The sequence below is a fragment of the Leopardus geoffroyi genome, chromosome B2 (assembly GCF_018350155.1).
Source record: "Leopardus geoffroyi isolate Oge1 chromosome B2, O.geoffroyi_Oge1_pat1.0, whole genome shotgun sequence".
NCBI classification, from domain to species: domain Eukaryota; kingdom Metazoa; phylum Chordata; class Mammalia; order Carnivora; family Felidae; genus Leopardus; species Leopardus geoffroyi.
Window position 1 is genome coordinate 127,723,244 of NC_059332.1, and position 144,179 is coordinate 127,867,422.

Genomic DNA, 144,179 nt, shown 5'->3' on the forward strand with positions numbered 1-144,179 from the left:
ATTTATCCAAAGGATACAGAAATGCTGATTTGAAGGGGCACATGAACCCCAAAGTTTATAGCAGCACTATCAACAATAGCCAAATTATAGAAAGAGCCCAAATGTCCATCAACTGATGAATGGATAAAGAAGATGTTGTATACATACATACATACATACATACATACATACATACATACATAAACACACTCATACACACATATACACACACACACGCATACACACACACAATGGAATATTACTGGGCAATCAAAAAGAATAAAACATTGCTATTTGCAACAATGTAGATGGAACCAGAGTCTATTATGCTCAGCAAATCAGTCAGAGAAAGACAAATATCACGTGATTTCACTCATATCTGGAATTTAAGAAGCAAAACAGATGAACATAGGGGACAGGAAGAAAAACTAAAATAAAAACAGAGAGGAAGGAAAACCATAAGAGACTCTTAAATACAGAGAACAAACTGATGGTTGCTGGAGGGGATTGCTGGGGGGGAGATAAGTTAAATGGGTGAAAGGTGTTAAGAAGGGCACTTGTTGGGATGAGCACTGAGTGTTATATGTAAGTGATGAATCAGTGGCTTCTACTCCTGAAACTAATACTACACTGTATGTTAACTAACTTGAATTTAAATAAATAAATAACAAATAATCTTAAATGAATATTTCTACATGAAAGAAGTCAGTCTGAAAAAGTAATATACTATATGATTTCAATTACAGTTTTTCGTTATTATTCAAAGATTCCCTATTTATGAATTCACCAACTTGCTAAAATTTACTTGTAACTCCAAAATCAACAGTTGTGGTAATTCTGCAGTTATTCAAACATATGTGCATATTCAGTAAAAAACTTAGTCACTCAACATGCATGTTCCCAGCTGATGTTGGATGGGGCCACATTCTGCTTTCCTGTTTAGCTCTAATAAGTATCCTGACCACATCCATTTGGTGCCACTTTATTTTTAAAATATATTTTTGTGCTTTTTGTTCACAATTTTACTATTTAAAATGGCCCTCCAATATAGCACTGATGTGCTGTTTGGTATTAAATAAAGACTCTTTATAAACTGAAATGCACAGAACACAAGGTTATGTATAGACTGGGAGACCAAAGTGTTGTGACAAGGGGCTTGCAAGAATCTAACTCTCCTTGTCCCCTAGGCACAGTGGTCCAGTGCTCATAAGTCTAGTGTCTCCAGTGATTTATAAAGACATTAACTACCATTAATGTTAAGACTTGACTATATATGGAAAAGCAAAACTACAGAGAAAGTAAACAGGGGAGTTCTGGCCGTGTCTGTAGGAGGAAAGGAGGGGGTTAAATAGGTGATGCACAGAGGAAGTTTTAGGGCAGTGAAACTTTCTGTATGATATTGCAATGGTAGATGTATGACACTACGAATTGCCCAAATCCACATAACTTTGTAGCATGAAGAGTTAATCTTAATATGTGCAAATTTAAGGAAAATAATTTCAAGATCAGGAAATTTTAGGAGAGAATGTGGCAAGAAAATATTAAGTGTATTATAAATATATAAAAGTACCTTGTTGAAAACAAAAAGTACCTTGTTGAACAGTGTAGGTGTAAAAGGTGCTGACCTAAGTGACTTTGGAAATGAGTGAACTCTACAAGATTAAAGGCAGAGGAACTGGACATAAGTACTGTATTCAAACTGATGAAGTCCGCCCAAGGGCTACATGTTTACAATTCTTAGATCATTATATATGTGTATGGGAACTGGCCAAATAAAGAAATGGACCACTGATAATGGGGTCAAGTATCTCAGTCTTGGAGCAGGAAGTAACACACAATAAGTGGAAAATACTAGAAAAATCCAGTAGTAATGGATTAGAGTTGGAGACATCATTGTGAACTCATGTTTAGCTATATTATATTAACATAGATACAGATGGTTACATACAGAAATATTTATGTGCACATGCATGAGTTAATCCACACCTATTGATTCCCTTACCTGTCAGTTTAGAGGACTTAGAAGGACACTTCAGTAGCAGCAAAGGGCATACCTCACATCCACAGGTTGGTTTCTAAAACTTTTCTTCAATAAAAGGTAATAGAGTCCCTTGGAGAAATGGTTGATTTTAGACTTAGGGCAGGAAAAAGAGAGGAGCTTGGAGCTTCCTGTAGTGCCAATAAAGTATGTACTCAAAAAACAAACTTAAGAAATATTAAGAAAATAAACTTAAGAAAACCCCTAATGAATAGAATATGTCCACAAGACACATGAGCTCCTAGTGGGCAAGGTTGGAATACACTAAGCAATTGAATCAAAGTGATGTTCATTTAAAACCTAAGCCCTTACTGATATAAACAACTGAGTTAACAAATGCAGAAAAAAAAATCTCATGTGAAAATAAATTCCAAATAATTTATGTAAATTCTCTGCCCTTAAGGACATGGAACATAATTCTCCTTTTAACTGTGTGCTATGCAACAGTGAGTTCCTTCCAAAGAATATAGTATGGAAAGGAAGACAGAAAGAGTCATTTGGAGGGGAGGAAGTTAATAGACTCCTCATGATTAATATGACATGATGCTATGAAATGACACTTTGCCTTTGTGGTCTTTCTCCCCAGAACCCATCTGCCTCATCCAATAACGGACAAATACTAAGTGAAGGACATCCTCTAAAAGACATGACCACTATTACTCAAACCTGTCTAAGTCATCAAAAACAAAGTTGAGTGAAATATTTAAAGTATTGGGGAAAAAGTCCACTAACCTAGAATTATGCACCCTGATAAAATATTCTTCGAAAGTAAAGAAGAAATAGACTTTCTCAGAAAAACAAAAATTGAGGGAATTTGTTGCCAGTGACTTGCCTTATAAGAAATGCTAAAAGAAGTTCTTTAGAGAGAAGAAAAGTAAAAAAGTTAGAAACATGGGTCTACATAAAGACAGGAAAAGCAAACATTATTTTCAATATATTATCTCTTTACTAAAATCTTCAATGGCTGAATTGACCTCAGGATAAAATAAAAACCTATTACCCTTCAAAGCAAAGTTCTCCAAAATCTGGCTTCCCCCAATTTATTCAATAAAAAGTATCCCTAATAATAGATTGATTCTGGCTTTGTTGTTCTCACTACTTTTTAAATAAAACAAAACAAACAAAAAGGAAGAATATCTAATAGGATATAAAAAAATAAAATAAACATTTCTATTTTCTTATTTTTAATTGACCTAACAGATAATAGTTTATTCAAAATAATAGTAACAACAATGTATTAAATTAGGTATACCTATGTGGCTGTGTGTTTATATATCTATTTATACTTATGTATAAGAAAAATGAATGACAGAAATGATACAAGGAGTAAAGAGATAAGAGGGAAAATTAAGGTTATTTTGTAATTATAAGATACTCATACTACCTGTGAAGCAATATAGTATTATTTGATAGTGGACATAGATTATTTGTAAAAGCATATATACTATGAACTCTAGGACAACCAACAAAAAAAATTAAAAAGAAAAATGTACACTGTATATGTTCAAAAAGGAGAAAAAAAATGGACTCACAAAATATTCACTTAAAATCACCAAAGGGAGAAAAGGAGTGGAAGATAAAAACAGACACAAGAACAAAGGCAGAGAAAACAGTAATGAATATTGTAGGCATTAATTCAGTGTATCAATAATCACTTTGAATTTCAATGGTCTAAATGCACTGATTAAAAGACAGAAATTGTCAGCATGGATTAAGAAATAAGGCCCAACTACATACTGTCTACGAAAAGTCCACTTTAAATATAAAGACACAGGTTAAAAGTAAATGAATGAAAATATACCATGCTAACACAAAAAAAGTAGGAATGGCTATAATAGTTTCAAACAAAGCCAACTTCAAAGCAAGAAGGGCATTACATTATTATTAAGGGGGTCAATTCTCCAGGAACAATAGAGTGTCAAATAACATGAAGCAAAAACTAATAGAAATGCAAGGAGAAAAAGATGAATCCACTATCATAGTTGAAGACTTCTAAACCCTCTGTCAGATATAGACAGATCCAGCTGGCAGAAAATCAATCAGTAAGGACATGGTTGAACTCAACACCACCATCAATCAACTGGATATAATTGACTTAGACTATAATATATAGACTACTTCATCCAACAACAGCAGAATACACATTCTTCTCAAGATCACATGGAGCATTCACTAAGAGAGACCACACTCTAGGCCCTAAAACACCTTAACAAATTAAAAATAATAGCAATCATTTAGGTTTTCCACTTGAGTGGCTGCAGCTCCAATTGTAAGATCTGGCCTACAGAACAAATGATCATGGAGATCTTCATGGATGCTGAGGCTTCCTCACATATTTATTTTTCAAGTATTAGTGAAAGGTGTATCTTCTGGATCCTCCCAGTGTGGGAGTATGAATAGTTCTTAAATGACAAATCCACTTTAATATTCCGTCTCTCTAAGCCTCTGAATCTCTTCCTCCGTGTTAAACCAAGGGAGATCTGCCATTTCCAATTCTCTCACCTTTCAGTTCACATTGCAACCAACCAGACTGTTAGAGGCCTTTCTATCTCCATAAGCTGCAACACTAAAGAAGAATTTCTGTTTACTGGGCCCATATCAATAAATTCAGTCTAATCCAACTTTATGTTCCTTTCATCAATATCCCACACCCTTAGTATCCCTTTCCATACACATTCCTCAGATTTATGTTTGTATAAATTAGAAAATTCAAGTAGTTCTTTTGGAGTGTGGCAAACCTCAGCTTGTGTCATGCTTTGTTCTTCACCATTAGGGGTCTGCAAGGACCTATGTCTAGTTACAGATCTAGAAGCATAGAGAGGCAGGGGTGGGTCCTGAGAAATATCAGGATTGTGTCACATGGAACTGCCTCTGGAGAGGTCATTATCACTACCTCATGCAATGCAAGGTAAATTCCCTCAGCTGATGTAGAAAGGTCCATACCACTGGGGATGAAGAGGCCAGGTCTACTGGGGTGGGAAGACCTCTTCCATTGGCCAAAAAAAAAAAAAAAAAAAACAACAACAACAACAAAAACAACCAAAAAAAAACCTAATCGGAATTAAGAATCTCAAAGTCCCCTGTTTCATATGAATCTTCCAAAAGTCCCCATCCCAACTCATAGGATTTCATACCTCCCCAAGAAATATCCTCACTTTAACGGCAGACACCTTCTGAGGCTGGGAGCTCAACTTCTGTTGTAATTTAGTCCATTGCAAAATGAAGTACTGAGTTTGATTTTCAGACATTTCAGCCCTGTAGCAAGAAGAGACAAGGCTCTTGTTTAGGGCACATCTAGAAGCTTTTTGTTCATTTATGCAGTGCTTATGCTGGGAAGTGGAATCCTGGAGCACATTTTTTTTCTTTTTCCACTTTGTCCAGTGACATTAGAAGCAACCAAGCAACACAATTATGTTTCTTAGTCTTCAAAAAATGTTTGAAACTATCATATACATAGTCACTTAGCTCTTTTTTTCTTACAAATGATTGATTAGGAGGATAAAATGTAGATATTTTGCATATATTTAACAGTTCACATCATGGACTATCAGTGTTCTCTTTATTACTGGAACTAGAATCATTCACATCTTTATATCTAACCAGATTACAGAGCCAATCCCAGGACCTCAGAACAATTCAGAAAACTCTTCCTTAAAATTCTGTTTTCTCTAGTACTAAAGAAAACTTGGTACTAAACTTGGTACTAAAACTGCTTAGCCAGGGTTCTCCAAAGAAAAAGAACCAATAAGATATAGATAGATAAACAGAAGATAGGGAGGAAGGAAGGTGGGAAGAAGGGAGGTTCAGGAGGGATGGATGGAGGAAGGAAGAGGGAATTTATTACAGGAATTGGCTTCTCTGGTTATTGAAGCTGAGAAGTCCCATGATTTGTCCCTGTGAGCAGAACTGCTGGTGAAGATTTGAAAATCAAAGCAATGGTATAATTCCCAGGCAGAGCCATAAAGCCCAAGAACCAGGAACACTAATGTCTGAGTGGAGGAGGAATGGCCACCTCAGCTTAAACAGAGAGAGAAGACTCATCTTCCTTCTGTTTGTTCTATTCAGGAGAACAAGAGAACAAGTTCTTCCTCAAGAGAATGGATGATGCCCACCCACACTGGTGAGGGCCTTCTTTATTCAATCTACCGATTCATATACTAATCTCTTCTAAATACACGTTCACAGACACATCCAAAAAGAGTATTTTACCTGTGACCTAGGTATTCCTTAGCCCAGTCAAGTTGACACATAAAATTAAACACTGCACCATACCATCCGCCAATGGCACTCCCCATTATTTATCGAAAAAATTAAAAACATGTCCACACAAAACCTGTGCACAGATGCCACAGCAACTTTACTCATAATTGCCAAAACTTGGATGCAACCAAAATGTCCTTCATTAGGTGAAGAGACAAATAAAATGTGGAATATCCAAACAATGGGATATTATTCAGCACTCAAAAGAATTTAGTTATCAAGTCATGAAAAGACAAGTAGGAAACTTAAATGAATATTATTGAGTAAAAGATGCTTGTCTAAAAAGACTACATAGTGTACAATTTCAATTATATGACATACTGGAAAAAGCAAAACAATGGATACAGTAAAAAGATCAGGGGTTGCTGAGGGAGGAACAGATGAAAAGATGTGGCACAGAAGATTTTTAAGGAAGTGAAACTACTTTATGATACTACAATGGTGGATAGATATGTCATAATTCATTTGTCCAAACCCACAGAATAAACAACACTTCTATATTACACTAGAGTGACGCCTAATGTGAACTATGGACTTTGGGTGATAACAATGCACCAATGTAGGTTCATCAATTGTAACAAATATACAACTCTGGTATATCTAGGGGGATGTTTATGGGGGAGGCTACATGAGTGAGCGGCTGGAGATACAGAGAATCTCTGTACTTTCTGCTGAATTTTACTGTGAACCTAAAACTTTTCTAAAAAGTAAAGCCCATTTAAATAAAAGGTCATGTGAGCCAAATATTTCCAGCATAAATTACAGACAACAGGCTTATCCCTTTGATATGAAGAATCATATTTAATTTATTTTTAAAATAGTTACAAATTGTTCTTTATTGAAAACCAAAATTTTCATTTTGTGTAATTAAGGAGTCTCTTTAATTCAAAAAGAATCTGGTTATTCAATGTTTTTATTATTTTCAAACTCATAATATTATTATAGGGCAAGCCAGCTATTCGAATTTTACTAAACTTCTATATTCATATAATTATATACACTAGTTTATGATAGTTCTATACACTGTAAGAAGAACATTTAGTATAGCTGCTTGAACTCAAGTGATTCTGAGAAATTTTTGGAAATACTAGTAATACTATCCTCCCTTCATTGTTGGTTATTCTTTGTGACAATGTCTCTGTTTTAAACATTATAGGCATATACATTTGTATTAGTTAACTATTGCAGCCTAACAAATTACCCTAAAACCTAATGGCTTAAAATAACAACCTTTATTTCTCACAGCATCTATGGGTCAGAAATTCAGGTTTAAATTTTATTGTTCTTCTTTCTCAGATTCTTCTCCAAGACTGCAACCAAGTTTTGGGGACTTGAGTCTCAAGACTCAACCAGAGAAGAACGTGATTTCAAATCTCACTCATGTGGTTGTTGGCAAGACTCAGTTCCTTGTAGACTGTAAGAGTAATTTAATTCTTCATTGGTCATTGCTGGATAAAGCCTTAGTCCCTTGACATGTTGGCTAAGTAGGATCATAGGGCAGTTTATAATGTAGCAGTTTGCTTCACTGTAGTGAGCAAGTTGACAAGATCTAGAGAGTACAGGCAAGATGGGAATAATAGTCTATAGTAGCCTTATCTTAGAATTGATATCCTCTCACTTTGCTTTATTGTTTTTAAAAGCATATCAGTAGGTTCAGCCTATGCTTATGGAGAGTAGATAACAAAGGGTGTTAATGCCAGGAAGTGGGAATTTTATAAGCTGCCTATACAATGCTTGTTTTCTTCTATCAAACAATAAAATACTACCATATAATATACATTACTATTGGACAAGTGTAAGTTTATTGAGCACCCTATTGTCCCTATATGAAAAATCAGTTTGCATAGTTAGATGTCAAAATTTTTTGAATAAAGAATGAATCCTTAGGCAATCATTTATTTTCACATTGACTATTAAAGGCAACTGCCATATGTCATCACCTAAACTGAAAAGGTCATATTTCATACAAAAATAAATGTAGTTGGAAACTTTTCCTTATAAGCTGTAGAGTGACACTTAAAATATTTAAGAAGGGAAATGTAGTCCTAAGAGGAACTGATTCACTCAAGCAGACAATATATCTCTTTCATGAAGCTTTCATTAATTTCCTATCTCGGTTAACAGTGTAGTCAAATTGGAGAACCCTAAGTAGAAGCCGCAATCCCTAGAGGTCTCTACTAATTGTGATCCTAAGGCAAATCGTTAAGGCAAACCTCCCTTAATTAGATATATTTCCCAAGTTGGAGGCAGAATACTCAACAACTCTCACGACTGTGGTAAGGATCTTAGCATTGATTTCTTTCTCTTCCACACTCAGTCAATGAAGTAGGACTCCAGTTCAATCAGATGCATTTATTTCTCAATATTGTTAAGTATTCTAAGTAGCAGGCATGAGTTATCTTGAACTTTCCATCAAGAACTATAATTTTCAAAATACACTAATATTTTCATTGATTGGTTTAACCCTAATTGTTTTCCTGTACCCAAGCAAGACTCTCTGTCATTCCATTTAAATATAGAGTTAAGCCCAGTACATTTCTTTTATTTTACGGCACTGCAGTAAGGACAAAGAAAAGTATGTGCACATATTTTTTAAATGATACTTCTATTAAAAGGGACTATTTTATGCAATCACCTAATTGGGCGGGTGAAATAACTCAATATTGGAGAACAGTTTACCAAAATGCCTCACGATTCAATCTCATATGTTAGGTGCTGAACTAGAGCCAAATTCACACTGCTCTGCAGTCAGTACATATAAGCAGAAGAATAGTCACTCTTCTGAGATGACAGACTAAATGCCAAATAAACCAGACATGCAACACAGCTAGCTGAATGCAATATCCTCTTAACTTTGTGAAGATGCAATAGCTTTATAGTATATGTTTTTCCTAGAGAAACACTAGATTTATTCTCAACATTTAATCCAATTATTTATTTTTTCTCCTAAATCTAGTAGATGTCTTCCTATCTATCCTATACAAATACATTGCTTGTAATCAATCCTATGCTTGTTTACTGTTGTTTAGAGTGTTTCTCTACCACATTCTAATGTTCCCTTCCAGGTGGATGAAGTCCATCGTTATTCCAATTCTTTCCATTTTTTTATCCTTTAAGCTTACTTGAAAAGGAGTAACTTAATCTAACGGATGAGTTTTCAAGGAGAAACTTGGTTCAATTATCTCAGGCTTCTCTCTCCACTGCTTCTTGAGAATGAACTTCCCATAGAGAAAGCACATTCTGCTGAGATCCTGACACTATCTTCTACAGGGACAGGCCACCACATCGGAAAGCCTGCAGAGATCCAGCAGTATTATAGGTTTTAAGTCTCTTTAATTCTTGGATTCACTATTAACAAGAAGGCCAATTTCCTGCAGATTCAGCACATTATTTAGCATCAGCTTATCAGTAATAAGGATTATGTTACATCCTCTGTTGACTTAAAGTTCTTGTTTTGTGTCTTGTTTATTAGCAGCTCAGATGGAGAAAATATGGTATTATGTATTAGACCCATTTAAACAACAATAATTCCTGTGAAGAGTTACTTTTCATTATATTTTTGTAAGTTGTTATTGCCATCATATTGTAAATTATTAAATTATTTTCTGTAATCACAAACTTGATAAAATTCTTGACAGTTTACCAACTGATATCATTTTTGTGCTATACAAATACCACATGAACTTGAACATATATTGATTTACTTCTAATATTTATATCTTGGTTTTCTATTTTATTGAATTGATACCAACTTCTAATGATAAAAGATAAATGCCATTCTTCTATTGAACTTAATAGGAATGCCTCTAGAGTTTATCACTCAGTATGATCCGTAGCTTATTTTTGGTTTGAGACAATTTGTTTTAGGAATATATTCTCCCGGGGTATCTGGGTGGCTCAGTCGGTTGAGAGGTTGAGCGTCCGACTTCAGCTCAGGTCATGATTTTGCGGTCTGTGAGTTTGAGCCCCGCATCGGGCTCTGTGCTGACAGCTCAGAGCCTGGAGCCTGCTTCGGATTCTGTGTCTCCCTCTTCTCTGTCCCTCCCCCACTCCCACTCCGTCACTCTCTGTCTCTCAAAAATGAATAAATGTTAAAAAAATTTTTTAATGTAATTATACATATATATGATTAATTGATTAGTTAAAATATTCACACTTTAACATTTCATTTTTAGTGAACCATCATGGAAATTTTAGTGTAACTTTATATATATATATATATATATATATATATATATATATATACACACACACACACACACATATACATATATGTATACACATATATATATATACACACACATACATATATTTTATTTATTTTTTGACAGAGAAAGAGCATGAGTGGAGGAGAGGGGCAGAGGAAGAGAGGGAGAGAATACCAAGCAGGCTCCATGCCAAGCAGAGACTGATGCAGGGCTGAATCTCACGACCATGAGATCGTGAACTGAGCCAAAATCAAGAGTCAGACATTTAACTGACTGAGCCACCCAGGTGCCCCTTAAAAACTAATATTCAGGACTACCACTCAGTGTATATTTTAAAATAGAAGCCTGAAAACCCTTGAATTTGACATTCATTTCTACAAAATGTGTAACAACATACATGAAACAAAATGCACAGAATGTTTAATTGTGGTTATACTGGATGGTTGCAAGGAAGACATTTCATCCCTATAGACATTAAAAGTAAAGTATCATATTAATAGTTTGTAATTATGTTTTATGTGTTTTAATATTTTCAAAGGTAATATATAAATAATATTTTTTATTTGACAAAACAAAAACAACTAAACTGGATAATAACTTATTTTCGCAGCATCGTGCATGCATTATTGTTATTTATCAAAATCAAGTTTCACAGTAGGCAGTTTTAATTCTGTTTTCAGAGAATACAGAGAAAAAATATGGTGGAGCAGAGATCAAACTGTGGGCTCTGATTCCAGAGTTTGTGCCTTTTTTTTTAATGACATACTTATTCTCATGTATTGCATTGATTCTTTTTCACTCAGGAAAGATGTGATCTGTGAAGCATATACTATAACTGGCTTGCCATCATTGCCTACAGTTCTTTATTAATGAGTAATAAAAACATTTCTTTGATAATAGTGACTGCTACCATCCACCCCTGTCCCATTTCTTTCCCTCCTTTTTCTGCATGTTAGAAACACGCGTCAGTTAACAGTCTGGGAGGGAAAGAGGCAAACCCTAGACATTAATGGGAAAATTATAAGACTTTCTAGCTTGTGCACACCAGGATTCATTGAATCTGGGGTCAAAGTGAAGAGAATGTTCAAAGTGTCATCCTACCATTTATCAAGCAATCGCAATATTATTGAGCAAGTATCATATGGACAAAACTCTGGACAACTGTCTTGTTTCTACTTTAGCTCTACTTGCTGAACTAAAGACAACTTTCCCATGATTCAAAAAGTAATCTGTACAACAACTACAGTATGTAAATTATATTTCAATAAGCTGCTTTTAAAAAGAGAAGTAACCTATTACTCAAAATCTTTACTCTTTAACTTTTTTTTCTTTTTAAATAATTGTAGATTCATAGAAAGTTCCAATGACAGTACACAAATCCCACATACTCTTCATTCAGTTCCCCCTATGCTTGTATTCTATATAATGATAGCACAATATTTAAGCCAATAACTGACATTGGTATGTGTGTATCTAGTTCTACATCATATACCATATGAGTATGTTTATAACCACCACCACAATCAAGATAACATTGCATCATAAAAATATCTCCTTTATGCTACTCATATAAAGGCATACTTTCCCCTCACGATCCCAAATTCCTGGCAACCACTAATGCATTCTCCATCATTATAGGTTTAAGTTCTTTAGATGTTTATGTAAGTTGAATTATGAAATATGTGATCTTTTGAGATTGATCGTTTTCACTCAATATCATGCCCTTAAGATGAATCCCAGTTTTCATGGACCAATACTTTTATTGATGAGTAGTAATGCATGGTATGGATGTACCACAGTCTGTTTAACCATTAACCTACTGAAGGTCGTTTAGGGTGTTCCTAGTTTTTGGTTACTACAAATAAAACTGCTATAAACACTTACCTACATAGATTTATGTGAGTATATATTTGCATATCTCTGGGATAAATGTTCAGGACTGTTATTGCTGAATGACATTGTAGCTGCAGGTTTAGTTTTTTAAAGAGACTGTCAATGTTTTCCAGAGTGGTGTACCACTTTACATTCCTACCAAGAATGTATACAGATTTAGCTGTTTTGAGTTCTTATCAGTATAGCAGTTATCATACTTTATTTTAGATGTCCTAAAAGATGTGTAGTGAGATCTCATTGGGGTCTTTCTTGGCAATTCTCTAATGACCAGAGATGCTGAGTATCTATTCATGTGCTTATTTGCCAATCCTATATCATTTGCAGTGAAATATTTCTTCACATCTTTTTTGCCCATTTCAAACTGGATTACTTTGTTTAACTGTTGAGTCTTGAGAATTCTTTCTATTTTCTAGACACTAATCCCTTTTCAGAGAAGTTGGCAAATATTTTATCCTAGTCTGTAGCCTGACTGTTCATCCTTTTTCCAGGGTTTTTCACAGAGCAAAAATTTTTAATTTTTTTGAAATCTTATTTCATGTTACAGATGGTATAGTGAGTATCATGACTTAAGAACTCTTCATAAATCCTAGGTCCCAAAGATTTTTTCCCCTATCTTCTAAAAGTTCTATAATTTACATTCTACATTTAAATATATGATTCATTTTGAATTACTGTTGTGTAAGATGTGCAGGTGAGTCATGGTTCATTGTTTTGCCTATGGATTTACAATTGCTCCAGCACCATTGTTCAAAGAACCTATCTTTCCACCATTGAATGACTTCACATCTTTGCAAACTTGGTCATATTTATGTAGGGAAATTTATATAGGCATTCTGTTTTTCCATTGACATGTGTGTCTAATGAAGTGTAACAGAATATGGCGCCTCAAAATATGGCGCTTGAACATAAAGATTATTTTAAGCTAAAGATTTTGTTTTTTTTAATCTCTTTCAATTTCACGTATATCAGTTCTTGTGTTTATTGTTTTATTTCTTCTGCTTTCTTTTCCTCTAATTTTCTTTTTTTTTTTTTTACTTTCTTGAGATAAAGACTTAGAATAATGACTTTTCCCCTTTTCTAAAGTATTTAATGCTATAAATTTCAATCTCAGCATTATTGTAGCTGTGTCCCCTCCAAATTTTGATGTATTTTCATCTTCATTCAATTCAATGTATTTTTTAAATGTTTATTTGTTTTTGAAAGAGACAGAGACACAGAGAGAGAGAGAGAGAGCATGCATGCACTCAAGCAGGGACAGAGAATCCGAAGCAGGCTCGGTGCTGACAGCAGTGAGCCTGGCATGGGGCTTGAACTCATGAGCAAGATCATGACCTGACCTGAAGTTGGCCGCTCAACCCACTGAGCCACCCAATCACCCCAGTTCAATGTATTTTTTTAAACTTCCCTTGAGATTTCCTCTATGCCCATGCATTGTCTATAAGTGTCTTTTTCAGATATTTGGAGATTTTCTGAAAACCTTTCAGTTTTTGATTTATAGTTTAATTCCATTGTGGTAAAAGAACAAGTCTGCATGATTTAAATTCTTTAAACTTGTTGAAGAAATTTGTTGTTTTTGAAAAATTTTGCTTTATGGTTCAGAATATGATCTATATTCGTATGTTTTCTCATTATTCTCTTTTTCATTTTACTAGTTTATTTTCTAACCTTTTCTATGGGTTAATTCACCATATTTTACCTTTACCATTGCTTTTGAATTACATTACATATGCTTGATTTATCACAGCCTTCTACTATAGACATTTTACCAGTTCACGTGATGTATAAAATGTTCTCTCTCTTTACATGGCTTTACCCATTCCCATTTATAAAAGAATTATTTTAAATTCCCCATACATTTCCTCCAAATGAATATGTTCTCTATATATTTAGAACCACATGAGATATTTTGATTTTTGCTTCAACTGCCAAATACAATTTTAAAAACTCAAGAAGTAAAGGAAACCTACTGTATGTACTCATATTTTTATTTACTATGTCATTCAGATAGTGTGCTTTCTATTGTTATACTATCAAGTTCACTCATTCTTTTCCCCTGTCCATTCTGCTTTTGAGACCATTCACTGACTTTTTAAAAATTTAAGTTATTTAGTTTTTCCAGTTCTAAAATCCCCATTTTATTCTTCTATTGTCTGTTTCTTTGCTGAGACTTTCTGTTTTGAATTTATTTAAAAGATGTTTAGAATTTTAACTGAAGCCTTCTTATGATGGCTGCTGTTGAAATCCTTCTGAGAGACTTCTAATATCTGTTTATCTCAATGTCAGAATCTGTTGTCTTTTCTCATTAATCTGAGATATTTCTGGTTCTTAGAATAAGGAGTGATCTTTGAGTGAAACACACATTTTAAGTCATCTGTTGTAAGTGATTGTTATTTAAATCTTGTGCCTTAGTGGCTTTTGTCTGACACTGTTCCCACTGGGGGAGGGTGCTGCACTTAGTTACTGCCAAGTGGGGGACTGAGTCCAGGTTCTCCCTTTGGACTTTGTTGATAGTGGCCTCATTATCACTCCTAGACTGGCGATCAGGATACAGGTTCTTCACTGGGCCTTCACTGCTACCTATCAACTTGGCTGTTTGAGTTTTTACTGTTCCTCACGCGGTCTCCATTAATACCCCATAGGAGAAGGGTGGCCTCACTGCTCCCATCCTTAACTCTCCACTGGACCTCCTCTGATGCCTACTCAGGGAGGAGAGTGAGGAGTGTCTCCCCGCCTTTTAGGCTGAGGTGGAAGCCCAGGCTCCCCATATAGCCTCTACCTTGACACTATAGGAGAGTCCTTATAACCATCCAGAGGCGATGAGTGTTCTTGATCTCAACTCTTCCTTCTCTGACAATACTCTGGAACTGGCTATAGCCTAGTGAGGGTGGAAGTTTAAGCTCTCTACTCAGTTTCCTTGGTGAGGGGACTGCCATCTTTATTTCAAATTTACTGGAGTAGAAGTCATTTTTTTTGAAGATTTGTGCTTCCCAGGCTGCCTCTTTCTTGGTCCTTTGGCTAAAGAGAATAGGCTTTTCCCTTTTGTTTTCTTTTTCTTTTCTTTTCTTTTTTTTTTTCTTTCTTCTTCTTCTCCTTCCCCTTCTTCTTCTCTGCAATTGCTAACATTTCTAGGTCACGGACTTCTCCAGTAACTGCTGTGGGATACATGGAAAAAAAAAAAACAAAAGGAAAGAAAATCCAGGGAACTCACCCCCAGGTTATTCTTCAGATCCTGAAATCCTACTTGGTTTTTTTCTTCTTTTTACCTTTCAGATTGTTCTTATGTTTGTTTTATATGTAATTATCAGGCATTTCAGCAGTACATAGCAGAAGGAGAAGGGAAAGATATCTACTTAATATTCCCAGAAGTAGAGTCTTTTAAGTGTTTTTTTTTTCTCTTTGTCTTCATAATAACTACTATTCAGTGGCCACTTTAAAATAGTGATGGAGAAATAATTTATTTTAAAATTACATTTTCATGTAATGTATGCCTCATTTTCCCCATTCTAAGATATTGCATATAATATCAACATATTTAGTCTCCAACTATGCTGTGAATCTAATTTAGAAAAAAAGAAAGATGCCTTTCTCTCTTGGAGCTAATGAACACCCTACACTTACTATAAAAATACTTTTCAAAACTAAAAAAAAACAATAGACATATTGTTTTAGACACAAAATATGTCAGTAAGTACTCAAGAATTTAGCACTAGGCTCTGAGTTGCCAGTGGAATCCATATTTTAAATAACTGTTGAAGAAGCCATAAGATTTAATGTATGCTATAAGTTGATTTTTTATATAAGAACCTAGCAATTGCTTAACATGATTATTCTATTTACATTTAAAGTCCACATTTACTTCAAATTCTCTTAATCTGTACTTAACTACTGTCTACAATATTCCTTTCTAAATACCAAAGAAGTATGAAGAGTTCCACATCTCACCTTTTAAAAATCTTTGATTCAAGGTTCTTTCACTTTTTTTACCAGCATTCTTTCATTGACTGTTTATACAATCAGATTCATAAATGTTTAGTTTTTGTCTTTATCATAGATATTGTATTTCATAATTCCCGGTTACTTTTTCTCACATCTGTCCTTTGGTAACTGCATGGCACTGTGACCAAATACCATATCATCATTATTTGTGGAAAGGCCATGCTTTCCCCCGATGAATACTTGGGCATCTTGTCAAAAATCAACTGGCCTATATGTGTCAGTTTTGTTCTATTTCATTGAACCTTATTATATTTATACTTTATTATACTTTATTATATTTATTACTATTATTTCATAATAAATCTGATAAGTCCATCAACTTAGTTCTTTTCTCAATTTACTTTGACATGTAGGTTATTAGTATTTTCAAATATATTTATAATTAACTTGTCAATTTCTACAAAAAAATCCACTGCGATTTTGCAATTAGCACTAAATCTATAAATATGAGAAGAGTATAATAATAGTGAACCTTCCAATACATGAATATAGTGTAATTCTGCATTTATTTAGCTTTGCTTTAGCTTTGATTTTGTTTTTGTAATTTTCAGAATACAGGTCTTTCATACATTTTACCAAATTTATTTCTAATTATTTTGATACTTTTGATGCTACTATAAATGAAATTGTTTTTACTTAATTTTATTTCCTAATTATTCATGTTTAGAGTTTAGATATATAATTAGTTTTTATATCATAACTTCAAATTTTCCAACTTTGCTAAAGTCATTTTTTAAATTCTGGTATCTTTTTATAAATTCAAAATTTTCTACCTTCAAAATCTCATTGCTTATAAATCTTCCTCTTTAATCTTCACAGTTTTGTTTGTTTGTTTTGTTGTTTTACTCCAATAACTGGAAACTCTAGTAAAAATTCTTGCCTTGTTCCTGATATTCTTGAGAAACATTCAATCTTTAATAATTATAAATGAGTTTGCTGTGTTTCCCAGATGCCATTTTATTAGTTAAGGACATTCTCTTCTATTACTGGTTTTCTGAGAGTTTATCATGAATAGGTGTAGAATTTTAAGGACAGAATTGAGCAGGTAGTCCTAATTCTACTGTGACAGCACTGTGTTGTTTTCCTTCTACCAATTCAATCTTTGTGTTTCCTTTCTCCCACAGCAAAACCAGTTTCTCAAGAGCATCAACATATTTACCCATTTCTTTAATCTTACAAAAAAACTGACAATAAATACAAAAAAATGCAACTATTAAACATGTAGTATGAACAACAGCAAACTCACTAAACAATGGCCAAACTTTCTTTGTAGTTCTGTATCCAATTGATGGTGTATAGTCAGGGAATCAAGTTCAAAATTTCCTTGGTTTAATTCTATTTTTCTTCTCTGAGGAAAAACTATCAATTTGATATAGTTAATTTAATATAACTTATTTTTATATACCCTTTGGTATGTGACCAAATCAATACAAAGTCATTCTAATAATTCAAAGTTTAGTGTTAAAGATATATATTTGTCTGTTAACTCTTTGTCAAATTATTTTCTAATTGTCAGTAATGGAGAATCTATGACACCCTAAAACGTCCTATCTCTTTCTGTGGGTAAATACAAATATCTTTTGTTACAAATTCAAGGTGGCTGATTATTCTGGGTGGGTGTACCATTAAGAGTGGCATCTAGTTTTACGCTTGAAGAAAAAATGCTGGGTTTGTTTGTTTGTTTGTTTGTTTCCTATTGAAGAAGGTAAGCAAGCTAGTCCTAGTTTAAACCACATATATTTGAATTTGTATCTCTAGGATTAGATTTCCCTGACTAGGGCTGGAATAGACTTATTGATGTGGACATAATCAAAAAGATCCATTTTTGTTGCACAAATATCATATTCATATGTGTCTTTTGGATACTATGTAGTTCTACAAATAGCTCTGTGTTCTGTGGAGTTTTATAAATGCCAGAAAGTATCATTATGGTATTCCTGGTTTCCAAATGCATAAACAAACTTGTACCCAGATGCAGCAACATTAAATGCTATTAACAAAGTTCTCTCTAATCTAAAAGGATAGTGGCAAATGTGTTTCTGAAGAGAATGGCTGGTTTTTAATCTGTAGTGGAAATAAATCTCTCACTAAAATTCGAGGATACATTATCATGCTACTGTGTAGGGAGCAATGAAAGTAGATGAGTTGGCAATCAAATTTCATGCTTCAGGGCTTGAACTGTTTTTATAGGGGTTATAATGGGATCTTTTGAAATAAGTGAAGGAATTTTTCTTGCCTTAAAAAGTCTAGAGTTATCTATGTAGATCATGGTCCAATCTGGAGTTTAAAATGTACAGTTAACATAACTATTCAAAAAGAGAATTTGACAAAGTTAATCTGAGTCTTAGTTTCCCTCAAGTGACAGAAAAGCATGATATGAAACCGTTTTGGACACAAAAGGATTCCATGAAATTATTCAACTGGCATTATTCCTCATCTCAGAGGGAACTGACATCTCACTCTTCCCTGTACTTGTAACCAAAAGAAACATCTTTATTCACACAATAAGGCTCACCTTCTGCTCTCCAGCTGCATAGATCACAGCTGTATATACAACAATCCATAGAGAGCAATATGGAAAAAAAGAAGGTAGTAAAGAACTTGTCACCTATGTACCAAGAATCAGTGTTGGTTCTGTCCCATGAATGGTTAACTTCCTTTCCCTTAGGAAAAATATACACATTTTCTTATAGATTCATGGTCTCTTTAAATCACTTCTTATGTGGAAATAAATAACAATCTTATAAAAATAAATTCTTGATTTATTTGCTGTATATGTCTGCTATAATTTATGGTAACCATGTTATATATTCAATAATCTCATGAAATCTCATGATCTCATGAGATGAATAATCTCATGAAATTACCTTACAAGATAACTGTGTGTCTTACTCCACTCTGATATATATATACACACACACACACACACACACACACACACACACTTAAATCTATACTTTTTACAAAAAAAAAAAAAGTTTGTCCAAAAGTTATTTATCAATACTTTGAAAAAACTGTCATTCTGTATAATCCTCACTATGAGGTGCCACATTTTATCAGGTGTGTGTGTTTTGTTTTGTTTTGTTTTTTAAGATAGAAGCCCACGCATAACTTGACATGATTTTAGCATCTACTCTTGACATGTGCAAATGATAAGATAAAAATGTCCTATCATATTGTCTGGAAAAGGTTGCTGACATTTTATTTTTCCTGTTCTCTTTTTTCTTTCTTCTCCTCTTCTTCCTCATTCACCTTCTTTAAACATACTAATACCTGGATATTGATAAGATAAATATTTCTAAGCAAATGATGTACTTGCATATATCCTTGGATTCTTTTCCAAAAGGATAATTATTGCTTACCTATTTTTCCATTAAATATGATAGTCCCTGAATTGACATTAAAAGTCATTCACAAAGTACACAAATATAAAAAAGGCACACAATTCTATGTAGAGATGACGATTCAGTCTTGGTAAGTTGTATGTTACTCTACAGTAAGCATAAGAAAATAGTCACTGGAAATATTTGTGCACCCAAATAGAATTGTCTCTGTTTTATGTGGTCCCAGGGGACTTGTGAATGCATAGTCCCATGAGTTCTCAGAATTTGGTGATTTGGAAAACAATCCCTGGGTAGTAACGGTAATAGGGTGCTAGATATGTGGACAAGCTCCTAAACGGGAAAGCTACAGACTTGGTTTCAATGTTGGAATGAGTCAGGTGGAGATGGCAGGGAACCTGCCTACCAGCTCTTTGATGCCCTCAGGGAGATCCTAGTCAGCTCCACAAGAGGGCTTATAAGAAGCAGGAACTTCAAGCAGAAGCTGGGGAAATATACAGGAAAATTACTTCCAGGGAGAAAGAGGGAAGAGGGAATTTTTGCCACCAAGCAGGGGATAGGTGGTAGAATAAATACGTGTCTTCCAGATTGGTGACCATAATGCAGTGAAATCCGTAGTAGTGCAGTGGTTATCACATTGTTTTAATTTTATCTGATGAAATATGTGGCACATCTTCTCAAATGCTCATTTATTTTTTTAAAAAAAATTTAATGTTTATTTATTTCTGAGAGACAGAGACAGAGTACGAGCAGGGAAAGGGCAGAGAGAGAGGGAGACATAGAATCTGAAACAGGCTTCAGGCTCCACGCTGTCAGCACAGACCCCACATAGGGCTCAAACTCATGAACTGCTGGATCATGACCTGTGCCGAAGTCAGATGCTTAACCAACTGTGTCACCCAGACGCACCTCAAATGCTCATTTAAATCTTAATATCTTCTTTGGTGAGTTATCTGTTAAGGTCTTTAGTCCATTTTTATTTGGGTGATTTGTTTTTTTATTAAGTTTTAAGCATTCTTTGTATATTTTGGATAACAGTTCTTTTTCACGTGTATCTTTTACAAATATTTTCTCTAGGTCAGTGGCTTGTTTCTTATTCTCTTGATAATATCTTTTAAATGGCAGAAGTTTTTAATTTTAATAAAGTCTTGTTTTTTGTTTCTTTCATGGACCAGGTTTTTGGTATTGTATCTAAAAAGGCAACATCATACCAAAGATCATCTAGATTTTTCTCCTATGATATCTTCTAATAGTTTTTAATTTGTTTTAATATTTATTTATTTTTGAAAGAGAGAGAGCATGAGCCGAGAAGGGGCAGAGAGAGGGAGACAGAATCTGAAGCAGGCTCCAGGCTCTGAGCTGTCACCACAGAGCCCAATGAGGGACTCGAACCCATGAACCGTGAGATCATGACCTGAGCCAAAGTCTAGTACTTAACCAAATGAGCCATCTAGGCGCCCCTCTTCTAAGAGTTTTTAAAATTTTGTGTTTGACATTTAGGTCTTTGATCTACTTGGAGTTAATTTTTGTGAACAGTGGAAGGTTTACATATATATATATATATATATATATATATATATGTATTTATGCATGTGAATGTCCAGTTGTTTTAGCACCATTTGTTGACAAAGTACCTTTGCTCATCTATCAAAGATCAAATGACTATATTTATAGAGGTCTATTTCTGGGCCTCTATTCTGTTGCAAAGTCCATTTTTTTCTTTGATTGTGCAAATACCATACACTCTTGATTATTATAGCTATAGTAAGTCTTGAGGTTGGGTATTATCAGTCCTCCAAGCTGGTTCTCTTCAATATTATGTTGCCTATTGTGGGTATCTTGCCTAGTATAAATTTTAGAATTAGTTTTTTCCTTATCCAAAATGTTAACTTACTGGAATTTTTATTGGTATTAAATTAAATTTATAGAACAAGAATTGACATTGACAATAATATATCTTCCTTATCCATGAACACTGAATATCTCTCCATTTATTTTTAATTTGATTTGGTTCATTTGTAATTTTCTTCATATAAATTTGTATATATTTTGAAAGATTAATCCCTAAGTATTTCATTTTTTTGAGTGCCAATATAAATGGTAATGTGCTTTTAGTTTCAAATTCCTCTTCATTTTTGTTGTTCATATAGGAAAATAACTGGTTTGTATTCTAACCTTGTTTTCTGCAATCTTGCTATTACTCATTAGTTTTAGGAGTTTTGGGGTTTTTCTCTGATTTTTCAGATTTTCTATGTAAATAATTTTGTCATCTGCAAACAAAGCAATCTTATGTGTTCTGTCAAAACTGTGTAACTTTTACTTACTTGTCTTGCCCTACTGCATTAGTAAGGACTCCCAGAACAATGTTAAAAGGAGTGGTAAAGGGGTACATCCTTTCCTTGTACCTGATCTTAGTGGAAAAGTTTTGAGGTTTTCACTATTAAATATGATGTTAACTGCAGGAATTTTGTAGATAATCTCTATCAATTTAGAGTGTTCCCCTCGATTCCAAGTTTACGGAGAGCTTTTATTAGGAATGGCTGTTGAATTTTTTTGCCAAATGCTTTTTCTGCATCTATTGCTATAATCATATTTTTAATTTTTAATTCTATTGGTATAATAAATCATTTCAATTGACTTTCCAATATTGAACATACATGGGATAAATCTCACTTTAATATATAATATATTTAATTATATATAATTCTTTTATGCACAAATGGATTAAATCTGCTTATATTTTTTGAGAACTTTCAGAAAGTATAGCAAGGCCAAAAGCTGTAGGACAGGCTGGCAAGATGAAAACATAGATTGAAATAATTACTGCAGTATTGGGGTAGAATTTCTTCTTCTCTGGGATATCTTAGTTTTTACTCTTAAGGTGTACAGCTGATTGGATGAGGCCCATCCACACTATCAACAGTAGTCTCTATTACTTCAAGTCAACTGATTTTACATGTTAATGGTACCTACAAAATACCTTCACATTAATATCTAGTAGATTAGTGTGTTTGACTGAATAACTGGTTACTATCATCTACTAAAGTTAATACATTAAACTAACCATTATTGTCCACTATTGCAGTCTTATTCTCTGACCCCTATGAAATTTCTGGACGATTTTCTGTTTGATTTCTTGCCCCAACAAGTATCTTATCTTTAGGTGACCTGCAATGTCCACATTCCCTGACTGTCCTCCACTGAAATCACTATGGTTTCCATCAGTGCTCCCAGGCGTGATCTTTCCCAAGCTCCCACCAAATCGAATCAGTTCCTCTGTGAGGGCAGGTCTTCACGGCCTGACCTGCTCTGACAGAAGAACTGCACAAAGAAGCTGGATGCAGGGAGAACATGTGTGCATCCCAATCTGCAGAATCCCACTGCTCTTACCAAAGGTCTCTTGGAAAAATGCATCTCAACTTTCCACAACTTAAACATGAATAGTCAGACAAGGATGACAAGAAAGTTGAGGAAGCCATCTAATAGAAGAAAGGGCTTAAAACAAGTAGATTAAAAATATCTTGGAGAAAGCAGAAGCTATGTAAGAAAAAAAAATTAAAAGAAGACTAGCATTTCCAGAAAATCATAAAAGTATAATAAGTAAGCATTCAGGGAACAAATAAAACACACCTATTTTAAATTAAATTTAGAGGTAAAAATGAAAAGCTAATAGGAACTGTGGAAGATAAAGTTAGAAAATTCCCATAGAAAGATAAGCAAAAAACAGAGAATATAAAGCAGGAAATGACAGTTAAGAAAATTACATAATTGGTCAATTAAAAAAGGTAGAAATTAGAGCACAAAAAATTAAGGAAAAATAATAATAATAAATAATAATTCAACTTCTGTTTTTTGCTCAGAAACACGGAATGCTGGAAAGACATTCACTTATAAACTAACAACAAGAACAAAACTGGACAGGCTGCAAAGAAATACCTTCTATTTAATCCTTCAGAAAACTTAGTGCTTAGGGGAACCAACTTGAAATGAGGAAGTGGGCTAGAGAGGCACCAGAAGGGGAAAAACAGGCATTCACTTACTTAGAACAAATGCTAATGAATGACATATAAACCAAAGTGTAAGTTCAATTCGAAATTATTGATGAATTGCTAAGAGTCAAGGATGAACTAATGTGAAACTGTAAAGACACCAGGAAAGACAGATTTAGCAGGGTTCCCATACTCTATGTGCAAAAGTGGGGCTTCTCAAATATGAATTTCATTGTAGTGTGATCTGCATGGGCCATTTCATTGGGCATTGTCTGACGTCACTGTTTACAGGTTTAAGCTCTTGGTGTATTTAAGTTTCCCAAAGAAGACTTTTCCCATATTAGATATTGTAAATTCTTAAACTAAATTGCCAAATTTCTAGGAACTCTGTGGATTAAAACATCCAAGAATCTCAGGGTTCCTGGTTGGCTCAGTCAGTCAAGTGTCCAACTCTTGGTTTTGGCTCAGGTCCTGATGTCAGGGTCTTGAGATAGAGCGCTGCCTCGGGCTCCATGCTGGGGATGGAACCTGCTTAAGATTCTCTCTCCCTCTACCACTCTCTCTCTTTAAAAAAATAACTAAACTAATAAATAAAATAAAATAAAATAAAATAAAATAAAATAAAATAAATAAAATACCCAAAGACCTCATACTTCAATGTGCAAACTTCACTTACCTCCTTTGTTATCAGCACTGTAGCCTGGCCTATAATCTGACTGCTGACTGGCTGTTTTACCTTTACCTGATACAAAATTTCTAATCTCCTGCCTAGATGTTGTTCAGGGTGCTGTATGTATCTAACAAACTGCTTTTTAACAGACTCTCAATCATTCACTTTTCAGGCTCATTTTTACTTTTAATTCCACTGATATTCAATACTGACAATATTTGAGATTTTTGTGGATAGAGAGTAACTGGGTCTTAAAATATTTGCTGTTTTCTAGACTAGGAGGGTGTTCTCTATCTACTAACATAATTTGCTCTTGCCTACATGAACATTTCTTTATTGTTTTAACATTATCTTTATTATTTATAAAATTAAGATCACAAAATGAGTTAACTTTGACTTGAGCCACATATTCATTACATATCTTCTACTAAAGCAATGCTTATCAGAGTATTTTAAAATTAATATCAAAAGCAGGAAAAAAGTTGACAGATTAAACTGAAACACTAGTGCAAGGACATGTGCATAAAAAATATATAAAAAATTGTCTCTTGGACTTGCATTTCTCTAATCCTCAGTATTTTAATATCAAATAAAAGTGTTTATCTAGGTTAGCGGTCCCCAAACTTTTTATTTAAAGTTCTCCAATCTATGAAGCAGAGTAAACAGTACCAGGAATGGTAAAACTTTACCTGGAAGTGGACCACTCCAAAGTGAGTAGTAAAACAAATTTTATACTTATTTCGTACTCTATCGATATTGGTTGTAATCTGAAATTACATTATTTCCATATTTTTCTAATGTAATTGTTTTTCTATGATACTATGTCATGTCATTGCATTGTTTCTAGCTGTTGATCTTCTAAAACATAAAATCCAGTGCAAGTACTCGCTTCAGAGTTGATAGCAATTCATACGAGACAGTTGAAACACTGACTGAATTCACTGAACTGACCTCCTGAGCTTGTGTTTTCAGTCCATATAGAACTTTGAGAATTTTGATATGGTGATTCTGTTTCTTCTATAATGACAGACATTCTGTAGCAATTTATCATTGGAGGAAGAGAGAAGGCAAAAAAGAGAGAGAGAGTGAGAGAGAGAGAGAGAGAGAGAGGAATATTACCAAAAATTGCTCACAAGCATGAAAATCAAAATGTCATTGATAAATCGTTTAAAGTTAGATCAACAAGAGATGCAATAAACTTGTGTTTTTAAGAAAATGCTTTGTTGTAAAACAATGGCCTAATTGTTTAATAATTATCATGGGCATGTGGGAATGAAGGTCAGACAAGATTCTAACTGCCTGGATATCAGATTTCATTTGATGTTTGTCTGCCAAAGCTTTTTCTAATCTCTAGAGAACACTGAAACCTACATTGGAGACATTTGTTAGAGTGACCACACTTCATTGAAATAGGAGAACCAAATTCCTGAAATTTCAATGGTCAATAATGTGTTCCTTCAGGCAGTAATTTCAAACTGTAATTTCAAATCTTATTTATAAAATCATAAAGAATACTAAAATGAAAGGAAATAAATAATAAATGTATGCAATACACTTTTGTTTTTTGAGTAACATGGTTGATAATTTCCAAACCTTAGACATTTTTCCTTTAGAACACAGTGGTTTGTTTAGTCCCTTTACCCCCTGCTCTTTCACCTTCCTTTTACACACATACACACACACACACACACACACACACACACACACACACACACATACACACACTGTGGTTAATCATTGTATAAGAATCTGTAGGACAAGAAATAATTTTTCTCCCCATTAAAAAAAAAGTTTATGTACTCTTAATTACACATAATTTCCATCAAAGTGCTAATTTAGTGAGCAATGAGAAGTTCAGTCTCTGATATTGAATGGATATGTTATCAGAGAAAACACAGGAACAGAAATAGGAGACAAGTGAAATTTTCATTTATTTTGAAGATATGACATGTATCAGTCATTTTTCTTTAAAATTATCTTATAAATCCATTTTTTGAAAGGTATGGAGACTGACAGGGATTTTAAACTATGGGTTAAGAAAGAACTGGAAGGACCAACCAGGATCACTACGTCTCATTTTGTGCACTTGACATTTGTTCCTTGATTGAATCTTCAAGGGCGAATATAAATACCTCCTGTTACTACAACTTTCCCAAGATCCTTACCAAAAAGAATATCTCTCCTCACAGCTTTGCAGCACAGTTTCTAAGTATTCACTATTTCCATGAATCTTCCTTATAATTTTCAACTTTCGAACTCTGTGAAATAACTAAGTATAAAAAGTATTGACATACCCAAATATTTTAAATGATTTAGGCAAAGTGATGAAATGATTCACAGTTTTTATCACAGCAATAGAAATTGACATTCAATAAATGAAAACCAAATGTTTTTGGTATACTGCATATCCTTTATAAAATTAATATTATATCCTCAGCACAGAGTACCCCTCACATGGATACAGCACTTTGCACATAACTCAAATGTAATATATTCTGACTAAATATTAATTAACTTATGGAACATGGGACATTTGAAATTTAATTACTTAAATATTGGACTTTGACTACATTTCCATAATATACAATGAATCAATTACAAGAAAGAGGTTTGAATTATTTCCATAAAAATTTGCCAAAAGCTCTCTCAACATATATATTAAAATTATTGCTCTAATATTCAAATTTTGTATTAATCAAATATTTGTGCTAAAATATCTTGTAATTTAGATAATGAATGACTATTGTAACATCTTTTGCCAATAAATGACTGAAAAGAATTATTTTTTCATGCCAAATGGTTTTTATAAATGTCACATTTTCAGCTCTATAATCTATTAAAAAGCAAATAAAATTTATTAGTAACACTAGAAAGTAAAGGGAATAGTTTCAAATATAGAAGTCACATTGTCTTTTAATAATTGATTACACAAATCTTAATACATATTTTATATAAGAAAAGATTGTTTTAATTAATTTAGTATAAATGAGACATACTTGTTTTTAGATGTAGTCTGCCAGCTATGTAATTTTCAGGTTGAATTCTAGTTTTCCCAGAATCTCTCGGGAAAAAATTTTAGTTTCATGATTGGGAAATGTTTTAGCATTCCTCATATTGACTTCACTCTTGGGGCCTAATTTAACAAAAGTGGTAGAGGCATAATCAACATTTTTTGGACTCCATGTTACAACTTGTTTTTCTTTTCATTGTGATTATTTTAATACCAAAGGAATTGTTCATTTGGTCTTTAATTTGATGTTCACATATTGAAGGTCAGAAGGTCAAACAGTGCCCTTTTTTCATTTCAGCTCTTGCCTGATTTCCAAAATAAAGAATACCCATAATTATACTCTTTCTTTTGTAGCCACAATGATTTTTTTAAATTTGTCTTAAATGTTTACATATTTTGAGGCAGAGAGAGACTGAGCATGAGTGGGGGAGGGGCAGAGAGAGAGGGAGACACAGAACTGTCAAGCAGAGCCGGATGCGAAACTTGAACTCATCAACTGTGAGCTCATGACCTGAGCCGAAGTCAGACGCTCAACCAACTGACTGAGCCACCCAGGCGCCCCCACGGTAATATTGTAAAGAAGATTAAGTAAGAGAACCAAAACAAAACAAGACAAAAAAACAAAAACAAAAAAAACAGCCAACTAATTGAAATAAAACAAATAATCTATCTTGAGTCAACTAACTGCATCTACTATATTCTCTACTTGTAAATATCTCCTGGCTTGATCACTATTTCTATGGAAAGAAATACAAAGCCAGATAGGTGAAAACGGAAAAGACAGACACTACCAAGTGTTGATAAAGACACAGATCACTTTTAATATTTATATACCATTGATGAGATTGTGAGTTTATGCACCTAAAGTCTTTTTAGTAAGTCAAAAAATGGAAATGTACATATTTTATTTGGCATTTCCATACACAGAGTTTTCTGCAAAAGGCATGTATAAGCTTCACAAAGGACAAGTATAAGAATGCTCACACTATCTTTAACATTCCCAAGCTGAAAAATAGATATTGACATAAAATGGATAAATAATTTGTATTATATTCATTTAATGGAACCTAACAGCGCAGTAAGAATAAATAAATTACAACTACAACTGCACACACTACCTAGATAAATCACACAAATAAAATATTGAGTTAAAGAAAAAAGACCCTCAAAAGTACATACTATATTATTCTAATTGTGTAAAATTAAAAACTACACAGGGTTAATCTATGAGGTTAGAAGTAAGGACAGTGGTTACCACTGTGGTACCAGGTTGGTGAATAAAGAATAAGGAAAGGAGCAGGATGAGGCTTAGGGCACAATTTTGCTTTTTGCCCAGATTTTGATTCCCCAGGTATGGTCAGTGTATGATAATATGTCAAACTGTATATTTATTATTTATGTACTTTATTTTGCATACATTATATAGTAGTACATTTATATAAAAAGGGACATTTAAATGCCTCATTGGAATGAAGCATATATGTATTACTCTAATATAAAAGTTATTAAAATTTTGCTAAAATATATGCATGGTTATGGATATACTAAAATATGCACACTTAATTATATTGTTACAGTGAAGATTATATTGGGATCATAAGTTATTTTCTTCAAAAGTTTTGCCTAAATATAAGAAATTATTAGAAATACAGTATTTCTTAAACTAAATAATATACTTCTCCAGAATGAATACCAATTTATGATTACCTTTATATAATTAGTGTCAGAATTGACTCTTTGTAAAAGTTTTTGGGGATTAACATTAGTTAAAGAAAAAAAGTTTGGGTTTGAGAACATTTTACACTATGGACAAAATTTACTAATTTACAAATATTTATTGTATGAGAGGCTTAATGTCTCTTCATTTTAAAGAGACACATAGTGACCTAGCAGTACCCATCCTTGAATAGCTAGATTATACTTCCCCAGAGAGGGATGAGGAATACATACACTGAAAATACACACACACACACACAAAGAAAAAAAAAGAAAAACAAAAATTTGGGCAATGTTTTGTTACAAATGCAAAAACAAAAATACAACATTAAAAAAAATCTTTGGAATAAAGAAATTGGAAACTTGGGATTTAGTTGGAACACTACCTGTAGAACTCTAATAGTACTTACATGTCATAACTAGCTATTTATTCATTATTTCAACATATATTTATCAAATATATGCTACATAGTAAGCATCTCTAGGTGTGAGGATTTAAAATAGATTATTCATTTGCTTTTTCATCGATGGACAGACATGAAAATAATTAAATGCAGTGAGATAACAATGAAGGGTATGCTGAAAGATTCTTGAGGATGTACATGAAATAATAATAATGGGGTGAAGGCCAAAGTCCAGGTGTGAGTCTTCCTCCTTCTAGATCACTTGTCTCATTGTATTATGACTCCTGCTGAGCATCTAAAGGACAGGGCTACTTGAAATATCCTTAAGGAAATATATGATCCTGTCTATATGATGTCCAATGACTGTTCATGCTGTTTTCAAAGACTCTTGATTTATAGACTTGGTGAGGTTATGGCTTACACTTTAAAAGGACTGAATAGTGAGATTATTCTCATAAAGTTCACAAAGGAACAAAACATTTACTTCCCAAAATCCATTTTGGAATTATATTCTAAAATAAACAAATACCAAAAGTTGGTTTTGCAAATTTTAAGTGAAGAAATGATAATTTCTAATAAAAAGTTTCAATTAAAATCCAACCTGTGTGTGTAGATGCATGTATATATATGTATATGTTCAATTTTTTAGCTATGTTGCATCCTTTCAATAAATTTTCATTAACTGACACAATTGTTTTCGAACACTTGTCTCTAAATTCCAAACCAGGATAAAATAGCTATCTGATCTCTGAGATACACATCAGTGACCAGTCCACTGTCTTTATAAATTGCTATTCATTGGCTGTCTTTTCTGCTTCAATCCCATCAAATAAAGTATTTGTATCTGACCAGTGTCTGTCAGCAAATGAAACTCACTGTAACTGAAATGAGAAGCTATAATACAGTGAATGTGCCCTTCAAACAAGATTGCAAGAGTCTCTTTTTAATGATTTTTATTCTTTGCCTTCTTCCTCTTTGTTCTCTTCCATTCCTATTTCTTTCTCACAATATTGAGACATACACAGAACGACATTTCAAGAATGGAGAATTCAGTCATGTACCATGTTTGCACATAGCTTTAATGTGATTGTCTATGATTCCGTAGGCAAACATAAGAACACTGAATTGCACACAAAGTCTGTAGTCCTATCATCTGTGGCTACAGATGGAAAACAGCCTGCACAAACAGGAGGTATTGCTAACCAGTGGATTTCCAGTTTCAATATGTTTGAGCAAATCTTTGGGTAACAAACACAAAGATATTAGCAACTGGGCTATGTTGAAGAGGTGTCAGAAGAAAGTACTCTCAAGTCCAATCCTAAACATTTTCCATAACATCCAAGAATTATTTGAAGAATCTTAGTATATTTGAGTCACCTGCCTATGTACTTAGCTTATTTCCTTAATTATCACTGTAGCAGCACACATGTTGCCAATCACCCTTCCTTTCTCTTTGAGTTTGGTATGGACTGTGAGATGACCAGTAATTCAAAGAAACAAAACAGGGGCACCTGGGTGGCTCAGTCGGTTGAGCGTCCGACTTCAGCTCAGGTCACAATCTCACGGTCCGTGAGTTCGAGCCCCGCGTCAGGCTGTGGGCTGATGGCTCAGAGCCTGGAGCCTGCTTCCGATTCTGTGTCTCCCTCTCTCTCTGCCCCTCCCCCGTTCATGCTCTGTCTCTGTCTCAAAAATAAATTAACGTTAAAAAAAAATTTAAAAAAAGAAACAAAACACAACCTAAACTAGCTGAATGTTCTTAACCACTACAAAACTTAGAATCAGGATACATTACTGCTTATGCCTGATATTATATCTTGTTTGCTTTTATTTTCTTAAAAAAATTCTAACTCTTGCACATTCAAGGCCATGAGCAGCAATGCAGGAAAGGAGAAATTTTCCTGGGGTTGGTCTTCTCTTTTCCCCACCATTTCTCACCTAAGTGACCACAGTGACCCTTGATGCTCTTTGATAATGAACCTACTCAACTGTGGCCTGCTACCTACCATAGCTGCTTAACAAACACAGCCTTTCCATTTTTGAGGTGTTCCTGTCCTACACAGATCATTCAAAAGGACATCCAGTTTCAACTTTAATCCTCAGGACAACATCCTCCCTTAGTGACTTATTCAAGCAGGCAGGGGAAATCTCTGTTGGGGTAAGGACTTTGCCCCTTAGATTGAAATGCTTCTGGCTGTTGACAAAATTAGAAAACCAGCTTCAAGGATAAAGTCACTTTGTTTTATTTAATGCTACCAGGAGGGACAAATTTTTAACATCAACACCCAACAAGCATACATATCCCGTTAGGTTTCATCAGTCAACCCCTTCCTTATAGGACACGTATAGCACTTTACCTCTGAAAAACATTTCTGATGATGACCCGAATATCAAAATTAGGCAACAGCCAGAAAGCATTTCCTTTCTTTTACATTTTTTTGTCAGTTGCCCTGAGTCTTTTCATTTATCCTGGCAGAGGTTTGTCTCTTTGCCTTTAAAAGTTAAATCCACCTTCATCGCACAATGTAGAAAGAAGTAAAATTAAACTGCAGTGTGTTCCAGAGGAGAAAATCTACTTTATTCATCTCTCAGCCCTACTTTAACTTACACTGACCTAATTACAAGCCCACACCAGGAGAGGCGAAGGAGCTGAAGGAGCGCTTCTGCCACCTAGTGGTCAGTGTCCTGCACTGTGCACTGAGACCCCCACGTTTTTGCTTTATTTTTGAAATGTCTGGCACATAAGTGCAAATGACCTTCTCTAGTCTTTGCATGGATACCGAGGATATGCATCACACAAAGCTCTGTTCCTTTGGAGATTCACAATGTAATGGTTTTCTAAAGAACTCTTTTTAAAAAAGGTTGAATTAATGGCTCTTAAGATGAACTATAGCTTGGAAACTACATTATCAAAACGTATGCCAGTTCATGAAAGTTAAATTGAAAATTATAATGCAAATATTAATAATCATTAAAGCAATCTTTTAAATGTGATGCATTGAATGTACTATTTAGGGAAGTTAGCACCTTCCCCACTAAATCAATTATCCTTCCTTGTAGCAACCGCATGTTTTAGCTAGCTGAATGATTTCTTCAGCACCACAACTGGCTTATTTGTTTGCTTTTGAGAGTGGTAGTGGACATTTAAGAATGCTTCGTTCTTTTTTCTGGCTTCATTAACGAGCTATTGATCAGTGACTTGAAAGAAAAACTTGGATGAAAAATGTAGTGGCCTTAAATCTCCAATGCTAATTAAAACCAAGGAAAGGAAGGAACATGAAATGTACTTACAATGCCCAAATCTCAGGCCAGCTGATCTCTTCCACCAAAGCGTTAAAGCAGCGGCCACGAGCTCAGCCTGGCATTCCTGCCTATATCACAGAGCAGGGAAATGCCCCCGCACAAAAGTCCCTGTGGAGAAAAATGAAGGAAATGTCTGTGTACAGAGTGAGCAATCAATTCTGGAATCATTAGGGTAAGTAATGGTCAGGCTCACATTTACACTCTTTTCCACAAAGCCTTCAAAGTGGTGTGATAATTTTTAGTGTTTAAGTATATTAGGATGCTCTTCAACACTGTGGCTCCAGAATGCTTGTCAGATTAAATCTAAGGAGAAAATTAGTAAAGAATTTTCATTATTCATCATAAGGACTGTTAAGTATGTACTGCTTTTGAGATTTGGTTTAGGGCAGTGGTGATACAAGAGAGTATCTACATGATTTAGGACTTAACCAGACCTGTTTTATTTTATGAAAACTCCGAGTGTACTGAAATCGATATGGTCATTAATTCATCAAATGTTTACTGGAGACTAAACTATGAGCCAGTCCCTGTAAGAGACATAGGTTTATACATTATAGGCAGAAAATAACATGGCCAAGGTTTTCATGGGTAATAGTTCAACTTTTTGTCTACTACGCACCCTGTAGACTAAAATAAGAAATGTACAGTGTTTTGTACATTATCTAAAAATCAACCTAGTCTTTTCAATTCTGTTGTCCTTTCTTAAGTCAACCTTCTTTAGTTTTAGCCTCAATTATTTCAATGGCTTCCTAACAGGCCTGCCTATGTTCATTTCCTGTTTGTGTGCCCCACAAATGCATATGTTGAAATCCTAACCCCACAGTGTGATGGTATTGGTTGGTGGGAAGTGGGGGGTATGATTAAATCAAGAGGGTGGAGCCCTCATGAATGGGATTAGCACCCTGTTAAGGAGACCTCAGAGAGCTCACTCACCCTTTCTGCCACGTGAGGACACAGTAATCTAGACCATCTGTATCCTAGAAGAGGGCTCTCACCGGTATTTGTGCATGCTGAGATCCTGATTTTGGACTTCTAGCATCTAACATTATGAATAATATATATTTTTTGTAATTTATAAGCTACCTAGTCTATGATACTTTGTATTAGCAACCTAAAAAGACTAAGAGAGATACCTTCCTCATAATCTGAATTAATTAAGGGAATGAGAGTTGTATATATCTGGGGAAGGGCACTCCAGACATAGGAACTACCAGTGCTGGCCTTGAGATTGGACCTCCTTTGCTCTAAGGCCAGCGAAGCTGGATGAGATTGAAAAAGAATGTAGAAGTTGAGGCAAGAGAATTAACATGCTTCAGATCATGTAAGGTCTTGTTGGCTTTTATAAAAACACCGACATATTCTCAGGGAATTACAGTGCCTTTAGAAAATTTAGATCAGGGAAGTGACATCATCCCGATGAACAAGATTTTGGAGATTACTGTGTCGAGAATTTACTTTTTGTGAACAAAAATTGTATACTACTGGGGAAATGCAGATAGGGTATAATAATGCCTTGGACTGCTGTGACATGAGAAGTAGTTGGATTCTAGATATATCTAATGATCCATCGGTATTTCCTGAAGAAACATGTTTGGAATATAGGAAGAAGACAAAAGTGAAGGGCGTGACCTCTGTGGTTTGATATTTAAAACTGGAAGAAAGGAGTTGCCATTAATAGTAAACAGGAAAAATGAGGGAGAAACAAGTATTGGGAAAAGATCAGTACACATTAAGTTTGAGATATCTGTTTGAAATGCAAACGAAGATGAGTTGGCAGTTGTATATCTGCAGCTATAATATAGAGTAAGAGATCTGGAGATATACTTGGACTTTTCAGATTACAAATAGTATTTTAAGCCATGGATTGTATGAGGTCACCATCAGAGACTATAAAGAAATAAGTAGCAAAAACAGAATATTAAAGACATCCACAACTCTCAAGTATCCCATTATTAATAAATCAAGAAGAAAAGCACAAACCTACAAGAAGATTAAAAGGTATGGCAACCAAGATAGTAAAAAACCAAGATGGTTTTGTTTTGGAAGTCCAGTGACACGTTCCTTATAAGAGGAAGGAGCAATCAGCACGTCAGTATAGCTTATAGGTCAAATAAGGTTAATGCTGAGAATTGACCATTAGATTTATCAACCTGGAGATCATTACCTTGACGAGATCAGTACTGGTAGAGTATGAGAAAGACAGCATGACTGGAGAGGATTCAAGAGAGAACAAGAGAAGGAGAGGAAATGAAGAAAGTAAATATATGGTATAAACAAATATAACAGTATAGTTGCAAGCATTTAACAAATCAGTCATGATTACTATGAACCTCAAGAAAGAGCATAATTAATCACTGTGCCTCTTCAAAATTAAGCAGATAATAAATTAACAGAACCTGAGAGATGCAAAAATGTCCACCTAAGAAAACACTTGTTTTGTTGTTGCTGTTATTAGCAGTAAGTACTCTTTATATTCTTTATGTTCTGTGTTCTTTATATTCTTCCAACTGCAAACTTAGATACATCTGAGTTATAGATTTTTACAGATGACCTTCTGTACAAGAATCACCACTGAATAAACTATATATAAAAAATGTCTTGTAACTTGCAAGGTAATTAGTATGAAAATGAGAAAAAATATATAATGCACATATTCCTTTTAAAGAAAAACAACTGATTTCCCAAAACAAGTTAATACAAATGGCTTATTTTTCTTTCATTTGATAAACTGGTAGAGATAAAATAAAATTTATATGTCAAAAGATAACATGAAGCAAAAAAAAAAGAAAAAAAAAAGAAATTTAGACTGCGATTTACCACTTATCAGGGATTAGTATCCTGAGAAAGGTTCTTGTCTTCAGAACCTATACTTAACAGAATAGAACACAATTCCTAACTGAGAAAAGGAAAATGTTATGCAGGGAAAATGAATATGCAATTTTAGAAGCAATCCCAAAATGTAAACATAAATAATAAAAGCACAAATCCTGTATTAAATTTGCAGGGCCTAAAGTATTGAGGCCAAAAGATGAAAAACAGAAATGGTCAATTAAATCACAGAAAGCCAACTTACTAAAAAGCAGGCCATGGTATCTGCATCTGTCCCCCAAAGCATGCTGTTATGGAAGAACCCCATTGGTAGTTCAAACAAGTTGCCTAGAAACTGATTATTTCATGATCTTATTGTGAAATATCATTTAGATTTTAGCCAAATACTTTATAGACTTTTACTTTAAGTTAACTCTGTTTTAGAGCATGAATTTGAGTCTAGTAAAGGGAAATGAAGATTTCACATGAGTATCTTAATCCTTAAAAGCAAGAAAGCTTTCCATTGAAGAAGGAAGAGTGTTTAAGGACATGACTTTCCCAGACTTTGGCCTATAAATATATTAGATCCTCTTTTAAATCCTCCTTTCACTTAGTCTTAAGTCTGTGAAGCTGGGATTTACTATTTCACCTATCTGGAAAAAAAACATGTGTCCACCTTAAGGTTTTTTGAGTTATAAATAGACTCAATTGAAATCAATTTTAAACATTAGCACAGAGTCTTGGCAGGATGGACTAAAACACACACACAACACACATTGAAAAAAGAAATAAAATAGGACATTTGTTTAGTATTAAAAATTCATTAGTATATTTGAGGGAATAAAATATATTCATAAACTGTTTTAAATATTTAATGCTAAAGGTTTTACTACCAAATAAATTCATTAAAGAGTAATCTTAAAATGATGTGTTTTTTTCTTTAATAAATATGCCAGGTTTAATTATCCCAAACTAAATAGTATAGAAGGTAGTGAACATTAAATCCATGGCAATGTTATTTTTATGTTGTATTGCCTTCATTGATATCAATTTAATTAAAGTGTGCATTGGCAAGGACCAAAATGACTTAATTGTTTAAAACAAAGCTTTTCTTAGTCATTGCCAAACCTAAAAATTAAACACTCCCAAATGACACTTTCTTTAATGTTTTCTACAAAACTATTCCATGGAAATAAATTTGGGAAAAAACATAATTAGTGCATTTTATTTTTTTTTATCCAATAAATAGCCATTTTAAATTGTCATTTCAGAAAAATACTATTTTTAGATGGATAAAGAATAAAGTTCAAAATGAATACCTAAGAAAGCCCTATTTTCCACAATTCTGTTTAGGTTTCATTTACTAATAAAATTCTCTTGAACTACTATATATGCATTCATTTGTCTTCTGTTTGATTTGCTTTTAAATAGAAACAAAAATATGAAAGGTGAGACTTGTACTTCTTACAGGCGTATTTTTTTTTGTATTCATTTTTTCATTTGTGTATTCCTCGCTTATAGTTGGGTCACTGGAACTTAGTGAACAGTAAATATTGATTGAATATATGTATGTTTGAATGGCTAAATAGTTTGAAAAATGAATGGATGAATAAAAAAATCACATCCTCGGTCATTTGAAAGATGAAAATATTCAGTCTTAGAAATGTTAAGTAACTTGCTTAAGGAATTATTAATGGAAACACTAAAGACCCTGCTACCAAGCTGAGGAACTGTCACTGTAATACTCTTCTCTTAGTATTAGTAGAAATACTACATAAGCAAAAATAGGGGTAGCACTCTGAGGAGCGGCAATGCTATAGAAAGACAAGATGGTTTAAGTAGTATCCTAACACCTGCTTAGACACTGACTAAAATGAATGAGGAGACAGATCATGAATGAAGTAAACAGAAGCTAGATAATTTTGATATCTGAAGATACCAGGGGAAAGAAAATAGTGTTTTAGATACCTCATAAGAGAAATCTATAAAACCTGACCTCTAAATGGGGGCACCTGGATGGCTCCGTTGGTTGAGCATCCGACCTCGGCCCAGGTCATGATCTCATGGTTCATGGGTTCAAGCCCCACATCAGGCTCTGTGCTGACAGCTCAGAGCCCAGAACCTGCTTTGGATTCTGTGTCTCCCTCTCTCTCTGCCCCTCTCCAGTTCACGCCCTGTCTCTCTGTCTCAAAAATAAAAATAAAAAACATTAAATGGATAAATGAGATAAGAGTGCTAGAAATCAAAAGAACCTCCAATAATTTTTGATAGGGGATCTGGAGAATGATATCTTCATTTTGATTAAAGAGGAAAAAAGTGACACATTTTGGAAAATATGATGATTCCAAGTTTCCAAATTCCATGTTTTGAAGAAAGTGAAGATACCAAAATAAACATGTCTTGTAGGAATTAGTTTAAAAGCACAATTTTTTTTTAAGTTGAAATGGTGAGTCTACTAGTGAAACATTGATCTTCATATACATTGAAGAAATCCTTGATGTCCTCAAGTGAATGAATTAATAATACACTGACTTGCTTTCTGTTCCTCAAGGATGTCAAGACCTCTTTTATCTTTGGGCCTTCATATTGTTACATCTTCTGCCTAGAATTGTCTTGCACGCATCTTCTAGCTGATTTTATCATTCAGCTCTCAACCAAAATATCATCTTCTCAGAGTGGCCTTTGCTAAACTTAGTATGACTTCCTATATGCAAAGCCCCATTATATGCAAGACCCATTTAAAGAATTTTACATATATTATTAACTCATCCAAGCCTGATGAATAGCCTATGATCTAAAGACTATCATAATTACATTTTAAGAAAAAATGAAGACAAAGAAAGTATAGGAAAATTTTAGTAAGTGCTAAAAAGTGGTCAACTTAGTAAGTAGAGAAAAATGAGATTTGAACCAAGGCATCTGTGTCTTAGTACATGCACTCAACAACCAATGAATGCTGTCTAAGTTCTTGTTAATCGTTACTGACAATCTTTTAAAAAGCACAACACTCTGAAATCACTGTATTTATTTATTTCCTAGTACATTTTCGGCCCTTTCCAGAGAATCTGTATCCATAAAGACAAAAATGCCAAAGGCCTATATACCTTCGCTAAACCTGTATCAGTGAAGCAGGAAGGTTGAAAGTTGTCTTATATTGCATTAGTTTATATATTCATGCCTTTTGTCATGTGATTTTGCAGCTCCTCCCATTATAGAGATGGAATATGTTTCCCTGTCTCTTAGACCTGTGTGATGTGCTTTCGTCAATGGGAGTATTACTGGTAGTAATTTGACCAAAGGCTGGAAAAGCATTTTTGCAATATCTGTGCTTTCGCCATGAGATAAAGTACATGAAGTACATGGTTTGGCTAGCGTGCTGGCTCATCTCAGCCTACCCCTCAGCTTATTTGCAAACTCATGAGCTAAGTAATAATACTTAGCTGTTGTGGTTTATAGTGAGAGTTAATTCAGAAATTAGTACAAAAAAAGGGGTACAGCCACTATAAAAATCTAAATTATCTGGCATTGTCTCTGCTACAAGTAGCAGGCCCTGAGGAGACAGAAAGGGCTAGGCAAATGTCAGAGCAACTGTTTTAGGAGGATTAGAAATTGGAGACATGTGTTTTGTAGTGATGAAATATTTGGTAAAACTCTCACGTGAAGTGACTTAGAAGATTGAAAATGTACCTAATGAATTTTTGGAATTGTACAAGAACTGTGGGGAAAGTAGAACGTTGACAGCTTGGGCTTTGCTCTTTTAGCTACAAAAAATAAAAACTAAAAGTAAGAGATGGGCTCAACAATAATTTGGTAAGCATTATTTTGAGGGCATACACAATCCAGAATTTGCCAGATGGGAAAATACACCTTTTTCTCATCTCTAATACCTGCAGTAAACCAAATACTCTCAAAATGAGATAGAGACAGGAAGTAAACAGCCTCTCTTCAATATTATGTTCATGTGGGCCAATGAAACATACACACACACACCTGTGTCAGGTACTAAGATATATTCTACAACTTTATGGAGGTATCATTGATATACAAAAAAATACTGCACATAGTTAATGTGTACAATTTGATGAGTTTGAACATATATATACATCCGTGATACCATCACTATGATCAAGGTAAATAAACATATCCATTACTTCCAAACTTTCCTTGTGCCCTTTGGCTTTTTTGTTTTGTTTTGGCAAAAACACTTAACATGAGTTCTACCCTATTAACAACAGTTTATGTGTACAATCCCATATTGTTATCTAAAGGCATTATGTTGTACATATCTCGAAAACCTATTCATCTTGCATAACATTATAGCCACTGAACAAGTCCCTTTCTCCACTTCCACCCCATCCTCTAGAAACCACCAATCTATTATCTGCTTCTGTAAGATTCACTATTTTAGATATCTTAGAGGGGGAAATCATACAGTATTTGTCCTTCTGTGACTTACTTCTTTCACTTAGCATAATGTCTTTCAGGTCCATTACTGTTGGGCCAGAATTAAATTAGTATGAATGGCTTATAAATAAACAATTTGGAGAAAAGTGGTTAACTGGAAAAAAACAATGTATATACTCAGTATCAGAAGAAATGGCATATGAAATAATAAGTCAAATGTAAAACATTCTCTATTAAAAAGAAAAACATAGATAAAAGAAATATATGAATTACTACATGATTTACAGAGTATGTCAAAAATATCAGATTATTTAATATGTGAGGAGTTCCTTAAAAAATACAAGTAAACATTTTAATTATAAAATGTACACTACAAACCAATGAATAAATAAATTTGTGAAATATAAACTGCAAGGAAAATACAAAAGCATATTCAACCTCATAAGTATTAGTAGAATGGAAATTAAAATTATTATTATATTTTAAGCTTTTTGTCCTTAACTAATGAATGCTTTAAAAAAATGGGTCTATCCATTCGGGTCACAAATTAGTACCTAGTATCCTATCAGTCATATATATATATATATATATATATATATATATATATATATACACATATATATGTGTGTCATATATATATATGACATATCTTATCAGTCATGTGTGTATATATATATATATATATATATACACACACACATATATATATCATATATATATGGTACCTAGTATCCTATCAGATACATACATATATATATATGTGTGTGTGCATATATGCATATATATATATACATATATATATATAGTCACAGTACCTTTTGAGTGTACTATGTATTCTCACAAAACTGAATGCTCACTTTATTAATAATAAATGCTCGATAATTAATAAATGTATTAAAGGAGATTACCAGCAATATATGAAAAAGAAGTTATTAAAATATCATTCGCTATTATTTATAACAACCACAATTTGGAAACAACATGAATAACAAATAACGAAGGATATAGTAAATAAATTGCAATCTTTATCAATTTCAGCATAATATATAGTTGTCAAGACAAGCATTTTTTTTTATTTTTTATTTTTTTGAGAGCGTGCACATTCACATGGATGCTAGCAGAGGGGGGAGGGGCAGAGAGAGAGGGAGGAAGAGAAAATCCTAAACTGGCACCATGCACAGCATGGGGGCTCAATCTCACAATCCTGGGATCATGACATGAGCCGAATTCAACAGTCAAACCCTCAAATGACTGAGCCACCCAGGTGTCCCAAGACAAGTGTTTGGAACTATTTTTTTAATGTTTATTTATTTTGAGAGAGAGAGAGAGAGAGAGAACAAGTGGGTGAGGGGCAGAGACAGAGTGAGAGAGAGAATCCCAAGCAGGCTCCATGCTGTCAGCACAGAGCCCTACACAGGGTTCAATCTCATAAACTGGGGGATCATGACCTCAGCTGAAATCAAGAGTTGGATGCTTAACCAAGAGTTGGATGCTTAACCCAAGTGACTCTCTGAAGTATTTTTGAGGTATGTTTTTGAAATATCTTCAAGTGTTTTTGAAATACTGCCTCATGAAAAAAATCAAAAGAGAAATGGTATAGCTGCATTTTTTGCAACTGCATATACAGTAAGAAGTAGATATAGAATGGAAATCAAGATAGAGATAGAGACAGAGATTAAGGAATCTAATTAAGGAATCTAAGCTTAGGTGGAATGTTTATAATCAATGTTATTGAATTATAATTTTCATAAAATAAAATGCGCTCATTTTAAATATACTTAGATGAATTATGGCAAAGACATACACCCATATAACCACCTTTACCTTCAAAATAACAGAAATATTCCCATTACCCCCCCAAAAAAAATCTTCTCCTGATCCTTTATTTTACTGAATCATTTTTTTTAATTTTTTCAATGTTTTATTTATTTTTGACAGACAGATAGACAGAGCATAAGTGGAGGAGAGGCAGAGAGAGGGGGAGACACAAAATCCGAAGCAGGCTCCAGGTTCTGAACTGTCAGCACAGAGCCCGACGCGGGGCTCGAACCCACAAACCGCGAGATCATGACCTGAGCCAAAGTCGGACACTCAACTGACTGAGCCACCCAGGCGCCTCCTGAATCGTTTTTCAAAAAATTATTTTTTAATCAATTTCAATGATGTATAACTAACATGCAGTGATATACAATCATTCATAGCATAAGATAACTTGGCTTATCCACTATAATTAAATACATTATTTTTCCATTTGTTGTCAATAAGTATTTTGTGGGAGGAAACTTTGTAACCCTGTAAAAGACTGTGCCTCATCAAACTTTCACAAACTACTTCTAGCACCATTGTTTATTGTTTATTTTGGCTAAATTAATTAACATAATAGTTGCAAAATGTAGATTTTCTAACTCCATTCTTTGTAGAACATTTAATAACTTCTACCCTGAGGGAGAGATTTCTCTTCTACATGTATTGACAGATAGTGATCTATCTCTCTACCTATTATCTGCATTATATGGAAATGAACACATTCAAAAAGATTATCTCATTACTTTCCACAATTCCTATTCAGTTTTAATTTGGACTTTTTGTTCTTAGAAATATTTATATCATTCAACTTACAGAATTTATAGACCAAACAAGAAAAATAATTCTAAGATGGTCATGAAAGTAAATAATATGGAATTTTTTTTTCAAATTACCTTCTAAATGTGCATACAATGCTTCCAAATAACCTTTCCCAGTTAAATTGGCAGAAGACATACAGATGGCTAACAGACAAATGAAAAGACTCTCAACATCACTCATCATCAGGGAAATACAAATTAAAACTAAAATGAGGTATCATCCCACACCTGTCAGAATGGCTAAAATTAACAACACAGGAAACAACAGATGTTGGCCAGAATGCAGAGAAAAGGGAACTCTTGTAGACTGTTCATGGGAATGCAAACTAGTGTAGCTACTCTGGAAAAAAGTATGTAGATTCCTCAAAATGTTAAAATAGAACCACACTACCATCCAGCAACTGCATGATTATTTACCTAAAGTATACAAAAAATACTGATTCTAAGGGATACACTTACCCCAATGTTTATAGCAGAATTATCAACAATAACCAAATTATTGAAAAGCCCAAATGCCCATCAAGTGATGAATAAAGAAGATGTGGTGTACACACACACACACACACACACACACACACACACACACACACCAGAATATTACTCAGCCATAAAAAAGAATGAAATCTTGCCATTTGCAATAAGATGGATGGATCTAGAAACTGTTTCTATCTAGGGTCTATTTCTTTAAAATTCCAAAAAAATGTACTATAAAGTTCACAGTTATAGTTGGTTAAATAAGTTAAGTTTTATCTCTTTACTAATAAATGATGACAGGTTAACAAAACAATGGTCCCATGGCACAGTGAAAAACAGATAAGAATTTTTTTAAGTTTATTTATTTATTTAGTGAGTGGAGGAGGGGCAGAGAGAAAGAGGGAGAGAGAAATCCCAAGCAGGCTCCACAATGTCAGCAGAGTCCCACATGGGGTCTCACGAACCACAAGATCATGACCTGAGCTGAAATCAAGAGTCCAACGCTCAACCAACTAAACCACCCAGGAACCCCAATCCCTAAGAGAATTTAATCTCAATGTGTAACGGATCAGCTAATAAGTTTCCTCATTTATAAAGTGGAAATGATAACCACAGTGCCTATTTTACAAGACTGTTGTAAAGACTGAATGAGGAAACTAAAGGAGAAAAAGCAATAAAGTGCACACAACAGTTCCCAAAATGTAGAGTCATTTAAAAGCTATCCTTATTATTAGATGATAATGCTTAATATCATCTGATGATATTGATTTGATATCATCAATATTAAATATTCTTCAGTGGTTAAAGTAAAAGATTGGTAACAGGTTAAACGGCTATTAGGTATAGCGAAAATATCTCAAAATTTAAAATCCATCATTTTGTATGTGAATACTAGTTGTGTTTCTTAGTGATGTTACTTGTTTGCTATGTAAATTTACATGAAATTATTTAACTATCTGCACTATCATGTCCCCTTAGCCATAAAATGGAGATAATTATTACAATATGTTTTTACCTTATTTGAGGATTCTTTTAAATTCACTTCATGAAATTTATACTATAAAACATTCCAAAATCAGAAACATGTAACACATACCCATATATTATTATGTAGACTTAGCAAATATTAACATCTTGACATATCTATTTAAGCTTTTTCTCTTTTTGCCTTAAATATAATGCTATAGACACTCAGAAACTACCCAGTATGAACCTACACAGAGATAAGCACTACTTTAAAACTGGCATGTATGTTTCCTGTCCATTAATTACACAGATAATGTATGTCATTTAATATAGTTTTAAAGAGGGGCGCCTGGGTGGCTCAGTCGGTTGAGCGTCCAACTTCAGCTCAGGTCATGATCTCACGGTCCGTGAGTTCAAGCCCCGCATCGGGCTCTGTGCTGACAGCTCAGAGCCTGGAGCCTGCTTCGGATTCTGTGTCTCCCTCTCTCTCTGACCCTCCCCCATTCATGCTCTGTCTCTCTCTGTCTCAAAAATAAATAAACGTTAGGGGCGCCTGGGTGGCGCAGTCGGTTAAGCGTCTGACTTCAGCCAGATCAGGATCTCGCGGTCCTTGAGTTCAAGCCCCGCGTCGGGCTCTGTGCTGGCAGCTCAGAGCCTGGAGCCTGCTTCCGATTCTGTGTCTCCCTCTCTCTGACCCTCCCCCGTTCATGCTCTATCTCTCTCTGTCCCAAAAATAAACGTTGAAAAAAAAATTTTTTTTAAAATAATAAAAAAAATAAACGTTAAAAAGAAAATTAAAAAAATATATAGTTTGAAAGATTCATAAATGACATTATTTTATACATCACTTACTAATTTGTTACACATATTTACAGATACTGATAAATCTAGTAGTCTAAATAAGTGTCTAAATGCTAATCTAAATAAGTGATTTTAATTCCCAGGTATTGTAAGTGTAATTATGATTATTATTATCACCAAACATGGAAGTGTTATACTAGGTTTCTGAAAATTAAGATCATGTTGGGGGGATTTTTAAGATGTTCATTATAATCTAATGAATGATCAATTTGGGGAAATAATCCTAGAAAAGGAGTTTCAAGGATGTGCTTGAAAAGAAGATGTCCTTAAAATACATGCTGCAGGCAGCATCCAAGTTATTCTCTTGTTATTCAAATATTTTTATACCCACACTGATATTTGCAAACTGTTTATCAACTTCTGCATTATTATGTTATAATTTCCCAAAGGATTTCTGAATTTTTGTTTATTATTCCTTATATTTGGTAAAGTTTTACTTGAAACATTTTCAGCCTCCCTTATTAAGTGCACAAAGATCAAGGATTATTTGTCTCATATATTATTTATCTTAGAATAATCAAGTAATGATCCTGATATCCAATTACCATAAGCTTGTCTGCTATTAAAATTACTATGATAGCTTATTTGATTGTTATTGATGTTATAGTTGTTGTTATTACTATTATCTCAGAATATCTATTGCTTGCTTTTGCTTTCAGCTTGTCTGTGACATTTTCCGTTTGTCTCTATCTCAAATCTAATCTTAAAATATTTCTTAGTATGTGACTTTATTCTGTATAAATACACTGGTTGCTAACATGTTTGAATTATGTCCATTTGTGGGGCGCCTGGGTGGCACAGTTGGTTAAGCGCCCGACTTCAGCCAGGTCACGATCTCGCGGTCCGTGAGTTCGAGCCCCGCGTCGGGCTCTGGGCTGATGGCTCAGAGCCTGGAGCCTGTTTCCGATTCTGTGTCTCCCTCTCTCTCTGCCCCTCCCCCGTTCATGCTCTGTCTCTCTCTGTCCCAAAAATAAATAAACGTTGAAAAAAAAAAATTTGAATTATGTCCATTTGTTGTTTTTGGTTTTCTAGTGCCTCTTGGTTTTTTTTTTCCTCTTTTCAGATATCCCATTGGGTTTTTAAAGATTTTGTTTCTTGGGGCGCCTGGGTGGTGCAGTCGGTTAAGCGTCCGACTTCAGCCAGGTCACGATCTCGCGGTCCGTGAGTTCGAGCCCCGCGTCAGGCTCTGGGCTGATGGCTCAGAGCCTGGAGCCTGTTTCCAATTCTGTGTCTCCCTCTCTCTCTGCCCCTCCCCCGTTCATGCTCTGTCTCTCTCTGTCCCCAAAATAAATAAACGTTGAAAAAAAAATTAAAAAAAAAAAAAAAAAAGATTTTGTTTCTTGCTCCACGTATATTTTTTGTTTAATTTTATTTTTTCCTCAACTAATAGATTGGAAATGGCATATCATTTTCTTTTTTCTTAAGCAAAATTTAGCCAAAACTTAAGTATGCCTTCTCTGGAATATTAATATGGCTTTTTGGTTTTAGTTATCCGAGAATCAGATCACATTTCTTAAAAAGTCCTGCCTATCTACAACTGTCACTCTTGTATCCTTCATAAAATTACAAGAAGCTTAAAGTTTTTACCTTGGATTATATCCTTTTTTCATAATTTTGCAAGATAATATTTTAATTATAATGTTTTGAAATCCCACATTTATCATTTACAATTATCAACATATTTATTACCAGTGCATCAGCCACTCCTTTTTCTTCCTCATGTGGTAAGTTTTCTTTTTAATATATATATTTAAAACTACCTCTTCAGTAGAGATCCCTAAGTGGTCATTTTCTTCTATGCATTAAGCTATCTTTATCCTCATTCTGACCAGTTAGCAATATATTCTAAGTCAATTACTTCTCCCTCAGCATTTGACATATATTATTTCTGTCTCCTATCCTATATATTTTTCTGATGAGAAGTCTTGCTGTTAAGTGTTTCATCCCTATGTAGATATCTTCCTTTACTTTCTGGTTGATTTTGAAATTTCTATCTTTTCAGTATTCACTCTGGTACTTGTAGGGATGAAATCATTTTTACTAATCTTAAACATTTATTATGCTTCTTAAAACTAAATATTTGTTTTCTTTCCAATTCTGAAAAATTTGCATTTCTTATATCTGTGAATATTACCTCTACCTTTTCTAATTTTATCTTCTACATTCCTATTGCAGATAATTTGGTCTGTAGCAGCTCTTTCACATTTTCCTTCTCTTTTTCTAGTTTATGTTGATTCATATTAAACTTTAACTTTAAACTGTCTTTTCGTTTTGGCTGTTTAATTTTATGCTTTCACATGTCCAACTGTCCACTCATTGAATATCAGTGATACACAGCTATAGACCTGAAAATATGGGTGTATATACATAGATATAAATATAGATGTAGACATTGATATTTTTCTAGATGACTTAGGTAGTTCTTATTAAATGCTTTTGTCCTTTTCGTTCCTATAATATCTATTCATTTTAGTATAATATCTTTGTTTCTGCCATAATGTCAACTATAATTCTATTCCTCTATTCATTCCTTTTTCATACACACTCATTTTATCATTTCTTATAAATTATTTCATTATATACATTTTGGGGATATTAATTATTCTATCTGTAATTTCTATTGACTCCTCCTTAGTGTGACTTTTTAAGTCTTCTGACTGCAAAGTTTTAAATGTGTGCTCTTCTAACAAGGTTTAGTTTGGGTTTGTTTCCCCCTCTGGGTCCTATGTGAACTGTTTTGTGGACATGATTCTACAGAACGGTTTGTTCCCTTCTACTGGGACCAGAGCTAATATTGAAACTGTTTTTAGTTTAACATTAACTTACAGTCATAGATTACTACACATCTTGGATGAAATAAATTTGGACTTTTGGATCCCACATCATCATGTGGCTTTAAGTAAGAGTTTAATTTAATCTTATTGGATCCCTGCCTCCCATACCTAGTCCCCAAATCTCTCCTCTCAAAGTCTGTGGAAGACTATCCACTTTGTAACTCCTTCAGTGTACTGAGTGAGGTTTCCTTAGTCATTTTCTTATAAAGGGAAATTCCTCACTATATAGGGGTTTCAGTTTCAGCTCTGAAGGGATAAGACTGCATGCAGATTTCCTTATTTAAAACACAGTTGCTTGCCGGTAGGGTAATCCCAATTTTATTCCAGGATCCAGGTCATTTCCTAGTCATATTATGAGTTTTCCATTCCCAGTTTGAGTTCACCCTTCAATCCAGCATCTACGGTTTCCTTTTTTTTTTTACTTTTATTTTTATTTTTTAGTCTCTTGAGCTCAACTTTAAATGGTGATTCTATTTTACCCAGCATTTCTATATATTTTAAGCAAGGAATTTTTGATCAGGTCACCCATCCATGTTGCTGGAAGCCATTTCCATTTATTTTTCACTTTGTCAATTATGATTATAAGAAACAGCTACATAAGCAAGATCAAAAGCAGTGGAATTGCCACAGTGTGAGATTTCAATGCCTTTGCAAAATGGAATATGAAAATGTATGCTTAAATTTAATTCAGGAAAGGGACCTGAGCACCACCATACCCTTCCAGCTTTGCAGCATCACAACCGTAAGAGTTCATTTGACTCTGTTGAATCTGCATGGAAGAAACAAATTAAGATACAGCAGCACAAAATGTATCTTGCCTTCACATTTTTACAAAATTGGAAGGAGACTTAGAAATTTTCTACTCCAAGGTCCTAATTTAACAAGAAAAAAAATCACAAAACATGAGCAGCACAGTGTCAAGTTCTGGACTAGGATCTGATCTTCCTCTTCTATACCAGTGTCCCTTCTAGTTTGTGACTCCTTAAATCTAATTAAAAAAGAAAAAAATCCTCAAAGTCGTTAGGAATAACCATATTCCAATAACCATTACCAATTCTAAATCTGGAAACAACTTTCAATTTGGGTAAGTTAATTGAAAGCTAGATTCCATCCACTTCCTGCTAATGTTCATCCATCATAGTAAGCAACTCGTGGGCAAAATAATCATTGCATCAAAAACTGCAATTCTCATACAAAATTAAATGTGGGTTTTTTGGGTCAAGTTTTGTGTTTTCATTCAGGGAATTTCCTTCCAACTCCTAAATCCTAAAGAGTGTGTGTGTGTGTGTGTGTGTGTGTGTGCGTGTGTGTGTGCGCACGCGTGCGCACACATATGTGTGATAACCCTATAAAATATTACACAACTTTGGAAAGGCTCCTTTAACAAAACAAAAAACGACTGAAAAACTCTAGTGTATGAATTACAATTCTTCTTAAAGCTAAAAGAATTGTGAGGCAGAAACCATAAAAAGAGCTATAGTCATCCCAAATGTAAGATATGAAGACACTGTGCTAATATATGGAAAAGTCTAAATATAAGGAAATTGATAAAATAGTACATACAGACTTTAAGATATTTAATATTTTATGAGGATTATTTTGGTTTCGTTCACTTTGTCTTTATTATCTCCAAATTACTTACCCTCACCCTCACATCTAAAAGTGGAGTCAGTTTGTTTTCTGAAGAAAATTATGGACCTTATACAAATTTGAAAAGTACAAGTGTTGGTGCATAGAGGCAAAAATGTTACCACACCGATTTACTACACCAAAATAAGAAATTTGTGTGTGTGTGTGTGTGTGTGTGTGTGTGTGTGTGTGTGTCACCTGAAAATTCTTACACTTTCATCAGGCCTCAGGTGAGATGTCACTTCCTTCAAAATTCATCTATGAGCCCCAAGACTGTACTACACCCTCCTTCCATGCATGTCCACAAGTCCCCATACTCACTCATCACCTGAAGTTATAACTGTCATCTATGTTTTATGTCCCTTAGTAGATATTGTACCTTTCCTAACTCTGTACACCAGCATCTGGCAGGGAGCCTAAAACATGGCACACAGTGAATATATAACTGTCAAATGACTTTGTGTGTACTATTTGGTAAAACCAATCTCTAGCTGAATACTTATTAATTAAATCACAATGTTATATAACAGGACCACACGAAGCTTCTAGAGAACACAAGAAGGAAGCAAGCATTCTGTAATTTCTAATAAAAAGAAAAAATAGGTAGTTTAGTTTATTTGAATCTCGGATATAATTTTCGCTGATTTCTTTATCACTAAAACAGGGTCTCACTAGGTGAGAGAAGACAGGATGAAAAAATGTGAAAATATCCATAGAGACAGAACCTATAAGAACAGAAAGTACATCAGTGGTTGCCTGGGCAGGGGAGGCTAGGATTAGCTGGAATGGGCACGGGGGTAACAGAAATGTTCTATATCTTGACTGACACCGATGTATAAATTCATCAAAACTCATCAAAATATGTGCTTAAAAGTAGTGCCTTATACCTCAATTAAGTTGAGTTTTTAAATGCCTCAGTAATTTAAACAGCTTCTCAATAACGTTTCCAGCAGAGAAAGGATTCAACAGTTTTGTTATTGGAGGAAAATGCTATGAGATAATATTATTTAAAATTTCTAAATAGTAGTAATAATGCTGAAATCAGTTTAAAGAGCCTTTTTATGGTAGCTTGTATATAAAAGGAAATTAATGGGTCCCACACTAATTTTCTTCAGTGATTAAATCACCAAACTACTGATCTTCCCCTTGTTTATTCATAGACCATCAGGTAATTAGAACTGTCTCTACTATATCATCTGCCAGCTGTGAAGAGAACGAGAACAATAGTTATTCAGTTCAGCAGGATCACTGTCATTCATATAGGAAAACAGGACCTTTGCAACTGTTAAAAATAGGGCTAGGTATATTTCTTCTCCTTTTTCTCCATACTTATGTAATAAAAAGCCGTGACCAACTGGAGACTTAGCTGTTTATGTGCATATATAATTAATTAAATCTAATTTATTTAATAGAATCAACTAATATTATTATAGCACTGAGGGCAACTTTAAAGGGGAAAAAAAATCTCAACCAGGCATGAATTCCAATACCTAGATATCTTATAGACATTCCTTTTCTCATATATACCAATCTGTATCTAGAAAATTTATATCAAGTGTCTAACAAATACTATATCAAAACAAACTGAGCAAAGTAAACAGAGTTGGTTACTACCTCCTAATACCATGACTTATGAAGATTTAGGATTTCAACATCAGAATTTGGGAGAAAACATTCTGGCCATAGCAAGAATCGATCACAGCTTTAAGTCTCTTATACTAGAAGTATTTTTACTTCTGTTGCCTCAACATCAATTCTACTGAACACACACACGTACGCAAACACAAAAAACTCATATTCAGAAATGGTAATTAAATATAAAGCATAAGAATATTAATAAATATGACACTGATAAGGCATGGGATATAGTGGTAGAAGGTGACGTGAAATTGACTAAAACCATCCTTTCTTTTATCTACATGTAATTTACATAAAATAAAAATCTTAGCACTCCAGCCAATGAATTTTAATACTTGAACAAACATATGTATCTTCCACCCAAAATGTGATAAACACATTCCTGTCATTGCAAAAAATTCTGTTATGCCAATTTTTGGTAAATACCTAACTCGAAAGTGACTACTTTCTGATTACTATCACCATGGATTAGCTTTGTTTATTCTTAGAATTTGTATAGATGAAATTACATAGCAAGTATTTGTGTGTGTCTGATTTCTCTCACCCAAAAAAAAAAAATGTGTTTGAGATTCACTGTATGTTGTGGCTATATCAATAATAAGCCTAGCACTGATAATATCCCTTTATCTTCCTTTTAATGTCTATGGGGTTTTTTGATTGTGATATCTGTATTTTTTTAATCTTGCCATCATTAACAGTCTTACCATGAGTTTATTCATTTTGTTAATTTTGGCAATATCAATGTTTCAACTAATTTTAAAAAAATGTTCCTCTAGGGGAGCCTGGGTGGTTCAGTTGGTTAAGTGTCTGACTCTTGATTTTGGCTCGGGTCATGATATCATGATTCCTGGGATCTGGCTCTGTACCAACAGCATGGAGCCTGCTCAGGATTCTCTCTCTATTCTTCCCCTGCTCATGCTCTTTCTTTCTCTCAAAATAAATAAATAAACATTAAAAAATAAATAAAAATAAAAAATTGTTTTCTTTATGTCACTGATTTTCACCCCTATTTTTATGACACCCTCCCTTTAGTTTAATGTGCTTTTCTGTCCCTAGCTTCCTATTTTGGAAGTCCAGGTAATTCTTTTCTAATATAAGGTATTTATATTAAAAATTGTTATTAATACTATAAATTTCCATTAATTAAAGCTTACCTTAACCCAGAAATAAATGTTATGTTTCCCTTTTCATTCAGTTCAAAATATTTTCTGAATTCTCTTGTTTTTTTCAGTGGTTTGTTACAAACAAGTTTTTAAATTTTTAGGAATTTATGAAACTTACCAATACCTTATTTGGTAACTTCTAATTTAATAACATCATCACTACAAAACCTGTTTTATGTTTTTAGTTATTTGATATTGATTGAGCCTCTTTTCGTGGTCCTGTCTATTGACTATTTTGGGAAATATTTCCAGATATAACTAGAATATTCTACATTTGGGGGCAGCACTCTCTACATATCACAAGACCACATTGGTAGATAGGGTCGTTCAAGTGTTCTGCATTCTAAGTTTGTGTCTACCTGTTTTAAATATACCAAGGTAAGAATATCCACGATTCTGGATTTCCCTACATTTTGCCAATTTTTTAATTCACAGGTTTTGAACATCTATAAATAGCAGCAATGATATAATATGACTGTTTTCTTGACAAACTGGATAATATTTCCTAATATATCACTATGATATATCCATATTTATCTCTGATAATACTGTTTTGAAATTTATTTTATCTGATATTAATATTTCGTGTTTTTATGTTCACTGCATGTCTTTTTCATGCTCTTATTTCATCTGCTTCATACACACGCACACTCATGTACACTCACATACACAAATATATTTATTTTTCTAGTGCACTTCATTTCTTCTTGCAGATCTCAACTTTCATGTAGTATCATTCCCAATCAACTTCAAGAATTCTTCTAGCATATCTTTTTGGGCTGATATACTGGAGACTAATTTATACCTTTTTTTGTATGAAAATGTTTTAATTTCCCTTCTTTTTTAAATTTTTAAAATTAATAAATCAGTTTTAGTGTTGCAGAAATAATGACCATAAACTATCCCCAGAATGCCCACAATACACACAATTCCCACATTAGTAACGTATTGCTTTAGTGTTATACATTTGTTACAACTGATGAGCCAGTGCCAATACACTATTATTATTTAAAGTCCATGGTTTACATTAGAGTTCATTCTTTGTGTTGTACATACTACAGGTTTTGACAAAGGTATAATGACATGTGTCCGCTATTACAGTATCATGGACAATATTTGTCAGTGTTCTAAAAATCCCCTGTGCCAAACTATTTATTCTCACCTCTCTCTTTCCACTCGTGGAAACCACTGATATTATTATACTTTCTCCATGATTTTCCTTTTCTAGAAGATCATACAGTTGAAATTATATAACATGTAGTCTTTCCAGATTGTCTTCTTTCACTTAGGCATTTAACGGTCCTCCGTATCTTTTTGTGACTTAATAGCTCATGGCTTTTTATCACCAAACAATATCTCATTGTATGGATGTACAACTGTTTATTTATCCTTTCAAGTACTGAAGGATATCTTGGTTGCTTCCAAGTTTTGGCAATTATCAGTAAAGCTTCCATGAACAAACGTGTGTAGGCTTTTGTATGGGCCTAAGTTTTCAACTCATTTGAGTAAGAAATAAGGAGTACAATTGAAGAATCATATGTTAAGAGTATGTTTAGGTTTTCAACAAGCAGCCAAACTCTCCTATAAAGTGGGTGTACTATTTTGCATCTGTACCAGCAAAGATTGAGAGTTCTTACTGCTCCATAACATCACCAGTATTTGGTATTGTCGATATTTTGGATTTTAGTCATTCCAATAGCTACATGTGTATTGGCATCTCACTGTTGTCTTAATTTGCAATTCCTTAAGGAAACGTGACACTGAGCATGTTTTCATATGCTGACTTGTCATGTGTATACCTTCTTTGGAGAGATATCTGTTCAAATCATTTGCCCATTTATTAAGTGTATTATCTGCTTATTTTTGACTTTTAAGAATTCTTTGCATATTTTGGATATTAATTTTATTAGAGGGTTTTCCTTCATTTTTAAAGGGTATTTTCCATGAATATTAAATCTAAACTGCCCTTTCCCTCCAGCATTTAAAAACATCCTTGAGAGAAGTCAGCCATCATTTCTTCCTCTGTGTAAGGTTTTTAGCCTCCCTGTCAACATTTGGTATTTGCTTTATATCTTTGCTTTCAGCAGTTTGATTAGAACATTCCTAGTGTTTTGTTTATTTTTTGTTTCTACCTGAACTTCACTGTGTTCCTTAATTTTTTTTTTTTTAGCTTGATGTCATCGACCATTTTTAGAAACTCTCCTCCATATTCCCTTCAATTGTTTAATATGTTCTATTCTTTTTATCTTCACTCTATAGGGCTCCAATGACACCTATTTTAGGCCATTTGGTATAAGGCCATACTGAGCATTTTATTTATTTCTTTCTTGGTGTTTTATTGTATAATTTTTAATGATCTTTGTTCAATTTCACTCAATTTTGCTTCTATTGAATCTTTTCTGCTTTCAAGCCTATTGAATAATTTTTTTCTATCATTATTATTCAAATTTTTTCCATAGTTTCTATCTGCTGATAGCCCCTATCTCTTCAAGCATGTTGTCACCTTAGATCCTTTGACACCATATTATAGTCATTACAATGTTTCTTCTCTGGCTATTCCATCATCTGGGTCATTTCTGTTTGCTTGTATTGACTATTTTAGCCCTTGTTCATGGACTGCTTATTGTAGCTTTTTAATTTTTCTCTTAACATTTCATTGCAAACAGGGAATTCCATATAAACAAGTCTTAAAAATATAATAATAGCCTTTACTACCAGAAATAAAACTCTCCTTATCATCAGGTTGCTGGTACTGAAATTTGAATTTAAACTTCAGTTAGACTCTCTTCATTACTAGTTTCCTATATTTTGACAATGTGATGAGGAGTTGGTTTTTAAATTTAGTTTTAGATCTCTGAATAGTGCTGTTTGCTTTTCAGTCCCAGTTTCAGATTTTATTTTTCAGGAGATCTCCCTTCACCTTGCTGTGCTGTTCAAGTATTTAGAGCAATACCCTAAATGGAGGCCTGCAGTACCTCTGAGGGACTTTCCAGGCTTGCTTCCTGCCTTCTGTACACTGTACTCAGTGAAGGTATAGAGTGTCACTGAGTTCTTCTCTCAGATTTCTCACCCACCTCGAGTTGTCAAAGGATCTCTGCTAATCCCTCAGGAAAAGTGCATTCAAGGGATTTATTTCTTTATCTCATTTCTCCTTACCTTCCCCCTCTCTTCATTGGGGAGTTGCAACACTTTCACTGACAGTCTGGTAAGCTTTAGGGCACTTCTTTCAGCTAGCTCACTATACTCTCAGCCTTTAGCAGGTAACTGTCTCTAATTGGAAAATGTTCTGTGCCTCAGGCAGGATCTCTCGGATGGCCTGCTTTACACCCTTTGTTCAAAAGGCTATAAATATGTACTCACTGAAGGTCTGTGAGAAAAAATTTTGTTCAGTGGCTGAATTTTTTTCTTTGGCTGGGACTTCCTGAGATTCTATTGTGTCAATTCAAAGTCCATTAAAAACTGGTTTCAACTTTAATGTAAATGAAAAGTTTGGTTTTAATGATATCAACTGGTTTTTTTTTTTTTCCTCACACAGCTGTTTTTTTTTTCCCCACTTATTGTGGATTCCTGTCCTTCTAGCTGCTGTGCCAAGGATAAAAATTACTCACTTATGAAGAATTCCTCAATTTCTGGAATCTAATTGCTTTCATTTTTGTCTTGTCCTCAGCTCTCTGATTTGTTTTAAAAAGAAAGATTGTACAGCTTATCTCAACTATTCTAATTGTCACAGAGCAACGATCATTTGCATCCTACAATCTCAAACAGAAGTCAACCCAGATACATCCTCTTAAACTGGATTGTTGCTCATTTTAGTAATTTTGCAGTGCAGTTGCAGGTGAGTGGATAATGGTATGTTACATAGCCAAGCTTCTTTGCTTTCAGGTGTGTATCGTGGTAATAGATAATCACTATTCTATCACTTTGTGAGAAGACGAAATATAGAATTTCTGTATTCCAAAAACATCTTCTGCTTTCCAGATGTGTGTTGACTACATGCTCTGAAGATCCTTCCTGGAAGAAGAAATAGTTCAGAATCCACTGCTCTCCTTCAAATAAGGAAAACATCAAGCCCCCTTCTAACCAAAAACAAAGCTAAACAAAATTCTTGAGCAAAAACTACTAGTTTGGAAAACACATTTTCTCCATTAAAGCATTATTCTTTTTAAAATGAGAGTTTTTATATTGGCTGCTCCTCAGCTCCCACCCATTTAATAGTTTCTAGATTTGTCTACTTATAATTTCTATTTCTTCTTCATTGTAAAGTAAAAATACAAAGAATTCACCAGGGAGGTGTGCAGACCACAAACCTCTACAGCAGGACAGAGAATAACTTGTGATGAACATCTACAACATTTGCTTTCAGAGGTTTAAAGGGAAACATTCTAATACAGTGGTTGTGTGGGGCCTTCCTGAGGAGATGACATTTTTGTAGGGGCTTTTTCCTCTCTTTTTTTTTTTGTTTTTGTTTTTGTTTTTGTTTTTTTTTCAACGTTTATTTATTTTCGGGACAGAGAGAGACAGAGCATGAACGGGGGAGGGGCAGAGAGAGAGGGAGACACAGAATCGGAAACAGGCTCCAGGCTCTGAGCCATCAGCCCAGAGCCTGACGCGGGGCTCGAACTCACGGACCGCGAGATCGTGACCTGGCTGAAGTCGGACGCTTAACTGACTGCGCCACCCAGGTGCCCCTTTTTTTTTTTGTTTTTTAATGTGTTGTCTGTTTAAATCAATTTCATCTATTTCAAATGTACAGTTTGGTAACTATATATAATCATGAAACCACCACAAAGATAAACATATGAAACAGTCTTCCATCACCCTAAAAGTTTTCCCGTGTCCCTTGGCAATCAATCCTCTCCCTGTGAGCACAGACCCAGACGACAACCTGTCCGCTTCCTTTCACAAAATTGTGCCTTCTCCATAATTTCACATAAGTAAAATCATAATATTTTGTTTGACTTCTTTAACTTCACATAATGTTTTGAAGATTGATTCATGTTGCCAATATCATACCTGAGTAGTATTTTATAACCTGAAATAATGTTTATCTTTTCATATTCATAAGTGGATGGACATATGATCTGCCTCCCGATTTTGACAATTTTGAATGAAGATGTTATGAACATTAATGTAAATGTACTTTTGTGGATATATATTTCCATTTGTTTGACAGATTTCTGTTTGAGAGAGGTTGCTTTGTCATATGGTAATCATATATTTAACTTTCTAAGATAATGCTATACTTTTCTAAGGAGAATGCACTATTTTACATTCCCACTAGCAATGTATTTACTCCAATTGCTACAAATCCTTTGCAACACTCGATATTGTTCTCTTTTTGACTTCAGTCATTGCAGTGGGGGTGTAGCAGTATCCACTTCTGGTATCAATATGCATCTTTCTGATGTACAAAGTAACTGGGACATTATTTAAAAATGTGTCACTGAGTTTCCAAATACTGCTTTTCTAGATTTTTGTGTATATCCAATTTTATTCTTTTTTGATTGGAGACTATATTTTGAATGCCTGTAAATTTATCAGACTGTATTACTCAGAATGCTACATATTTTGATAAATGTTCTGCATGTACTTAAAAGTGAATCCTGTTACTGCTAGGGAAATTATTCCGTAAATAATTAGTACCAGGCTGGTGTCCAACTCTTCTATACACTTCCTGATTTTCTCTTGCTCTTCTATTAATTTGTAACAGGAGATTATTGAAATCATCCATTAAGATTGTGAACTTGTCTATTTCCCCTTTCGTTCCATCAGATTTGCTTCATGTATTCTGAAGCTATGTTACTAAGCAGCTGAAATTTTAAAATTCTGATGTCTTTTTGAAAAATAAACTTATTATGAAATTATACTCTTCAACCCTGATATGAGTCTTTGTTCTAAAATCTACTCCATCTGATGTTTATATAGCCATTCCAACATGTTTTTATTTACTGTAAGCATGCTATATCTTTTCCAACTTTTAAATTTTTACCCATTTGTGTATTTACATATTTTGTGTATTTATATTTTTAATGGGTATCTTTTGCACAGCATATAGTTGAAAACTTTTTTAATCCAACTTCAATATCTGCCTTTTAGTTTAGGTTTTTAGACCATTTACACTTAGAATAATCATGGATGTGTTTTTTTGTTCATTTGTTTCAAGTTTTTATTTAAATTATAGTTAGTTAATATATAGTGCAATATTGGTTTCAGGAATAGAATTTAGTGATTCATCACTTGCACATAACACCTAATGCTTATCACAAGTGTCCTCCTTAATACCCATCACCCTTTTAGCACATTCCCCACCACCTCCCCTCCAGCAATTATCAGTTTGTTCTCTATGGTTAAAAGTTTGTTTTGTGGTTTGCCTCCCTCTCTTTTTTTTTCTTTCTTTCTCTTCCTTCCCCTATATTTATCTGTTTCGGTTGTTTAAATCTACCATCTTTATGTTGCCTGACAGACATGTTTTTGGCTTGCCTTATACTATATCCAAAAAGTCTAAAACAAATTAACAAAATTATCTTATTCAAATCATAAGATATTGTTGATACTCAATTCATTCAAATAACTGTGAATATTTAATTGGCCTATTTTGATATCAACATTATCTTGTTTGTACATATATACTAGTTTTGTCCATTGATTTTGTACACTTTGACCAAACTGGCTGTATTTGTATTCCTCCTAGCACTCAACTCTAGTGGTTACCACAAATTGTACTCTTTGGCCTTTTCTGACAAACAAAACAACTTTAATGTCAATGATCAGAATTCACTGAAGATCACTGAGGTAGAGGAACTGTCTCCAAACTGGGTGAGTCTTGAAGTAAAAGAATTATAAATGAAATAAATCCTTGTGTGGCTTTGTGTACATATCTAGGCATACAATTTATCCAGGAATAAAGCATTAAATATTAACTCATGCTTACAATCCACTTAAATTTGGCAATTTCTTAATGTAAGTGTTTTCAATACAATTATACTCAGGTTAGGTTGCACAAGCCAAAAAGCTAGAATTAATTTTTGATTATTCTTTTTTCTCTCACCGACTAACACATCTGAAATCTGTCCCTTTTTCTATATATAAAAACTCCATCCTACTCTAAATTCCAATCATCTCTTACGTGGACTTCTGAAATAGCCTACTAATTTCTCACATTGTTCACCTTTTCTCCTTTAAATCTGGCTGAAAACTTTTAAATCGCTTCCTACAAAGTTTGGAATAAAATTCAAAATCCTGGGGCGCCTGGGTGGCTCAGTCGGTTGAGCGGCCGACTTCAGCTCAGGTCACGATCTCGCGGTCCGTGAGTTCGAGCCCCGCATCAGGCTCTGGCTGATGGCTCAGAGCCTGGAGCCTGCTTCCGTTTCTGTGTCTCCCTCTCTCTCTGCCCCTCCCCTGTTCATGCTCTGTCTCTCTGTCTCAAAAATAAATAAAACGTTAAAAAAAATAAAAAAAAAAAATAAAATTCAAAATCCTTATATCATTCTATAAGTATGATATGCAGTAATTCCAAATTATCATTATAGATCCTGCCTACCTTCCACTTTTTCATTCCACAATCCTTCTACTTACAGTGATTCCAACTCACTGTTCTCTCTATTCCTGGATAATAGTAAGGTTCTCTCCATCTTAAAATAATTTCACTAGCCACTCTGTGTTGTCATCTAGTTCTTTACTCAAATACCACCTTTGCAAGAGTTTCCTGCTACTCAATCTAGATTCCACCCAACATCCAACTATTCATTCACTTAAAATTTACCCCCTTTTTTTCTTCAAAGTATTTATAATTTTGAAGTGTTGTATTTATTGTTATTACCTCTGATAGAATGAAACCCTATGAGAAAAAGAATACCTCCTGTTGTTTTCACACTTTTCCAGGCAGGTCACTAAGTTAAACTTCACTTTGTATTGCAAAGCCTAGAGCATATCTACTATCTATCTTTCTGCCTATCTATCATCTATCTATATAATTTAAGTAATGAGAAATGCCTGCGTGGCTCAGTTGGTTGAGCAACCAACTTTGGATCATATCATGATGTCGAGGTTCGTGAGTTTGAGCCTCACATCAGGCTCTGTGCTGACAGCTTGGAGCCTGGAGTCAGCTTCAGATTCTGTGTCTCCCTCTCTCTCTGCCACTCCCCTGATCACATTCTCTGTGTGTGTGTGTGTGTGTGTGTGTGTGTGTGTGTGTGTCTTTTCCTCTCTATCTCTCTCAAAAATAAATAAATATTAAAATACTTAAATAATGAAAACCTGTCAAGGTTAATATGCAGTTAACTTTTTTCACATATACTACCTATCACAAAATTTTATGAAGTAGGAGGGCAATACTGTCACTAATTTTTCTGCAGATAAGAAAGCTGAGGCTCTTGAAAAGATAGATGTTTGTATCAAGTTCACATAAAGTAGAGCTGATACTTAAATCCAAAGCTTCTGATACAGAATCCTAAATTCATTTTAATATCTAATTATCATGTATACCATAGGGACAAGCCTTTATATTTAGTTGTTTTCAATACATTTTAAAATATCAATTTGATAAGAGGTAGGATATGATAGCAAATATCATACTAAATTAAGTTTTTTGTACTTATAAAAGTCTAAGACTTTACCTAGCTTAGCCCTTGTTAAGTGAAATATTTAAGGATAAGAAAATCTAATCTCAACTTTTTTCATAATTTTCATAGGACCATGAAATGTAAGTACAAAAATATCAAACATCTTAAAATCCCAGGTAAAAATCTATAATAAAGGCAGTTTGGAATACAAACCTATTTGAAGACACTAACCTAGAAACCAAGCTAAACAAATGTATAGACTCAATAACATTGATATTTTAAAGTTTTGTTCTTAGTCTTCTAATGTTTATCCACCCTTAAGAGAACTTTCCATTTGATCACAGACTGAAAGTAAACCAAAACACACTTATATCACACACACACACACACATGCACACTCAAAATGGAGAAGACAACACCAGAGACAAAGCCTTTACTGATGCTCATAAATTCACTAAATTCACAAAATTCGTTTGTCCTAAAATGAATTTTATCATTTTATCAGGTACATCATATATGTAGTCTTCACCTCAATGAAATTTAGGTTTTAAGACTTGGCTAGAAAAGATTAAAAAGAGAGAAACAGAAAGAAAAAAAAAAAAGCAAGATAAGAGTTGATCTCCAGTGTATCACTCCAGAGCTCAAAATGCCATTTTCTAGGATAAAAATACACAATATGGCTTGTTAAACTGAGACTTTATTCACCGGACATCAACAAATCCTAGGAGCATCTATTCTATATTTTGTAACAAAAGTAAAAAATAAGACAAAGAAACAAACAGAAACAATAGTATACAAGAAAAAAGGTGGAGAGAGAGTATATCTTGATTTATTGACAATTTCATATTATTGCAAATTATACTGGACAATAATTAAAAGTGATCACTATCCCTGTATTTGATTACTTTATGAAATGCTAATGGTCAGCAGTGGTTGGTTAATTTTACAATTGCTTTTGGTACACAGAAAAGGGAAATTTGGAGGCCGAGCAAAACAATCAGAGAGCTGGTGTCCCAGTTTAAAGTCAGAGAATGTTGGCTCAAAGTGTAAAAATAGAAAATGCTTTAGGACAGCAATGAAAGCATCCAAACACTGTCTCTCAAGGTGACTAGGAACTCTGTTTCTAAATACAGGATCCTATGAGAGAAGAATGATCTAAATGAGCTATGTGGATGAGGAATTTATCTCTCATGCTCATGACTCATTCAGTCCCTTTTTCAATTTCAAAGGGAACACCAGGCATCAGTTAACCTTTACCGGTGATACAAGGTTATCATTAATAAATAGCCACAGCGTAATAAATAATTACAATGCAGAATAACAGGGTTCGGAGCAAAGTATTTTGTACTCACTGGTTAAATTCTACCCATTCACAATTATAGAAAAAAATTGGAAGTTCTATTTTAATCTTCATTTATCTTCCCAGGCTCTATAAAACACCCAATTCCTCTTCTTTTTTCTTACTTGTCCTATAGGTAATTTTAATGTTATTAATGTGTCAATTTAGCCTAGTGCTGTAATTTTTTAAGACAATTCATGAACACACACATATAAAAATCATGAAGCTCATACATGCAAAGAGCTGTAAAAAGTGTTGTCTTTACCCTTTAACAAGTAGAACCTGGAGAAACTGCAAATGAATGACATATTCAAACTCACCAAAGAACTGAAGTGTCAGGGCAGCCATGTAATCATAAATTAGAAGAAAGCCAGCTATCTGCAGGGAGAAACAGGACCTGAACAGGTGTTTAAATAAGGAAGACATCACTGGACTTCATATAAGCCAATGAAAGATACAGCTGAATTTTCTGAATTGAGCACTGAATGTGAAGCCCCTAGAAGGCTTTACAGAAGGGAATCTGCACTGTTGCAGGCCTTTTCCACATGAACCCCACCTATACTCACAGGGAACACGAGTGAGAATCTGTAGGGAGCTTCTCTTGTGGTGTTAGTTGAGAGGGAAGAACAGAAATCAGTAATGGTATCCCCAACAGATACATCTTGCCCTATTTTGCCTGTGAACCAAATGCCTTCATCTGTAGGAGAAGGAAAAAAATGCCACTTTTGGACACTAGCAGAAATCAATTGCAGTGAGAGAAGGAAAGTGACCAAAAAAAAAAATCACTAACCTGGGAGAGAAGCAGGAATACTTACTATGTCCAGCATTACAGCTGGAGGAGAGCATGAGTGAAATGTGTCCTGAGATCCAAAAACACAGTGCTTAACCAGGATTAAGCCTAATTAGAACACAGGAGTACATTCTGCACTGGCCCCCACCATTAGGCTAATAAGCATTGAGTAAAAATAATGACAGAATACAGCTAAGAGAGGTTAAAGATGCAGATTGTTTTTAGAGACCAGCACAAACAGAAGACCAAACCCAGGAGAACAGACATTGGGAAAAGGACCTCTGGAAAGCAAGGTCCCAACCTAAACACAAGTTATCAATAGAGAAACTTGAATCCTGTGGTACACTGAGGCTAAACATAGCAACAACACACTTCAATTCAGCCCAGCCACTAAAGGCCTGGCAGAAAGAATGAAATACTCATGTCTAAGCATAAAATTACATAATATCTCCAGCTTTCAACTGGAAGTTATGAGGCATAAAATTGCTAAGAAAAAGCACATGCTAAATAGATAAAGCAGTCATCAGAACCAGACTCAGATATGATCAAAAGGCAATTTAAAATAATTATGACTGTGAATATATATTACTTATAAATGTATACTGAAAACTCTAGGACAACCACTTAATTTTTTTTCAAGTACTACTATTATTCTAATAAAGGAGAGAAAGTATAATCATATAAAATACTCAAAACCCCAAAAGGCAGAAAAATGGTGGAATACAAGTTTTTTTTTAAAATGAACAAGGGCAATAAATAAAAAAACACTATGGGGCACCTGGGTGGTTCAGTTGGTCGAGTGTCCGACTTCAGCTCAGGTCATGATCTCACAGCTTGTGAGTTCGAGCCCTGCGTTGGGCTCTGTGCTGACAGCTCAGAGCCTAGAGCCTGCTTCTGCTTCTGTGTTTCCCTCTCCCTCTGCCCCTAACCCACTTGCATTCTGTCTCTGTCTCTCTCATAAAGAGATAAATAAATAAACATACAAACATTAAAAAAATAATAAATAAATAAAAATTAAAAACACTAAAAAATATGGTGGATGCTAATCCAACTATACCATTAAGCACTTCCAACATCAATGGTCAAAATACACTAATTAAAAGAAATTGTCACAGTTTGTCAAAAACAACACCTGAATATATGTTGTCTACAAAGACTCACTTTAAATATAAAGACACCATGTAGATTAAAGGTAAATGGATGTAGAAAAATATACCATGTTAACACCATAAAAAAAGAGCAGGAGTAGCTATACTAATTTCAGACTGAAGCAAGGAAAGTTATCAGGGATAAAGAAGAGCATTACATAATGATATAGGGCTCAATTCCCCAATAATATATGACAATCCTTAACGTGTCTGCCGAATAACACAAGATCAAACTATCTGAGGCAGAAATGAATAGAACTCCAAGGAAAAATAGATGAATTCACTATCATAGTTGGAGACTTCAACACTATTTTCTCAAAAATAGAACAACACAGTAGGCAGAAAATTAGTAAGGATAAAATTGAACTCACGGTCACCACAAATCAATTGGATATAATTGGCATCTATAGACTACTTCATCCAGTGACAGTGGAATACACATTCTACTCAAGTTCACATGGAGCATTCGCTGAGACATACCACATTCTGGGTCACAAAACATACCTTAACCAATATAAAAGAAGAGAAATAATTTGGGTTTTCCTATTAAGTAGCGTGGTACCCACTGTAAGGTCTGGCCTACACAGAAGAGTGATCATGGAGCTCTTCAACTACACGGAGGCTTTCTCACAAATTTATTTCTCAAGTATGATGAGAAGTATGTCTAATGGGTCCTTCCAGTGTGGCTGAGTAGGTCTTAAATAACAAACTTACTCTTGTATTTCAATCTCCTTAAGCCTCTGAATCTCTTCATTAAGTTAAACCAAATGAGGCTGAGCATTTCTGGTTCACTCATGATAAGCCATCTGTTGGTCCATGTTTCAATGAACCAAATAAACTGTTAGAACCTTTTTGAACTACTCAAGTGGCAAGTTTCAATGAAGGATCTCTGCTTATTGGTCTCATATCAATAAATCTGATCTGATCCAACTTTATGTTCCTTCCACCATTATCTCAAACCCATCCATTCTCACACACGTTTCCCAGATTTTTGGTTATACAAATTAGAAAATTCAAGTAGTTCTTTGGAGTATAGCACACTTCAAGGGTCACACTTTGTACTTCATATTCAAGGGTCTGTTGTGACTTACCTCTAGCTACAGGTTTAGAAGCAAAGATAGGTAAGTGTGGGTCTGGCTAGAGGCAGCATTATCTTACATGGCAACTGCCTCAGGGGAGGCCATTAACATCTCCTCAGGAAATTCAGGATTATCTCATCCAATGAGATGGAAAGTTCAATTGCATACATTCATACAATGTTTGCTCTAAGGCCACAACGGAATTAAATTAGAAATCAATAACAAAAGATAACAAGAAAATCCAAAAAATATTTGGTGATTTAACAAAACACTTCTAAATAATAATGGATGAGTCAAAGAAGAAATTTCAAGAGCAATTAAAAAATATTTTAAACTGGGGCACCTGGGTGGCTCAGTCAGTTAAGCATCCTACTCTTGATGTAGGCTCAGGTCAGGATCTTGCAGTTCTTGGGATCAAGCTCCTCATCAAGCCCTGCATCAGGATCCATGCTATCAGCACAGAGCCTGCTTGGGATCCTCTCTCTGACAATCTCTCTGCCCCTTCCACGCTCATTCTCTCTCTTTCTCTCTCTCTCAAAATAAATAAACTTAAAAAAATTTAAACCAAGTGAAAATGAAAACACAATTTGTCAAAATTTCTGGTATCAGTGAAAGCAAGGCTTAGAGGAAAATCTGTAACATCAAGGCATATGTTAGAAATGTCTAAAATCAGTTAAGTTTCACCTTAGCAAACCAGAAAATGAAGAGTGAAATAAATCCAAAGTAAGCAGAAGAAATGATAACAATTAGATCAGAAGTCACTGAAATTAAAAACAGGAAATTGACAGAGAAAATTCAATAAAACCAAAAGCTTGTTCTTTGAAAAGTTCAGTAAGCTGATAAGCCTTTGGCCAAGCAAAGACAAAAAAAAAAAAAAAAGAAAGAAAAAAAGGACACAAATTAGGTAAGATGGCATCACTACAGATCCCATAGACATTAAGAGAATAAAAAAAGAACACTATGAGCAACTCTATACCCACAAATTTAATAACCTAGGAGAAACAGACCAGTTCCCTGAAAGGCACAATGTGTCAAAACACACAAGAAGGAAAAATGCAAATGGGCTTATAACTATTATATAGATAGAAACCAAATCTATAATTAATAACCTTCCAAAATAAATAACACGAGGCTCAGATGCATTCAATGGTGAATTCTACTAAATATTTAAGGAAGAAATGATTTTACACAACCCCCTTCACAGGATAGAAAGACTGAATGAAAACTTCCTAACTCATAGGCCAACATTACCATAACACCAAACCCAGACAAGGACATTACAAGAAAACTATAGACCTGTATCTCTCTGGAACACATATTCAAAATTCTCAACAAAATATTAGCAAACTGAATCCAAAAATACATGAAAAGAATTGTATAGGAAGACTAAATGGGTTTTAACCCCGGTACGCAAGGCTGGTTCAGTATGTACAAACCCATTAATGGAATATATCACATCAACAGGCTAAAACTGAAAAATTAAATGATAATGTCAGTATATGCAGAAAAGGCATTTGGCAAAGTCCAGTAACATTCATCGTAAAAGTTCTCAGTAAAGTAGGAACACAGGGGAAGTTGCTCAACTTGATAGAGAATATAAGCCATACCTCAAAGATATTGTGGTTTTGGTTCCAGACACTACAATAAAGACAATATTGCAAAAAAAAAAAAAGTGAGCTAAATATTTTTTTTTCATTTCTGAGGTTTTATATATAAAAGTTATGTTTACTTTTAATGGTGCAATTGCATTATGTTTTAAAAATGTATATACCTTAATTTAAAACATATTATTGCTAACACATGCGAGCCATCATTTGAGATCTCAATGAGACATAATCTTTTTCTGGTCAAAGGTCTTGTCTCATTGTTGATGGCTGCTGACTGATTAGGTTGTTGGTTTCTGAAGGCTGTGGCAATTTCTCAAAGTAAGACAACAACAAAGTCTGCCACACTGATTGACAATTCCTTTCAATGATTTCTCTGTAGCATACTACGTGTTTGATAGCATCATACCTACAATAGAACTTCTTTCAAAATTGGAGTCAATCCTATCAAACCCAGCTATTGCCTTATCAACTAAGTTTATGTAGCATTATAAATCTTTTGTTGTCATTTCAACAATCTTCATGGCATCTTCACCAGGAGGAGACTCCAAAAACTACTTTCTTTGCTTATCCACGAGAAGTAACTCATCTGTTCAAGTTTAATCATGAGATCACAACAATCCAGTCACATCTTCATGCTCCACTTCTAATTCTAGTTCTCTTGCTATTTCCACCACTTCTGCACAGTTACTTCCTCCACTGAACACTTGAAACCCTCAGGGTCATCCAGGGTTGGAATCAACTTCTTCCAAATTCCTATTAATGTCGATATTCTGACCTCATCCCATGAACCACAAATATTCTTAATGGCATGTAGAATGGTGAATCCTTTCCAGAAAGTTTTTAATTGACTTTGCTCGGATCCACCAGAGGAATCACTGTCTATGGCAGTTCTAGCTTCACAAAATGTGTTTTTCAATAATAAGACTTGAAAGTCAAAATGACTCCTTGATACAAGGGCTTCAAAATGGATGTTGTATTAGCAGGCATGAAAACAACATTAATCTCATTGTATATCACCACCCGAGCTCTTGGGTGACTAGGTATATTGTCAATGAACAGTAATATTTTGAAAGGAAGCTTTTTTTTTTCACTAGGCCTCACAAAGGGCCACAATATTCTGTAAGCCATGTTGTAAATAGACATGCTGTCACCCAGGCTTCCTTGTTGTTCCATTTACGGAGCATGGGAAGAGTAGATTTAGCTTAATTCTTAAGAGCCCAATGATTTTGGGAATGGTAAATGAGCACTGACTTCAATTTAACATCACCATTAGCGTTAACCCCAATAAGAGAGTCAGCCTGTCCTTTGAAGCCTTGAAGCCAGACATTGACTTCTCCTGTCTAGCTATGAGAATCCTAGATAGCATCTTCTTCCAACAGAAGGTTGCTTTGTCTACATTGCAATTATGTTATTTGGTGTTGTTTAGTGAACCTTAGTTAACTGTCTTAGCTAGATCTTCTGGAAAACTTGCTGCAGCTTGCACATCAGCACTTGCTACTTCACCCTGCACTTTTATGTTGTGAAAATGGCTTTGTAACCTCATGAACCAACCTCTGATAGCTTTAAATTTATTTCTGCAGCTTCCTCACCTCTCTAAACTTTCAAAAATTCAAGAATTAGGGCATTCTTTGGATGAGGTTTTGCCTTAAGGGAATGCTGTGGCTGGTTTAAGCTTTTATTTAGACCACTAAGATTTCTTCCCCATCAACAAACAATAAGGCAGTTATGCTTACCATTTGTATGTTCACTGAAGTAATACTTTTAATTCCCTTCAAGAACATTTCCTTTGCATTCACAACCTGGCTAACTGGTGCAAGAGGCCTAGCTTTCGGCCTGTCTCATCGATCAACATGCTCACTAAGCTTAATTATTTACAACTTCTGATTTAAACTAAGAGATGCACAACTCTTCCTTTCACTTGAACACTTAGAGGCAATTGTAGAGTTATTAACTGGCTTGATTTCAATATTGTTTTGTGTCAGGGAACATGGAGGCCTAAACAGAGAGAGAGAGACAGGGGAACAACTAGTTGGTGGAATAGTCAGAACACACACAACATGTATGGGTTAAAAGTTTGCCATTTCATATAAGTGTGGTTGGTGGTGCACCAAAACAATTACAATAGTAACACCAAAGATCATTGATCACAGATCACATGACAAATACAATAATGAAAACTTTGAAATATTAAGAGAATTATCAATATGTGACACAAAAACATGAAGTGAACAAATGCTATCAGAAAAACAGCACCAACAGATTTGAGAGAATTGCCACCAAACCTTTGATTCGTAAAACACGCAATTATCTATGAAGTGCGATAAAGCAAAGTGCAATAAAATGACATATGCCTGTATGTACAGAGATCCACTTGTTTTTGCAAATATTGCTGGAAGAACTATCTTATTTCTAGTTGACTTGCCATCTTTGTCAAAATTTGACTGACACAAACGTGGCTCAAGTATTGTAACAACATGGTAAATTTTGAAGCCAGACAACATATATCTTACAACTCTGGTCTTTTTATTTTTTAATATTATTATTATTAATTTTTATTATTATTATTGATTTAACTATCCTAAAATATTTTCATTGTTACGTATATTTTAGAATCAGCTTATCAACTTCTACAAAGAAGTAACATCTGCTGAGATACTGATTTGGATTGTGTTGGATCTATAGATCAATCTGGATCAAATTACCATTTTAAAAATGTTGCGTCATCCAACACAGAAATATGGTAAAAATATCCATTTACTTAAGCCTTCCTTAATTGCTTTCAATATATTTTAGTTCCCATTACAAAATTATTAAACATATTTTATTAAACATATCCAAAAATGTTTCAGGTTTGAGGCTTTTAATGGTATTGTTCAATTTAAATAATTGTATCTATTGCTAGTATATATACATATAATTTTTAAATATGCTCTGCTCTGTGGTTTTGCAAAAGTCAGTTATTTAGTAGCATTTATTAGATTCCATAGAATTTCTGAACATACAAATTGCTTTTTGCAAATAAAAGCAGAAAACTTTCAAGTTGTACATGTATTTTTTATTTCATTACCAAAATATTGAATATAAATAATGAATAAAAATAGTGAAAGTGAAAATCCTTGCCTCCTCCTGATAATACAGGGAAGAATTAAGTTAGTTCCTCCTTGTATATTCCATTTCTCTTTCCTGTATTCATGCTTTTATTCAAATATTTATACAAAAACATAATCATCTTTTAAAATTCTTGCTACTTCCATCATCTTTGACATTTCTGGGTGAATTTCTACTGAATTTAAAAAACTGAGTGGTTTTGAGTCACATTTTTCTGCTTCTTGGTATGGTTTGAGATTTCTGATTGGATGCTAACTCCATGAAAATTAAATTGCATATATATATGCAATTTATATATATATATATATATATATATATATATATATATATATATATATACATATACATATATATATGTATATACATATATATGTGTGTGTATATATATATGTATATATATATATATATATATATATACATATATATATACACATACATATATAAATAATCTTTCTACAAAGAACATTAGGCATTGTTTTAGCAGGCAGTTATTGGTAGATTGCTTTTATTCTGTCCTGTCCAGGTCTGTTTTTAAAGCATTTCTAGGGAGGATATGGAATAGCCTCCACTATAGAAATATTTAACTCTACTACTAAGGTGGTGTGAAGGTGTGACCCACTTGGAATCCCTTCTAAATTCTCTACCCTGGCTGACTGGAGCTACAAATGTTCCTCAACATTGTATCTTCTGAGAATAATGAACTTAAAACTCCTTGGTGGCTCCAGGCCCAAAGTGGAAAAATCATAGATCTACCTCATATGCTATCCTTCTCTTAAGGATCATAGTTCCATGTTACCTGTTTTTTTTAAATATCTGAAAATGATTTTTTCATGTATATTTTCTAATTTTAGCTTTTATGGTGGAGGTTATGTCTAGTATTTATTACTCTATCATGGCTGGAAGCAATATTCAACAATTTGTCTTTTCTCACTAAATTTTTTAAAATATACTTTAGAGTAATTTTAGATTTACAGAAAAGTTGCAAGAATATCACAGAGAATTTGTACATATCCTACACTTAGTTTCCCCTATTGTTAACATTATAATGGCACATTTGTCACAACCAATAAGCCAATATTACTACATTCTTATTAAAGTTCATACTTTACTCGGATTTCACTAGTTTCCCTAATGTCCTTTTTCTATTCTGGGAACATGTCACATTTACGTGTCATGTTCCCTTATGATCCTCTGGACTGACAGTTTCTCAGCTCTTTCCTGCTTTTGATGACCTCAACAATTTGCTCTTGTCTCCAATTTTCCTTAAACTTTTAAGGAAAGTTTAAAAAGTTTAAAAGTTAAAACTTTTGCATATTAATGAAATAAAGAGTACAATGTTATCCTTTTATCTACCAAATTAATGAAGTAATTTAAAAATTGTAGAATTTAATTTTGATGATTCCAGTATAAAACCACGTATACATTGTTTGACTCTTTAGAGTATCTTATATCTGTATTTTATATGCTCCATGCATAGCTTAATTTCTTTATTACAGTATTTGCATTTATTACTATCTTATTTCATAAATATTATTGAAAAAAAGTTTATTTTTCAGATTTAAAAAAGAGCAGCAGTCATCACGGATGGAGAAGAAAGGCAAAGTGGTAAAATATGCTGGAGTCATTTAGCTACAAGAGGGAAGATAATCAAGCTCAAAGGAATCTGATCATGTGGAGTTAAAGGTGTTATTGCAGCCTCAGGGCACAAGGTCCAGTCCAAAGAGCCCAATAAGCTCCGTGCCTGATAGCAATGGTACTTTAATAACAAAAGTGGTGGTGGTTAAATTTTATGTATCTATTTGGCTAGGCTATGGTGCCTAGGTGTTTCCTCAAACAGTGGTCTAGGTATGGCTGCGAAGGCCTTTTTTTTTTCTTTTTTAGATGTGATTAACATTTACAATCAGTAGAATTTGTGTTAAAGCAGATTCCCCTGCTTAGTATGAGTGAGACTCATCCAATCAGTTGAACGCGTTAAGAGCAAAGAGTGAGAGGTCCCCTGAGGAGGAAGAAATCCTGTTTCCAGACTGCCTCTGGACTCAAGACTACAAATAAAATATTGCTAGAATTTTCAAACTGCTGTCCTTCCCTGTAGATTCTGGATTTCTAAAGTCCCACCATCATGTGGGCCAATTTCTAGAAATAAATCTTTCTCTTCCTCCCTCTTCAACCACCTCCCTTTCTCTATTCTTCCCCCTCTCTCTCTTTATAAATGTGTAAACAACCTCCTTTGATTCTGTCTCCGATGAATCCTAATACACTATTTAACAAAATTAATTGTAGGGCAACAAATGATCCAGGTTTGGGAAGGAGATGTATTAAGACAGTGGAGAAATGTCCCTAAGAGGAAGCATATCACTTAAGGTAGAAAAGTGCAAACCTGTGTTCTTGAGAGAGTGCATTTTCTGCTTCCCTATGACTCCCCTCACTTATTTCACTCAAGTTATGCATAAACAACTTATATAACCAAATATCCTTATTTCTTTATTCTACTTATCATGAAATCCTGCTGGAATTCTAGCAACAGTAGCCCTGGACCTGGCCAGTGTCCAGGGTCCTGTTTCTTAGGTCAACCCTGAAGGAGGAATAAGGTATTATATAGTGTCAACAAAAAACAAAACAGAAAAGAGCAATAAATATCAAACAAAATGAATCTAAGGTTAAAAAAGATAAATCAGGGGCACCTGGGTGGTGCAGTCGGTTAAGCGTCCGACTTCAGCCAGGTCACGATCTCGCGGTCCGTGAGTTCGAGCCCCGCGTCAGGCTCTGGGCTGATGGCTCAGAGCCTGGAGCCTGTTTCCGATTCTGTGTCTCCCTCTCTCTCTGCCCCTCCCCCGTTCATGCTCTGTCTCTCTCTGTCCCAAAAATAAATAAACGTTGAAAAAAAAAATTAAAAAAAAAAAAAGATAAATCAGTAAACAGGACAAAGATGATCACTATTACTCATAAAGACTACAGTCTGCATTAAAGCATTAAAGATTAATGTAATCTTGACTTCGCTCTTAATACGCTTTGAAATTATACTCTTCCAGGGCCATCTTAAGCTCTTTATATATACATTAATTTACTCCCAAGCAAACCCTTAAAGTTATGTGCTATTACAAAATCCATTTTTGTATTTAAAAAAGGAAGGCAGAAGGAGATGAAGTAATTTATTCAACTTTCAGAATTGGTAAGTAGAAGGGTTGAGTTTGAACCCAGATAATCTATATCCACAGGCCACACCCTTAAATATGATGCAGTACTGCTTACTTACTATGTTTCTTTATCATAACCTCAAATGTGTAAAGAAAAACTATAAAGACTACAAAGACAATGTGAGACAAATGTTATACTTGTTTGATATTGTTATAAACTTCATTTCTAAAAGAAACAAGAACCATAAACAGCCAAATATACTACCTAAAGTATATAATAAGCAAAACTATATTTCTTTAGCTACCTAACCAACTAAGAGTACAAACAGATAAATTTAGACATGAGAACAAGTATATAATCAAGGCACAGAGAAAAAAATAATTACCAGATACATTATATAATCCTATACTTATAACTAAAATCTAGATGAAATAGCCGATTTTAAGAAAGTATGTAACGACAGAACTACATAAAATTGTGCTAATATAAACAGGACAATAATTGTGGAAGATATTGTTAAATTTGTAAAAAAAAAAAAAATACTTCCAAAAGGTCTCAGGCACACATTGTATGGCAAGCTGTTTATTAACAATTTTTTTGTCATTTAAACTTTTGTAGAGCCTAGAGAAAGAATATTTCTCATTTTGTAAAACTAGGATAACAGGATAAACGATGTAAAAACCATAAGCTAGGATGCCTTAACAGAAAAAAAAAATGGTAGGAAAATCTTTCATATTAATATAAACCATAAATCTTGAAAATAAAATACTAGGAAAATTAATATTGATAGGTTATACCATTTATAGGATATACCATTTATAGGATATATGATTAATAAAGGGTCATCCCAGAAATATTAGACTGTCTCAATCACATAAATCAATTACTAGTCTTTTCAAACAGCACAAAAACAAATAGTATGTAGAGTGGAAAACTTACAAAATGATATGACACATATAAGAAAGTAATCAAATTCAAAATTCATACCTGATTTTTTAAAGTAAAAACCCTCTTATTAAGAAAAACAAAAAAAAAATATTTTAAATGGAAAACATATCAACCCCAAATATCTCACATTTAGAAGTACAAAGTAGAACCACCACAATATCCCTACTATTTTATAACAGTGTCCTAAATGTTTCAGCCCAGTTTCCTGGGCTATATATAGGAACTACATAAGAACTATATAAGAACTACAAGTACTTGAAAGTAGGAGGCAAATTCATAACTACTTACAGATATAATAGTGGCAGACGCCCTTTCAAGGGGCCACCTATCCCTTCTTCCTTGCACAAAACACCAGTCTTTGGAAAAGAGAGTTTCCCTTACAGATTAGAGAAATGAACTTTGATTTGCCTGAGCCTACCCCAGTGATGCCATTCCTCTCACTAGTGATGAACTTAGACTTGGGCAGGTGACAGGTCCTGGATGGTATTCAGAGTGCCTCCTGTGTGTTCTTGGAGTGCTGCTAGTTCCTGGAGTTCACAGATGGGCAGTTCATTTCAGTTTAGATGCAGACTGCTTTCTTTGGCAGATTTACAGGACCAGAATCCTTGACATGTTGAGAACTGAAAGTTACCAGTCATAGGAATCTCATAGAATCATCTCTATAAATATCTCAAAAAGAAAATCTTGAGGGATAAATGTCTTCCTCCACATAAAGGGGTTATCTTTCTTTAGATTTGATTCTTTCTCTGTTTTACTGCTCTTTTCAATCCAGAGTTTCTGTTTTCAGTGTCACTGAGTAATCCTTGGAGATACTCAGTAAGCCAGTGATGTCTTTCCTCCTCTGCTCCTGCTTTCTTTAGAAGGGAAAGTAATTGTGACACAATTTCCCACATACTCTTTATTTGTCCCAAGTACAACCTTAAAACCATCAGACACTATCTATAGCAATTGACACTCAATTACAGAACTCTGATTGGCTAATTAAATCATACTTAGCCTTCTCCATTACATATTTTATGTACACCATTTAATTATAAGCACTTCTTTCTATATTACTACATAAAATAGATAACATAGAAAAAACATAGTTCCATGGCCTATCCTTGTGAGGCAACTATTCTCATTGGTTTTTTGGTGGTGGTAGCAGGAGTGGAGACAAAGTCTGGTGTTTGTATCCATATTGCTGAAGATTATACTTATAAAGTTACTTCTTGATTTTTAAAATATAAATACTGATTATTTACATCCTACAGTGGAAAATTAGAATTTAACATTCTGAAAACTCAGTTCTCTCCAAATATTCTCTTACCTCTGACTCTAAACATATATATATATATATATATATATATATATATATCCATCCCCTTCTCTCACTATGATCCATTATATATTCCTATTTTGGCATTGTTTGATTCTTCTGTATCATTGTTCTCTCTTGATTTGGTCTCCACATTTCATTTTATTTTTTTAAGTGTATTTATTTATTGAGAGAGAGAAAGAGAGAGAATCCCAAGCAGGCTCTCCACTGCCAGAACACAGCCCAATGTGGGGCTTGAACTCAGGAACCGTGAGATCATGACTTGAGCTGAAACCAAGAGTCGGACACTTAACCAACTGAGCCACCCAGGCATCCCTCCATATTTCATTTTATATCACTTCTTCAATTTTTGATGATCCTTCCCTCTCTGTTCATAGACATCAAATTACTATTTGGAACCTTACGAGCCTTATTTATTGGAAGATCTCCATAAAGGATACTTCCGCGAGGAGTTGTCCACTTCGCTTACAGATTTCCAAATGGAAGAGTCTGTAAAACTTTTCTCTTTAGCCAGCTTCTCCACAGAATCCATACATTACAATTTCTTGTCTACGAGGCAAAGCCTGGGCCTAGTCAAGAAATGGAGCTAATGTTGTCACCATTCAGTATCCAGGATTCCACTTAATCCACCTATTTTCAGTAAGAATTCCTACTGTATGATGGGGGTCTGAATGTGTATGGTGCAAACTGGCTTTTATATGAAGAATGATCAGAGATGGACTCTCTGTTATCAATCATTTCATTATTTTATTTATTTATTTTTAATTTTGTTAATGTTTATTTATTTTTTGAGAGACAGATTGACAGAGTATGAGCAGGGGAGAGGCAGAGAGAGAGACAGAGACACAGAATCCAAAGCAGGCTCCAGGCTCTGAGCTGTCAGCACAGAGCCTGACGCGGGGCTCAAACCCACAAACCATGAGATCATGACCTGAGCCGAAGTCAGACACTCAACCGACTGAGCCACCCAGGTGCCCCAATCATTTCATTATTTTAAACAGAAATAATACTTAACATAGGATACAAAGGTGATAAAAGGACAAATAAGTACAACAAATGAAAAATATTTTTTAATATTTAGCTTATTTCATCAGTCTTTAAGAAGAATAGTGGAATAGGCTCCTTGTTAAATACCAAAGCACATAATTAAAATTCCTAATGGGGCGCCTGGGTGGCTCAGTCAGTTAAGCATCTGACTTCGGCTCAGGTCATGATCTCACAGTTCGTGAGTTTGAGCCCCGCATCAGGCTCTGTGCTGACAGCTCAGAACCTGGAGCCTGCTTTGGATTCTGTCTCTCCCTCTCTCTCTCTGCCCCTCCCCCTCTCATGCTCTGTCTCTCTCAAAAATAAACATTAAACATAAAAAGGAAAAAAAATAAAAATAAAAAAAATAAAAATAAAATTCCTAAAACAAACTTCCATTAAAACAGTTCTCAAAATGAATCACTCCCTTAAATAAGTTTAAGTATTGAGGAAATACCTATAATTGTTAATTTCACCAAACTACTAAATTCAAGCAAATACATAGCCTTGCTAAGATCAGATATTTTGTTACATTGACTAAATGTTAACTCAAAACTTCCATTTCCCGAACAGATTAAAGCTTAAATCCCATGGTTACTGAATAATGACTCATTATAGTGCAATGAATTGTATGTTTTAAAGATTTTTAAATTATCTGAGCAATAGTAACTAAATAAAAGTGTTGTGTTTTTTTTCAATTCTTGCTTTTTTTTTTTTTATAGGAATAGCAAGTTCATTATTTTCGGGTAGATGGAATAATTGGCTAATTAGCAGCACTTGTTATGTGATGAATATTCAATTACCAAAGTAGAAAAGATAAATGTATCATACCTCAGTAAATTAATTCCTTTTTGTAGAGTGAATTTGCATCCACCTGGCAGAAAACATAAACAGTCTCTTAGTATAAGCCTTGGACAAGTGTGCCAAAATAAAAAAAATTAAGGGGTGTTTAACTATTTCAATCTTTTTTAGAATATGATTGTCCCTCACAGATGTTTTCTTTATAACACCACTGAAATTAATCACATCTGTCTAAAATGTTCTTAGCATTACGAAATATATGGTTTTATAATGCTAAGTACATTAATTAAATCTCCTGCCATATTCAAAGATTCCTGTATTTCATGCAAAAGAGAACTGTAAGGAAATTGTAAAAACTATATAGTTGAATACATGAAGAGTAGATGATATTTAATGTGAAACCATAATGATTTTTAAAAATATTATGAAGTCTATTACTACCCAGGGCATTTTCAATCAGTTGTCAATTTTCCTCTTTTCTTTCAACTGAATCTACTGATTTCCCTTCTTTTGATATTTTTTTCCCCATAGTTAATGAGTTCTTGAAATTTTGGGGTCGGAAAACTGAGATGCGTGTCTCCTGATGATTTACTAAGACATCTATAAAACGTATGTTGATTCAGAGAGTTCCAAACCTTCTTACAGTTGTTAGTAGGGGAACAGATTAGTAGCCCAGGATAGAATTAAGACCTTATTTAGGTTTTGGAGACATCACCATCTCTCACAGTATTCAGTAGAAAGTAAAGCAATTGTGCCACTACATCAACCAATGTTAAAGCCCAACATTAAAGCAGGGACTTGCTTGGCCGTGTTGAAAACAGGAACAGTAACTTCTAGCCAGTTAACGCATTAATGTAAAGAAGGTTGAATGGTGTGCTGTGAAAAGCCTAAGTTGGGAATCAGGAAATATGATTTTTGCCTCAGCTCAATTGCTAAATCTTTAATCTTAGGCAAACTACAGTATTTAGATTTCCACTTACAAAATGTGGGCATTCCACTGAGAGATTCTACGGATATCTGAAGATCTAATGTACTAGAATGATATGTTTCCTGAATAGACAATTACAAATCTCAATTTACATCCATCACAGGTCTTAAAATAAAGCGGTACCATTTAGACTGGTATTCTGATTTTCCTGAGTTGACTGATCTGTACTCATAAAACAATATTGCATCTACTTAATTGTAGTGGCAATAGCTTATAAAACCTTTCGTTTTGGGGCGCCTGGGTGGCGCAGTCGGTTAAGCGTCGGACTTCAGCCAGGTCACGATCTCGCGGTCCGTGAGTTTGAGCCCCGCGTCAGGCTCTGGGCTGATGGCTCAGAGCCTGGAGCCTGTTTCTGATTCTGTGTCTCCCTCTCTCTCTCTGCCCCTCCCCCGTTCATGCTCTGTCTCTCTCTGTCCCAAAAATAAATAAACGTTGAAAAAAAATTAAAAAAAAAAAAAAACCTTTCCTTTCACAATGATGTCTCTTTGCAGAGAGATTTGAACATAGAAATACTTAAATGTATCTAATGCTCATACTGAATTTCATCAGGAAACTTGGTCTCATGATACAAGTAAAAATCAGGAGTATTTAATTAGTGCCTATTTTCATTAACTAATGATCCAATTCAAGATTGATTAAGGTAGAGTGCCACTATTAAATTTAATACAACATTATTTAGAAATGATTGTTCATTCTTGTTTTACTAAAATATAATTGATTAGGGATGGCTTTCCAATATGTTTAAAATCACATGTGTTTTTTATTGCCTATCATTTGTTTTCCTAATTACTGGTGTTTTGATGGACTTACTGGAGAGGAATCATGAAAGTGCATGTGAGGGAAGACATAAATAAAATGGACTTTAAATTTACGACATACCCAACCCCCTCTCTCCACATGCAAGCATGAAGGAAAGGCAGCACAAGGCTATAATGAGAAGACAGGAAGAAGGCTCTCACCAGACATTAAATATATCCTCATGTTGATCTTGGACTTCTTAGCCTCCAGAATTGTGAGAAATGAAAGTCTCTTTTTAAGTCACCAAGTCTATGATATTTTATTACAGGCTAAAGCAGGGGACCCACAGATAAAACTTCCTTACAATCATGGTTTCTCTACCTCTGATAATAGATGCCATATGACCAGGGCCATGGGACTCAGAGTAGAATTTAGAATTGATGATGAGAAATATGGCAGCTGGAGTGCTGTATTACAAAAACAGAGTAGCCTGGTGGTCTGATCAAAGGATAATGAATAAAATGGTGAAGTGGAAACACTCCCAGGACAAACTCTGTCTTCTGCACTATTTTTCCAAAGGCCAATGTTCCTTAAATCTCTCTATCACTGAATTTTCTACATTGCTTTTATTACCCAATTCTGCAGCTGTCATCCCAACTAGACCACATACTCAATGGAAACATGGATTCTCTTTTATTCATTTTTTTTCCTCTCTCAGACAATAACTCTCAGCACATAATAAATACTTCATAAATATTTGATTGATTAATGTACAGTTGAATTAAGGAAAAATAAAGGTCTTGCCTTTATCTCTATATCTCTCATGGGAATCTAGAAGTTAAAATGGTATCTTGATTTCATTACTTTTTATAAATAATCATGCATTTTAGAATAATTACTGGTTTTAGAAATTAAAGATCCGTAGTTCAGACTCACCAAAGAAAAACCTATGTAGGGGCGCCTGGGTGGCGCAGTCGGTTGAGCGTCCGACTTCAGCCAGGTCCTGATCTCGCAGTCCGTGAGTTCGAGCCCCGCATCGGGCTCTGGGCTGATGGCTCGGAGCCTGGAGCCTGTTTCCGATTCTGTGTCTCCCTCTCTCTCTGCCCCTCCCCCGTTCATGCTCTGTCTCTCTCTGTCCCAAAAATAAATAAACGTTGAAAAAAAAAAAAAAAAGAAAGAAAAACCTATGTAGAAAATCCAAGTTCTCTTTTTATTTCAGTAGAATGCAACAAATTTTCAATTGCATATTGTGGCACATATGGAATTGACAGGGCAATTATTTAACTCAGGTAAATAATGTACTTGTATGCCAATCACTTTATCACATTTTATAAAATAATCTATTGTTTGATTGTGTCTTACTTTTGAACGTGTAGAATCTTCTTCATAGAAGTAGAATGAGAATGTAAATGGTGTTACTTACAAAGAACTGTGAGATCCTTAGACAAAGCTAAGTCAAAATTCTACCATTCTCATTTACACGTTTGAAATACATTTTTTCAATTTAAAGAAAGAAAAACATCTTTAACCCTATGATTGTTTTACCTAATTACTTCCTAATGCTACAGTATTCCAAATAACATTTTTCATTCAACTCTCAAACACCTTTTCACATTTTTAATTCTCACATTGTACAGCACAGAATATAGTGAGATCATCCCCCTCCCAGCTTCATTAGCATTGTAATTTCTTGGCAAGAGAAAAAATCAACCTGATGCACTTGAATTCAACTTCAATTTGAAGTGTACACTAATCTAGTTAAAGCCTCTCTACAAATTTGACATAAATTAATGAAGTTTCCAAATGTTTTGTCAAATATACATAAAATGATATAAGAGATCTAGACACATCCCTTTCCTCATGACACCACCGAATATCTCTTTACTAGCCTGAAAGAAGATTTCATGAAATATGTAAATTTAATAGCTAAAATAGTGAATAATTGATAGCCTGCTTTATAAAATTATTTTATGACTACCAGATAGTTAATATTCATTTTCTTTTCTTAATTGTTTTAATGTTTATTTATTTTTGAGAGAATGAGAGAGAGAGGGAGAGAAAGAGAGAGATAGAGAGCACATGAGCAGGGGAGGGGTAGAGATAGAGGAGACATAGAATCTGAAGCAGGCTCAAGGCTCTGAGCTATCAGCACAGACCCGGATGTCCGGCTCAAGTTCACGAACGGTGAGATCATGACCTGACCTGAAATTGGATACTCAACCAAGCCACCCAGGTGCCCCTCATTTCATTTTTAATTATCAAGGAGAATGACCCTTTTTGTTGAGGTAAATGCACACACCCATACACCCACACATGGTCAATGAAGTGTTTATTTTTTTAAATAATATTCAGGGATGAGAAATATTTATTAGACTGGGAAAAATAATTTTCCAACAACCCTTTATAAATAAAAGGAGTATAAGGAACCGAACATATAAACCCTAGTAATTACACACCATGGTAAGTGTGTATTTAAGTGACATATTAATCTTGACAAAAACGTTAAATGAACAAAGATACTCTTACACTATGGACTTACCAGGCAATTGTAAATTTGGTTTAAAAATGTGTAGGAAATGTGAAAATAGAATAGCATATTTCCATTCCTAATTGAGACTTTCACAATGCCCTACATCAGAAATAACCTAGATTAAATCATTAGTACTTGGTTACAGGCAATCTTCTGCAATAAGATGATGCTGATTCATGAAAGAGTGTTAAAAATGTAAACTCATCCCTGAAGGAAATAACAGATATAGTTATTCTGCCTTGCACAGTTTTATATTTTCTATCATGGAAACTATTAAATTTCCTTTTGAAAAAATACTCAGAAGGAAATATTCTCCTTTTAATTGCATTGATACCTGAATATTCCTTAAAATATTTTATCACTTATCTGAAGAATATGAGAGTGAAATGAAATTTCATAACAGGATAAAGAATATTTGTAAAAATTGGAACGATGGAAAACATTAGAGCTTTTAACATCACACGCTATCTACTTCAAGGTACCTGGACATCAAATGGGGACCCCTCAAAGTTTGAATTCCTTGTAGCAGACCATCTACAGTTTTCCAGGCTTAAAGATCCAGACTTATTTCACAATATTCCAAACTAGCTCTTCCCAGTCCTTGGTCAGTCTGGTCCCCTGATTCCTCCTACACACCACATCTTATTCTAACATTTGGGTATGGTTCATATGGTTTCTCTCTCCTTATTTTCTTTCACTTTTTTTCTGCATAACAAAGCACTCATTGCTTATGAACCAACCTAATATCACTGTCTCCTCAGAATCTTCCCTATTTTAAGACGCTTTTCTATGAAGCCTATATTCTCATCACAGCAAACTAGACATACTCAGGTTTAAAAGGGACTATTTGTTTCTTAGTGCTGCCATAAAAAAATATCACAAACGAGGTGGCCCAAAACAAGAGAAATTTATTCTGTGGCAGTCTGGAGGCAATAAATCTAAAATTTATTGGATTTAGGTGTCAGCAGGGCCTTCCTCCATCCAATAGCTCTAGGAAAGAATCTATCCTTGAATCTTCCTACCTTGTGGTAATTGCTGGTAATCTTTTGCATTCCTTGGTTTGCAATGTGTCATTCCAATTTCTTCTTCCATTTTCCCATGACTGTCTGTATATCTGTGTCTCTGAGTCTCTCTCTTCCCACTACAGCATCAGTCATTGGATTTAAGGCCCTCAGTAATCAACTATGACATCATCTTAACTTAATAACTGTGAAGAATCAATTTTCAAATTAGGTCACATTCACACATAAGGAGGATTAGGACTTCAACATATCTTTTTGGAGGACACAATTCAACCTAGAATAGGAACACTCAAATGCATCTACACTAACCATTCATCATTATGACATAGAGAAACCCCAAGTAACTGTGCTTATATAATTTTGTTAACATGAGAAACTCACAATTTAGCAAGTTACAAGTTTTATCAATGGATACTACAGAATTATCGCGAACAAACAAAAAACCTATCTTCGTAACATAAGGCCTTGTTTCGGCTTTGTTTCCCTAGTTCTTTTCTTGAGCCCATACAGAATAAAGAGCATTGGCTTGTCAATATTATAGACCATTAAAAGATTAAAGACACTTCATTCCCCCCTAAGACTTTCTCCAGGATACACATTCCTATTTTACTGATTACCTTTTCTTAATATGTCATGAACAGAGTAAAAACCATGACATGTGTCTCTCAGGAAAACTGATTTAGCTCCAATTGTCTGATTTTGACAGAATGTCTCTTAATTGCCTACTTTCATATAGAATTAGAGTTTATTGTATCATAATGGCTTTGATATCAGACAGACGTAGCTATGAATTCCAAATTTGCCACTAGGCAATTGCATTACCATTAAAATTAAATGATTTCTCTAAGCCTCAACGTCCTACTTGGCAAAATCATAATATAATATTTGCCATAAAGAGTTAAAGTAATAATTAGATAATAGATAATTAGCACAGTGCTTGGTAGATCTACTAACTGGTATCTTGTAAAAACATAATTTTTATTGGTCTAGCTAAACAGAAATCTCATTTAACACAACAGAACCTATATTATATTGAGCATGGCCTAGAGCCCTTAGTGCTAATTCATGCCCTGACAGCAACATCACAGCTAATATAGATTTGTACATTGTTTTGCAGACCTAGCTATTCTTATCTTGCTGACTATCAGAGTGTAGGAACAGAACAGTTCCAATCATATCCAGAGTTCGCATGGAGAGGTGTGCTTAAACATTCATTCTTTCACATTGGTAAATGGGGGTAATGCAACTCATCTTCACCACTGCTTACCATTTTAACTTCTCAAAGAGCAACTTCTGAAAAAGCTAGAAAATTTTCTGATTTCTCTAAAGAAACAGCAACTCTTACTTGAGCTTTAACCTTTCGCAGGGTCTTAGTTTTCCAATCTGCATATATCTGCCATCAATACTTGACAAAGAGGCAGATTTCTAATTGCCACCTAATATCCATTTTCATATATATATATATATATATATATACACATGCACATATATATGTATGTGTATATATATATATATATATATATATATATATATATATATATATTAAACAAACAACTTGATGTGGAGAAGTGACACAGCCATCTGAAATGCTAAATTTTGCCGCTAGAATAATCCATTTGATTAAATTCTGGCCAGTGAGATATAAGTAGAAGTGTTTTCAGGACTTCCAAGAAGGGTGTTGAAAGAGACTGGATTTATCTGGGAAACAGATTGAGAACATAGCCTTAATTCTTAGAGCTCTTGCACATCTCTTAGAATATAAAGTGGCCCTGCTGATGGATGTCAAGACGGCTTCATAGATTAGTAGGAAGAAGCTAGGTTTGATATCCACAGATTCCAGTCCAGCTTTGGACTTCTTTATATGGGAGAAAATTATAATTCTATCTTTTTGAAACCACTGCTATTTTGTGTTTTCTGCTATATGAAGATCAACCTATTTCAGTTCTTGTCCTAAATCTAACTGGGGATGGACTTAAAATAGACATCTGGCTCACTGAAAAGATGAATTCTTGGCCTCTGGGTCTTTAGATCAATTGTCCCTTTGTTATGAGTTGAATTGTGCTCCCCACCCCACCAAATTCATATATTGAAGTACTTCAGAACATTATCTTATTTGAGGATACAGTCTTTACAGAAGTAATCAAATTAAAATGAGGTCATTAGGGTGGGCTCTAATCCAATGATTAGTATCCTCATAAAAATAGTATATCTGAAGATAGATATGCATAGAGAATACTAAAAGACACAGGGTGAACACAGTCATCTACAAGTCAAGGAGAAAGTCCTGGGACAGATTTTCCCTCACAACTCTAAGAAGGGACTAACCCTGCAGACACTTTGACATCAGACTTATGGGCCTCCACAACTGTGAAACAATACATTTCTGTTGTTTACATAACCCAGTCTGTGTTACTTTGCTATAAGGCAGCCCTCTCAAGTTAATACACCCCAGAATTCCAGAAAGACTTGGGGTTTCCACTTCATCTTAAAATTGCCAATCATTTCTCTTAGGCTTTTCAGTTTATTTCTTTGAATACCATGTATATTACATTATGACTTTTGCCCCAAACTGTCTTTTTAATATTTTAATTTTATTTAAAGCCAAGTTAGTTAATATATAGTGTAATCATGATTTCAGGAGTGAGAGTTTAGGGATTCATCACTTACATGTACCACCCACTACTCATCCCAACAAATGCCCTCCTTAAAACCCATCACCCATTTACCTCATCCCCTCAATCACCTCCCCTCCAGCAACCCTCAGTTTGTTATCTGTATTTAAGAGTCTTTTACAGTTTGCCTCCCTCCCTCCTTTTATATTGTTTTTCCTTCCCTTCCCCTATGTTCATTTGTTTTGTTTCTTAAATTCCACATATGAATGAAATCATATGATATTTAACTTTCTCTGACTGACTTATTTAACTTAGCATAATACACTCTAGTTCCATCTTCATTGTTGCAAATGGCAAGATTTCATTCTTTTTGATCGCCGAGTAATATTCCAGTGTGTGTGCGTGTGTGTGTGTGTGTGTGTGCGTGCGCGCACGTGCGCACGCACACACACACACACACATACCACCTCTTCTTTATCCATTCATCAGTAAATGGACATTTGGACTCTTTCCATTATTTGGCTATTATTGATAGCACTGCTATCAACATTAGAGTGCATGTGCCCCTTCAAATCAGCATTTTTGAATCTTTTGGATAAATACCTAGTAGTGAAATTGCAGGTCATAGGGTAATTCTATTTTAGTTTTTTGAGTAACCTCCATACTATTTTCCAAGAGTGGTTGCACCAGTTTGCATTCCCACCAACAGTGCAGAAGTGTTCCCCTTTCTCTGCATCCTTGTCCACATCTGTTGTTGCCTGGGTTGATAATTTTAGCCATTCTGATAGGTATGAGGTGGTATCTCATTGTGGTTTTGATTTGTATTTCCTTGATGATAAGTGATGTTGACCATCTTTTCATGTGTCTGTTAGTCATCTGGATGTCTTCTTTGGAAAAGTGTCTGTTCATATCCTTTGCCCATTGCTTCACTGGATTATCTGATTTTGGGGCCTTGAGTTTGAGAAGTTCTTTACAGATTTTGAAAAGTAACCCTTTATCCAATATTTCACTTGCAAATAACTTCTCCCATTCTGTCAATTGCCTTTTAGTTTTGCTGATTGTTTCCTCTGCTGTGCAGCAGCTTTTTGTGTTCAGGAGGTCCCAATAGTTCATTTTTCGCTTTTATTTCTTTTGCCTCCAGAGACATGTCTACTAAGAAGTTTCTGTGGCTGGGGTCAAAGAGGTTATTGCCTGCTTTCTCCTCGAGGATTTTGATGGTTTCCTGTCTTACATTTAGGTCTTCATTCATTTTTTAGTTTATTTTTGTGTATGGTGTAAGAAAGTGGTCCAGGTTCATTCTTCTGCATGTTGCTATCCAGTTTTCCCAACACCATTTGCTGAAAAGACTCTCTTTTTTCCATTGTACACTTTTTCCTGATTTGTCAAAGATTAGTTGGCCATACATCTGTGGGTCTATTTCTGATTTTCGATTCTGTTCCACTGATCGATGTGTCTGTTTTTGTACCAGTATCATTCTGTCTTGATGATTACAGCTTTGTAATACAGCATGAAGTCTGAAATTGTGATGCTTCCAGGTTTGGTTTTCCTTTTAACATTACTTTGGTTATTCTTAGTCTTTTCTGGACCCATACAAATTTTAGAATTGTTTGTTCTAGCTCTGTGAAGAATTCTGATGTTATTTTGATAGGGATTGCACTGAATATGTAGATTGGTTTGGGTAGTATAGACATTTTAATAATGTTTGTTCTTCCAATCCATGAGCATGGAATGTCTTCCATTTCTTTGTGGCTTCTTCAATTTCTTTCATAAGTTTTTTTACAGTTTTCATCAATAGATCTTTTACCTCTTTGATTAAGCTTAGTCCTAGCTATATTATGGTTTTTGGTGCAATTGTAAATGAAATAGATTCCTTGATTTCTCTTTCTGCTGCTTCCTTATTGATGTATAGAAATGCCACACATTTCTGTATGTTGACTTTATATCTTGTGACTTTGCTGAATTTGCATATCAATTCTAGCAGTTTTTTGGTGGAGTCTTTTGGGTTTTCCACGTAGAGTATCATGTCGTCTGCAAAGAGTGAGTTTGACGTCTTCCTGGTTGATCTGAATGCCTTTTATTTCTTTTTGTTGTCTGACTGCTGAGGCTATGACTTTCAAACTCTCTTTTCCTAGATTTAGCCCTCGTTCATAGGCCAAGAATTCTGTACAGTGTGTGGGTTCACTGGACCACTAGATCCAACACACTATGACCTTGATGAATAATTATCTTATTTAACTCTATACTAACAACACAGTAATTGTCAATAAATTATTTTTCATAGGTTGGCATTTTAAAAACATATTTCAGAAATCAAATGGTTTAGAAGTCACATACATTTAGAAGTACAAATATATTTTCTTATTTTTAAAATAAGACAAATAACACTGTTTCATATATGAAGATATCAAAATGTTATATGCTCTTACAGTTTATGTTATTATATGCTGGTATAAACTATAGCAGATTATTACACCTAGTTACATATTAGTACTTCTCTTTAAGTTTCTGGTCTCAAGGTAGTGACTATCACATACAGAATGCTATGAAAACATCCCCAGGAATAAATTAAACAAGAACAATAATGTCTATAATTTTTCACACACTTTCAGTAAGTTTATGGACAACTTGAAGACTATTAATAAATACATTTGCTCATAATACAAAATATATTGCTTGATATTTAAATATAGGGTATTTGTTTTGTCAATCTCTTGTACCAGTCACTTGATTCAGGGCTTATTTCAGCTAGTGAGCACAGATATGATTGGTATCATGCTGACTGACAGGCATTGATTATGTGTTACTGGTAGTACAATATTTTTAGTATTACCTCTTTGTTTTCATGCAGATCATTATAGATCCATTTACTGCCTACCAATTACTAGCATTAATTAAAGTAGACCCTATGATTAGTCTGCTGGGCTACCATAACAAAGTACCAGAGACTTAAACAACAGAGACAATTCTTAAACAATAGAAACATTTTTCTCACAATCCTACAGGCTAAAGTTTGAGATCAAGGTGTTGGCAGGATTTTTTTTTTTTCTTTTGAGGCCTCTCTCCTTGTTTTGTAGATGGCCTCTTTCCCTATGTCTTCACATGGTCTTCCTTTTTTGTGTGTGTCTGTGTCTTAGTTTCCTCTACTTATGAGGACATCAGTCATATTGGATTAGAGTCCACCCTAATGATCTTGTTTGAACTTAATAACCCCTTAAAAGACCATATCTACAAATACAGTTACATTCTTAGTCCTGGGGCTTAGGAACTCAACATATGAACTTTTAGGGAACACGATCCAGTCCAAAGCACCCTGCATTCCAATTCAATTTTTTATGTGTGTTGCTTTTCTAATAGGATTAGTAGATTAATATTCAACCAACCATGATGTTGTTATTGATAACAGACTACCCGTTTTATTGTAAACAATTAAATTACTATCCAAAATATATTAAATAACTATTTTGGCACATGACTAAGAGAAGGAAGACAAATGGTAAGCCCTCTAGTCACTGTTTTTCTGCCTGGAGACACTTCCCAGACTGCAGTGCAAGAAGTAGTAACTGAAGCAGAGTATAGCAGTATTACTGAGTTAAGGAGATAGAGATCAGGATTCAGGAGGTTTGCATGGCTTTAAAATTAGGATAGAGTGCAAGATAAGAGGGACTTACACAGATGAAGAGTTCCATAAATTTGCACAGTATTTCTTTGAGTCTGTGTTGAATACTAAACTGCATATGAAGAGAGTGAAACTATGAATAATGAGCAAAGAATAACTACTAGACAGAAGTACAAAGGCACTAACCATAAATTAAACAAGGTTGGCTATTAGATAATCAAATTCTAGCCAGGCATGGTAGAAACTAGTTAACTACCCAAATCATACAATAGAGACCCCAGAAATGCCACACTTTAATATTAAAGCTCTTCTTATAGGTAAGCTGGGTGTGCCCTAACTACTCTTATAACAAAGTACTCTTATTAAAATCAAACTACTTTCATGATTAATCTAGATGTGTTCTAACAAAGTTAGAACTGCACACTAGAATACATATATGCTTTAAAGGAAGACAACAAAATCCAAACTTTCATCACAATGCCTAGCATCCAATTAAAAATCACCATTTTTACACAGAGACTAGAAAATGTGATTCATGACCAGGAGAAAACTTAGTAAATATAAGTAGAAGCAGAAATGACAGAGATAGTGGTAGACAAGAATTTTAAAAGAGCTGTTGTAAATATGTTCAAGTGCTTTATTTTTTAAAGAATAGACTCAATGAGGATAGAAACTATAAAAATGAATCCAATAAAAATTCTAGAGTTGAAAAAATACATTGTCTGAAATATGTACACCAAACTAGGAGTTCTCAAATGTTTTTGTAATGGGCCAGATTATAAATATTTTAGGCTTTATGGCCCATATTGTCTGTGTCACAACAACTCAACTCTGCCATTATAGCACTAAAGCAACATCCATAGATAATATATAAACAAAAAAGTATGGCTGTGGTTCTTGAAAAACTCTATTAAAAAAGGGGGGGGGTGACTAACTGGATTTGGTCTGAGGGCCTTATTTGCCAACTCCTTCTCTAAACCATCCAAGCATATCTCCCAGGATACTTTTTTGGATAAGAAATTGGAGATATGAAACAAGGACAGCATTTTATGCCTGTAGAAGGATTTTTCTTTGTGTGATGGTAGCTGAGCTTCATGTACTTAAACACTTGGTCCAGGTACAATATTGAATGGCCTCAGACTTTTATTATTCTTTAAGAAAGTTTGAATTAAACCTCTTCTCACATGAATTCAGGAGGTCACTCCAAATCATTGCTTCTGCTGCTGACACCAGAAAAAATAAATTAAAAATAAAACCTCAAAAATTAGTATCATGAATGGTTTAAATTAACTAAAAATTCCATGGAGAGTGATGTGGGAAACAAAAGCAGAAGGAAATTACAGATAAAATTAAATTTCTTTATAACCTGCAGCCCACTGACAAATACTTAAGGCAGGCAGAGTAAAACTTTTCTCCAGGAACTCCCTACTGTCTTCATGTTAATGCTTTGCTAGAAGGAAAAACAACCTTAGCTTGACAAGAGCTAGGCTTCCAGTCTCCTGTGAGTATTCTTTAGCATAAGAAAATCTCTTTGGAAACCTCCCCTTAACTTTACCTCCCCCAACTCCCAAGTATATATCCAGTCTCTCTTCAGGGACCCAGAGCAGCTCTTTCTGCCCATGGGTTCTGTCCCGGTGCTCTAATAAAATCACCTTTTTGCACCAAAGACATCTTTAAGAATTCTTTCTTGGCCATAAGCTCTAACCACCCCCCCAATAACCCCCAAACCTCATCATTTGGCACTCAACGTGGGGCTGCTAGTCTTTACATATAGACTATGAGGTGGTACAAACTTGGTGAGTACTTTCTCTTCATTACACTCATTTCAGCAACTTTTTAAGGAGTATGGTCTTTCCGGAACATTTTCAGGTTGATTGCTCAGGCTGCAATACTCTAGGCTGTGGCTACTCCACAGGGAGGAGAAAGACTGCCTTTTGCCTGGCTGGAATGGTAATAAGACCCAAAAACTTGATGCCTTCTCTTTATTCCTGTTCTTACACAAAGTTGTCTCTGTTGTGCATGGGACAGCCACCTAAGTGACTAGCATGGTTGCCAATCTTAAGAGTCCTATGTGAGGTTTCCTCCTCGTTGGTCTAATGTGATCCTCTTCATATCCCTGGTCTAGCCACTTCTGGTCACGAGACCTCTGCTCAGTGACAGCCAAAACTAGTACCAGATTGAATTAAAACCCAATCAGGGATTACTTCCTAGGAAGTCAGATGTTAAGGAATATATGTGTTAGAATGTGGCTTAGATCATGATGGATTTCTATTTTTACTGTTTTCCATCATTGTCTTCAACTACAGAATTGTATAATTTTGTAAAATTTTTCCAGTGTTTTCCACGGGTTAAAAATGGCAGGTTCTTTGTGGTCTTCCCCACAAGGCAAGCCACAGCGCCACACAACATTGCCTTCTCTGCAAGGTGAGCCACAGCATGACACAGCAAGCCTGCCAATGGCACAGCACAGCATGGCCACCCTGGTGCAGAGCTGCATGGCCTTCTCAGCAAGGGAAACTGGGTCCATAAACCGGCACTCATTTGTAGTCTAGAATCCAATGCGGAAGTGGGGTGAGGGCCAGCCTACCTCCTACAGGGGCCTTTAAAGGCAGTGGTGATCACACTGATTTTGTTCCAGGGATGCCTTGGGCTGCTCTGACACCTCAGGAATCTCTGACATGTTCTGTGCAATGGGATACCACCTGAGAGTCGAGGGGGATTTTCATGGTAATGGAATTTCTCCACTTTTCTCTCTCTAGGAGGAGCATGGGAGCTGTTTCTTCCATCCCCAAGGACTCTCCCTTGGGATAACTTTTAGCCCATTAGAAACAATTTGGATTGCAAAATTTATGAAAGAACCAATCTTTAACACTGCATGGCCTCAATAGGATCTAGCAGTTAGATCTCTTCTGTAAGGTACAGGGCAAATGCACAGAGGTACCCCAGGTCCAGACTTTCATTTCTCTTAATCAGGACCCAGATCTAAGGGCCTCTTATTACCTAAATAGGCCTTCCTTTCTCTAAATCAAGACCCAGAGTTAAGGGTCTCTTAATCTAAACTGGTCTCCTCCCAATAAACTCAGGTTGCTGGAAGAAACATAGGCATTGCCTGACAAATGGGACACTGACCCTCCCACTCTTCCTAAGAGTGGGGGCTTCTCCCTCATTCATTTCCTGGGTAATGGTTCTAACTGGAGCCAACTGTGGTTAGTCTGCCTCAGGATAGGGATTTTAAGGAATATCCCCAAGCAGCTGCCATAACTCCCTATGTTTCAGAGAAATTCCTGGTCTTCTCCAGCCTGACCTGGACTGCATATTTCCACTTGTTGGTGGAAAAAAAATATGGCATCTGCTCCTCTGTCAGAGCTGACATGGTTTAGAACCAGGAACCCTCTTTCTCTACATGCTGGTGGCATCTCACCTCTTCTGCCTCCTCCTGTTTCTGCATCACCTTGGATGTGGCCTACAAACTGGTCCCTGTACTATCCTCAGTATCTCAGGCCCTATTGGCTCCTCCTTCCACCCTCAATATCTGGGAGCAAAAAGCATTCCCACATGGACCCACCACTTCAGATTTCCCCACCAGTGTCCCACGTAAAAACTGACAATGGGGAACAGATTGTATTCTAAGTGGGTGCAGCTAATTCGGTGTTTAATGTAATTTGTCAGTTTAATTAATATAGATATGTCTTAAGAGTTATCAGCATTAACTATGGAACTTATTCTATCTAGGTTTACTAAAGGTCAAAAAAGCTTGTGTTGTCTCTATTGCAGTTTGTTAACAAAAATGTAACTTAAAAAGATGGTTAATTCCATTTCAAAGTTTTCATGGATAATTGTTAAGATAGTTTTCAAAGTCTTTTTTTTCTGTTTTTGTCTTTTTTTTATATATGAAATTTATTGTCAAATTAGTTTCCATATAACACCCAGTGCTCATCCCAACAGGTGGCCTCCTCAATGCCCATCACCCACTTTCCCCTCTCTCCCACCCCCCATCAACCCTCAGCTTACTCTCAGTTTTTAAGAGTCTCTTATGGTTTGCTTCCTTCCCTCTCTGTAACATTTTTCCCCCTTCCCCTCCCCCATGGTCTTCTGTTAAGTTTCTCAGGATCCACATAAGAGTGAAAACATACATACGGTATCTGTCTTTCTGATAGCTTTCAAAGTCTATACTAATCTGAAACTTTAAAGCTTTGCTTGCATGATAATTGGTTATCACTTAGGCCTCTTCTAAATAGGATGAGGTGCTAAAGCATTGATTATTGAACATCGGTTTGTGCTTTTGACTTACTGCAGAGCAACTAAGGATATTTGGGTCTGATGGTAAACATGCTTGTGCTTTATAACTTTCTTAGGTTTTTTAACAAACTTCTCCAAGATTTAAATTGTAAATGAATTTGACCAATTAGGCTTATTTGGTATGTTAAACTCTGGAAGCACTGTCAAACAAATATAAGCCTTAGGTTACATTTAGGTAAATGCTATAATTAGATCATATTGCAATTCCTAAAGTCTTGATAAATTTTGGCAATAAGGTCATCACTTAACTTTACAAGTTTTAAGTGTTATGTGCCACAGAAATAACCAAATTTCCTTGCCAGCTATATTGTAATCTCTCATTAGATCTTTAACTTTGCACATTTGTAAGTCTTTTTGTGAGTTTTGTGACTCTTGTTTTAAAACACTACTGGTTCTCTAATGTTTGCTCTTCCAGATTAAGGAAACTTTCTCAAGATATCCAGGATATAGAGTAATAGGATAAAAATAAATATTCCTCTGTGAACAAATTAAAGCGTTTAACTTTTCTCTCTACCTGAACCCTCTGAAATTCAAAAACTCTCCACAAGTGTTCTTTCTTCCATGGCAATTATAATTACTTGCATAAGTTCAACGAGAATCTTCTAACAAGACACCATTGAAAATATTGGTTATTTTAACAAGACTTGGACTGGAATGTCATATTTGAGACACATGCACAGACTCAGATATGACTACAGAGCTTTATTTTTCAATGTTTATTTATTTTTGAGAGACAGAGAGACAGAACACAAGCAGAGGAGGGGCAGAGAGAGAGGGAGATACAGAATCCAAAGCAGGCTCTGGGCTCTGTAGAGCCTGACGTGGGGCTTGAACTCATGAGCTGTGAGATCAGGACCTGTGCCAAAGTCTGACACTTAACCGACTGAGCCACCAGGTGCCCCATTCATACAGCTTTAAGGAGCTACTTTATGAAGCATGAAGCCAACAAAGCCCCTTGAAATGTTGGCCTGATAACTGGTTTACAGAGTTCCCAGCAGTCTTATCAGGTGAGGAAAGAATGTCACTTCTTGGCAGGTACAGGAACCTCAGGACACTTAGGTGTGAGAAATTCACCCAAATCAACAGGTATTGCAAGCATGTCTGATTGCAAGTACTTGGCTTGGCTTCTGGCCTGAAGAGGCTACTAAACGTTCAATCTAGAGATTCTTTATAAAAAGTTCCAGCGAAGCAAGTTTTAAAAGATCTCTACGATCAATTAATATTCTTACCAAGCTTATGTAAATAATTAGGCTGAGTAGATTTAAAAGACTCTTATATCGATAATGCAGATGACAGTTGGCTTGCTGATGACAGTAGTTTCATGGAGAAGGGGATAAGGAAGGCTGGGTATGCTACAGTCAGACAGTCTAACTCAGACTACCGAAGACAAAGTTCTTCCAGCAAACATGTCTGCCCAAAAAGCAGAATTAATAGCACTCATTCTTGCTTTACAATTAGCAAAGGGCCTCAGAATCAATATCTGTACTGACTCTAAATATACTTTCCTAGTCCCACATGTGCATGGGGCAATCTGGAAGGAGAAGGAGTTAGTATCAACTCATAACTCTCCCATTAAATATGGATCTGAAATAATAGCCCTCTTAGAGGCTATACATGAACCCAAGGAGGTGGTTGTAATTCATCTCAGGGGACATAAAAAGGACAGATCCAGAGAATCTAAACGGAATAACCTAGCAGACTGTGAGCTGCACTCATATAAGGCAAATACTGAGCCTCATACCAGTCTTGACACCAATAAAAGATATATTCCCAGTCTATTCAGATCAAGAAACCCAAGTACCCCAGGAATGGGGATTCTCAAAAACTGCACAGTACTGGTTTATAAAGGATAGAAGAATAGTCTTTATAGCCAAAGGCAACTAATGGAAACTAATACAGGGTATACACCAAGCTACTCATTTAGGTAAAAAGGCCCTGGGACAATTGGTTAAAGATACCTTTGATGGGATTAATTTAACCACTACCATAAATCAAGCCTGTCAATCATGTGCTATTTGTGCATAAGCAAATCCAGAGGGTGCTATTTGCCTCCTGCCTCTTTTAAGGCCACTCCAAAGGCAGGGAATGTATCCAGGGAAGGACTGGAAATTAGATTTTGCACAAATGTCATCATGCAAAGGGTATAAGTACTTATTGGTTTATGTAGATACCTTTACTGGATGGATAGAGGCCTTCCCTTGTAAGACCAAAAAGTCCACTGAAGTGACAAAAACTTTGCTAAGGGAAATTGTCCCTAGATTTGAACTCCCTTGGTCCCTACAAAGTGACAATGGACCATCTTTTATTGCACAAAACTCAACAAATAGCTTAGTTCTTAAAAAATAATTACTATTTATATTTGGCCTCGTATATACAATCCTCTGGAAAGGCTAAAAAAGCTGACCACACCTGAAAGCAGCATCTTACCAAACTAAGCATTGAAACTCAAGAAAACTGGGTTACTCTTTTACTGGTAGGGCTTCGCAGAATGAGAATTGCCCCAAAACAACCAATAGGGGTAAGTCTCTTTGAGTTACTATATGGAAAATCTTTTCTCAATGTAGACCTATCAATAGATGGAGACTATAATGTTCTGTTAAATTATTCACTTGAGGCCAGGTTAATTCATAAATCTATAAATGAACATGAAAACCATATCCTTCCTAAATTTGATCTGACATCTACTAGAAATCCACCCCATAGAAACCCAAGAAATACTGTTTATTTAAAGAACTGGAAGTCTAATACAGCAGGGGATATAACTGCAAAATGGAAGGACCCTTACCAAGTCATATTACATATTCCCACTGCAGTAAAGTTAAAGGGGCATTCTTATGGATTCACATATCAAGAATTAAACCTGTACCTTCCTCATACAGGAATCTAAAAATATTTTTTTTAATGGTTATATTTATATTTGAGACACAGAGAGACAGAGCACGAACAGGGGAGGTGCAGAGAGAGAGGGAGACACAGAATCTGAAGCAGGCTCTGGGCTCTGAGCTGTCAGCACAGAGCCCGAGGCAGGGCTCAAACTCATCAACTGAGAGATCATGACCAGAGCAGAAGTCAGACGCTCAACTGACTGCGCCACCCAGGCTCAACCAACTTCCTCTCATAAAGAAATCTAGTATGCCAGTTGATGTATCTTTTTATTCCTCTGAACCAGTGGAAGACCCCAAATTTCTCTTCAAATGACAAGAAAGAACTGGAGGAAAATTATCAAAGATTTTTTATTTAGGCTTCTCTTTTTCTCATTATCAACCTTATTTTTTTGTCTTTTCCTGTGTCTCCCTGTCTGGTGCCAAGACTCCTTCACCGCCAAAGCTTCTAGCTGACAGATGATCCTTTCTACTCAAGGAGGTTCCTATATGTGGTCTACCTTGGACCGGCTGCCTCTGTCTTTGGTACTCTTCTATATAAGTACCCCAACTGACCAATATTCACCCAAAGGTGGAGACGTCTCTAAACCTCTATACAGCAGGAAGACGTTACAAAGGAGACGATCTTCTACCCTCAGCAAACTTAAAAGATTTAACTGTCAAAATTGTTCAGGGGGGAATGATGTGGGAAACAAAAGCATAAGGAAATGGCAGGTAAAATTAAATTTCTTTATAACTTGCAGCCCCTGGACAAATACTTGAGGCAGGCAGAGTAAAACTTTTCTCCAGGAACTCCCTACTGTCTTAATGTTAATGCTTTGCTAGAGGGAAAAACAACCTTAGCTTGACAATAGTCAGGCATCCACTCTCCTATTAGTCTTTTTTAGCATATGAAAATCCCTTTGGAAACTTCCCCTTGTCTTTATCTCCCCCAACTCCCAAGTATATAACAAATCTCTCTTCAGGGTCCCAGGGCAGCTCTCTCAGCCCATTGGTTCTGTCTCCATGCTCTCATAAAATCACCTTTTTGCACCAAAGAGATCTTCAAGAGTTCTTTCTTGGCCTCAGCTCCGAACCCCCCCAATCACCCCAAAATCTCATCAGAGAAGGGCACCTGGATGGCTCAGTTGGTTGAGTATCTGACTTCAGTTCAGGTCATGATCTTGTGGTTAGTGAGTTCCAGCCCCACACTGGGCTTGCTGCTGTCAGCCTGTCAGCATAGAGCCTGCTTCAGATCTTGTGTCCCCCTCTTGCTGCCCCTCCCCCGCTTGTCCTCTCTCAAAAAATAAACATTAAAAAAACATAGAATTCCATGGAGACAAGAACCCTTCCAAGATGAATTATGTAGAAATAAACAAACGAGAACAGAGGTTGTTTACTCAGAGTTTGCTAGAAGAAGGGAACCAGCCACTATCACAGCATTTGTCTGGGACTCAAAGAAAGGCAGGGGAGTGGAAAAGCTTTATGGTGGAAAAAAAAGCTTTATGGTGGGGAAGGTTTAAATTATGCTTTCATTGGGGGTTGTTCGCATAGGGAAGCTGGAGGCAGGCTAACTAGAAATGGAGCATCCTATGTGACTGTTTTGGGGGGCCTATCTGGCTTTGTCCAGTTGGTTCTGATTTGGGAGTGAGTGTAAAACTTATGGAAGCTAGTAGTCCCTGTCCAGGTTGACTGTTCTGGACTGACTGCTGCAGAAATTTTGATTTGACTTTCCGGATTGTTGGCTGCAGAATTTGCAGGTCAGATGTCTGCTTTCACATATGGTCTTGCCATTGTCCATTTGTATATTCATCACTCAAGTCAAACTATCTCCAAACAGTTCGTTTGCAGATCCTGGGCACTAGCTGAAGATTGGGGTAAATTTATACTACGAGTCCTTGTAAAAGAGAAGCCAACAATTTTTAGCAGCTGTGCATGATGGAGTAACACATTTTAACCTGATGGGTTTCAACCCCATGGCAACACTTCCCCATGATATAACTGCTAAATAGCTATTCTGCAGGAAGTGAGGGGCTGAAGAGTTAATTTGCAAGTTTCTAAAAGAAAGAATAAAATCTCCTGCAGTACTGCCTTCCTGTTTTAGGAAAATAAAAGATCTGTTGGAGAAAGAGAGCCTTAAGTACAGTACAGTTGTCTGCCTTAGGCATTTGCCTGTTTGTGAAGCTGTATGGGGCAGGCAGCTGAAGAGTTAGGCAAGGTATCTCTGAACTCTCAAATTTTCAGAGCTGCAAAGACAGAAAACCATGAGGGTCTTAATCCTATACTGTAGAAAACTTAGAAGGCCACATCTGTAAATAAAGGTGAAACAAAAGAAGACTATACCTTCTTGGGGCGCCTGGGTGGCGCAGTCGGTTGAGCGTCCGACTTCAGCCAGGTCACGATCTCGCAGTCCGCGAGTTCGAGCCCCGGCGTCAGGCTCTGGGCTGATGGCTCAGAGCCTGGAGCCTGTTTCCGATTCTGTGTCTCCCTCTCTCTCTGCCCCTCCCCCGTTCATGCTCTGTCTCTCTCTGTCCCAAAAATAAATAAAAACGTTGAAAAAAAAAAATTAAAAAAAAAAAAGAAGACTATACCTTCTCAAAGCTGTAATGAAGCCCTGACCAAGATAAATCTTTGAATGGACTAAGAAGATAAATAACTGCCTTACTAGCCTTACACTGAAAAAAACAGAGAGAGAGGAAAAAAAAAAAAAAAAAACAGAAGGGGGAAAATACATATATACGAAACCCTATTGTTTGACAAAATGCCTAGAATATATCACTAATATTCATAAACTTGTAAACTGGTAAGTATACAAAAGTGAGTATATATAACCAATCCAGAGAACAAAGAGACAATGGCAGCAAACCCAGGAATAATCCAGATATTTAGTTATTTTATATAAATTATATGTCAACTGCATATATTGAGTTGTGAATCAAGTATTTTAAAGCATATTTTATGATATTTGAATTTTTAAAGAAACTAGTTACATTAATTAAAAGTTATATGTAAGAATATGCAAATAACCAAGTAAACCTAAAGTTGGAAAATGAAATGTTAATTAACCTATCATACAGTAAGACAGAGTGTGCACTCAGAGAAATAAATATCAACAAGAGAAAAATAGGTTACTGGAACAAAATAGGCTACAGATGGACTCATGCATACATAGAAATTTAATATAGGATAAATTTGGCAGCATCAATCAATGCTGAAATGAAATATCATCCATAGATATGGAGTAGAGTGACTCACCATATGGGGAAAGTGAAAAGTCATTATTCAATCTCACAGGAAAAAGAGTCCCAAAGAGGTTAAAGAAAACATGCCAAGATAAAATTTCAAAGATTACACAAGTAAATGAAGGAGGATATATATGTGACAAAGGGGTAAGAGTGATGAGAAATACTTATCACAGAAAATTAAAAAAACAACTATCAAAACAAAAGTGATTGTGATACTTCTAAATAGGTTCCTCTTCAATGAAGAATACCAAAATTAACATACATAGGAAATTGGGAAAAACATTTTGGTTTGCTCTAAATCAGAAATGAAACGATATTTACAATATAAAATGAATATATGTAAATCAACAAAAATTCTGCAATCCACATAGGAAAATGGGAAAGAATATGAATCTGCAAAAAAGGAAGAAAACACTCAAGAAAACAAAAGAAATGAATAAAAGAGAAATCAGAGATACAATAGATAGGATCAACAAACTCGAAAGCTATTCTTTGAAAGAAACTGATAATATTGACAAAAATCTGGAAAATTAAGAAATGAAAAAGAAGGCACAACATCAGAAAATTTTTAAAAATTACTAATTCTATAGATATTAAAAATTACTAGAAAATACTATGAACAAAGCTGTCAAGTTATTTAGCACTGAGATCAAATAAGTTCTGTGAAATATATAATTTCTAAAAGCTGAATTTAGAAAAAAAAGTCCTGCATAATCCCATAAGAATAAATCAGTGTTTTAAAATGTTCTTATACAGATCAACAGCGGTTTCAAATAGTTTTACTTGGTTATTAAACTCTAAAGGAACAAATAATTCTACTCTTAACTTTTTTTCCAGACAACGAAAAAAAAAGGAAACAGTCATCAGTTAATTTAGTAGCATAACATTAAAATCTGCTAAGTCGGTATGAAAAAAGAAATTACTATCCCATCTTACTCATAAACAAGGATACAAAATCATAAGCAAATATTTATTAGCCAAATTCAGGAATATATTTTAAAAAGACTATAAATAATAACATATGATATATAATAAAATATATATTATACTAATAATATACATTATTATATATTATGTTATATATAATAACTATAAAATAATCATTAAAAATCCAACAAAAGTTGTTACAGAACTTTAAATAAAAATTTTATGTTTATAACATTATAAAGTTTAAAGATTTTTAAATAACTAAATATACAGAGTGATAGATTGCAAAGATGTCAATTTTTACTGAATAGGGCTACAGAATAAATGTAATTCCAGTGCTAATCCAGTCAAAAGATAGTTTGTGGAAATAGACAAACTGATTCTAAATTGTATGGGGAAAGGCAGTTTTAAAAAAAGCATATAGCCTTATTTATAACCAGAACATAATAGGAACCCCCAAAATGTGTCTGCACACTCACAGACACACACACATTTGAAACTGGTAGGAAAACAAATTTTATTTGCTTCCTCACCAGCATATATTAAAGAACTTAGAGATGTAATGTAAATGTAAAAGTGTGAACTGCAAAATCTAAAGCTAAAGATTCTTTAGGGGTAAATATAGGAGTAAGTCACATTAGTAGTGAGAATTTCTGAACCAATATAAAAAAAATTACTAAACATAAAGGAAAATATGAATAAATACATTAATACATTAAAGCACATTAAAAACAAATACATTAAAATATTTATTCATCACATTTCATGAGAGAAATTGGAAAGGTAGGTTGAAATGATATTTGTATAAATATGGATATTACAGTCATTTGGAAATAGCAACTTTGAATTTCCAAAGATTATTTAGTTTTTATTTTTCTTAACATTTATTTATTTTTGAGAGAGCATGAGTGGGGGAGAGGTAGAAAGAGAAGGAGACACAGAATCTGAAGCAGGCTACAGGTTCTGAGCTGTCAGCACAGAGCCTGATGCAGGGCTGAACCCAAACCTTGAGATCATGACCTGAGCCGAAGTTGGACACTTAACTGACTAAGCCACCCAAGCATCCTGAATTTCCAAGGATTATTTTAAAAGAATTTGTACTTTTAAATCAAGTTCAAGTCTCTTCCCCAAAGTGGATTGATAACATTACTTTTTTTTTTTTTTCATAATGAGACTTTTCGTCAGCATTAAAAGTCTGAATTTTATATAAATTCTTGGACGGCTGAGTCATACCCATCAGTTTGTTAAACTTTAGAACCTGTCTCACCCTTCGTAGCTTTTCAGAACTACTACCTTCACTATGAAGTTCCATGAATTTTCCCAATTCAAATTTAGGCTTCTATAGCACTTTTACTTTTCTATCAAAGACATCATGGAGAAGATAAAAAAAAATTGGAAAGCCTTTCTGTATCTTCTACAATGCTCTCCACTCCATTTATTGACCACTTCTTGCAAGTTATTCATCTACAACTTTTGGATCATGAATTTCATCAACTTCTTCTGGATTTTGCAGTCCTGTGGTCCTGAAATTAAGTCTTTTGAGTCTTACTGTTGCATTTTTTTTTAGTAAAACCAACACAGGATAGAAGAACCAAATAACCATCAGAATTCTTGACTTCAACATGAACCTCAATCACAGCCTGTTTTTTGTTTGTTTGTTTGTTTGTTTGTTTATCACAGAGCACAAAAGTATAATCCATCCTATGGAAGTTGGTCAGGCAGTTTTTGCCCAGAACATCCTTGGTAACTAGCATGATTTTTCTAACTTCATCATTCTGCAAATCAGCAAGTCTCCCTTCAAAAACACTACCCTTGATGCAATCAATATACACATCAGAGGCAATTTTGGTTCCTTGAATCCTTCAGATTAGCTTTTTTCCAGCTCTACTTATATAAAACATAGCTGTTGCATTCACATCATATCAATGTGTCTTTAAAAAATGGGTCAGCTACTTTCTTTTTGGCTCTCTTTTTTGCTGCCTTTTGTAAGATGCTAGTTGTTGCCATTCATCATGGTGCAGCTCTGGGAGCCAAAGCCTTACACTCTTATTTTATTTTGCAACTTTTATGGGCACTGCAAAGTTGCCAACCCCAGTCCATAATCTCAGAAGCAGGAAACTACTTAGACTTTTTAGAGCCCTTGCATGTGTTTGTACAAAGAATTAAATAACTATCATTCCACATTATTTCCTTCTAATTGCCATTTCGTTTTTAAATGAAAAGCTATTTAGGGTATATGTCTTGAGGAAATGATAAAGATTATGGTAACAAGGTACTATAGTGTGACTGTGCCATACCCCTGAAAAAAAAACCCATATGTTGAAATCAATACCCAATGTGATGATATTAAGAGTTACTTAGGTCCTGAAGGTGTGGTCCTCATGAATGAGATTAATGCTCTTGCAAAAAAAGACCCTACAGGGTTAGCTCACTCCTGACCCAGAAAAGGGTCTTTACCCAACCATGTTGGCACTGTGATCTCAGGCTACCAGCCTCAAGAACTGTAAGAAATAATTTATGCACTATTTTGTTATAGCATACAGAATAAGACACACAGCTTCTTTAAGCATTATGTTATTTGAAAGTTACTAAGATCATTTTTCAATACAGTTTGGTGAATAAATATTTCAACCCTTCTTATATCAAATAAAAACCAATCTGGTTCTTTAAACTTAAATCATTAGCTTAATATGTACTTTAGACCCATTCTTTGATTTTACCTTCCCCAATTACTAGCATAAGGATTTTTTTAGGCATGTAAACACCCTTTGGAGTATAAGAATATTTTAATGGTGAACTGCTATCACTTATTTTACAGTTACTCTTGCCAGTCATTTTATTACAATAATTAGGACTAATAAATTGGTCACGACCTTGGAAACCGTAGTGTACAAATCAATATAATCTACCAGCCTGTTGGTTGTCATAGAAACTGATCATAGCAAGCATGTTTAATGCAGCACACATTTATGCATAAATTAACAACCCACTAAAGTTTAAAAGTGAGCCTAAGCAAAATCATTTTTACCACAACTTTTATCATTGGTCTCTATTTTACCTCATGTGTCATTCCTTTTAAAACTGGAACTAAAAAAATACATAATATTGAACTAAATAGGTAAAGGATATACCTTTAGAGCTAATATTCAGTAGTTTTCTCATAAGGGAAGAATTCTCTCATTTCAGATTAAATAATGTATCAATATGACTTGTCCTAGAAATCAAAATGCCCTTGCTTCCAATGTATTTAGCTTCCCCTTTCATTGCCTAACTTTACTAATCTGGGGAATAAAAAGTCTTGCAAAATATAACATTGGGATGCAGCGAACTGCATCATCTTAAGGATTTAAAATGCAATTTCTGAAGAATAAAAAGGATATAATTGGAGCCTTGAAACACATAAGCAGAGTTTTCTGTGCAAATAATGAAATATTCTTGTCATTCAAACGTTTCGTCTATAAACCATTTGGTTAAAATTATATGTCATTCTTTTACACAAAATGCATTTCTATAAATTCCTTCTTTTCATTTGTTTAAATAAATTACACCAAAACATAAAAATATGATCCAAAGAGAGCATCCCTATCTCAATACTGAATATTACCAAGTCTAATATAAAATTTAAGGTATGTTTGCATTAAAGAAAATCATTAAGGAAAGAAGTTAAAAGAAATAGGAATACTTTAAGAATATCTATGTAAAACATACAAGTATATATGCACACATATATGTGTAAGTAAGTATATAAACATATATAAGAATATACATTCATATAACTGTATGTACACATAAAAAGAGAGAAATCTAACCAGGTATCATGTACCCATCATTTGGCTTCGATGAATAAAAATTCATGACCAATGTTGTTTTATTTTTATCCCCACTAATTAACCCAATCTCACATTATTTAAAGAACTATTTTATTAAATTTTTCTTTATATGTTTCATATGTGCCTCTTAAACAATCTTTCAAAAACATGATGATAATTACATCAACTGCCTTAAAGTTAGTTCCTAATTATCATCAAATACCCAGTGAGTTTTCAGACTTCTCCAGTTACCTCATATAAGGGTTTTGCAGGGGGTTTGTTGGGATCAGGGTACAAATGAGGTCTACGCAATGGAATTAGCCAGTGTGTCCCTTAGATTTCTCTTTATGTATTTCTCTTTTTCTCCTTTTAACTTTTTTTCTTCCCTCTGGGAATTTTGTGAAAATAGGTTATTTGTCCTACATAGTTTCACACAATCTAAATTTTCCTGATCACCTCTCTATTGTGTCTTTTAACATGTTTCCCTGCCTTCTTATTCTATGTGAATCAACAGATCCACAGATTCACTTTTCAATTTTAGAAAGAATTTTATATAGTAGATGCAAAGCACTTGCATCAGAAGTCCATAATGGCTGTTTTTTGACATTGCTCTATTAGAAACCATTGATGACAATTACCTATATATAATTAATGACTTCAGGGTTGCAAAATGGTGATACACTAATGTTAATACCCTTATTAATTTATTGGCTGAGGTATGTTTAAAAAAGAAACTTTCTCTCATGAAATCTTTGGTTACCACACAATAGTTTATATAGGAAAAATGGGAATTTAAATACTTTTTTAACAGCTTTCATAATAATATTTTCCTAGCATCTTCCAAGAAATTCAGTAAGATTGTATATTTATATATATGCACCAATATTTACCACAGCCATTATTTCTCTTTTACGCTCAACTCATATATTAATAATATCTTAGTTATCTGTAGAGTCATTTGAGAACTTAAAAGAATACTTATTTATAAATACAGTCCTAGGTGGTTTTTTTTGGTACCTCACTTATAAGAAAGATCATGTGGCTTTTCCTTTACAACATACTATTATGTAGAGTTGAATATTAAGGGTTTTATAAATGATTTTTATATAACTTTAATTTCACGTATCAACTAGTATTTCCTAATATATCTTATTATAAATATATAAACTTCTGTGTTGCAAAATATGAGACCTGAAAGGGGCAGATGATATGGTGTGAGAAGGCTGCCTGAATGCATATTATAAAGAAAAAGATATATGGTATCTGATATATATATATTTTATTCTCTACAATATTATATATAACCTACATTATATATAATATGTATGGATATATATGGATAAGAATATAGATCATAATCATTAGAATTTTCTTACATTGAAAAAATATTTATATATTACATACACATAAAATAACATATTTTGTCTTTATTATTTAACATTTATTAAGTTCATATTTTAAAGAAACAGGGAGTTTTTGTTTGTTTTATATTTTCCCCTTATATAATTCTTAATTTAAAAACTTCAAAATTCAAAAATTTAAAAAATTCTCATGGCCACTCTAACATTGGTTTCTTTCTTAATAGCTAGGATTAACAAATCTTTTAAGAATAAACAGAAAATGAAAACTGAACAACAGGTTTATGATTTAACTATAGCTAAATACTCAACTAACTGCAACAAATTTTAACGCTATAGTTGTTTATTTACATTGTCATATTACTTCAAAGCATTTTGAAGTTAATTGTTGTAACATAAAGAAATAAGCACACATCAGATTAGAATATAACCTCTATTGCTTTTAAAATCAAGTAGATTGGCTACGTGATTTCTAGGGTCATCATAACATTTTAAAAATTAAATAGCAATAATAACATTTTTTGGATTATTTTTTAAAGATAAAAATCTACAACTTAAACGATATAAATACAAATAAGAAGTTCTGAGATTTATAAGCTCTTTATGAGCTTAATCAAAAGGAGTACTATGCAGTACTCGGTGAGAATGTATTCTTAACAAAATTTTAATATAATTACTCTGCCCACATGATATACACATCACTATATATATATGTGATATTATTATAACATCTTTTGCCTTATATTGATTATGGGATGTACGGTATTTTTACCAATGCATTGTACCTATCAAATCATTCTCTCAGCCCACTTATTCACAAGTGCAGGGAGATCAGTTTTGAGACATGATGAACTAATCACCAAAGAACAGATGCTTATATTCTACACTGTACTTATTAACTTCTTCAGAAAAACTTTCAGGTTTTATAAGCTATCATCTATTTAATATACTTCCAAAATAATGAGATGTGAAGTAACTGGTCAACTATTACATTGTTATTCAAATTAAAAGGTTTATTTTCTTGATGTTGTCTTCATGTAGAATCCCCAAATAATCTATGCCAAATTATCTAACATAAGTGGAAAATAAAACTCAATAGAAATTCTGAAAAAATAAAAATTGTTTAGTGCATAATATGGCCATAGGTACCATGCAAAGTACTGATAATATATAAAAGGAATGTATAATTTATTATTTAATACAGTATAGTTTGAGAGTGAAGGGGGTACTATTAATAATTATGCTGACACAATGTCTGTAAAATAAGTCTGTCTATGGCAGGGCACACTGGTTACACTGAAATAATTAAAACAAATTGGTCCCCACCTCCTTAGAACTTGTTAAAGTATGATAGCCATGTTATACATAAACAAATATAAATTTTAAAATTATTTAAGAGCTGAATAGGCATAGTTGTAAGGGAACTGGGTATGGTACTAACAAGATTTTAACACCAAGCTTGCTACCCATATCAGTAGTGTTATGTGACAATCATATTTACAATTAAAACCTTTGTCTTATTACCTATATTTAGCCTTCCTCTGCTATTGCAATTTTTTTCCACCAGATGGTAGCCAATAAAAGCAGGAAAAAAGAGCGATTAACGAAGTTAAAAGAAACAAAATTAAATTGAAACAAAACTTATATAGAAAATTAGATTATAGCTAGAGATGTAGCTCTGCATGTAAAAATTCCATATGTCAAATAAGTTAACAATAACATTTTAACCGTTTTTTTTTTTTTCAAAACAAATATTGCCCCAATATTGAATCTGTACAAATCCTTTGAGTTAACTTGGATTTTTAGGTCTCTCAGACGATTAAATAATATACACAGGAAAATGCTAAATTTGATCACTGGAGTCCATGGTCATTTTTTCATAGGTTATTCACAAGCATGAATATAGACTTTATCACAATTTTTTTCTGGGAAGAAATTTTTATTATTATAAATAAATATTTACTTTTATTTCCAGCGTAGATAATATACACTGTTATGTTGGTCTCAAGTGTGGACAATATAGTGATTCAACAATTCTGTGCATTTACTCAGTGCGCATCACTGTAAGCGTGCTCTTAATCCCCTTCACCTATTTCACCCATCCACTCCACCTACGTCTCCTCCGGTAACCATCAGTTTGTTCTCTAAGAATACAGGCATTTTAAAATTCCTCAATACTTTATGTAAAAGAAACACTGTGATGTTCTAACATATAATTTTTACAATACACATTTTCTGGGGCGCCTGGGTGGCTCAGTCGGTTAAGCAGCCGACTTCGGCTCAGGTCATGATCTCACGGTCCGTGGGTTCGAGCCCCGCTTCGGGCTCTGTGCTGACAGCTCAGAGCCTGGAGCCTGTTTCAGATTCTGTGTCTCCCTCTCTCTGACCCTCCCCCATTCATGCTCTGTCTCTCTCTGTCTCAAAAATAAATAAATGTTAAAAAAAAAATTAGAATATACATTTTCTGACAGTTGTTTTAAAAAATGTACTTATCCTTCTTATCCAGCAAAAATCAGATATGTGGTATTATTTCCTCTGTGTGGAGTCCTCTCCTCTAGCCTTGTTAGTCTTGGTTTGTACATGAAGTATTCATTATTTGCAAAAACCAATTATCATCCTTGTCTGGATACATTAAGATTTTTTCTACAAGTCTTTTCCTCTCTATCACATTTTAAGCAACAGTATACATGAATTATTCATAGTTCCCATATTGCAGGCAAGTTTTTTTTTTATTAAATTTGATCATAATAATAGTTATTACCCCAGTCATGGCAGTTTTATGAGTCTTCTTCAATGCCATTACCTGGAAAGATTTCAATCAAGAAATATAAAAGATGCAAATCAATTTCCATAATAAAATTAAACTGTACCATCTACTCCTTCATTCCAGCAATAGAGCTGATTGACAGCCTCTTCCTGATAGCTGGAGCAGATAACTTTCAGATAAAGAAATGGAGAATGGCAGATTATTTGCTCTTAAGAATTTCAGTGACTTTTTCCTTATTGTTGATATTTGATGTTTGCTAATCTCACTGGAACATAATATTTAACTCAGGGTCTGTGCACAAATTTACTTTCAAGCGGAGTATTTTCCTCTCTAATACTAGTTAATTTTCTCAGGTAGTTGTGCTTATAACAGAATAAACACAGTGTTGAGTGCTAGGATACTGTTTTCCTCCTGCTGACAAATGTAACCTCATTCTGTACAACAAAAATACTGATCTGGGGAAGAAAGAGTGACTAATTTGGTTCTGGGTATCAATTTTTTTAATTAAAAATATCATATTTTTATTGGGAGAATTTTCTCCTACTAAATATATATATCAGCTTCTGCTCTCACACAATGAGAGGTATTAAGCTGGACTCTAAGTTTGCAGATTTAGACTGGAAATTTTTATGATGAGAGGTCATGATGGCTGAGAACAGAAAAACTGTTGTGAATATATGCATTATATACCCTGGTTTAGAAGAGAGGGTCTGAAGCCCTATCACTACCCTTACTTCTTCCTCAAACCACTGAGTGACTAGATGGGCAACTGGAGTAGCACTCATCTAATCCCACTCCTCCCAATATGTATCACAGGATTTGAGTAAAAGATGAGACAGCAACAATGATCTATTATAAGAATGTCAACATTCTTTAAGGCAATGGGACCAGAGACCTTGCAACTTAATTCTTTCCTGTTCTCTCAATAGTTCTCTCTCACCATTAATAATTAGCACTGGATTAACATCAAAAATATCTTCAGCTTAGTATCTTTACTCTTCTCAAAACTTCTTTCATAAATACTTGTGTTGTAAGATAGTATTAAAATTTGAGTAATAGAAACAAATTATTTTTAGTGAAGATAGATAATTTAAAGTTCAGTTGGCAGCAGTAGGAATCCTCAGAAGTTCTAATCATATCAGCCCTACTTATCTTCAATGAATTAATTCAAACTTTACTTCTTATCTGATAAAACATAGGAAGATTGTCTATATTTTAATACTTATCACTGTAAACAGTTCCTCTTTAATTGTTTATATCTATAACATACTATAAATACTTTCCAGCCATAAATATTGGATATATATCCCATGTCTATAACAATGACCAGTCAATGCTTACTGATTTGAATAATTGACTGATGGATATACTAGTTGCAGAGGTAATCAGCTTCCATAATTGATATACATTTTCCAGAAAGATCTCTTCTAATCAATAAATAATTGTTCCTCTACTGCTATGTACCAGACATAATGTTAATTTTTGTAACCTATGGTGTGTTCACATTTATGCTGTTCATTCTCTAGTTTAATAAATGTCAATAAGTGTCTCATTCATAAAGACATGAAATTAATTTTAATTTAATTGTATCTTATGTTTACAGGGTAGAAGTATTATATTTTCAAAAAAAATTGTTAATACAATATAAACATAAGATTTACATGCAAATAATTTGAATATAAAATTTTATACACTTAAAACTAGCTAAGAATAATCTTAATAAAAAATTTAAAAAAATAAATATCCTGTGACGCCTGGATGGCTCAGTCGTTTCAGTACTCGACTCTTGATTTCGGCTCAGGTCTGGATCTCATGATTCATGAGATCAAGTCCCACATGGGGTTCTGCACTGATAGCATGTAGCCTGCTTAGGAGTCTCTCTCCCTCTCTCTCTGCCCCTTCCCTGCTCTCACTCTCTCAAAATAAATAAATAAAGTTAAACTAAATTTCTTGCAAAGTTGTGGAATGTGGGTCACAAAATTAGATGCCATATTCCCTAGTATATAATGAAAATAAAATATCAAAATAAATTATGCCATTTGTATTACTCATGAACTACAGACATAAGAGAGGTGACTAAGTTGAGAGATATTCAGCCATAAGGAGATTTTTGCTATGAATACTGTCCTTAATGGAATCCAAATAATAATAACAAATATAATAATAAATTTTACTACAAAGCTATGGTAATTAACACATGTGGTACTGGCATAAAGATAGACAAATAGGTTGATGAAAAATATTTTAAAGTCTAGAAAAAAACCCTCACATTCATGTCCAATTAAATTTTGACAAAGGTGCCAAGACAATTCAATAGTGAAAAAAAAAGTCTTTTCAACAAACGGTGTTCAGACAACACAATATCCACACACAAAAGACCTCATATCCTGTAACTCACATCATATATAACAATGAACTTATATCCACCAAGAAGACCTAACAATTGTAAACATTTATACTCCAAATGTGAGAGCACCCAAATATATAAATCAATTAATCACAAAATAAAGAAACTCATTGATAATAATACCATAATAGTAGGGGACTTCAACACCCCACTTACAACAATGGACAGATCATTTAAACAGAAAATCAACAAGGAAACAATGGCTTTGAATGACACACTGGACCAGATGGACTTAACAGATATATTCAGAATATTTCAAGCAGACCTATAAACAGTAAAGAAATCGAATTAGTAATCAAAAATCTCTCTCTCAAAAAAAAAAAAAAAAAGTCCAGGGCCAGAAGGCTTTCCAGGGGAATTCTACCAAACATTTAAGGAAGAGTTAACACCTACTCTCTTGAAGCTGTTCCAAAAAATAGAAATGGAAGAAAAACTTCCAAGCTCTTCCTATAAAGCCAGCATTACCTTGATTCCAAAACCAAAGACCTGACTAAAAAGTACTATACACCAATTTCCCTGATGAACATGGATTCAAAAATCTTCAACAAGGGAATAGACAACCGGATCCAGCAATACATTAAAAAAATTATTCACCATGACCAAGCAGGATTTATACCTGGGATGGAAGGCTGGTTCAATATCTGCACAACAATGTGATTCATTACATCAATAAAAGAAAGGACAAGAACCATATGATCTTCTCAACAGATGCAGAGAAAACATTGGACAAAATATAGCATCTTTTCTTGTATAAACCTTCAAAGAAGTAGGGATAGAAGGGTCATACCTCAAGATCATAAAAGCCATATATGAAAAGACTCAACACTAATATCATCCTCAATGGGGAAAAACTGACAGCTTTCCCCCTAAGGTCAGGAACAAGACAGGGATGTCCACTCTCACCACTGTTATTCAACATGGTATTGGAAGTCTTAGCCTCAGCAATCAGACAACACAAAGAAATAAAAGGCATCCAAATCAGCCAGGAAGAGGTCAGACTTTCACTCTTCACAGATGATAATCTGTATGGAAAACCCAAAAGATTCCACGAAAAAACTGCAAGAACTGATCCACGAATTCAGCAAAGTTGCAGGATATAAAATCAATGCGCAGAAATCAGTTGCATTCCTATACACCAACAATGAAGCAACAGAAAGAGAAATCAAGGAATCGTTCCCATTTACAATTGCACCAAAAACCATAAAATACCTAGGAATAAATCTAACCAAAGAGGTGAAAAATCTATACACTGAAAACTATAGAAAGCTTATGAAAGAAATTGAACAAAAAAAAAAATGGAAAAAGATTCCATGCTCCTGGATAGGAAGAACAAATATTGTTAAAATGCCAATACTACCCAAAGCAATCAACATATTCAATGCAATACCTATGAAAATAACACCAGCATTCTTCACAGAACTAGAACAAACAATCCTAAAATTTGTATGGAACCAGAAAAGATCCCAAATAGCCAAAGCAATCTTGAAAAAAGAAAACCAAAGCAGGAGGCATCACAATCCCAGACTTCAAGCTGTATTACAAAGCTGTAATCATCAAGACAGTATGGTGCTGGCACAAAAACAGACACATAGATCAGTGGAACAGAATACAGAACCCAGAAATGGACCCACAAACGTATGGTCAACTAATCTTTGACAAAGCAGAAAAGAATATCCAATAGAATAAAGACAGTCTCTTCAGCCAATGGTGCTGGGAAAAATGGACAACGACATGCAGAAAAATGAACCTGGACCACTTCCTTACACCATACACAAAAATAAACTCAAAATGCATGAAAGACCTAAATGTAAGACAGGAAGCTATCAAAATCCTCGAGGAGAAAGCAGGAAAAAACCTCTTTGACCTTGGCCGCAGCAACTTCTTACTCAACATGTCTCCAGAGGCAAGGGAAACAAAAGCAAAAATGAACTATTGGGACCTCCTCAAAATAAAAAGCTCCTGCACAGGGAAGAAAACAATCAGCAAAACTGAAAGGCAACTGACAGAATAGGAGAAGATATTTGCAGATGACATATCAGATAAAAGGTTGGTATCCAAAATCTATAAAGAACTTATCAAACTCAACACCCAAAAAACAAATAATCCAGTGAAGAAATGAGTAAAAGACATGAATAGACACTTCTCCAAGTAAGATATCCAGATAGCCAACAGACACGTGAAAAGATGGTCAACATCACTCATCATCAGGGAAATAGAAATCAAAACCACAATGAGATACCATCTCACACCTGTCAGAATGGCTAACATTAACAACTCAGGCAACAACAGATGTGGTGAGGATGCAGAGAAAGAGGATCTCATTTGCACTGCTATTGGGAATACAAACTGGTACAGCCACTCTGGAAAACAGTATGGAGGTTCCTCAAAAAATTAAAAATAGAACCCACGACCCAGAAAGTGCACTGCGAGGTATTTATCCAAGGGATACAGGTATGCTATTTCGAAGGGGCATATGCATCCCAATGTTTATAGCAGCAATATCAACAATGGCCAGACTACGGAAAGAGCCCAGAGTATGGAAAGAGTCCATTGATGGATGAATGGATAAGAAGAAGTGGTGCATATATATACACAATGGAGTATTACTCGGCCATCAAAAAGAATGAAATCTTGCTATTTGCAACTACATGGATGGAACTAGAGAGTATAATGCTAAGTGAAATCAGTCAGAGAGAGACAAATATCATATGACTTCACTCATACAAGAACTTTAAGATACAAAACAGATGAACACAAGGGAAGGGAAGCAAAAATAAATGAAAACAGGGAGGAAGACAAAACATCAGAGACTCTTAAATACAGAGAACAAACAGAGTTACTGAAGGAGTTGTGGGAGGCGGGGTGGGCTAAATGGTTAAGGGACATTAAGGAATCTACTCCTGAAATCATTGTTGCACTATATGCTAACTACCTTGGAAGTAAATTAAAAAGATAAATTAAATTAAAAATAAATAAATAAACTTGGGGCACCTGGGTGGCTCAGTCGGCTGCTCATCTGACTTCGGCTCAGGTCATCAGCTTCCGGTTCCTGAGTTTGAGCCCCGCATCAGGCTCTATGCTACAGCTCAGAGCCCAGAGTCTGCTTCAGATTCTTCGTCTCCCTCTTTCTCTACCCCTCCCCTATTCACACTCTGTCTCTCCATCTCTCTCAAAGATAAATATTTCAAAAATTAATAGAAATAAATAAATAATTAAACAAACTTAATACAAATCATAAATCCAAATGTAAGAGGTAAACTATAAAATTCTTAGAAGAAAATAGGAGTAAATCTCAATGACCTTCGATTCAATCGGCAATAGGCAATAATTGAATAGGCAATAATTTCTTATATGTGAAATATATAATTAAATTGGCAATAATTCAATAGGGAATGATTTCTTATATATGAAATCAAACATCACAAGCAATAAAAGGAAAAGAAAAAAAGGTAAATTAGACTTCACATTTAGAAACCTTTGTTAGCACAATAAACTGAAAAATGGGGACAATATTTCCCACTTGTATCTATGATAAGGGATGTGCTTCCAGAATAAAGACCTCTTACAACTCAACAGTAACCAAATAAACTAATTAAAATGGGAATGGATTTGTATAGGCTTTTCGCAAAAGAAGGTACACAGTAGGCCAATATGCACAGGAAAGATGCTCAAAATCATTAGATATTAGAGAAATGTAAACCAAAACCACAATGAATACCATTTCACACTCACTAGGATGGTCACAATAAAAAAAAAGATAAGCAATAACTAGTGTTGGTAAAAACCTGGGAAAATTGGAATCCTCATATATTCTTGGTGAGAATGTAAAATGGTATGGTGCCTTTGGAAAACAGCTTGGCAGTTCCTCACCAAGTTAAACATAGAGAGTGACCATATGACCAGCAATGCCATTGGTATATATTATCTAAGAGATCAGAAAACATTCCCATAAAAAATATGAAAATATTCACAGCAGCATTCTTCATAAGAGCCGAAATATGGAATAATTTAAACATCCACCAACTAATGAATGGATAAATAAAATATATCCATACAATGGAATACTACTATTCAGCATTAAGAAGCAATGAAGACATATACATACTACAGCATAGATGAATCTGATATCATTATGTTAATTAAAAGAAGTCAGTGAAAAATTACCATATATTGTAACATTCTATTTATAGGAAAAGTCCAGGAAAAAACAAAGAGCAAACGGAACAAAAGAAAACAGCAAACACTGTGATAGATTTTAATACAACCATATCAATAATCACTTTAAATGTGAATGATGTAAAGATATCTCTTACAAGACTGTGATTATCAGACCAAATTACATGCTGTCTAGAAAAACCTCACTTTAAATATAAAAATACAGATAGGTTAATTATATTTTTACTTAGAAGACCTTAAAAATGTAAAAATTTAGAAACATGTACTAAATTATGTTTCTACAAAATGGTATAACTACAATGTCTTAATGGGATCAATAAATTAAATATACATCCTGGGTCACTTTTGTTCCATTTTTAAAATTTTGTATATTTTAGTTCAAAAGAACAGAGGATAATATTAACCAGTACTAGGGAAAGCCTAATTTGGGATGATACATTTTAGGACCTCTTTATGTCAATTTGTTGCTACTCTCAGGTATTTTTTTTAATTGCTTTCCTCTTTCCTCAGAAATCTGAGAGTGATCCAACTGCTTCATTGTCTGCAAAGTGCATTTCAAAGCTTCTTCACCCTTGTAGCAGCAAGAACAGAGTACCCAAAATATGAGGATTTTTAAATTACTATCCTCAATGTAAGTCATTATGAGCAATTTATTCTAATACATATCATTGAGCTCTAATATAAAAAATATTCATTATAACCATTATCAGCTAATACTATTACTCCAGGCAATAGAAAATTTACTCACATTGTTAATGTTTGTTTTAATATGTTTTAAACCTTAAGAAAGATATTCAGAAAAAAATAAAGATTTCTAAAATGGAAATTTAATCCTCTTCTGCTTATTGTTAGAATTTTTGTTTTGTTTTCAAATAAGATCTGGTACTGAAAATTTCTGACAGATAGTAAAATAAGCTCCCGAATCTTCCCTTTACCTGGCATTCCCGTTTGAGGATGTTTCTAAATGAGAAATAAAATGAACCACAAATAACCAGTAACTATTTTCTAGACCAATCCAGTTTTGAAAATCTCTAATAGTTGATGTATGCTTTGTGTTTGTTCATCTTGAAAATTCACCTTAGTTTACTCTATGTATTTCACTTTCCCAGATATAAAAAGAACCTCTGATGGTCTGTTCAATACATGCTACTTGATGGAGTGATTAGCTAGAACTGGAGAAACATCTTGTGTCTGGCTGTTTTACTGAAAATGCTTTTCCTTTCCTACAGGCAAAAATAAGTTAAAACAAGTCAACCTTGGCCAAATATATTTTTATTCAAGAATCTCTGCAGTTGACTTTATTTATTTTTAATATGTATAGAATTACAGATGACAAACACATTTGAGGTTCAACTTTGCAAAGACTTACTCAAGTGAAACACTTGTTTTAGAAGGAAAAAACTAGGGGATAGAATCCCTAAATCTCTGTGAACCCCATTAGTCATGAAACAATGTTATCATTTATTCACTGAAGTCAAAGTATAGACACATAACAATTTGCTGACAAAACAAAAAAGTAAATATGTAAAGATTTCCTTAGGAAGCTTCTGAAAATGTAAATATGTTCCCAGCAGAATGTCTAAAGTACCTAGCAGCTTACCATAATTACAACCAAATAAAATTCCTCAATACTGTGTTACTTCCAACCTGGATCATTAATAAACTAAATATTCTAGAGCTTTGTCAGAATAGCTTGGCTGAACACTTGTTGACACAGTTGTTTTGTTTTGTTTTTCTATTGTGTTTGCTTGTTTAACAAAGCAGTGCAAGTGAAATTCATTTACATAAGTTAGAATTTTTTTTATTTTCAAAAACCAGGGAATGACTATGTGCTAATTAATATTAAGCAAAAGTATTATTGAATCTTATAATTTTTTAAAGGCAAATAGTTCAAAGGTGTGATGTTTGTGTTTATGTGTGCATACTGATACAGCATCAATCAGTTCTGGGAAGCAGGTAAAGATTGAGGAAGTGTAAAATCTGCCTCTATGGTCACTGGAAGTATTCAGATGATAGGACTTTAGAATCCACTATTCACTCTCCTTGATCAATCATAAATTTAATCTACTGTTACCATGAAACTACTGACAAAACCAACCCAGTTTATTATTTTACATAGTTAGGGGCTATAAACAGGCAACTAATAAGAAATATGAAATACATATTTTAACCAAATCAAATTTTAATTAGAAATGTTAAGGGATGCCTGGGTGGTTCAGTCAGTGAAGCATCCACTCTTGATTCTGGCTCAGGTCATGATCTCATGATGCTGGGATGGAGCCCCATATAGGGCTCCATGCTCAGGATTGCTTGGGATTCTCTCTCTCCGCCCCCACCCCCCGCACCTCCTCTTTCCTTTCCCTACTCTCCCTCATGCTCTCTCTCAAAATAAATAAAGATTTAAAAAAATGTTAAAATCTTTCCAACAAGTGCTGATGTTTATTGAAAATTTACTGGGATATGTTCTTTAGAAAACACATGAACCTAAATGACTTGGAAAGGAAGATGGAAAGTCACTGGAATTGACAAATGATTCAGTGCTGACCATATATGTTACAAAATATTATAATATAATAAATATTAACATAATATATCACATAATATCACATAATATAATATATAATTACCATATAAATATAATTCTGCATTAGAATGGAGAACCTTGTATAAAGATAAATTATAACCCTCAATAGTTTCTTTTTTTTAGGGACAAGTGTCCCAATAGTAAGAAGGAGAATATTAGTATTATGAATACTTTTAAATATTAAGAATCTTAGTATTTTAGCATTCATTAGGAAAAGCAGATTTCCAATACGGGAATTTTAGAAGAAACTCTGGCTCATCTAGTCAGAAAAATATTCAAAAATGAAGTATTTGATTTCTGACCTTTATTAATATGTAATCCCTCTGATATGAATAATAGCTAATTAGCAGTACTTAGTTTATATTATTATTCTACTTCCATGAATATCCCCAACAGAGATAAGGAAAGCATTCCTATATTATACCAACACCATATTTTGTGGAACTTAAATACCCATTTCAGTTAGGACACATATTTATTATGCATTAGGGGTCTTGGAGCCTTCATCAGCACTTACTCTTAAATATGATTTCAAAATAAGCCACAATACTGCAAAACAAAGAATAAATACACTGCATATCTTTGCACCATTAGAGGCTACATGTCTAATATTCTAGTTTGTGTAGTTCCTTTATACCATAATGAAACAGACAGGGGCATTCACTAATTGTTTGGAGTCAGTGTATGGGTTATATGTTGTGTATTTGGGAGATAACATCTTTAGAAATGCAATATATGTAAGGACCAAAATGGATGGGTACTTTGTATACGTGGATATAATAAATATTAGTGGTAAAAATGAGCTATGGCAGGAAGGACTGAGATAGTCTTTGTGGACTGGAGTTATAGTAATGTGTCCTCTCCTCATTGTAAAACATTATTAATTTAGTGTCAATCAACCATCTCCTCATACATGGGGTTTCAATAATGTTAACAAAACAGGCCAATATAGGATAATAACATGACAATGTGCTATGTTTAACTCTCACCAAAAAAACTGAAAGAACCAGCTTGTAAGAAATTAGATCAAGGTGAAGTGTTTCATATTAACATAATACATGAAAAAAGATGCCAATTTAATAATTGTTGTCTTTGATTTGAATCACATAGAAGATATAATCAAGTCTTACATCCTGAGACAAAATCTGCAAAGTCTACCACTCTAAAACATTTTCTTTTTTCTTCTGGGTTTCGTAACATCACTTTAATCCTAGGAAAAGTATTAGAAACAGCATAGAGGTAACAAAAAAAAAATGAGAATTAAGCTCATGATGTTTATATTTTAAAAATGATATATGTAAATAATACTATTTATTTATCAATACACTGATTTTGAGATCTTTTTTACATTTTTTACATATTCAAAATATTTTCATGTTAAAAATATGGTTTGACATTAAAATGTATGAATTAACAATGCTTACTAAAATTTATTAATTTGTGATCCATGTTTCACTTGAGATAAGTCATTTCTGGAAAGTAAATCTTTTACTTTTCTACCTATGTGATTAGTATACATTTTAGAAATGTATAGAATTTCTAGAATTAAATTAATAGAATAGCATCTAGTAAAGGAATGTTAAATAAATTAACAAGAAAATGTGTTGAATATTATTTTCCACATGAATAAAATTTCCCTGGTATACTTTAAAACATTAAAAACAATATGTAACATTGAAGAGATCAAAAATAAACCATTATATACACATACACATATTGGGACTGAGAAAACATCTGATCCAAGGATAAGTAAATAGTTTTATAAAAATAATGAAAATGTTGCCTTGATGATGTTAGGAACAATGTGGTTTCAGAAAGAATTATGACATACATATTTAAGAAGCATTTGTTCTAAATTCACAATTCAAGAAAGCAAGAAATTTATAAAACCAAAGGTAAAACACAAGAACACAATAATAAAGCCACTCAAACAAATATAAAAAGAGAACTGGTAAGTAAGGATATGTCATGACTCAAGTAATGAAAATAAAGAAAGAAAAACAATGAGATATTTCAAGTCATATTAGATTCAAACTGTATAATCATCATTTTTAAAATACATTATGTACAAAGGCAAAAATCAGGAAAGCCTTCAGATTACAATGAAATCATCAAAAGTAAGATAAAATGAAAGGAAATTATTCAAATGTAGGAAAGGTAATATAAATTCAAATTACGGATTATTGGTATTTTGGAATAAATTCATAGAAGTAATAATAATATTTAATAAAAGCAATCATCTCCTGCATTAAATAAATTCCTAAATTTACTTATTTGCAAGTGTCAAAACAGGGAAGATTAGTGGTTACTCACAAATCTGTTGGCCTTCAATTTATTTATAATAACAAATGACAGGAAAAAAAAGTACATATCTCTGATAGTTTCAGCAGTTCAAGATTTTATGCTATTTTTATTTATGACAAAATCAAATATGGTATGCAAGAGTCAGAATCCTTTTTAAAAGATCTCAAAGGGCACCTGGGTGGCTCAGTTGGGTGAGCATCCCGTATCCAACTATTGATTTCAGTTCAGGTCATGATCTCAAGGTTCATAGGATTGAGCCCTGCTTCGGGCTCTGCACTGTCAGAGTTTAGGATTCTCTCTCTCTCTCTCTCTCTCTCTCTCTCTCCTCCTGCCCACTCATGTGCCCCCTTGTGCACTCTCTCTCACAAAAAAAATTAAAAAAAAAAAAACTAGGGTGCCTAGATGGCTCAGTCAGTTAAGCGTCTGACTTCGGCTCATGTCATGATCTCACGGTTCATGAGTTTGAGCTCCACATTGGGCTCTGTGCTGACAGCTCAGAGCCTGGAGCCTGCTTCGGATTCTGAGTCTCCCTGTCTCTGTCCCTCCCCCACTCATGCTCTGTCTCTGTCTCTCTCTCAAAAATAAATATTAATATTTTTTAAATAATAAAAAAATATTTAAAAGATCACAAAAATAAAAGACATAACAAAAAATTAACTCTGATTTTTAAAAATTATGGTTGAGGAAACATTAAGTTGCAGGTGATCTAGAGTTTAACACTTTCCAGCAAAAAGAAAAAGGCCTCAAAAGTCTGACTACCTTCAAGCATCTATCAAGCTCAGAATAAGTATAAAAGAGTATATATGAAATAAACACCACCTATGTTATATGGTAAACGAGGGCATATTAGCCAATTAACCATATTGATTCAAAAACACTCTTTGCCTATAAAAATTTTGTAGGATAACAGAGGTGTTGAATTCCTCCAATGGGTGGCCAGGTAAAAATGTATTGTGTCTGTAAAAGTGAAGATAAAATGAGTCTCAGAGGCTGCTGAAATAGACAATGAACAGATTAGGTAAATCCATAATAGAAAATATTGACTGGATGGTAACTAGATGGAGTCAGTAACTTCAATAATTTTGGGTATGGGGGTCATAATGGGTAGGACCACAGCAGAATGGTCATGGTAATTCACTATGAGGCAACAGTCATTGTTTCTAGGTTTAAGACCTGGGCAAATTGGGCTGTTAGGAATAAAAGCAGTGAATTAATGGGGACATTAACCCCTTCAATAATGCTTATATAATATTTCTCAATCCCTAAAGCCCTTATTTTACTTTACATTGGACTGTATTAACTATTTTAATAGAGGGCAGCATGTGGGGAAGGTGAGGGTAGAGAAGCTTCATGGGGTCCCATTTTGTCAAGGCAATTGGTATCACAGGACTTAATTTCACTTTGTCACTTAATAAATATGTCAGAGTATCCATGCCAACTTTGAAGTTGTCTTAAAATTAGGTGCTAAGATTATCAACAAGGCAATACTCTAGATAGTTACAATAAGGCATATATATTTATTTGTCTTTTTTTAAATAATAAGTAACTCCCCTAAGATATAGTGAACACATATAAATTTAATGAAATCCTAGGGTATAATTCTAATTTGAGTTCCAGAAGTGGTTAAGGCCATGAAAATTTGACAGTTGGTACATTTCAACAGATGTTAAAGTTAATCCAGAACCTATAGGGATCCAAAAACCAACTAATACCTTTTTATCTATTTGTTATATAAATAATTTTAGTAAATTTTGGATTTCCATTTGGGCTAAATTGTGAAGACTTTTTCAATTTAATTGTTTGTTTTGTCTTCTTGTATCCAGATTTCTCTCTTACTTTTATTCATTTTTTTCTTCTTTTTGCTCACTGGATAATCTTAGATGAGAGGGATTGTATTCTACTAATATTTATAACTACTTGCTTCAAAGAGCCTCAACTAAGTATCCTAAGGGTTGGGAAACTCCCCAGCTTAATGGTTGTTATATGGTGTTTGAAGACCCCAAAGTTAACTCAGGCTTGAATTAACCCATTGACTGTGTCACAGTGGTCCATAGTTTCTTGTTTGTTTCTGATAAACCTAAGGATTAGGTTCTTTATTTCAACAGAGGCAAAGACAGGAGAATGGTCCATTAGAAGAATTCTGGGCCCACAACCCTAAGGCTGGCAGACTGCTGATGGAGGAGTTTTGAAGTCTCCAACTATGAATGTTTCTGTTTCTCCTTTCAGTTACATCAGGTTTTGATCCTTGTGTTTTATTAGGTGTATAGACAATTACAACTGTTATATCTTTTTAAAAAATCAACTCCATCAACATTAGGTAATGTCCCCCACTTTCCCTGTTTCTAGTTCTTATTCTGAACTCTACTTGGTATAATATAAATACCACACTAGATTTCTTTTGTCGATGGTTTGTATGCATTTCTTTTTCCATCCTTTAGCTTTTGTCCTCTCTTTATATTATGAGAGACTTTTCTATTAATCACATATACCTAAGAATGAATTTCATATTAAATTGCCATTTTTGCCTTTTAATTGATGTTCTTAGACCATTTATATTTAAAATAATCTTATATAGGTAATTTAAAACATACCATCTTGTTAACTGTTCACTTTTATTTTTATTTTTTTTTAATTTTTTTTCAACGTTTATTTGTTTTTTTTTGGGGGGGGGACAGAGAGAGACAGAGCATGAACGGGGGAGGGGCAGAGAGAGAGGGAGACACAGAATCAGAAACAGGCTCCAGGCTCTGAGCCATCAGCCCAGAGCCTGACGCGGGGCTCGAACTCACGGAGTGCGAGATCGTGACCTGGCTGAAGTCGGACGCTTAACCGACTGCGCCACCCAGGCGCCCCTACTTTTAAATTTTTTAATCATTTTTGTTTTCTTCCTACATTTGTAGTCATTTGTATTTTTCATGAATCCATGTTATCTCTAAAATTGGCTCTTACTCATAACTATTTTAAAACTTGTAGCAGCTGTCTTAAGATTTATAATGCACAGTTTTCCTTCATCAGTCTACCAATAATAGCATTCAACAACAGTATTCCAATAAGAATATCCCACTTCACACATAGCACAAAAAATAAAAGCAAATAACTAGAAATTTCAAAATATTATTAAAAAGAGGAATATAGTCAAGAGACATACCATATGATTTCAAGTCATTTAAAGCAAAGTCATAGTAATTGAAGGAGTATAACATTGACAAAAAGGTGTATAAAGAAATCAATGAAACAGAACTGAGTCAAAAAATATATATATACAGATGACTCCAAATAATTGTGGATTTGTCTACATGCCTATTAATAAATACGAAATAAAAAACTGTAATAATCATGAATCCATTAAATGAATTGAAATTAAAATTATATCAACAGGGGCACCTGGGTGGCTCAGTCAGTTGGGCGTCTGACTTCGGCTCAGGTCATGATCTCACCATCCGTAGGTTCGAGCCCCACATCAGCCTCTGTGTAACAGCTCAGAGCCTGGAGCCTGCTTTGGATTCTGTGTCTCCCTCCCTCTCTGCCCCTTCCCCACTCAAGCTCTGTCTCTGTCTCTCTCAAAAATAAATAAACATTAAAAAAGTTGAAAAAATATATATGTCAATAAAAATTTTAGTTTTGTATGTTTCACAGGTAATTGCTGACAAGTACTCAAAGAAGAAAAAATGACAATAAATATTTTCAAAATGTGGAAATGCAGAAATGCTTCATAGATATGTCTGTATACAGTATAACCAAAATCTCACCCCAGTATAAGAAGCATAAGAATCCTACAAAAATAAATGTAAAATCCAGTAACAGGTAACATTATCATTCAGTATAGGTCTCAAAGGAATCTAGCCTTAGTAGAAAGTGAAAAGCAGCTAAAATCTACCCTGGTGTAGCATAAAACATGAATCAGAGGTATCAGATTGACCCACACATGCTTGTCAAAACAAAACTGAACACTTTTTAAAGGACATAAAAGTCCAGACATTTTTATTTCAGTATCTACTATCTCCAACATCAAATACAAATCACTAGATATACAAACAAGCAGGAAATTCAATCCAAAAAATGTCAACTGAAAAAGTCACTGAACACATAGATAATGGAATTACAAAAATGTTAAAATAGTTATTATAAATGCATATACTTATTTGAAAGGAAACAGAAATGTAATGCCAAGAAAAAGTAGGAAAAAAAAGAATGAAGTGGAACTTCTATATCAAAAATATAATATCTGAAGTTATTAGATTTTTGTAAAATAAAATATCCATAAAACATTACAGAGAATAAACCTGAAAAAAAGTGGTGTAACATACACATCATTAAGGGACAAGAGAAAGTTAAAAGAGAAAAGTTAAAAGTTAAAAGGTTTGTTTTGTTTTTCTAAATAGTGGACAAAATTTTCCCAAATTTGAAGAAAATATACATCAACAGAGTCAAAAAAACAAGTCCTAAACAAGATAAATGTCCACACAAAAATTAGCCTTCTTCTCTGCTGCAACAAAAGCACATCATAACTAAATTGCTGAAAACATGTGAGAAGAAAAATCTTAAAAATAGCTAAAGGAAAAGAAAATATCACCTACAAAGGGACAAAGGGACATAAATAAAACTCACTGCAAGCTTTCCATCAGAAACTGTGCAAACCAAAAATACAATGGAATGGCATCTTGAAAGAAAATATTATTCAAAGATGAAGATAAAGTAAAAATTGATTTTCAGACAAACAAAAGCATGATAATTCATTGGCGATGTCCATGCACCAAAAGCGCTATTGACAGGCCTTCACCAGAAGGAAACAATAACAGATGGGAACTTGTACTAACAGTAAGGAGTAAAGAGGGTCAGAAAAGATAAATATGGGGTAGATACATGAAATTTTGTTTTCTCGCTTATATTTTCTGTAGAAGATAACCGATTTTTAAGAAAAAATAACAGCATTATATGTTGATGTTTATAAACATGTAGAAGAAAAAGGTAAGACAGCAATAGCATGAAGGAGAGTAGAAAGGAAATGAAACTATACTATTGTAAGGATCTTGTGTTATAGGTGAGATACTAATAATAATTTGAAGATAAACTTTGAAAAGCTGCAAAATGTATATGGAGATTAACCAATAATAAAAAAAAGTAAATCTAGTTAGATAATGGAGGAAATGAAAATGGAACACAAACAAATGTTCAATTGATATAAATGGAGCATCAAAAAGAACAAAGAGTAAAGAATATAATGGACATTTAGAATATACAAAGCAGTATAATGTATTTAAATCCAACCAATTTAGAAGAGACTACTGGAATAGATAAGATTGTCAGACTAGTCTAGAACATCCAATTATATACTATTTACAAGAAATACACTTTAAATACACCACTGGCTACAATTAAGCCAAATTAAAAAGTTATATGAGCCCTAAGATTTAAAATCCTGAAAAATAAATAAAAATCCAAGAGTGGCTATATTAATAAGAGACATAATAATTTTCAGAACAAGCAACATCATTGGTGATAAAGAGAAATACTTCCTAATAAAAAGGCGCCAATTCATCAAGAAGTCACAACGGACCTAGGTATGCCTTAACAGAACCTCATTTATATGAGACAAAGACTGATGGAATATAAAGGAGAAATGCATAAATCCCAACTACAGTGAAATTTTTTGACATTTCAATAGAACTGATAGAACAAGTGGATAGAAAAGGCAATAAAAGGAAACTCTGAAAACAAAAATTGCATTATTGGGCCAACTGGTATTTATAAGCTACGCCACCCAACAAGAGCAGCACCCAGATTATTTTCAAGTACTTGTGGAACACTAAACAATTTAGACCATGTTCTGTCTAAATCAATACATTGGAAGGGATAAAAGTAATACAAAGTATGTGCTCTGAATATAATAGAGCGGTTTGCAGAGAATCAGAAATCCAAAACAGAATTCTATCTGAACTACAGACAAACATATCTCTAAATAACCTTTGGATCAAAGAACAAATCATTAGGCAAATTATAAAATATTTTGAATTGAGTAAAAATAAAAACACAACATATCAAAATGGGTAAGATGATGCAAAAGTTATTAAAAAGGAATTTATAGCTTTGAGTTATACAAATTACATTAAGGATGATCTAAAATCAATGATCTAAGCTTCACCATAAAATAAAAACGCCAAAATATAAAATTAAAACCAAAGTAAAAAAACATAAAAAATAATAAAGACAAAAGTACAAATCAACAACAAAAAAGGAAACAACAGAGAAATCAATGAAAACAAAGTTTTTCTTCTGAAAAATCCATAAAAAGTTGATAACACAAAAAAGAAAAGTTAATAATATCAGTAATTAAAGATGGGTTATAACTACAGATCCCATAGGCAACAAAATATTAACAAGAGAATATTACGAAAATATTTATAACAATATATTTGACTTTATTGAAATGAATAAGAAATAAATTTATAATTAAATTTATTAAAACAATTAATTAAATGTATAAATCTACTGAAATAAATTCCCAAACAACAATGAAGAAACATCATCTAAATGGCCCATTTCTATTAGATAACTTGAATTCTTAATTACAAATCTTCCCATAAAAATATCTTCCAGGCCACAATGGCTTATTTGAAAAATTCTATCAAACATTTAAGATAGAAATAACGTCAGTCACAGAAAAAAGAATATTCCTATTTCACTGCATATGAAAATACTATAGCATTAAAATTTCAGCATCTGTAATTTAAGTGAAGCTCAGCCACATTTTTTGCTTATTAATGTATTATCTATGATGATTTTCACACCACAGTGGGAGAATTGAGTAGCTGCAAAGAGACCATACATATGTAGTGCTTATCATTGCTTATCACTGTTGCTAGGTACATACCACCAATCATAGTGATGCAGTAATAACACGATCCCTTTCAAAAAAGTTTTCTATGCTTTGATTTATAAGAAAAATTGAAACTTGACTTCTCTCGCATATAATGGATAAAAACAAATTACAATTGAATATATGTGAAAATTCATACACATACAAACAAAAGCACACACACACACAAAGTACTGGCAATTTTTACTATATGAAATTTGAGATATTCTAGTCATCAAAACCCAGTTAACAATATGAAAAAGTAAATGAAAGAATAACACTTGCAACTTGTATCCAGTAAATACATAAAGAACTCTTCAAATAAGACATATTATCCCAAAGAAATAGATACACAAAAATTGAGAATGCAGTTCACAAAAAATATTAAGCAGATAGCCAACAAATTATGAAAAGGTATTCAACTTCATTAAAAATGAAAATATCATTAAAATAAAATTGAGGGGCGCCTGGGTGGCTCAGTTGGTTAAGCATCAGACTTCAGCTCAGGTCATGATCTCACGGTTCGTGGGTTTGAGCCCCATGTCGGGCTCTGTGCTGACAGCTCAGAGCCTGGAGCCTGTTTCAGATTCTGTGTCTCCCTCTCTCTCTGCCCTTTCCCCACTCACACTCTGTCTCTGCCCCTCCCTCAAAAATAAATACACATTTCAAAAAATTTTTAATAAAATAAAATAAAATTGAAACATAAGCTAACACTAGCCTCCTACTAGAACATCTAATATTAAATAGACTGAAAAATGCAAAGGGTGATTAGAATGGAAAGCAATAAATACTTTCATGTTTTTCTAGTTGCAATGTGTTTTAGTTAAATCACTTTAAAAAAAATTAGTGTTTTCTACTAAATTTGTTGAACAAGCATTTCCACTCCTGAGCCAACAGAAGCATGTATGCATGTGCACCAAAAGATGTGTACAAGCATATTCATAGTAACATTATCCATAATACCTTTATATTGGAAGCAACCTACATGTCTACTAGAAAAGATAAACTGGTATATTTTTACTAGGTAACTCTATCTAACAATGAAAATAAATGAACAATTGTAGCATGCCACAGCATGGGAAAGTCTCACAAAAATAATGATTAAGAAATGAATCCAGGCACACAAAAGTACCTCGTAGGATTGCATTAAAATAAGGCTTAATGAGGGGCGCCTGGGTGGCGCAGTCGGTTGAGCGTCCGACTTCAGCCAGGTCATGATCTCGCGGTCCGTGAGTTCGAGCCCCGCGTCGGGCTCTGGGCTGATAGCTCAGAGCCTGGAGCCTGTCTGCGATTCTGTGTCTCCCTCTCTCTCTGCCCCTCCCCCGTTCATGCTCTGTCTCTCTCTGTCCCAAAAATAAATAAACGTTGAAAAAAAAAAAATAAGGTTTAATGATAGACCAAAAATAGTTTGTTAGAATAACTGGAAAAACAGACATGCAAGATTAGGGACTGGGAAGCAATGTGAAATGAGCTTCCCAAGTATTCATAAAATTCTGGTTCATGCCTATGTGGAAGTCGCACAAATTATTTTACATTGCGATTATTAACCAGCTGTATTGATATTTGTGTACTTTTCTGTATGTGTGTTATATTTCTAAAATATTTTTAATTACAAAAAAGTATAGTGATTTGAAATAATAGGACTCTTGGAGGTATGGTAGATAGCTGTGGGTTGTAAATAATATTAATTATATCACTATTTATACAATTTTACTTCTACGCTTATATTCATAAGTTAGGTCCACATATATCAAATGGTTTCCTCAAAGCATAATGCAGCTAATCATATTTGCTATATTTGATATGGAATACTCTTATTGAACCATATGATAAAGAAATAATTTACATTCCATAGAAGGACAACTACTTAAGAGCAGTAAGCTTTGTAATGTCCTTTCTCTAGAATGAGTAGTTTCCCTCTTCTACCCTCTCAAGAAGAAAATTTGTGTACCTAATTCACCAGTAAATTTTCTGCTTGTTATACTGGCCAAGTATTTCCTTCCACATCAACACACATCTATGATCCTAAATATGTGAGCACAGAGCCGGCATGGCATTATTATAGACAAGATATCTGGAAATCGCTTTCAGGACTCATAGCTTGTGCAATCCAAAAACACCGATTGACTTTGTTACATAATAGTATACAAACCCACCAATGATAGAAATCCAAACATACTAGAATACTGTCAGGTGTATCCTTTCAAAAACCAGAAAATTCATGCATGTAATGATATTAATATCAAATCATGTAATATATATGTATTCTTTCTTAAATGATACCACATTTACCCTTACCTCAATAAAGCTTACTCTTTGTTTTTAAATGGTCATTATATATTAATCTTTTGGGTTGAGATATTAAAAGTGTTCCTTTTGTAAGTAAAAATATATAAAACAACTTATTAGCTAAGGGCAAGCATTTATTTTGGTGTTTTTGCAAAGTGAAAATAATAACAACATATTTGTTGTGTTATCCAATAAAGAACCATATGTTAAGTATATGGCAGACTATATGAACTTCCTTGTATGAAATGGATTACTGCTGAAAGGCACATGAATTGCTACAATGTAGTTATTGTAAACTAATCCTGATTTCACACTATTCCAATCATGATCTTTAGCCATCATATTATCACGCCTGAGTCCAAATATGCAATAATAAGCTCTCTAAAATAACTAAAAGACTTAATTTAGGCACAGTAAATCTATATCTACATAATAAGAGAAAATCTAAATCTCAATAGCTAGAGAAAGTCTATTTCTACTAATAACTCAATTATTCAGTAGAAATAGAAAACATATAATTCATATGGACAATATCATAAAAATAGTCGTAATTACACCTCTCTCAGAGATTCAATAACATTGCTTCACAGGTAAAGCTGCACCAAAGTTTGCTTGTGAAGACCAAGAGGAACTCTGGTAAGGACCTATATTTTGGGGTTCTCAGTTATAATCAATCCATCAATAAACTAAGAAACAGCCATCATACTTTGTATAACATGATAATCCTCGTGATAAAACATTTCTTCTCACCAAGACAATCAGATTGACTTTAAGCAAATTGAATTCTTTATAATATTCAGTTTTTTAGCTTCTATACATATTAATGGAAAGATTTAAAATGATCCAAATTCCATTTTTCATAATATCTCAAAAGGATAGCCCTTAAGTGGTTTGCTCTCTCGTGTATTTTCAATTTTCCCTTCCTTACTCAATTACACATGCCAGTACACTAACATGCTTTGTCCTGAAAAAAACTAAATAAATAAAACCGAAAACCAAAACATATCTCCCAAATTCTTTTTTTATTTTTTTTACATTTTATTTATTTTTATTTATTTATTTATTTATTTATTTATTTATTTATTTATTTATTTTATTATAGGAAATTTATTGTCAAATTGGTTTCCATACAACACCCAGTGCTCATCCCAAAAGGTGCCCCCCTCAATACCCATCACCCACCTTCTCCTCCCTCCCACCCCCCATCAACCCTCAGTTTGTTCTCAGTTTTTAACAGTCTCTTATGCTTTGGCTCTCTCCCACTCTAACCTTTTTTTTTTTTTTTTCTTTTTTCCTCCCCCTCCCCCATGGGTTCCTGTTAAGTTTCTCAGGATCCACATAAGAGTGAAAACATATGGTATCTGTCTTTCTCTGTATGGCTTATTTCACTTAGCATCACACTCTCCAGTTCCATCCATGTTGCTACAAAAGGCCATATTTCATTTTTTCTCATTGCCACGTAGTATTCCATTGTGTATATAAACCACAATTTCTTTATCCATTCATCAATTGATGGACATTTAGGCTCTTTCCATAATTTGGCTATTGTTGAGAGTGCTGCTATGAACATTGGGGTACAAGTGCCCCTATGCATCAGTACTCCTGTATCCCTTGGATAAATTCCTAGCAGTGCTATTGCTGGGTCATAGGGTAGGTCTATTTTTAATTTTCTGAGGAACCTCCACACTGCTTTCCAGAGCGGCTGCACCAATTTGCATTCCCACCAACAGTACAAGAGGGTTCCCGTTTCTCCACATCCTCTCCAGCATCTATAGTCTCCTGATTGGTTCATTTTGGCCACTCTGACTGGCGTGAGGTGATACCTGAGTGTGGTTTTGATTTGTATTTCCCTGGTAAGGAGCGACGCTGAACATCTTTTCATGTGCCTGTTGGCCATCCGGATGTCTTCTTTAGAGAAGTGTCTATTCATGTTTGCTGCCCATTTCTTCACTGAGTTATTTGTTTTTCGGGTGTGGAGTTTGGTGAGCTCTTTATAGATTTTGGATACTAGCCCTTTGTCCGATATGTCATTTGCGAATATCTTTTCCCATTCCGTTGGTTGCCTTTTAGTTTTGTTGGTTGTTTCCTTTGCTGTGCAGAAGCTTTTTATCTTCATAAGGTCCCAGTAATTCACTTTTGCTTTTAATTCCCTTGCCTTTGGGGATGTGTCGAGTAAGAGATTGCTACGGCTGAGGTCAGAGAGGTCTTTTCCTGCTTTCTCCTCTAAGGTTTTGATGGTTTCCTGTCTCACATACAGGTCCTTTATCTATTTTGTGTTTATTTTTGCGAATGGTGTGAGAAAGTGGTCTAGTTTCAACCTTCTGCATGTTGCTGTCCAGTTCTCCCAGCACCATTTGTTAAAGAGGGTGTCTTTTTTCCATTGGATGTTCTTTCCTGCTTTGTCAAAGATGAGTTGGCCATACGTTTGTGGGTCTAATTCTGGGGTTTCTATTCTATTCCATTGGTCTATGTGTCTGTTTTTGTGCCAATACCATGCTGTCTTGATGATGACAGCTTTGTAGTAGAGGCTAAAGTCTGGGATTGTGATGCCTCCTGCTTTGGTCTTCTTCTTCAAAATTCCTTTGGCTATTCGGAGCCTTTTGTGGTTCCATATGAATTTTAGGATTGCTTGTTCTAGTTTCGAGAAGAATGCTGGTGCAATTTTGATTGGGATTGCATTGCATGTGTAGATAGCTTTGGGTAGTATTGACATTTTGACAATATTTATTTTTCCAATCCATGAGCAGGGAATGTCTTTCCATTTCTTTAAATCTTCTTCAATTACCTTCATAAGCTTTCTATAGTTTTCAGCATACAGATCCTTTACATCTTTGGTTAGATTTATTCCTAGGTATTTTATGCTTCTTGGTGCAATTGTGAATGGGATCAGTTTCTTTATTTGTCTTTCTGTTGCTTCATTGTTAGTGTATAAGAATGCAACTGATTTCTGTACATTGATTTTGTATCCTGCAACTTTGCTGAATTCATGTATCACTTCTAGCAGACTTTTGGTGGAGTCTATCGGATTTTCCATGAATAATATCATGTCATCTGCAAAAAGTGAAAGCTTGATTTCATCTTTGCCAATTTTGATGCCTTTGATTTCCTTTTGTTGTCTGATTGCTGATGCTAGAACTTCCAGCACTATGTTAAACAAAACAGCGGTGAGAGTGGGCATCCCTGTCGTGTTCCTGATCTCAGGAAAAAAGCTCTCAGTTTTTCCCCGTTGAGGATGATGTTAGCTGCGGGCTTTTCATAAATGGCTTTTATGATCTTTAAGTATGTTCCTTCTATCCCGACTTTCTCAAGGGTTTTTATTAAGAAAGGGTGCTGGATTTTGTCAAAGGCCTTTTCTGCATCGATTGACAGGATCATATGGTTCTTCTCTTTTTTTTTGTTAATGTGATGTATCACGTTGATTGATTTGCGAATGTTGAACCAGCCCTGCATCCCAGGAACGAATCCCACTTGATCATGGTGAATAATTCTTTTTATATGCCATTGAATTAGATTTGCTAGTATCTTGAGAATTTTTGCATCCATATTCATCAGGGATAAGGGCCGGTAGTTCTCTTTTTTTACTGGGTCTCTGTCTGGTTGAGGAATCAAAGTAATACTGGCTTCATAGAATGAGTCTGGAAGTTTTCCTTCCCTTTCTATTTCTTGGAATAGCTTGAGAAGGATAGGTATTATCTCTGCTTTAAACATCTGGTAGAACTCCCCTGGGAAGCCATCTGGTCCTGGACTCTTATTTGTTGGGAGATTTTTGATAACCGATTCAATTTCTTCACTGGTTATGGGTCTGTTCAAGCTTTCTATTTCCTCCTGATTGAGTTTTGGAAGAGTGTGGGTGTTCAGGAATTTGTCCATTTCTTCCAGGTTGTCCAATTTGTTGGCATATAATTTTTCATAGTATTCCCTGATAATTGTTTGTATCTCTGAGGGATTGGTTGTAATCATTCCATTTTCATTCATGATTTTATCTATTTGGGTCATCTCCCTTTTCTTTTTGAGAAGCCTGGCTAGAGGTTTGTCAATTTTGTTTATTTTTTCAAAAAACCAACTCTTGGTTTCGTTGAACTGCTCTACAGTTTTTTTAGACTCTATATTGTTTATTTCTGCTCTGATCTTTATTATTTCTCTTCTTCTGCTGGGTTTGGGGTGTCTTTGCTGTTCTGCTTCTATTTCCTTTAGGTGTGCTGTTAGATTTTGTATTTGGGATTTTGTTTGTTTCTTGAGATAGGCCTGGATTGCAATGTATTTTCCTCTAAGGACTGCCTTCGCTGCGTCCCAAAGCGTTTGGATTGTTGTATTTTCATTTTCGTTTGTTTCCATATATTTTTTAATTTCTTCTCTAATTGCCTGGTTGACCCACTCATTCGTTAGTAGGGTGTTCTTTAACCTCCATGCTTTTGGAGGTTTTCCAGACTTTTTTCTGTGGTTGATTTCAAGCTTCATAGCATTGTGGTCTGAAAGTATGCATGGTATAATTTCAATTCTGGTAAACTTATGAAGGGCTGTTTTGTGACCCAGTATATGATCTATCTTGGAGAATGTTCCATGTGCACTCGAGAAGAAAGTATATTCTGTTGCTTTGGGATGCAGAGTTCTAAATATATCTGTCAAGTCCATCTGATCCAATGTCTCATTCAGGGCCCTTGTTTCTTTATTGACTGTGTGTCTAGATGAACTATCCATTTCTGTAAGTGGGGTATTGAAGTCCCCTGCAATTACCACATTCTTATCAATAAGGTTGCTTATGTTTATGAGTAGTTGTTTTATATATTTGGGGGCTCCGGTATTCGGCGCATAGACTTTTATAATTGTTAGCTCTTCCTGATGAATAGACCCTGTAACTATTATATAATGTCCTTCTTCATCTCTTGTTACAGCCTTTAATTTAAAGTCTAGTTTGTCTGATATAAGTATGGCTTCTCCAGCTTTCTTTTGGCTTCCAGTAGCATGATAAATAGTTCTCCATCCCCTCACTCTCAATCTAAAGGTGTCCTCAGGTCTAAAATGAGTCTCTTGTAGACAGCAAATAGATGGGTCTTGTTTTTTTATCCATTCTGATACCCTATGTCTCTTGGTTGGCGCATTTAATCCATTTACATTCAGTGTTATTATAGAAAGATACGGGTTTAGAGTCATTGTGATGTCTGTATGTTTTATGCTTGTAGTATTGTCTCTGGTACTTTGTCTCACAGGGTCCCCCTTAGGATCTCTTGTAGGGCTGGTTTAGTGGTGACAAATTCCTTCAGTTTTTGTTTGTTTGGGAAGACCTTTATCTCTCCTACTATTCTAAATGACAGACTTGCTGGATAAAGGATTCTCGGCTGCATATTTTTTCTGTCTAGCACACTGAAAATCTCGTGCCAATTCTTTCTGGCCTGCCAAGTTTCAAAAGAGAGATCAGTCACGAGTCTTATAGGTCTCCCTTTATATGTGAGGGCACGTTTACCCCTTGCTGCTTTCAGAATTTTCTCTTTATCCTTGTATTTTGCCAGTTTCACTATGATATGTCGTGCAGAAGATCGATTCAAGTTATGTCTGAAGGGAGTTCTCTGTGCCTCTTGGATTTCAATGCCTTTTTCCTTCCCCAGTTCAGGGAAGTTCTCAGCTATTATTTCTTCAAGTACCCCTTCAGCACCTTTCCCTCTCCCTTCCTCCTCTGGGATACCAATTATGCGTATATTGTTTCTTTTTAGCGTATCACTTAGTTCTCTAATTTTCCCCTCATACTCCTGGATTTTTTTTATCTCTCTTTTTCTCAGCTTCCTCTTTTTCCATAACTTTATCTTCTAGTTCACCTATTCTCTCCTCTGCCTCTTCAATCTAAGCCGTGGTGGTTTCCATTTTGCTTTGCATTTCATTTAAAGCGTTTTTCAGCTCCTCGTGACTGTTCCTTAGTCCCTTGATCTCTGTAGCAAGAGATTCTCTGCTGTCCTCTATACTGTTTTCAAGCCCAGCGATTAATTTTATGACTACTATTCTAAATTCACTTTCTGTTATATTATTTAAATCCTTTTTGATCAGCTCATTAGCTGTTGTTATTTCCTGGAGATTCTTCTGAGGGGAATTCTTCCGCTTGGTCATTTTGGATAGTCCCTGGCGTGGTGAGGACCTGCAGGGCACTTCCCCTGTGCTGTGGTGTATAACTGGAGTTGGTGGGCGGAGTCGCAGTCAGACCTGATGTCTGCCCCCGGCCCACCCACCGCTGGGGCCACAGTCAGACTGGTGTGTGCCTTCTCTTCCCCTCTCCTAGGGGCGGGATTCACTGTGGGGTGGCGTGGCCCGTCTGGGCTACTTGCACACTGCCAGGCTTGTGATGCTGGGGATCTGGCATATTAGCTGGGGTGGGTAGGCAAGGTGCACAGGGGCAGGAGGGGCAGGCTTAGCTCGCTTCTCCTTAGGTGATCCACTTCCGGAGGGGCCCTGTGGCAGCGGGAGGGAGTCAGATCTGCTGCCGGAGGTTTGGCTCCGCAATAGCACAGAGTTGGGTGTTTGCACGGAGCGAGCAAGTTCCCTGGCAGGAACTGGTTCTCTTTGGGATTTTGGCTGAGGGATGGGCAGGGGAGATGGCGCTGGCGAGTGCCTTTGTTCCCCACCAAACTGAGCTCTGTCGTCCGGGGGCTCAGCAGTTCTCCCTCCCTTTGTCCTCCAGCCTTCCCGCTTTCTGAGCAGAGCTGTTAACTTATGACCTCCCAGATGCTAAGTCGCGCTTGCTGTCGGAACACAGTCCGTCAGGCCCCTCCGCTTTTGCCCGCCACACTCGGGGGCTCTGCTTGGCCAGCGAGCCGCCCCTCCGCCCCGGCTCCCTCCAGCCAGTCCGTGGAGCGCGCACCGCCTCACCGCCCTTCCTACCCTCTTCCGTGGGCCTCTCCTCTGCGCTTGGCTCCGGCGGCTCCGGCGACTCCGTTCTGCTAATCCTCTGGCGGTTTTCTGGGTTATTTAGGCAGGTGTAGGTGGAATCTAAGTGATCAGCAGGACGCGCGGTGAGCCCAGCGTCCTCCTACGCCGCCATCTTCCCTCCTCCAATCGACTTTTGTCTACATTTTATTTATTTTTGATAGAGAGAGCCAGAGCACAAGTGCAGGAGGGGCAGAGACAGACAGAGACACAGAATCTGAAGCGGGCTCCAGGCTCCAAGCTGTCAGCACAGAGCCCTACATAGGGCTCAAACTCACAAACCATGAGATCATGACCTGGGCTGCAGTCAGACACTTAACCAACTGAGCCACCCAGGCGCCCCTCCCCAAATTCTCTTACTTTCACCCTCTTTAATCCCACATCTCTCTCTTGCTTCACTATTAAAACTCTCAAAAATATGGTTAACATACTCATTTTCCACTTCCACCTTGCTTTTCTGGTCTACTTTTACGAAGAAAATGATAGCATCTTCCCCTTTCTTTCCACCTCTCCACACTTTTTCATTTTCAAATTTCTTTTAGTTATTACTTTATACTTATTTTGTGAGATTAATAACATTTACATTTTGTGATCATAATCAATTCTCCTGTACTCTATTGATGGCTTCGATCTAAAAGTTGAAAATAAATAAGTTATATTTACATTATTAGTAAAAAAATATTGTTCAACACAGAGCTAACTCATTTCATTAGCTAATTTTCCAATGATGTAACATATAGTCTCTCAAAGAAAATGTTCTAGGGACGCTTGGGTGGTTCAGTCCGTTAAGCGTCCAACTTCAGCTCAGGTCATGATCTCGCAGTTCAGGAGTTGGAGCCCTACATCGGGCTCTGTACCGACAGCTCAGAGCCTAAAGCCTGCTTCAGATTCTGTGTGTCCCTCTCTTTCTGCTCCTCTATCACTCATACTCTTTCTCTCTCTCTCACACACAAATAAATAACAATTTTTAACAATGTTCTCTTAGAGTCTGCCTTTGCTCAAAATTTGTATTTTTGCTTTACATTTGCACCTTGGCTTTTTTCAAGTCCCTGTGCCAAGCTCCAAAGATTGTCCATTACCTTCCATTTTAATGCTGAAAAAATATTATACACAATAAAACCTTGGTTTGTGAGCATAATTCCTTCTGGAAACATGCTTGTAATCCAAAGCACTTACATATCAAAGCAAATTTCCTCATAAAAAATAATGGAGACTCAGATGATTCGTTCTACAACCTAAAAATATTCATAAAAATTATAATACTGTAACATAATACAAAATAATAAAGAAAATACAAAATATAAAGAAAAATATTTAAATTAACCTGCACTTGCATTTGAAACCTTTATGGCTGGTTTGAGGGAGACAAGAGAGGAAGGTTATTGTGCAGGATGACTTTCACTATTACTAATAGATATTGACTATACTACAGTACACTATTAGTAAACTCTTGTCATATACTGTATTTAATGTAACTGGCAATAAAGCGGCACAGGAAAGGGTCCGTATCTTCAGGCAACCTAACCTAGAATTAAGCAAAGCATTCCTAAGCTCACCTGGTATGGAAAAGCAAAGGACTGTCCATAGGTGCTTTGAAGTGACAAAAAATACACTAGAGCCAGTAGTGGGCACTTTCTACTGTTCTGAAAAATAACTGATTTCTGCCAAACACCGTGGCCTGAGACCAAGCATCCATGCATGGGAGACAATCACCCGCAATCCCTCCTCAGTCAGAGAGAGAAGAACAACTGATTCAAGTGTGATCATATGACATTCAGCGTAACGTACTGTTAGTATTGAAAGACACTGCTCATTTATCAAATTAAAATTTATTAGAAATGTTTGCTTATCTTGCAGAACAAGTTTCTCACAGTCCAAGGTTTTACTGTACTTCCTTTCCTATGTCACCAACAATTTCTAGTACTTACTTATTTTCTTTGTGGATTGAAATCCATAATGATCTTTTTAAATACATCATTTTTGAAAACTCATACATTTTGTGCTCCAAAGTGTACCTCTTGTTTTCTAGGTCTACTGCCTAATATCATCTTGACATTTTTTTCCATTAAACTTTTTTTTTTTCATTTTCAACTTTGTTCTGTTCCTAGGCTTGCCGAAGAAACTTCCCAAGGAAGATGAATGTCTAAAACTTTGAGTCTCTAGAAGTCTGAGCAAAACTGATTGGAAGCCTGTTTGCATAATTTTAATCTTAAAGATTTTAATCATTTTTCCTGAGTATACCTAAGGATACTGCAGCATCCACTGTATTCTAGCATCAATACTGCTGATAAGCAGATTCCAGTTTAATTTTTATAATTACCCAGTTTTTTACATTACCCAGTTCCCCCCCTCCCCGGGAAACGTTTGCTTGTCTTGACTATTTATCTGAAAATCCTACCTTTCCATTAGCCAAATCTAAAGTACATAATTTATTCAATTATTTAATATTTCAGAAGTATTTGCCAGAATTTAGCATGCCATTCTTCTTGAAACATTCTAATCTGTTGGCTCTTAAATTGACATATGCTGCTGAAATAATGAACTAACAACTCCACAAATCCTTTCACATCTATGCTCTCCCTTTTTTTTCAAATATAATTCATTTCATTTTATTTTTTTGTTCAATATATGAAATTTATTGTCAACTGGTCCATACAACACCCAGTGCTCATCCCAAAAGGTGTCCTCTTCAATACCCATCACCCACCCTCCCCTCCCTCCCACCCCCCATCAACCCTGTTTGTTCTCAGTTTTGAAGAGTCTCTCATGCTTTGGTTCTCTTCCAGTCTAACCTCTTTTTTCTTTTTCCTTCCCCTCCCCCATGAGTTTCTGTTAAGTTTCTCAGGATCCACATAAGAGTGAAAACATATGGTATCTGTCTTTCTCTGTATGGCTTATTTCACTTAGCATCACACTCTCCAGTTCCATCCACGTTGCTACAAAGGGCCATATTTCATTCCTTCTCATTGCCACGTAGTACTCCATTGAGTATATAAACCACAATTTCTTTATCCATTCATTAGTTGATGGACATTTAGGCTCTTTCCATAATTTGGCTATTGTTGAGAGTGCTGCTAGAACATTGGGGTACAAGTGCCCCTATGCATCAGTACTCCTCTATCCCTTGGGTAAATTCCTAGCAGTGCTATTGCTGGGTCATAGGGTAGGTCTATTTTTAATTTTGTGAGGAACCTCCACACTGTTTTCCAGAGTGGCTGCACCAATTTGCATTCCCACCAACAGTACAAGAGGGTTCCCGTTTCTCCACATCTCCTCCAGCATCTATAGTCTCCTAGATTTGTTCATTTTGGCCACTCTGACTGGCGTGAGGTGATACCTGAGTGTGGTTTTGATGTGTATTTCCCTGATGAGGAGCGACGTTGAGCATCTTTTCATGTGCCTGTTGGCCATCCGGATGTCTTCTTTAGAGAAGTGTCTATTCATGTTTTCTGCCCATTTCTTCGCTGGGTTGTTTTTTGGGTGTGGAGTTTGGTGGGCTCTTTATAGATTTTGGATACTAGCCCTTTGTCCGATATGTCATTTGCGAATATCTTTTCCCATTCCGTTGGTTGCCTTTTAGTTTTGTTGTTTCCTTTGCTGTGCAGAAGCTTTTTATCTTCATAAGGTCCCAGTAGTTCATTTTTGCTTTTAAGTCCCTTGCCTTTGGGGATGTGTCAAGTAAGGAATTGCTACGACTGAGGTCAGAAAGGTCTTTTCCTGCTTTCTCCTCTAGGGTTTTGATGGTTTCCTGTCTCGCATTCAGGTCCTTTATCCATTTTGAGTTTATTTTTGCGAATGGTATGAGAAAGTGGTCTAGTTTCAACCTTCTGCATGTTGCTGTCCAGTTCTTCCAGCACCATTTGTTAAAGAGACTTTTTTCCATTGGATGTTCTTTCTTGCTTTGTCAAAGATGAGTTGGCCATTTGTTTGTGGGTCTAGTTCTGGGTTTCTATTCTATTCCATTGGTCTATGTGTCTGTTTTTGTGCCAATACCATGCTGTCTTGATGATGACAGCTTTGTAGTAGAGGCTAAAGTCTGGGATTGTAATGCCTCCCACTTTGGTCTTCCTCAAAATCACTTTGCTATTCGGGGCCTTTTGTGGTTCCATATGAATTTTAGGATCGCTTGTTCTAGCTTCGAGAAGAATGCTGGTGCAATTTTGATTAGGATTGCATTGAATGTGTAGATAGCTTTGGGTAGTATTGACATTTTGACAATATTTATTCTTCCAATCCATGAGCATGGAATGTTTTTCCATTTCTTTATATCTTCTTCAATTTCCTTCATAGGCTTTCTATAGTTTTCAGCATACAGATCTTTTACATCTTTGGTTAGATATATCCCTAGGTATTTTATGCTTCTTGGTGCTATTGTGAATGGGATCAGTTTCTTTATTTGTCTTTCTGTTGCTTCATTATTAGTGTATAAGAATGCAACTGATTTCTGTACATGGATTTTGTATCCTGCGACTTTGCTTAATTCATGTATCAGTTCTAGCAGACTTTTGGTGGAGTCTATTGGATTTTCCATGTATAAAATCATGTCATCTGCAAAAAGTGAAAGCTTAACTTCATTTTTGCCAACTTAGGTGCCTTTGATTTCCTTTTGTTGTCTGATTGCTGATGCTAGAACTTCCAACACTACGTTAAACAGCAGCAGTGAGAGTGAACATCCTTGTCGTGTTCCTGATCTCAGGGATAAAGCTCTCAGTTTTTCCCCATTGAGGATGATGTTACCTGTGGGCTTTTCATAAATGGCTTTTATGATGTTTAAGTATGTTCCTTCTATCCAAACTTTCTCGAGAGTTTTTATTAAGAAACGTTGCTGAATTTTGTCAAATGCCTTTTCTGCATCGATTGACAGGATCATATGGTTCTTATCTTTTCTTTTATTAATGTTATGTATCACGTTGATTGATTTGCGAATATTGAATGAGCCCTGCATCCCAGGAATGAATACCACTTGATCGTGGTGAATAATTCTTTTTATACGCTGTTGAATTTGATTTGCTAGTATCTAATTGAGAATTTTTGCATCCATATTCATCGGGGATATTGGTCTGTAGTTCTCTTTTTTTTTACTGGGTCTCACTCTGGTTTAGGAATCAAAGTAATACTGGTTTCATAGAATGAGTCTGGAAGTTTTCCTTCCCTTTCTATGTTTTGGAATAGCTTGAGAAGGATAGGTATTATCTCTGCTTTAAACATTTGGTAGAACTCCCCTGGGAAGCCATCTGGTCCTGATCTCTTATTTGTTGGGAGATTTTTGATAACTGATTCAATTTCTTCACTGGTTATGGGTCTGTTCAAGCATTCTATTTCCTCCTGTTTGAGTTTTGGAAGTGTGTGGTGTTTAGGAATTTGTTCATTTCTTCCAGGTTGTCCAGTTTGTTGGCATATAATTTTTCATAGTATTCCCTGATAATTGTTTGTATCTCTGAGGGATTGGTTGTAATAATTCCATTTTCGTTCATGATTTTATCTATTTGGGTCATCTCCCTTTTCTTTTTGAGAAGCCTGACTAGAGGTTTATCAATTTTGTTCATTTTTTCAGAAAACCAACTCTTGGTTTCATTGATTTGCTCTACAGATTTTTTAGATTCCATATTGTTTATTTCTGCTCTGATCTTCATTATTTCTCTTCTTCTGCTGGGTTTAGGCTGTCTTTGCTGCTCTGCTTCTATTTCCTTTAGGTGTGCTGTTAGATTTTGTATTTGGGATTTTGTTTGTTTCTTGAGATAGGCCTGGATTGCAATGTATTTTCCTCTAAGGACTGCCTTCGCTGCGTCCCAAAGCGTTTGGATTGTTGTATTTTCATTTTCGTTTGTTTCCATATATTTTTTGATTTCTTCTCTAATTGCCTGGTTGACCCATTCATTCTTTAGTAGGGTGTTCTTTAACCTCCATGCCTGGAGGTTTTCCAGACTTTTTCCTGTGGTTGATTCCAAGCTTCATAGCATGGTGGTCTGAAAGTATGCATGGTATGATCTCAATTCTTGTATACTTATAAAGGGCTCTTTCGTGACCCAGTATGTGATCTATCTTGGAGAATGTTCCATGTGCACTTGAGAAGAAAGTATATTCTGTTGCTTTGGGATGCAGAGTTCTAAATTGATCTGTCAAGTCCATCTGATCCAATGTATCATTCAGGGCCCTTGTTTCTTTATTGACCGTGTGTCTAGATGATCTATCCATTGCTGTTAGTGGGGTGTTAAAGTCCCCTGCAATTACCACATTCTTATCAATAAGGTTGCTTATGTTTGTGAGTAATTGTTTTATATATTTGGGGGCTCCCATATTCGGCTCATCGACATTTATAATTGTTAGCTCTTCCTGATGGATAGACCCTGTAATTATTATATAATGCCCTTCTTCATCTCTTGTTACAGCCTTTAATTTAAAGTCTAGTGTGTGTGATATAAGTATGGCTACTCCAGCTTTCTTTTGACTTCCAGTGGCAAGATAAATAGTTCTCCATCCCCTCACTCTCAATCTAAAGGTGTCCTCAGGTCTAAAATGAGTCTCTTGTAGACAACAAATAGATGGGTCTTGTTTTTTTATCCATTCCGATACCCTATGTCTTTTCGTTGGCACATTTAGTCCATTTACATTCAGTGTTATTATAGAAAGATATGGGTTTAGAGTCATTGTGATGTCTGTAGGTTTCATGCTTGTAGCGATGTCTCTGGTACTTTGTCTCACAGGATCCCCCTTAGGATCTCTTGTAGGGCTGGTTTAGTGGTGACGAATTCCTTCAGTTTTTGTTTGTTTGGGAAGACCTTTATCTCTCCTTCTATTCTATATGACAGACTTGATGGATAAAGGATTCTCGGCTGCCTATTTTTTTTCTGTTCAACACATTGAAGATCTCCTTCCATTCCTTTCTGGCCTGCCAAGTTTCAGTAAAGAGATCCGTCAGGAGTCTTATCGGTCTCCCTCTATATGTTAGAGCACGTTTATCCCTAGCTGCTTTCAGAATTTTCTCTTTATCCTTGTATTTTGCCATTTTCACTATGATATGTTGTGCAGAAGATCGATTCAGGTTATGTCTGAAGGGAGTTCTCTGTGCCTCTTGGATTTCAATGTCTTTTTCCTTCCCCAGATCAGGGAAGTTCTCAGCTATTATTTCTTCAAGTACCCCTTCAGCACCTTTCCCTCTCTCTTCCTCCTCTGGAACACCAATTATGCGTAGATTATTTCTCTTTAGTGCATCACTTAGTTCTCTAATTTTCCCCTCATACTCCTGGATTTTTTTATCTTTTTCTCAGCTTCTTCATTTTCCATAATTTTATCTTCTAGTTCACCTATTCTCTCCTCTGCCTCTTCAATCTGAGCCGCGGTCATCTCCATTTTATTCTGCAATTCATTTATAGCATTTTTTAGCTCCTTCTGATTGTTCCTTAGTCCCTTGATCTCTGTAGCAAGAGATTCTCTGCTGTCCTCTATACTGTTTTCAAGCCCAGTGATTAATTTTTATGACTATTATTCTAAATTCGCTGTTATATTGTTTAAATCCTTTTTGATCAGTTCGTTAGCTGTTGTTATATCCTGGAGATTCTTTCGAGGGGAATTCTTCCTTTTCATCATTTTGGATAGTCCCTGTGGTGGGGAACTGCAGGGCACTTCCCCTGTGCTGTCTTGAATAATTTGCGTTGGTGGGCGGGGCCGCAGTCAGACCTGATGTCTGCCCCCAGCCCACTGCTGGGGCCACAGTCAGACTGGTGTGGACCTTCTCTTCCCCTCTCCTAGGGGCGGGATTCACTGTGGGGGTGGTGTGGCCCGTCTGGGCTACTTGCACACTGCCAGGCTTGTGGTGCTGGGGATCTGGCGTATTAGCTGGGGTGGATCGGCAAGGTGCACAGGGGAGGGAAGGGCAGGCTCAGCTCGCTTATCCTTTGGTGATCCGCTTCGGGAGGGGCCCTGTGGCACCGGGAGGGAGTCAGACCCGCTGCCGGAGGGATGGATCCACAAAAGCACAGCGTTGGGTGTTTGCACAGTACAAGCAAGTTCCCTGGCAGGAACTGGTTCCCTTTGGGATTTTGGCCGGGGGATGGACGAGGGAGATGGCACTGGCGAGCTTTGTTCCCCGCCAACTAAGCTCTGTCGTCCGAGGCTCAACAACTCTCCCTCCCATTGTCCTCCAGCCTTCCCGCTCTCCGAGCAGAGATGTTAACTTATAACCTTCCAGATGTTAAGTCCTGCTTGCTGTCAGAACATACTCCATCTGGCCCCTCCGCTTTTGCAAGCTAGACTGGGGCCTCTGCTCGGCCGGCAGGCTGCCCCTCTGTCCCGGCTCCCACCCGCCAGTCCGTGTAGCACGCACTGCCTCTCCACCCTTTCTACCCTCTCCCGTGGGCCTCTCGTCTGTGCTTGGCTCCAGAGAATCTGTTCTGCTAGTCTTCTGGCAGTTTTCTGGGTTATTTAGGCAGGTGTAGGTAGAATCTGAGTGATCTGCAGGACGCAGTGAGTCCAGCGTCCTCCTACGCCGCCATCTTCCTACCCTCTCCTATGCTTCTCCCTTTTAGTGGAGCCTCATTAAACAATCTTAAAAATGGCATTTAGTATTGAGATACTATGGCTCATTGCCAAGTCTTGAGAAAAGGGTCAGAACTCATTTGTATGAAAATATTTAGAAAGCTTTCCCAAAGCCTGCCAATATCAAATCGAGGCTTAAGCTGTACCTAGATTGTACTTTTCAATGTTTACCACCTTGGCTTTGCCAGTTACCCTTGGTAGTTCTACCATAGATGGATTACTTAATTCTTGGGGGAGTATCATCAGAGTTTTACTGTTTGTTTTGTATGGGTTTTTTTAAATTTT

The 144,179-nt window shown here is 34.9% G+C and overlaps 1 pseudogene; it reads right to left on the bottom strand.

The window, feature by feature from the left end:
* Window positions 1-101,102: 101,102 nt before the first annotated feature.
* On the bottom strand, window positions 101,103-101,822 carry LOC123609960 (annotated as a pseudogene).
* Between the last annotated feature and the right edge of the window lie 42,357 nt (window positions 101,823-144,179).